This window comes from Macrotis lagotis, chromosome 5 (assembly GCF_037893015.1).
Source record: "Macrotis lagotis isolate mMagLag1 chromosome 5, bilby.v1.9.chrom.fasta, whole genome shotgun sequence".
NCBI classification, from domain to species: domain Eukaryota; kingdom Metazoa; phylum Chordata; class Mammalia; order Peramelemorphia; family Peramelidae; genus Macrotis; species Macrotis lagotis.
Window position 1 is genome coordinate 231,167,205 of NC_133662.1, and position 144,179 is coordinate 231,311,383.

General features: G+C 36.8%; 1 protein-coding gene and 1 long non-coding RNA gene across 2 annotated transcripts; one reads left to right on the forward strand and one right to left on the reverse strand.

The window, feature by feature from the left end:
• The first annotated feature begins 26,890 nt into the window (after nucleotides 1-26,890).
• Nucleotides 26,891-103,136, forward strand: LOC141490110 (uncharacterized). The gene is made up of 4 exons (XR_012469061.1): nucleotides 26,891-26,954; nucleotides 89,801-89,975; nucleotides 100,783-101,133; nucleotides 102,398-103,136. It is a non-coding gene; the product is annotated as an uncharacterized LOC141490110 (long non-coding RNA).
• Nucleotides 103,137-140,380: 37,244 nt separating this feature from the next.
• On the reverse strand, nucleotides 140,381-140,692 carry LOC141489510 (late cornified envelope protein 3C-like). Its single transcript, XM_074190093.1, has one exon. The coding sequence runs from the start codon at nucleotides 140,690-140,692 to the stop codon at nucleotides 140,381-140,383; it is 312 nt and encodes a 103-aa protein (XP_074046194.1).
• Between the last annotated feature and the right edge of the window lie 3,487 nt (nucleotides 140,693-144,179).

Genomic DNA, 144,179 nt, shown 5'->3' on the forward strand with positions numbered 1-144,179 from the left:
AGGTGAAAGCCAAGGCAATGCATTATATAAGGTGTGGCCTTGAGGCTATAAAATACAGTCCTTACTTGGCCAGAAGATCTAAGCTAAGGTTTAGAATGTTATGAATGAGTGGAGCTGGAGGGAGGAAAATGCAGAATAGTTTGAATCTAAGCTTAGTAGAAAAAAGCCATTGTGAACTGGGGCAATTCCAAGTGCTCTAGTTGGAATGAACTATATTATAAGAGAATTGGAGAAACCTGAACAATGGTGGAAAAAGTGGAAAAGTAGGCTTTGATTTACACATTTTGGTTATTTACAACTGTGCAGTGAACTCCAAGTTATTTGTATATAGCCCTGATTTACCTGAGGAACATATTTAACCTCAGGTGGCCTCTTCCCTTCTTTGTCCAACATTGCAAATTCCATCTTCTCTCCTCCCACCTCACCAGAGAGTATTCAGGGGGAAACAAACTAATTTTGATATCCACCAAGTAAAACATACATAAACCTGCTGACACGAAAGAAAAATAGATGATGCTTTCCAAAATAGACCTGAGCACTGTTTAACATTATTTGTGATACAGATCTCCTACATTAAAGTAAAAATGCTTTAGGTGATTTTAGATTAAGAACACATAATTAAATACAGCAGGTCCTAAATAGATTTCCTCTCAGTTCAAAATCCTCTCACTATTCATTTGAATAATTTTGGAGTTAAGAAGTTCTAAAGTATTATGGGGGGGAAATGGAATTGTTGGGAGGAGGGGTAAGTTGTTTTTTGAGATTTGACCAAAGTTGATGTTGCTTGGATCCCAATTGCCTCCTCCTTGAAGCCTGAAGAAAGACATGGAATAGAGAATGTACAAGTTGTAGAGAGAGAAGAATGAGGCCAGGGCAGAATCTCAGAGAAGTAGATAAATTTGGATTTCTTTGATTTCTTTATCTCCATTGTCCCTCTTTCCTCCTAACTATTCCTGGGGCAGGGCAATGGCCAGTCATTTGATCTGATGGAAGCTGAGAGTCTAGAATGGTGGTTTCAAAGTTCAGGATCTAGGATGATGGCTTTAAGACAAAGAAGGAACACTCCATGGAAACTTCTCTAAGAATAAAGAAATCCACTAGCTAAAACTATATTCTGAGAACATTCTGAGTGACCCAGAAAAGTCTTGCCATTGGGTTGGGAGGGGGATAAAGAGAATGAAATGGTATCAAAGATTTTAGAGAAATCTTATTGAATAAACCTCTTTGATCCATTAGGAATTCTAGATAAACATAATTCCATTTTGACTTCAGTGTAAGGGCATTGTGTTTAGGGTGTAAATGATCAAATTACCAAAAAGATATCAAAATTACTCCCCAAATTACCCCCAAAAGTGCTACACAAAATAAGTTCTTTGTATAGATTTGTGTTGGGAGGGGAAGATAATATTTATTATTAATACATATATAAAATTTCCCAAAGTGGGTAATTTGTATTCTGTAGTACAAGAATTTTTGAATATTTTTTTGTTCTTAGTATTTTGATAATTGTATTTCAACATAATTGGAATTTCATTTGTAATCCCATATATTATATTTTATGCATTTAAAAATATTAATCTGAGAAGAGGTCCATTGACTTCACCAGCCTGCTAAAAGAGTCCATGACACAGAAAGAGCTGAGAACTCTTTCTATAGAAATATTTGAACATATTATTTGGCAAATGGGATTCTTGAGAACTGGGGGGGGGGAAGGCATAAACAGATATTGATACATGATGTAGTTGAAGGGGGCAGTAACCTGGTAGAAATCAGAATAATTAGGTTTCTATTTTCAAAAGTAATCCATTTCTCTTTTGGATAGCTCTCCCAGTAAGGAAATTTCATCTTTCACCAACCTAAATCTGTCTCCCAATGAATTTATTGATTCATTGATTGACTCATTGATTGATTGATTGATTGATTCATTAACCAAAGTCTTATTAAACGTCCACTGAGTGAAGAGACAAAATCTGAATAGAATCTGGACCTGGACTTCATGAATTTTGTTAATAGAAAGGTAAGACATATACAGAAAATCCTAATACATAATATGATCAATTAAATAGGTCTTTTAAAAAAGATTTAAGGAAGAAAATCATTTACTTCTATGTCTCAACTGCTTCTTCTGCCACCATTTCAACCCCCTTCTCCTAAAGGTATGCAAAATGATTAATCTTCAGACAGTTCTGTATAGTAGTTATATTAAACTTTTTGCAGGAAAAAATTATGTCTCCTTTTCATAGACTAGAATGTATCATTCCATAAGCATTTATTAGATGCCTGCTGTGCTGGGGACTCAAAAACAAAATGGAAAAGGCAGAGTTTGTATAAAACATATCCATTTCAATATATATATATATATATATATATATTTTATATATCCATATAAAATACATTTCCATTTAAATGAGTATACTTTAGTCAGAAGGGATGAGATAGTTTTATATAATAAAACTAAAATTAATAAAGGTATATGAATATGATACTATAATAAATAATAAGGAAATATAGGAACTAAATGGGGGACAGGATGGGGGTGTTTGGGTTAAATTCATTTTTTCATTCAAATTATTTGATTATTATAGTTTATTAGTACTTTATCTTTTCTTAATTTCTTAGTAATATATCTGTAGTTTTATAGAATACCACCTATACAGAAAGAGGACAAGTTAGGGAAACAGATTACTAACCTGGAATAGAGGCATGATAAAGACTTGATGAGATCTCAATAATCTAGATATCTTTTGGAGCTTACTTTCTTGGCAAATGGTAACTTCATGACTTGCCCTAACAGTTATTTCAAGATATCCTCTCTTTCACCACCATCTCACCCAAAGTGACCTGTCTGCTTGCCTAGACACATCCTTCTACATGTACAAGTGATTCCATTTTATTCTATCTTCACTGATAGATTGCTCCTCTATCAACTCCACTCTTAGAAATCTTTGATTTGCTCTTCTTATTCTGGAGTCATTGACTGGTTCTCCTTCTTGAAACAAAACAAAACAAAACTCTTCCTAACTTGAATCAACCAACCTTCCACACTAGCTATTATATTTTATTTCTCCTCTCATTATGATTAAACTTGAAAATACATTTATAATCTATACCTCCACACCCTCTCCTTTCTCTTCTAAAATCTGGCTTCTGAGCATAACCTTCGACTGGAACCTGCTTTTTCCAGTTACAAATGATCTCTTAATTGCTATCCAATGACTTTTCCTCAGTCCTCAGCTTTCTTGATTTCTCTTCAGTTGGTATTGTCAGTCATTCTGTTGTTTTGGACAATCTCCTCTCTCTCCTGGTTTTTCTTCTACCTGTCTGTTCACTCCCCAGTTTCCTTTGCTAGATTTTCCTCTAGGTCTTCACCAGTAACTTCTCGATAGTTCCCCCAAAGATCTGAAAAAAAGAGAGGAAAGCTATACACAGTCTTAAATACAACCTAAATTTTAGAAAACAGATTACAGAATTCAGAGGAAGAATAGATAGGTTTTCACAGATTAAAATTCTGCAGGACAGGTCAACCTAGAGGAATGGGAAACTCTCAAAAATAAAATTCCACAGACACAAAAAAGAAGAAATTCACCTGAGAAGTTAAAATGAGAGTTGTCTGAAAAAAGAAAAAACTTTGGCTAAAGATGGAAGTTACCATCCAAGTAAGATTCTTTAAAAGAGGCAAATGAGAGATAAGAGTAAGGATGTTCATATTAGGAAGACATTATTATTAATGACTAGCATTAAAGTTGAAATGGCATGTTCATCAAATTTTCTAGTAACCCAAAGCTGGGTAGGGATAGCTAAAGCTACTAATGTGATACTGAACTTCATTGACATGGGTTCGAGGAATAAGAAAGTGATGGCCCTCATATTCTAAGCTGGTCAGCACATAAACTGGAGGATTGTTTTCAGTTCTCGGTTTTCTGGTGTAGAAAGACATCAGTATTCTGAAAGGCATTTAGAGAAGGACTTGGGAAGGGTCTTGAGACCATATCACAAGATTTTCAATTGAGGCGACTGAGATGATGGTGAGCCTGAGAAGAGAAGACTACAAAGGGGATATAACAACTATGGTCCTTCATTTGATGATCTATCATATAAAATAAAAATTAGACTTCTTTTGCTTGGTCCCAGAAAAACAGAACTAAGACTAATGGTTAGAAATTACAAAAAGTTCCTTTATATGTGCTGTTTAGGGGAAAAAAATGTAAAACTTCCTAAAATTTAGAGCCTTTCAACAATGAAATGAACTTTCCCTAGAGACTGGAAGTTCCTCTTCACTGAAGTTCATCGATGTTCAGAGTTGTTTGTTACTGGGTCACTTCACTCATGTATGACTCTTCATGATCTCATTTGTGTTTTTGGGGGGCAAAGATACTATAGTCATTTGTTGTTTTCCCTTTCTAGCTCATTTTACAGATAAGGAAACTGAGTCAAATAGGGTTATGTGACTTGCCCAGATTCACACAGTTATTAAGTGTCGGAGGCCAGATTTCAGCTCAGAAAGATGAGTCTTCCTGACTTCAGGCCTAATATTCTCTCCACAGTACCTAGTGGCTAGCTGTCAGAGGTTGGTTGCCTATTTCTGATATAAGTTCTACGGATATTCTTTTGGGGCAGAGATTAGCTTGAATGTCAACTGAGCTGTCTTCCAGTCATGAAATGCTGCATTTCTGTGAAGTCCACCTAAGTCTTTCTCTGGTGTTCAGTTTTGGCCTGAGGTTCAGTTTTGACTCTGTATTCTCAAAAACTATGACAGCAAAGCTTATATTATTATAAGAAGGCATCCATCAGCTTCAACAATTGTCAGAGGGATCCATGACAAATTTTTCTTTTTAATTTATTTATTTTCATCCATATGCACATGTATTTTTTAATTTACAAAATTTCCTTTCACCCTCCCTTCCCACTCACCCCCAACCTCCCTTGGTGGCAAATAGTCAGGTTAGCATTGTACATACATATTTTGATAAACATGTTTACAAATTAGTAATTTTCAATATGGGGAATTAGGATTAAGGGAAGAGATATATAAGAGAGAATTTTTATAAAGCATTCATCAGACTCGGAAGGGTGTGTGTGTGTGTGTGTGTGTGTGTGTGTGTGTGTGTGTGTGTGTGTGTGTGTGTGTATGTGTTTTGTTTTGTTCCTCTGGATGGGGATAATATAGTCTATAGTCAATTAAATATAGCTGCCCCCAGCTTCTCCAACTGCTAAGAGGAGTTGCCTTCATCAGGGTTATTCATCTCATAATGTTGTTGTTAAGGTGTACATTCTACTCCTTTTACTCAGCATCAGATCCCATAAGTCATTCCATGCTTCTCTGGAGTGTTTTCTTATAGAACAATAGTATTCCATAGTATTCATGTACCATAAATTGTTTAACTATTCCCCAATTAATGGGCATCCTCTCAATTTCCAATTCTTTGCCACTGCAAAAATATTTTGGAACATGTAGGACTTTCCCCCTTTTTTATAATTTCTTCTGGATTTAGACCTAGAATTGAAATTGCTGGATCAAAGAGTAGGAACAGTTTTATTGCTCTTTGGACATAGTTCCATATTGCTCTCCAGAAAGGTTGGATCCCTTACAACTCCACCAGCAATGCATCAATCCCCATCGTCCCATAACCTCTCCAACATTGATCATCTTCCCTTTTTCTCATCTTGGTCAATCTAATGGGTGTGAGATGATACCTCATTGTTGTTTGAATTTGCATTTCTCTAACAATAATGATTTGGAGCATTTTTTCATATGATTATATATAACTTTAATTTCTTCATTTGAAAACTGTCTGTTCATATCTTTTGACTATTTATCTATTGGGAAATGAATGACTTGTGACCTTATGAATTTGATGCAGTTCTCTATATATTTTAGAAATGAGACCTTTATCAGAACTCCTGGTTGTGAAGATTGTTTACCAGCTTTCTGCTTTCTTTCTAATTTTGGTAGCATTGATATTAGTGCAAAAATTTTTAATTGAATATAATCAAAATCATTCATTTTGCAGTGTATATAATGTTCTCTAATTCTTGTTTGGTCATGAATTTATTCCCTTTCCATAGATCTGATAGAGCATTTCTTTTTCTTTTTTTGAAAGAAGTCATCCATACATATTTTTTAAGTTCCTACTATGAGCCAGAAAGAAAGACAAAAGGTAGTCCCTGTTCCCAAGGATCTCAGGGTCCGATGGGTTACATAATAAGTAAGCAGCTATGTACAGGCATGAGGGAATGTCTTACCCTCTCAATCAATCACCAGTTGCCTTCATTCAGTGGACAAAGCCCTGTTACTATTATTCACTCAAAAATCTTTTCACCATTACAAGATTTAAATTCAAATTCAAATCATTACAAGATTCAAATGAATCACTTAAACTTTGTTAAACACCCATTTATCTTATTGTCTGTTACTTGGATCTTATATGCTATAACTTCATCAACAGGGTCTCCATTTGTCAGGGGGCAAACCCTCCTTGTCCTTCTACATTTGAAGACAACTATCAGGTATTTCCTAAATTTCCTCTTCTTCTGGCTGAACATCCTCCAGTTAAATCAAATGATATTCATATGATATGATGTCTTTGTTCATTTTGATTGCTCTTCCCTAAGTGATCTCATGTTTATCAAAGTCCTTCTCTAATACAATACTAAGGCAGAGTACAATGTATAATTTGTCACCCTTCAAAATCTGCAATCTAGGCTTCTCTTTACATAGACTAAAATATTTCCATTTTCTTGGCTACCATATCATACTGGTTCCTATTAAATTTGAAGTCTATTAGAATTTCCAGAACATTTTTCAGTCAAACTGCTGTCTACTTGTGGCTCTACCAACACCAAGTATTCTTATACTTGTGAAGTTAATTTTCTTTTAATCGAACAGTAAAACTTCCATTTATTCCTATTAAATTTCAACTTACCCTATTCAATTCTATGTTCTTTCTCTTGCTGAGTTCTTTTTGGATTCTGACTCTAATGCATTGTGTTATCATCTATCCCTCCCAGATTTGTAACATCTGAAAATTGGATAACATGCCATTTTTTTATTTATTCAAATCATTGATAAAAATATTCAATGGCGCAAGACCAAGCATAGATTCCTGGGGTATTCCAAAGGCAATCTTCTGTACTAATATCAAGCCACTTATTTATAGTGAATTCATTCTTTGTTTCTATTCACTGGACCAATTTAGAATCTGTTTAATTATATTCTTGTCTAACCTATATTTTCCCATTTTTTTAAAATTATAAAGATTTTATTTATTTTGAGTTTTACAATTTCCCCCCCAATCTTACTCCCCCCACCACAGAAGGCAATTTGTCACTATACATTGATCCAAATTGAATATGAGAGAAAAAGCATATTCTTTTTTTTATTTTTAGGATTTTGCAAGGCAAATGGGGTTAAGTGGCTTGCGCAAGGCCACACAGTTAGGTAATTATTAAGCGTCTGAGGCCAGATTTGAACTCAGGTACTCCTGACTCCAGGGCCGGTGCTCTATCCACTGTGCCACCTAGCTGCCTTGAGAAATCATATTCTTAAGGAAGAAACATAAGGTATAAGAGATAACAAGAACAGACAATAAGATATCAGGTTTTTTTCCCCCTAAATTAATGGTAATAGTCCTTGGTCTCTGTTCAAACTCCACAGTTCTTTCTCTGGATACAGATGGTAGTCTCCATTACAGACAGCCCCAAATTGTTCCTTCTTGTTGCACTGATGGAATGAGCGAGTCTATCAAGGTTGATCATCTCCCCCATGTTGCTGACAGGGTGTACCATGTTTTTCTGGTTCTGTTCATCTCACTCAGCATCAGTCATGCAAATCCCTCCAGGCTTCCCTGAATTCCCATCCCTCTGGATTTCTAATAAAAAAATCAGAATATTTCTTGATCTATAAATTTATCTATGGTATTGCTCTTTATGTCTAAATCCTATACCCAGGGGCAGCTAGGTGGCACAATGGATAGAGCACCGGCCCTGGGGTCAGGAGTACCTGAGTTCAAATCCGGCCTCAGACGCTTAATAATTACCTAGCTGTGTGGCCTTGGGCAAGCCACTCAATCACATTTGCCTTGCAAAGAAAACCTAAAAAAAAATCCTATACCCACTTTGACTTTATTTTGGCATAGGGTGTGAGTTGTGGATCTATGCCTAGTTTTTGCCATACTGTGTTCCAGTTTTCCCATCAATCTTTGCCAAATAGTGAGTTCTTATCTCAGAAGATGATATCATTGGGTTTGTCAAATAGCAGATTGCTTTAGTCATTTACTACAACTTCTTTTGAACCTATCCTAATCCACTGATCCATTACTCTTTTTCTTAACCAATACCAGGCAGTTTTGTTGATTGTTGCATTATAGTATAGTTTTAGATCTGGTAGAGTTAGGGCATCTTCCTTCACATATTTTTTCATCAGTTCCTTTGCTGTTCTTGCCCTCTTGTTACACCAGATGAATTTTGTTACTATTTTTTCTATATCAGTAAATAGTTATTTGGTAGTTTGATTGGTATGACACTGAATAATTAATTTAATTTGGGTGATTGTCATTTTTATTATATTAACTCGACCTAACCACAAGCATTTGACATTTTTCCAATTATTTGGATCTGACTTTATCTGGGTGAGAAGTGCTTCATAATTTTGCTCATACAGTTTCTGGGTTTCTCTTGTGAGATAGATTTCCAAGTATTTAATGCTGTCTATAGTTATTTTAAATGGAATTTATCTTTCTATCTCTTGCTCTTGGGATTTTCTATTCATATATAGAAATGCTGAATATTTATGTGAGTTTATTTTATATCCTGATACTTTGCTGAATTTGCTGATTGTTTTAAGAAGATTTTTAGATGATTTTCTTGGGTTCTCTGGCCCATCTGGTTCTCTATTCCATCATATCATCTGCAAAGAGCGAAAATTTTGCTTCTTCATTGCCAATTCTGATTCCTTTAATTACTTTTTTTCCTTCTTATTGGTACTGCTAGCATTTCTAAAACTATATTGAATAGTAATGGACATCCTTGTTTCACTCCTGATTTTATTGGAAATGCTTCAAGTTTATTCTCATTACATATAATATTTGTTGATGTTTTAGATAGAAACTGTTATTATTTTAAGGAAAACTCCATTTATTCCTAAACTTTCTAGTGGTTTTTTTTAGTTTTTTTTTTTTAAGGCAAATGTGGTTAAGTGGCTTGCCCAAGGCCACACAGCTAGGTAATTATTAAGTGTCTGAGACCCGATTTGAACTCAGGTACTCCTGACTCCAGGGCTGGTGCTTTATCCACTGTGCCACCTAGCAGCCCCACTTTCTAGTGTTTTTAATAAGAATGGATGTTGCATTTTATCAAAGGCTTTTTCAGCATCTATTGAGATGATCTTATGATTTCTGTTGGTTTTGCTTTTGATATGTTTAATTAACTATGTTGAGTGTTTTCTTAATGTTGAACCATCCCTTCCTACTTGGTAATAGAGCCTGTTTCTCAGTCTAAATCTGTAATGGGATCTTGAAGAGGAAGAGCCACAAACGCCGAGGGGTGAAGTTTCAACTTGGCAGTTCCTATCAAGTTGAAAAGATTTTGAATGGGGGTCCATTGATGGAATATATCATGTCCAATGAACCAATCTAGTTAAATCTAATTTTGGATATAAAAAATCTTTAAGAAAATCTACTCAGTTTAAATAACTGGAGAAATATCAACTGCTAATGGGTAGACTGAGCTAATATAATAAAAATGACAATTCTGCTGAAATTATTTGGTGCCTAACCAATCAAACTTCCTAAAAATTACTTAAATGAGTTAGAAAAAATTGTAACTAAATTCATATGGAGAAACAAAAAGTCAAAAATATCAAGGGATTTAATGAAAAAAAGAATACAAAAGAAGGCGACTTAGCCTTACCAGATCTGAAATTATATTATAAAGCATGTCATCAAAACTATCTGGTACTGGCTAAGAAACAGAGTGATAGATCAGTGGAACAGACCAGGTGCAAAAGAGATAGCAGGAAATGATTATAGTGATCTGCTGCCTGATAAACCCAAAGAGTTCAATTTTGGGGATAAGAACTCTCTCTTCAATAAAAACTGTTGGGAAAATTGGAAGTTATTTTGGCAGAAACTTGGATTAGACCAAAATCTCACATCCTATACCAAGATAAGATCAAAATGGGTATAGGATTTAGACATAAAGGACAATATTATAAGAAAACTAGGAGATCAAGGAATAGTTTACTTGTCAGATCTATGGAAAGAGAATCATTTTATGACCAAGGAAGAGATGTACAACATTATTAAAAACAAACTAGATAATTTTGATTACATTAAATTAAATTAAAAATTAAAAAGCTTTTGCACAAGCAAAGCCACTGTAACCAAGATCAAAAGAATTGTAGTAAACTGGGAAACAATTTTTACAACTAGTATTTCTGTCAAGACTCATTTCTAAAATATATAGAGAACGGAGTCAAATTTATAAAAAAAAACATTTCCCAATTGACAAATAGTCAAAGGATATGCAAAGGCAATTTACAGATGAGGAAATTAAAGTTATCCATAGACATATGAAAAATTGCTTCAAACCATTACTGATTGGAAATATGCAAATTAAAGTAACTTTGAGGTATTACTTTACACTTTTCAGGTTGGCCAATATGACCAGAAAGGACAATGATCAATGCTGGAAGCAGTGTGGGAAATCTGAGACACTAATACATTCATTGTTGGTGGAGCTGTGAACTCATCCAGTCTTCCTGGAGAGCAATTTGGAATTACACCCAAATGTCAAAAAAAATGTGCATATCCTTTGATCCAGAAATACCTCTTCTGCGTCTGTTCCCTGAAGAGACCATGAAAAGAGGTAAAAACATCATTTGTAGAAAAATATTCATAGTAGCTCTGTTGGTGGAGGAATTGGAAATTGTTGGGTGAATGTCCATCAATCAGGGAATGGCTGAACAAACTGTGATATATGTACATTATGGAACACGATTATTCTACTAGAAATCATGAGAGATTGAATTTCAGAGAGTCTGGAAAGATTTGCATGAACTGATGCTGAGTGAGATGAGCAGAACCAGAAGAACATTGTACACAATAACAGCAGCATGGGGGTGATGATCAACCTTAATGGACTTGCTCATTCCATCAGTGTAATAATCAGGGACAATTTTACTGTATTGATGGAAAATACCATCTGTATTCAGAGAAAGAACTGTGGAGTTTAAACAAAGACAAAAGACTATTACCTTCACTTTTTTTTTTTTTTAAAAGTTGTCTTATGCACTATATAATTTTGCTATCTCTAATACTTTCTTTTTTTCCTCAAGGATATGATTTTTCTCTGAACACATTCAATTTTGATCAATGTATAGCATGAAAACAATGGAAAGATTATCAGATTACCTTTTGTTGGGGGTGGGGGAAATTGTAAAATTCAAAACATTACCAAAAAATGATAGGTGGCGGGGCGGCTAGGTGGCATAGTGGATAAAGCACCAGCCCTGGAGTCAGGAGTACCTGGGTTCAAATCCGGTCTCAGACACTTAATAATTACCTAGCTGTGTGGCCTTGGGCAAACCACTTAACCCTGTTTGCCTTACAAAAACCCCCTAAAAATAATGATAGGTAGAAACTATTGTATATAATTGAAAAACAAATTATATATATATATATATGAAAACCTACTCAAAGAAAAGTTGTAATTTCACTGGTGAAGGAAATAAATTGCAATGATTAGATTATAGATCCTTAAAATACTGAAATAAGATGAACTCTAACATCTCTTAAAGCTCTACCATTTCATAATTCTTACATCAGCCAGTTACTGTAGTGCAACAACTAGAACAGTCAGGATTCAATCCGTGGTACTATGTAGATTCTATGACTGATAGGAATGTTTTCTTTGCAAAAGATACTCTGCCTAGGTAGAAATATTGTTCCCTAATTATAGGCCTTGGTAACATTCTTTATAGTTCCCCCACCCATGAAATACCTCATATTGGGTCCAGAGCAAGATTAGAAATAGCATGACAAAATATTCAGTTGGAGCCCCACTTTTAGGCACGTTGTCAAGGAACTCCACAAAAGGCATGAACAATAGACCTGTTTGGCAGCAAATACTATGAGCTCTTTATAGGCATGAGTCCAAACGTATTGCCCCAGGGGAAAATCCCAACAATATTGTTTTTGATGGTTGTGGAAACTGGAGCTTTCTATAGACAACAGATATGAAACAGTAGAACCCAGTCGAGGAATTCAAAGATAAACCCTCCTTCAGATCAAGACATAGTATTCTCCTTCATGCAGAGGATCCTCTGAACCTGCTTTCTCAGTCTGGTGCCTAGGGCCTATTGAGACTTGAACTCTCTCCACCCCTGGCCTCTGACGCCTTTGCTTTTCCTATCACTCTCATCATAGATTTAGAATATAGGAACAGGCTCCAAGCAGTGTGTGGACCAGGAATCTTCACTGTTAAGAGGCAAATAAGCTGTAGGATTCTATTTGGGGACTATTCATAGGCTGGAGTCTTTAGGCTCTCCTAGAACAAGGGTTTCTTCACCTTCTGTGTCATTAACTCCTTTGACAGTTTGTTAAAACTGAAGGCCACCTTCTCATAATGATGTTTCTAAATGCACAAAATAAAATTGAAAAAATTATAAAGGAAACCATTTAAATTGAAATACAGGACATCTTGATCGTGCTGTGATTAGAGAGCACCAGGCCTGGAAACAGAATGACCTGAGTTTAAATCCAACCTTAGTCATTTACTAGCTGTGTGACCCTGAGCAAGTCACTTAACCCTGTTTGCCTCAGTTTCCTCATGTCAAATGAGCTGGAGAAGGAAATGGCAAACCACTCCAGGAACATTGCCAAGAAAACTCAAATGAAGTTATGAAGAGTTAGGTACAATTGAAAAATGACTGAACAAGATCAACATCAAAGATATCAAAATATTTTTAAGAAACAAATTCAGAGATCAGCAGATAAGAACTTCTTCTCTAATGTCATAGTATATAAAAGGCCCTGAGAGATTATCTTTTTTTTATTGGAAAGGACTTTAGTTGATATCTAGTTCAACCCTCTTTATTCTATAAACAAAGAAAAGCTTAAGTGAGGGCTAAGTGACAGTTGTAGGATTTAGCCCCTGGACTTCTGACTTTAGATTTGGAATTCTTTTTCTGTTACCCAACAGGTTTCTCCAGGATTCCATAGGATACCCTTGTCCTTTTTCAACATTTGACGGAGAGCACTGGGTTTCCTTCTCACAGGGGACATTGAAATCTCCATGCCAATGTCTACTGGGGCCCAAAGCCAAGACTTACTAGTTTCTCAGAGAACCTCTGGAGACAACACCAAGCTCTTATCTCCTGTTCTTAGACAGTTTGTCAGACCCCTTTGGGGTTTATTGGAGTCTATTGCCAACCGCAGAACTGATGATGCCAAAAATCCTTTTCTAACTTGGAGATTCTCATCAACCTTATTTCTCTGGAGACAAACTACTTTGTTATTTCCTCCATTATTCAATAGGACGTGCCTACAATGGAAACAGAATTGGATTTGAGGGGTTCCAAGAGGGTGACTAACATGATCTGAATGGGGTATATAGTGTCATTCCTTGGCTGTAAATCTTCTTGAGGGGTGGGGCATGAGAGGAATACAGATGCTGTAAAGTTGCCAGATGGAATAGGGCACCACCTGGTGTCACGTTGGATATGACTGGATATAACCAGTCCCTTGGGGAGATAGCTAATGGTCTGTTCTACAGGAGCACTCCATCAGTCCTATACCCAATATTACACACAGAAGGACTTGAGTTCAAATGTGACCTCAGACACCTGACGTTTGCTAGCTGTGTGTCCTTGGGCAAATCACTCAATCACAAATCTCTAGTTTTCTTGATCCACATCTGGTCATTGGGCTCAGATGACTCTGGAGGAGAAAGTGAGCTGGTGACTTAGAACAGCCCTCCTCACTCTTATCCAAATTACCTGCATGTTGTGGTGCCCTTCTCTGATGTCAGGGTCATCTTCGAGAATAAATAGATTAAACAACCATCAACAACATATGACAGGAGCTGGGAGGGCACAGGTATTGAGTCCACTTTTAAGTAGCTGCCTGGTTCCCTATCCTTGAGATAATGTAAGCTCCTTGAAGGTAGGGTCTGTTTCATTTTTTTCCCTTTGCATTCCTAGGACCTAGTGCCATAAAGCTAATAGGAAACCAACCTTTATGAAAGAAAACCTGGGTTCAAGTCCTCCCTCTGATGCACCCTGGTTGCATGAATCTGGCCAAACTCCTCAAAGTTCTCAGTCCTCTAGGAAATTCTCTAAGATAAGTTACAGAACAGGCATCTACCTTCAGTGATAAAGGGAGTTTTCCCAGCTTTGAGTCCCCTATAAATGCTTACTAAAATTTTCTTGTCAAATACCAGGACTGGCCTTAAAAAAGAACCAAAAGGATCAGCTTAGGTGGTGCAGCAGATAGAGTACCCAGCCTGGAGTCAGGCTAGACCTGAGTTCAAAACTGACCTCAGACACTTGTGTGATCCTGGGCACATTGCTTAACTCTATTTGTCTCAGTTCCCCATCTGTCAAATGAAGTGGAGAAGGAAATGAAAAACTACTGCAGTATGTTTGCCAAGAAAACTCCAAATGGGGTGACAAAGAGTTAGACATAGCTGAAATAACTGAACAACATATATTAGAAAGTGTGACTTAGATAAGATTTTAAGTTCCCATCACTTAAAAGGGTTTCTCCCCCTCATCCCCCCACTTTTCTTTGACCTTGATCCTCAGGTAGTTTTCAAAAACTTCCAATGTTTATTACTCCTTGAACCAAGCATTTGATAAAGATGAAAGGAAAGAGAATCAGAGAGATAGGAAGCACTAGAAAAGTCAAAACCCGTGTCTGGGTCATTCATTAATATTCTAGGCCAAGAATAGAAAATCTTGCCCAGAGTTCATTACCCTGACAGTGTTTCCTCCTCCTGGCACCCAATACTCATTAACTCTGGTATGGAACTAGTTAGAACCTGTTGATCCTGCAATCCATCATGTACTGTTTACTGTTCACCCAATGTGCCCAACAATATGATACTTCCACCCAGATTGCATTTTCCTTTAATTAAAAATTCCTTTCCTCCTTGGTCTCACAGAATCAATCAGTAAACACATCCCTATAGATGAGGAAACAGAGGCCCACAAAGGTTAAGTGACTTGCCCAGGGTCACAAAGATCACAATGGCCAGTGCCAAGATTTGAAGCCAACCACCAGTACCACCAACATCCACCCTCTGACACCCAAGTCACACAAAGTCACACAATGTAAATTTTTTGTTTCCTTCTTTACTAGCAGCAAAAGCTAGGCAAGAATGAAATGCATTTGGAGGATCATCTGCTACCCAAGGGTGACTCATTCCTGTAGAGTATATCTTTTTCATATCAAAGATCTTTCCTAAAATCATAACATCTCAAAGGCAAAATGAACCTTAGAGATGATTCTTGCCATTCCCAGTACAAAAGATCACCCAGGATCTCTCTAAAAAATTATTAAAACAATCCTCAACATCTACCCCTCCCTTCTACCTGTGAGGGACAATTTATTTGCACAGTTTATTTTCTAATTTAATTATATCATTTATTATTTGAATTGAGGGAGAGGGAGTCTTAGAGATTGCCTTCTGCAGCTTCTGCATTTTAACTATTTTATTAGTAAATAATTTTAATTGTTAAGAATGATTTTTTAAAATTCATCTGAAACCTATTTAACTTCCATATATTGACCTGGATTTACTCCTCGGGGGTCGAGCAAGATCAGACCAATATTTCTTCCAGAGGGCAGCCTTTCAAATTTTTTAAACTATCAGTCTCCCTCCCTCATAAGTGTTTTCTTTTGTGGGCTAAATGTCCCCAGTTTCTTTGGTGATTCTAATATGATAGAATCGACTTGGAATAGGACTGATAGAATTATAGTAGCATAATATCCCAGATCAACGCAATACTGAAAAAAATGGCTTCCTCTGTCCAATTGAGAGGTACCCTTCCCCCAAAGCTGCCTGCCCTGGCACTCTTTAGGCTGGAGATCTCTGTTGCCTTTGAGGAGGACTTCCCAATGATCATGCCATCTCTAGGTGGGAGTGTCTTTATATTTGATGCTGATATGATTTTTCCCCAAATTTCTTTTCTCTCTGGGAAGTTTTTCCCTAAGCCATGGGGAAATGTCAGGACAGGAGAAGGATTAAACATCCAGGATTAGGTGTAGTAACATCTTGGCACACACTTACACACCCCATCCTGTGGCGAGGTCAAATTCATATTCTATCACAATACCCTATCAACTTGCATAACTCATACAGATGATACAATTGAGACAGGTTTTCAGGAGGCAATGCGTCAAAGGCATTCCACACATCCTCTCACTCCACCTACCTGGTTGTTAATGTGACAGGTTAGGGTGGAGCATGCCTGGAATTCTTTGAAAAGTCTGCTTTGCCGGCTTGCAAGGTGGTGTTGAGAATGAACTGATATCTGCTATTATTGACCTCTTTTGTCTCTGGGTGGGCTTTGGGAAGTACGCTCAGTGGCTTATTATGTAGGTGGAAACCTTTCAAACAAAGTATTTTGGTAAGATGGAAAAATTGTCCTGACTTTTACCTCTACCATTCCAACTGTGAGCTTACAGCTTTAATTTTCATGGAATTTACCAATAATAGACACAATATATTTGTTCACTAAAGTCCTGATCTTTTCCACATATATCTTGTGGTGATGCTATTCCAATTGTTGCCAATTCCTGACCAGAATGGAAGAAAGGCCAGATCTTCATTCCAAATCCCCTTCTTCCCTTTCCTCTCTCTCTCCCTGGGCTTTTATAGTTAACCAGCTATCAAGAGAGTATCTGAAGACTTGATAAACTACTGAAGCAAGAAAGAGAAAAAAAAGTATCTAACAATTCTATCAACTTTTAGAATTTAAATTAGAATAGTTGACTCAGAGTGAAAAAGGAAGGAAGGAAGGAAGGAAGGGAGGGAGGAAGGAAGGGAGGGAGGGAGGGAGGAAAGAAGAAAAAAGTTGAGGATTTGGAATGATGGGACTTCCTTTTGACTATACATCCCTTGGCAAGTCATAATCTTACTAGACCTCTATTTCCTCAAATGTAAAATTTGTAAAAGAAAAAACAATAACGTATCTATATATTGCCAACAGACACACAGCAAGAAATAGAGAAATTCTACTCAAAATAATTATAGACAGAGCAAAGCATTTTATGTTCACTTTTAAAAACTTCTTATATGTTTTTTCTCTCTTGCTCATGATTTTCCTTCTAATTTTTCTTGCACAACAGGACTAATATGAAAATAGACACAATTGTACATGTATAACTTTTATCAAATTGTTCCTGGCTATGGGGAGGGAAGAAAGAAGGAAGGGTGGTAGAAAAATGTGGAATTCATAAATTTACAGATGGATGAATGTTGAAAACTACCTTTACATGTAATTGGAAAAATAAAATTTTTTAAAAACCACGAACAATATAAAATATTTGGAAGTCTACCTGCTAAGACAAATCCAGGAACTATATGAATACAATTATAAAATACTTTTCACATAAATAATGTCAGATCTAAACAATTTGAAAAATATCAATTAATCTTGGGTAGACTGAGTTAAAATAATAAATGACAATAATACCTAAATTAATCTGCCAAACAATAAAAAATTATTCTATAAAACTAGATAAATGATAATAAAACATCTATAAAAAACAAAATATCAAGAATATCATCATTCCCTAATTGATAAATGGTCAAAGGATATTAACAGACAGTTTTCAAATTAAGAAATTAAAGCTATATATAATATGAAAAAATGTTCCAAATCATTATCGATTAGAGTATGAGGTGTCATCTCACACCTATCAGACAGGCCAAAATCATAAAAAGGGAAAATGATCAATGATGGAGAGGTTGTGGGAGAATTTGGGACATTGATGCATTGCTGGAGTTGTGAATGGATCCAACCTTTCTGGAGAGCAATATGGAACTGTGCCCAATACCCTTTGGTCCAGCGATTCGAATTCTAGGTCTATATCTGGAAGAAATTATAGAAAAATGGAAAAGTCCTACATGTTCCAAAATATTCATAGCAGCTCTTTTTGTAGTGACAAAAAAACTGGAAATTTAAGGGATGCCCATAATTTGGGGAATGGTTATGGTACATGTTATGGTACAAGTTATGGTACATGAATACTATGAAATACTATTGCTCTATAAGAAACCATAAATGGTTGGATTTTAGAGAAGCATAGAATGCTTAGGGGATCTGTTGCTGAGCAAAGGGAGTAGAACCAAGAGAACAATGTACAAATCAATAACAACACTGTGAGATGAACAGCCTAGATGAAAGCAGTTCCTCTCAGCAGTCCAGGGAAACCATGTACTAGCCTGGCTATGGACTATATTTTCTCCATACATCCAGAGTCAGAAAAACAAAACTGAACAAAACAAAACACACACACACATACACACACACACACACACACACACACACACACCCCTTCCGAATCTGATGAACCCTTTATTATACATCTCTTTCCCTTAATCCTAATTCCTTATACCATAAATTACTAATATTTATCAAAATATGTATATACAATGTAATCTGACTGCTGCTGAGGGAGGGGGTGGGAAGGGAGGGTGGAAGAAAATTTTGTAACTTAAAAATATACATGTGCATATGGATGAAAATAAATAAATAGATTTTCAAAATAGAATATCAAAGGAATTGATGGAAAAAATGCAAAGAAAGGTTGTTTAACTATACCAGATCTAAAACTGTTTTATGAAGTAGAAGAATTATTTGGCATGACTAAGAAGTAAAGTGGTGAATTCATTAAATAAATTAGCTTCACAAGACACCATAGTAAATAACTATAATAATCTACCATTCAATTAACCCAAAGACTCCAGTTTCTGGAATAAGAATTCACCTTTTGACAAAAACTTCTGGGAAAACCTGAAAATAGTATGATAGAAACTAAGCATAGGTCAACAACTCACACTCTATTCCAACATAAATTTAAAATGGGTAAAGATTTAGACACAAATGTTGATATCATAAGCCAATTAGAAGAGCAAAGAATCATTTACCTGTCAGATCTATGGAGAGGAGAAGAACATGTCCGATTAAGAGATAAAGAACATTATATAATGCAAAGTGAGCAATTTTAATTACATTAAATTGAAAAGATTTTGCACAAATACAACCAAGATTCTAATGAAAGCAGAAAGCTGGGAAATAATTTTTACAACCAGTGCTTCTGGTTGTAAAATATATAGAGAACTTAGTGAAATTTGTAAGATTACAAGTTGTACCCCAATTGATAAATGGTAAAAGAATATGAACAGACAGTTTTCAGGGGAAGAAATGAAATCAATCTACAGTCAAATGAACATGCATTATATACAATGGGGATAGGCTAGAAGCATTCCCAATAAGTTCAGGTGTGAAACAAGGATGTCCACTGTCACCACTACTATTCAATGTTGTATTAGAAATTTTAGTTTCAGCAATAAGAGAAGAAAAGGAAATCAAAGAAATTAGAATAGGTAAGGAAGAGACAAAACTCTCACTCTTTGCAGATGACATGAAGGTATACCTAGAGAATCCAAAAAAATCATCTAAAAAAAACTACTAGAAATAATGAGTAACTTTAGCAAAGTCACAGGATATAAAATAAACCCTCATAAATCCTCAGCATGATTATCAAGATGCAGCAGAAAGAGCTAGAATGAGAAATCTCATTCAAAGTAACTTCAGACTATATAAAATATGGAGGAGTCTACCTGTCAAGGCTCTGAAACGTTTTGAAAACAATTACAAAACACTTCTCATGCAAATAAAATCAGACTTAAATAACTGGGCAAATATCAACTGCTCATGGATAGGCTGAGCAAATATAAAAAAATGACAATTCTACCAAAATTAAACTACTTGTTTAGTGCCCTACCAATCAAAATTACAAAAAATTACTTTAATGAGTTAGAAAAAATTGTAAGTAAATTCATATGGAGAAATAAAAAGTGGAGAATTTCCAGGGATTTAACGATAAAAAAAAGTGCAAAAGAAGGTGGCTTAGCCCTACCAGATCTAAAAATTATATTATAAAGCATCAGTCATCAAAACTATCTGGTACTGGCTAAGAAATAGAGTGGTGTGGGGAGGCTAGGAGGTGCAGTGGATAGAGCACTGGCCCTAGAGTCAGGAGCACCTGAGTTCAAATCCGGCCTCAGACACTTAATAATTACCTAGTGTGGCCTTGGGCTAGTCACTTAACCCCATTTGCCTTGCAAAAACCTAAAAAAAAAAAAAGAAATAGAGTGGTGGATCAGTGGAATAAACTAGGTGCAATAGTAGGAAATGATTATAGTAATCTGCTGTTTGATAAACCCAAAGAGTCCAGCTACTGGGATAGAAACTTTCTCTTTGATAAAGCTTGGGAAAATTGGAAGTTAGTATGGAAGAAACTTGGATTAGACCAACACTTCACACCCTATACCAAGATAAGATCCAAATGGATACAGGATCTAGACATAAAAAAACCAATATTATAGGCAAACTAGGAGAACAAGGAATAGTTTACCTGTCAGATCTATGAAAAGGGAAGTAATTTATGACCAAGGAAGAGATGGAGAATATCATTAAAAATAAACTAGATAATTTTGGTTACATTAAATTGAAAAGCTTTTGTATAAACAAAATTACTGTAACCAAGATCAAAAGAAATATAGTAAATTGGGAAACAATTTTTATGACTAGTGTTTATGACAAAGCAATTACTAAAATATACAGAGAAATGAGTCAAATTTTTAAAAAAAAAGACAAGCCATTCCCCAATTGACAAATGGTCAAAGGATATGCAAAGGCAATTTACAGATGAGGAAATCAAAGCAATCCATAGTCATATGAAAAATTGCTCTGAATCTCTAATTATTAGAGAAATGCAAATTAAAACATCTCTGAGGTACCACCTCACGCCTCTTAGACTGGCCATTATGACCAGAAAGGACAATGATCAATGTTGGAAGGGCTTCGGGAAATCTGGGATACTAATACATTGTTGGTGGAGCTGTGAACTCATCCAACTTTTCTGGAGAGAAATTTGAAATTATGCCCAAAAGGCAACAAAAATGTGCATACCCTTTGATCCAGCAATGCCACTACTGGGTCTATAACCTGAAGGGATTATGGAAAAGGGTAAAAACATCACCTGGACAAAAATGTTCATAGCAGTCCTGTTTGTGGTGGCAAAGAAATGGAAACTGAGGGAATGTCCATCAATTGGGGAATGGCTTAACAAACTGTGGCATATATATATATATATATATATGTATATATATATATACACATATATGTGTGTGTGTGTGTGTGTGTGTGTGTGTGTGTGTGTGTGTGTGTGTGATAGAACACTATTGTTCTATTAGAAGCCAGGAGAGATGGGAATTCAGGGAAGCCTGAAAGGATTTGAATGAACTGATGCTGAGTGAGATGAGCAGAACCAGAAGAACAGCAACATGGGGGTGTTGATCAACCTTGATGGACTTGTTTATACCAATAGGGCAACAATCAGGCACAATTTTGGGATATTTGCGATGGAGAATACCATCTATATCCTGAGAAAAAATTGTGGAGTTTGAACAAAGACCAAAGACTATTACCTTTAATTTTTTTTAAAAAAAGTTATCTTATTATGCAATTCTACTATATCACATACTATATGTTTCTTCCTTAAGGATATGATTTCTCTCTCATCACATTGAACTTAGAACCATGCATACTATGGGAATGATGTAAATACTAACAAACTGCTTACTGTGGGGGTGGGGGGGAGGGAAGCAAGATTGGGTTTATTAGAAACCAGGAAAGATGGGAATTCAGGGAAGCCTGAAAGGATTTGCATTTGTAAAACCCCAAATAAATAAAACCTTTCTAAACAAACCTAAATGTTAAAAATGTCCCTATTATAAAAGATTCTAACGGGAATGGAAAAGATCAATTTGTGTGTGGGGTTAATTAGAGAAATGGTAACAAGAAAAAAAAATCTATAGTCAAATGAAAAAATTCTCTAAATAATTAGTGATAAGAGAAATGCAAATTAAAACAACTCTTAGGTACCACCTTGCACCTATCAAGTTTACAAATATGACAGAAAAAAGAAATGATAAATGTTAGAGAGGATGTGGGGAAAACTTGGAGATTAATGCATTATTGGTGAGTTGTGAACTGATCCAACAATTCTGGGGAGTAATTTGGAGCTAGGCACAAAGGTCTATAAAACCTCTGCAAATCCTTTGATCCAGTAATACCATTACTAGGTTTGTATGCCAAAAAGATCATTAAAAAAGGGGGAAAGACCTATTCATAGAAGCTCTTTTTGTGGTGGCAAAGAATTGGAAATTGAGGGGATACCTCTCAATTATGAGATGACTGAATAATGTATGAATGTAATGGAATATTATTTTTACCCTAACAAATGATAGCAGGCAGATTTCAGAAAAACCTGGGAAGATTTACATGAACTGATGCTGAATAGAGTGAGCAAAACCAAGAGAAAGCATTATACGCATTAATAGCAACATTATGCAATAATCAATTATGATGGACTTATCTCTTCACAGCAATATAGTGATCAAAGACAATTCTAAAAGGCATGATGGAAAACGTCCTCCAAAGAAAGAACTTTGGAATCTGAATGCAGATCAAAAAATACTATTTTTGCTTTAAGTCTTTTTTTTTGTTTTTATTTTTTCATAGTTTTTTCCCTTTTGTTCTGACTTTTTTCATAGCACGACTAATGAAAATATATGTAGCATAACTTTACATGTATAACTTATTTTAGATTACTTGCTATCCTAGGGCAGGGAAAAGGAAGGGTGGGAGGGAGAAATTTTACAAAAATGAATTTTGAAAATTATCTTTACATAGAATTGGGAAAATAAATGAATAATAAAACAAAATCTACAGATGAAATGAAAGAATTGCACTAAATATTCTCTGAGGTCTACTCTAAATGATTTCTCCAAACAATTTTACCTTCAGTTAGATACTGTGAGTCTAATAAAAGTTACAAGCTCTTCAGTTCCCATATGTAGTTTAGTCAGTCAAAGTAGGGGGGGGAGAAATATATATCTCAGGAGTGGTAGTTTAGAGAGGACTATTCTGAAGGTACTTCTGGCTTCTCCTTGAGAATCACCTGTTCTAGACACCAGAAATAGAAATTTTTGATAATCAATCATTGATCATTTGAGTGCTGACTTTAGCCAGGCTCAGTACTATAAAACACCCCACCTTGTCTTTATATGGGACTTCTTATGTCTACAGGATCATAGATTTAGAGTTGGAAGTTACTGTTTTAGAGACCATCTATTTCAATTTCTTTATTTTATAATTCAGGAAACTGAGGCATAGAGAAGTTGTGACTTAAATTAAGGCCTCATGACTCCAGGAATAGTGTCCTATCCATGTGACTATAGCTGCCTTTCTGAGCAGGTCACTGCCTTGCTTATAAGCCTTCTGTGGCACCCTTTCAACTCATGATAAATGACAAACTCCTTGGCCTGACATTTAAGGCTCTTCACAGTCTGGCTCCAATTTACCTTCCCAACCCGATTTCACATTTCTTCACAATTCTGCATTACCCACCTCTTCTGCACATTTTCACAAGTTATCTGCTATGCCTGGAATTCACTCCCCCTCGCCCCCCTCATCTGCCCTTCTCAAAACCCTTAAAATCCTTCAAAGCACAGTCCTGCCTACTTCTATAAAGACTTCCTTCTCCTTAGCTTCTGAGTTATCAGTATTCTTTCAATTTAATTCAAGAAACATTTACTAAACTTATTGATTTTACCATTACAATCTGTCTCACATCTGTCCCCTTTTCTCTATTCCTACAATCACCACCTCGGTTCATGCTCTATTGCTGGGCCTACTGCAAAGTCTTCTAATTGTTCTCACAATATTCAGTCTCTTTTTTCTCCAATCTAATGTCCATACAGTATCCAAAGGGATATTTCTATTCTCTTAGTCTTAGAAAGACTATGTCAGATTTACAAACACTATTGGCTCCAGTCGGTCTCTTGTTTTTTTTTTTTTTTTAAGTTTTTGCAAGGCAAACAGGGTTAAGTGGCTTGCCAAAGGCCACACAGCTAGGTAATTATTAAGGGTCTGACACCAGATTTGAACCCAGGTACTCCTGACTCCAGGGCCAGTGCATTATCCACTGCACCACCTAGCTGCCCCTCTGTCTCTTGTTTTATTACACTTTATTCTTTTATAAATTCTGTCTTCTAATGAAACCAACTTATTTTTTCTTCCCCTACATGTGCCTCCACCTCCCATCTCTTACTATTCACCTTTTCACCATTCACCTTTGCCTCATGGAATCCTCACGTCCTTCAAGGCTCAACACAACTTCCCCACCTACAAGAAGCAAGCCTGTCTTTGATGCTCTTAGGTTACTGTTATTCCCAACCAGCAATTACTGTCTACTCTGATTATATTTTATATTTTGATTTCTGCATACATATGGTTTCCTTCAATAGAATGTTTCTTGAGAGCCAGGACTGTTTAATTTTCTTGTCTTAATATTTCTTATACTTGGCATATTGCTTGCCAGATATTCCTACATTCCTCCCATGAATTTAATTATTGAATAATTTAATTGTAATAATTAGCTATTGTTCAGTCGTCTCAGGCATGCCTGATTGTTCATGACCCCATTTGGAGTTTTCTTGACAAAGATACTGGAATGGTTTGACATTTCCTTTTCCAGGTCATTTGGCAGATTGGGAACTGAGTCCAACAGGATTAATTGACTTGCTCAGGGTTACACAGCTAGTAGGTTATCTGAAGCCAGATTCAAACTCATGAAGATGAGTTTTCCTACCTCAAAGTCTGGCACTCTATCTACTGAGCCAGGAAATAGCCCAATGAAATACATAAAAGACATCAATTTGGAGACCCACTCCTGGAAATCAGGAGACTGGGATCAGTACATAGATCTTGGAATCATTTGCATGTTCTTAAAGAAGACCATGACATCAGGGAGGTGATGCCATGACAAGCATGTGAATTGGATTTGAGTGCAGAGGGGACGCTGTACTAAGTCACTAGCCTCACTTTCTCCTTTGTAGACATCTGGGTCCAGTGGCCAGATAACCTTGGATGTGAGGCAATCAGGGTTAAGTGACTTTCCCAAGGTCACACAGCTAGTGTCATTTATGAGATTTGATTCAAACTCCTGTTCTCCTGATTCCAAGGCCATTGCTCTATTTACACTGGATAGTCTGGATAGTCTAGAAATCATTTACATAGATGGTAGTTGAATCTATGAGTGTTAATGAGTTCAACAAGCAAGTTTATAGAAAGAAGAGGGTCAAGGACATAGCCCTGGGGAACCCTCCATACACAGAGAGTAGCATATTAATGATGATCCACCTAAGGAGATTGAAAAGAGGTCACAGAGGAATGAAGAAAGACAAGAGAGCAAGGTATCACAAAAACTCAGGAAAAAGACTACAGAAATATTAAAAAAAAGAAAATAAATAAGTAAATACTATCAGATTTGGCAGTGAAGAGATCTTTCATAATTATTTAAGAGGACAGTTTCAATTGATCAATGATATTTCAATCCATTTGACAGTTTCAAACAGTGAGGAAGAATTTTTCTAAGAATCTATTGAAGAAAAGTATGTAACATGATGTAGAATTGTTAGAAAAAGAACAGGTTCCATCTGAAGGAAAGATGGTTAAGGGAAGACTTCTCAAAATAGATCGTATTTATTATAAGCCTTAAACAATGAATAATTTAAAAAAACCCTTTGAACAAGAATTCATGGAATCTCTTTTGCAGTTTCCTCGATCATGTGACTTTTTAAAATGGCTTCTATGACTTTAAATAACAGGCACAGATCTTAGAAGGTTGAATATTTTTAGATTATAGAGAGTCATGAGCAGTTCTCAAGCAGAGGGGTGACTATCAGGTATGGGACCCATAAATAGCTCTCTATTGTCTTTAGGATAAAATAGAATATCCTCAGCCTAGCTTTTAAAGCCTTCAATTTAATAGTTCTCCCTTATATTTTCAGTCTTATATTATTTAAATTTCCTTCAAACATTCTTCTTTGTGGTCAAACCTATTAAGTGTTCCTTAGATATGGAAATGGATCTCCCTCTCTGTGTGTAGTTTTACAGCTTAAGTGTCACCCCCTCCATTTGGCCCTTCCTGATTTCTCCCCAAGTCATCATAGCTGAATTCCTTTTTTATATAATCCATAAATTTTATTTTCTAATCTAGAGATAGTACATAGAAGGCTGTTCCTGGAGTCAGAAAGAAACACATATCTAGTCTTGGATACTCACTACTTGTGTGACACTAGGCAACTCACTTTAGCTCTGTCTGCCTCTGTTTCTTCAACTGTAAGATGGGAATCATAACAGCACCCACATGTCAGGGTTGTTATGAGGACTGAATGAGTTAATATTTTTGAGGCACATAGTAGATGAGATAATATTTGGAAAGCACTTAATTAATGCTTATTCCCTTTCCCCCTGTGTACATGTCATTATTCCTTGTAGAATAAAAACTCAGAGAGACTTCTTCATTTTGCTTTTATCTTCCTAGTACATTGCAGTTGATGAACGGCCCATGTTTATGGGATGGAATGGAATGGGTTAGAGTAGGTTTGAACTGAAATGATGTCATAAGCAGGGAGAACAGGTAAATGGCTAGGCAATGCCCCAAGCTGTACAAATGGAAATTTCCAATGTGCCACACAAGTTTCCAACACGAGAGTTGGAAGTTTCCAGGATTGGGCAGATGGGAGAGGAGGAGGGAGTAAGGGAGGCAAGTCCTTTCCAGAAGGATTCAGAATCAAAAACAACAGCAACAACAGTAAGAACAGAGGCAGTTTTGGGGGATTTTTTTTGGGGGGAAGGGGTTGGACAATTACAATTGGATTTGGAAATCAGGAGATCATTTGTGAGTTTAAGGGATGTGTGTGTGTGTGTGTGTGTGTGTGTGTGTGTGTGTGTGTGAAAGCCATTACTAGGTTCTGCAAATTTGAGTTGTGGGTTCTAATCTTTCCTCAAGACTCTTATGGAAAGCTCAAAGACAGAGAAAAATAAATAGCTAGGGCTCTTCAATTAGAGATGAGTCTGTAATCCCACCAGCTCAGTCCAGGGAGCTATAGCTCAGCTGTTTCTGAGGCCTCCCTGGGAGGGGTGGCCTCAATTAAAGACCGAAACTCTACTCTTGTGGGTGTTAATTAGGTCCATGCTCTTGAAAGGCAATTACAGCTTCTGTCACATTTAAAAAGAGAAGACAATGAGGGGTTGGGGTTTGGGTGGAAAGAGACCAACACAGAGACAAGAGACAGAGACTGACCCAGAGAGAAAGAGGTAGCGGGGAGAACCTTGTTAGCCTTTAAAGATATACGGTTTAAATGACTTCAGGGTTCCATTATGCACCTATAAAGCTAGCAAATGAAAGTAACAGTGATTAAAAAAAATGCCAGCCAAGTCATGAGGAGTTTAGACATTGTTGGTGACTGCAAATTGGTTCAGTTTTTCTCAAAAGCAGAGACAGCAAAACTACAGAACCACTTTGACTCAGTTCTTCTTTGGGGAAGATCACCACAGAAATCATATCAAAGAGGAAAAATGTTATTTTAAAAAGATAGCCATAGAAGAATGATTTGTGATTTTGAAAAAAAGGAACATCCCCTAGATATGGCTATGTAAGTTAACTCTGAAATAATCAAATGTTGGCCAAAGAAAGTGATGAGAGAGGCCTGTGACATAGTTGATAGAGCATCTGTCTTGGAGTCGAGACTTTAGTCCAGATCTGCCTGAGACATTCACTGGGTGTATGAAGATGGACATATCCCTAAGCTCCAGTTTCCTTATCTATAAAACTGGGGTAAAGATATGTCCTCACCCACCTTAAGGTAGTTTTTAGGAAAACTGTAGATAGTAAGTGAATCATTATTAGAACCATTTCTGTTAGTGCATGTCAAGGTATGGATGAAGTAATAGCTAAGAACAAAAAACAGAACACAGGAAAACAATATCAGTTACAATTAAAATACAAGTACTTTTGGAATATGTTACATTTTATTATTCCATTTGTGTTTGATCATTTCCTGGTGCCAACCCCTCCCCAATTCTTCCATACAATAAAGAAAAACCGTAAAGCAAAACCCACCAGCTCAGGGACCAGGTATGACAATAAATATGCATCTTGATCCATCCATGGTCTTCTACTTCTGAAATAAGGAGAAGATATTTTGTCTGTTTTCCAAGTCCAAAACTGTAACAGCATTTAATCTGAATTTAACCTCATTTTTGTGTTTTCAATAACATTAATGAAATCATCATATATGTATTGCTTTTCAGGTTCTACTTTCTTTGTTCTGCATCAATTTATAGAAATTTATCTTGATTCCTCTCGATTTCTCCCACTTGTTATCTCTTATCATATAGTAATATTCCATTCATTCATATATGACAACTGACTCAAATTTTCCATGGATATTGTTGAGTCATTCTTCAGGTGTGTCGTGTTATTCGTGACCTCATTTGCTGTTTTCTTGGCAAAGATACTGGAATAGTTTGCCATTTTGTTCTAGAGTTCTTTTTATAGACAAGGAAACTGAGGCAAACAGGGTGAAATGAGCACCTAGGGTCACAACTGGTAAGTATCTGAGGCTGAATTTGAACTCGGATCTTCCTGACTCCAGGCACAGAGCTCTCTCCACTGAACCATCTAATTGACTCTAATTAAATGTCTATGGGATATCAAGATTTGTGAAAGACAAAAACACAGAGAATGAGACGATCCCTACTTTCAAGGAGTTATGGGGAGAGGACTTCTATGTATATGAATATATACTGAATAACTGCAAAATAAGTAAAAGATAATTAAATACAAAGCAGAGAGGATGGACAGGCAGAGGGATCAGGAGAGGGTCTATGTAGAAGGTGATGCTTGAGCTATATCTTCAAGGGATAACAGCAGAGTATGAGGCAGAGATGATGAAGTACCACCTGGGAACAATAGAAAGAAAGATAGCTAGTCTGGACCACAAGACCTGCAATGGGAGATGATTGCATGAAGATTGACTTTAGTCAGAGGGGAAAGATGGATGCAGAGTTGGAGTGAATGTAACTTGTCCACAACAGGAGGTCAGGAGGGACATAGATGCATAAACAGAGACTAAAGGCATCCAGTCTCTTTCCAGTGGGTGGAGAAAAGATGAGTGCCTCACCTGTAGCCTTGGGGTTATATTGACTTAGCACATAGACTGGCTGATCCAGACTGAGGGCCTATGAAATTTAGATGTATGTCTCTAATGAAAGAGACTTTGCTGTCCTCAAGGACCCCCATCCTAGCCAGGAGTGATCTGAACCCCTTTTATCTATCAGGCCTCAGACCATTCTTTATCCTGTCCAGACGTCCACCAGGACATCAGAATATCTACATGGATATCTTGCCATCTGTCTTAAGAAATTTATTTTTGCTCACTAGAAACAATGTCTCTCTGGACCAGAGGTTCTTAATGTGAGGTCCATGAACTGCCTCTCTCCCCTTCCCCAAGAGATCTGGTCTCATCTTTATTTTCACTAACATTCAACTGAATTTTAGCTTTTCCCCTCATCTATGAGGATAAGCAGCATCCTTCTATGGCATTTGCCTTCATTACACTGACAAGGGTATTCATGAATCTTTAGGAACCAGGTCCTAAATCTCCAGATACCCTGACCTCCATCCTCAGGTAAATTAATACTTTCAGTTTTGATATTTGCATTGTGATAGACCTGTCTTGGTTAGGATATAAGGTTATTATTACGTCAGTCCCTAGTCCAGATTCAAACCTCTTTGACTGGCCATCCCACCTTAGCTCCTACATAGAATATGACAATACATCACCCTGTGGCTATACTCATAATCCATAGGGCTTCCTAGACCAAAGTTCCCTTCCTTGGCTTCTACTTTCTGATATATGTTGTTTCCTCTTAGTCAATCAAGGATCTTCAATTTTTATTATCATTTTAACTTATCATTAACTTATCTATCTACCAATTCATCCACACAAGGATTCATTCATTTTAGATCTGATCTACTGTGTTATTCTCCATTACTGTCCCACCCTAAGACCTGGTTTCCTTAAGGAGAAGACTACCTCTTTCAATATAAGCCACCCTCTTTTTTGGGAGGGATGCCTTACTCCACAATGAACATTTCTAACCTATAGAGTCAAGGTATTCTTTAAGTAGATCTGATAGGAAGCCTCATACTACCAATTTCCTTGAGGGCAGGGATAGTCTCACTTCTTTATTTCTATCTCCATTGCCTAGCATAAAGCCAGGTACTTAATTAATACTTGTTAATTGATTGACTGCTAGAGTCAGTGAGCAATGGACCTCTCCTACTACCTCCTCAGTTTCACTGACTATGGACTTCCTATGTGATGATTTAGCCCCCAATGCATTGGGATCCACCTTGCTGTTGATGCCATGGCTGATAGATTATGATAATAAGTTTTCAATCAATTACTGATTCTCTATCTGCTTTAGGCTTTTTTTTTTTGATCTGATTAGGTTAAAGCTTGACCTGCTAGGTTTAAATCCTACCCCCTTTGTCTCACACTATAGCAAAGTGCAGAGAATGTTGACTTATAGAACCAGAGGACCATATCGATTACCTGAATCTGTTCAGTAAACTGCCTCCTTTGTGATCCCTTTTACCTAAATGTCTCTCCTTGCCAGTTCTCCTTCCCAACATCCCACTGAAACCCTTGGATAGACCTAAGCTCCACCCAGCTTCCTTTTCCATTGATTCTATCCACAAATTACAGCCCTGTTTGCTCAGATTCATCAACTGATTGTTTTTGTAAGGCCAAAGCTAAGAATTATTTTCATGTTTTTAGAATTTACTAATGTAAAAACTATTCTTAGTTGTGGCCCTACAAAAACAGGTAACTGGCCCCTATTTATCACTTTAAAAAATTCTTACAATTTACCTGGCCAATGGACTGTTGACATTTAATAGATACCTGACTGGATTCTGATGCTCTTCCCCCCCCACATTTTCAAATTGCTAATTGCATTAATATTCCCATGTAGCCCTTCCTATTAAAAGGTAATAGATAGCAGATCTGAAATCTGTGGCCATCATACAAAACTTAACATCAATAAACCTTAACTCCACCCAACACCAATTTCACCACACAAAATCTATGAGGACACTCAAAAGTCTCTCCAATAGAGGCTGGCTTTTCTTCCATTATTCCTAGTTAAAAGGACAAAGGGGTCAGCAAAATGTTTCTCACTGGGCTGCCAAAATCTCTCCTTTGAGGCTGATGGGAGCCAATTATATCACCCTCTTTTCATCATGCTCCACATCCTCTGCGTACCTCCAGGACATTCTCTTCTCTTTCTCAATGACTTCAGCACTTGGCTCAGTCTCCCATTTCACCCCCGTCCTCTGCCATCATTCTCCCTGATGTCAGCATACATATATTTAGAGTTAAAGAGAGCTTTCAAGATCAACTAGTCTTAATAACTCTCCCCACCTCTCCCATTTTGTAAAGGAACAAACTAAGAGGCTAGGTAAGTTACCATTTGATGAGCTTTCTAATGCCATGAATTTAGAACCCTCCCTGTCTCAACCTCACGTCTGCCTGTTTTTATCCAAGATCCATTGATTATCCTCCCCTTTTCTCTTACTTCATTGCTACTATTTTAAAACATTCTGTCCCTGGATTATTGCAATAGCCTTCTACTTAGTCTCCCTACCTCCATTTTGCCTCTGCCTACAATCTGCCTTCCCAACACACACATCTTAATACACATCTTTAATATTACTATTATATCTACATTATATCAAATGCTACATTCTATCAAAAATATCAGTGACTCCCATTACTAAATTCTTATTTCTTGGTCTTAAATTCAAGACCCTGCATCTCTTGCTGCAATGCTCCTTTTCCAACCCTATTTCTCATTATTTTTCTCCTATTCACATACTCTACAGTCATAGTGAACTTTGTTTGATTCCCAGACCACATTGGACTTTTCCAACTCTACACTTCTGTTAAGTTTCCCCCCCCCCCCAAATCTGAAATCTGAGTCCTCAATGTTATCACAGCAGGATATGGGAAAAAGAAAGACAACAGGTATCACCCTTGGTCTAAGAAATATTCCATTGTTTCTGGTGTGTTAAATGGCTATAATTACCCCAGGGTCCTCCAATAGTAGAGAGCAGGGGTGGCTAGGTGGCACAGTGGATAGAGCACCAGTCCTGGAGTCAGGAGGACCTGAGTTCAAATCTCACCTCAGACACTTAATAATTACCTAGCTTGGGCAAGTCACTTAACCCCATTGCCTTGCCAAAAAAAATAGTGAAGAGGAGTCAGACATTTCTGATGTCTTATCTAAACCAGCCCTAATAATTTTACCAAAGTAGAATGAATGCCATTTCAAGAGAGAAACTAGAAGCAAAGTAGCACCTTCATTGTAGTGAACAGAGTTAATACCCAACAGTGGTATTGGGTCTAAAATGTAATTCTTCTATGGTAGTTTTTATTTTACTGATGTAGCTTGCAAGGTAATGAGCAAGAGTCTAAATTCTGTCTAAATCCACAATAAGAGAAAAATTGCTACTGTGGAAAGTAAGCAACCCTATGTTCAGCTCCCATCTCTGATCCTCGTTAACTTTGCAAGTCCCTTTACCTGCCTGGGCCTCAGTTTCCTTACCCGTTAAAGTGAAGGTGGTGGAATAAGTGGCCTTTGAAGTCCCTTCCTGCTCTAGCTGACATCCTGTGATTTTTGCTCTGACTCCACTATAGCAACAAACTTAATGTGACTTTCTGAAATTATTCTCTTCCATCACACAGTGATCACAGACTTTGTCATACCCATCTCTCCCTGTTTTTTTCTGGTTCTTCTTTGAGATGTCACACTACCTATCAGTCTCCCTTTCTGTATTTTCATCCAGGTTTCACCTACTAACTGTGGGTAAATTCCAGGGGACTGTTCTTAGTTCTCTTTGCTTTTACCTGATGACCCAGCTTTCCTGGGCACCATTCCCAGTGCTGGCTGCACTTTCACTCATTTCCCTTGACTCACTGGTCAAGGCAGAAAACTTAGAATGCTTCTTGCTCCTCATGACCATTGTTTAGGTTTTCTCCCTGCCTCAGTCACTCCTCCATCACCTTTCTTCCTTAAAGGTCCACACAATCCACACTTCCACCCAATCAAAATTCTGATTACTGGTGTCAACAGACCTTCAGGACACACCCCTTCCTTCCTCAATGTAGTCAGTATCTGGCTCACAATCTTTCTCTTCCCCCACAAATCCTGCCCTTATATTAGGGGAATTTAACATATCTATTAACACTCCCTCAAACACCCTATACATTCAGTTCTGCAACCTACTCATTTCCCATGACCTACTCTTTCACCCCCACCTTGCTCATACAAAAACATGGCCATACCCTCAATTGATCTTTCCATCAACCAGAAAACTCACCATCTCCATATTCAAGAACTCAGAACCCTTCTTATCTGACTTATTTATTTATTACCTCTCCCTTTACCTTGCCATACCAACTCCTTTTTTCATACATAACATGACCTCCAGTCACCCAGTCCTTCAATTCTTACTCTGGCCTTCACCATTGCACTAGGCACCTCTAATCATTTGCTCTTATCTTGATCCCCTGGTGAATCAGTTCAACACAGTTCTCTTCTATTGGGTTCATGGCCCCTTTATCCTGTAATCGATTGTGTCCTCCCAAATACCATCCTTGCATCACATTCACACATACACATGTGCTGCTGAATAAAGGTTCAGAAAACCATTCAAAAATTGCTCAACCATTCTGACTTGGTCCTCTAGAAATTTACATTACACATCTCTACTGGACCCTCACTATTGCTAGATAATCCTTCTTTACTTATCAACTCACTATCCCATTCTCCACAGAAGTTTTTCAAAACCTTTCATTTTGCATCAAACCTTCCATAATCTACCTCCTTCTATGTTCTCAGTCTACAAGCTTGCATCATGTTTTACATTTTTCTAAAACTGAGGTAATTCACCTAGGGGTCCCTCTTTTCACCTCTTCCTCACATACCAATGAGATGCTGTCTGACACTTTCCTTTCATACCTGTCTCACATGAGAAGATGGCCTTGCTGCTTTTGAAGTCAATCCCTTTTTCTGCTTGGTTGATTCCATCTCATCTCTTCCAACAGATTATCTGTTAAAAGACTAATTATCTATCATCCCTATGTCACTAATCTTCAAACTCTCCCTGTCTCCTGACATTTTCTCTGTCTAAAAATGAGACATATGCCTATGTCTCCCTCAGTCTCAGAAAACTCACTTGACTCTTCTATTCATACTATTGTCCTATATTTTTTCTGCCCTTTATGAAAAAAATTCAAGAAGGTAGTCTACAATAGAAGACTCTACTTCTTCTCCTTAGAAGACTTTCCTTCTCCTCCTCTCCCTCTACAAATCAGATTTCAGTTTCATTATTTCACTGAAACTGCTCTTTCCAAAGTTACCAATGATCTTCTTGTTGAAAAGTCGGTGGTCTTTCAATTCTCACTCTTAACTTCTCTTCAACTTTTGACACTATGTATTTTTCTCTTCTTGATATTCTCTTCTCTAGGTTTTTTTTGGGGGGACACTACTCTTCTCATTCTCCCCCTACCTTTCATGTCACTCCTCAGTCTCCTTTACTGGATCCTCATCCAGGTTATACCAACTAAATGTGGCTGTCCCACAGGCCTTTGTTCTGGACCTTCACCTCCTTTCCCTCTATACTACTTCACTTGGTAATCTCATCAGCTCTCATAGATTTAACTATTATCCCTCTACTGATGATTTCAAATTTACCTATCTCACTCTAATATCTCTGTCAGATTCCCAAATCACATTTTCTACTAACTCTTAGCCATCTTAAACTGAATGAGCAATATGTATCTTAATATTAAACCCATCTTTCAAACTTCAAAGATGAACGCATCTTTCTCTCTAACATTCTCCTTTTTCAAACATTTCTTTTTACTTTTGAGAACGCAACCATCCTCTCAATTCCCTAGGCCCATAACCTAAGTCACCCTCAATTCCTCATTAACTCTCATCCACCTCACATCCAAACTATTGCTAAAACTTCTTTGGGACATCTCCTAAATGTGTCTAATTTTCTCCTCCGATATTGCTGCCATTTAGATGCAGGCCCTCATTCCTAATGTCTAGACTGTAGTAATCACCTGCTGATTGGTCTGCTTGCCACAAGTCTTTCTCCACCCCAATCTATCCATCATTCAGCTGTCCAAATGACGTTTTTCCTAAAGTGAAGATTTAATCATGTTACTACTGTCTTCAAGTAGCTCAAGCCTTTCACAACCTACTTCTCCATCTTTCCTCAAATAGTACACTTCATCTCTAGATGAGGCATTTTCTCTGGCTGTTCCCTATGTTTGAAATGCTCTCCTTTCCTATCTCTTCTTCATAGCTTCCATGGATTGTTTTGAGTTCCAACTAAAATCCTTTCTTCAAAAGGAAACCTTTCCTAATACCTCCTTCATTATATTGTTTTCCTTCTGGTGATTATTTCCACTTTATCCCTTATATAGATTGTTTGTACATATTTCTTTATTTGAAATCTCCTCCATTAAACTGTGAACTCTTTGAGAGCAAGGATTGTCTTTTTGCCTTACCTTGTAAAAGTTAGCGTAGTGTAGGTGCTAAACAAAAGATATTTGATTGGCTGGATGAATAACTCAAAAATATTTACAAGAAGTTTTTAAGGGAAATATAACATAGTTGTAAATTCAATAAAATTCCTGGGGGGGAAAAAAGAAGCATGAGTTTAAAAATTATTTTATAAATGAAATGAAAATCTTAGATAAAAAAGTTTTAAAAGAAATGAAAAATATGGAGTCTTGGAGAGAAAATTAGTAGTTTAGCATAACAGGCATAAAGTCTTACCCAAGAAATGGTAAACTTAGAAAATTAAAAATTAGGAGCTGAAAGTTAAAGTTGAAAATTAGAATGAAACAAGTAATATATTACTTATTTCTTGTTATAATACACAATACTAAAATTAAGTCAAAGGACTGAAAAATAAAAGAAAATGTAAGGTGACATAAAAAATAAATAGCAGGGAAAACAGATCAAATGAAACTCAGGAACATTATATATAAAATCTTGACATCTAAGTTCAATTAAAAATACTACAAGTAGGCAGAAAGAAAAATTAAGTAGTAAGGAGTCATAGTCAAGATCACACAAAATTTGGCAGTCACTAATATAAAGGAATGGAGAACATTTAATATGTTATTACAAAAGACAAAGTATTTAGACTTACAATGAAGAATAACTTACTAAGCAAAATTAAAAATAATCTTGAAGGATAAAAAGTGAATTTCAAATAAAATAAAAGACTTCCAAATATTCCTGATAAAAAGACTAGAGTTGAATTTAAATTCTAACATAACATAGTAATCAATAGAAATATAATAAATGCAAATGAGTTATCATAATTACATTTTTATAGAGGGGATTAATATATAGAATGCCTCAGACCTCTAATATAGTTGGGGGTCATAGAAAGAATCAAATTAGACCAATGGTCTGAAATAGTTTTGTTAATGTTTTGATGATCTTAAAATAAAAACAGAAAGAAGTATAAGTAGGGAAGAAGGCATATACTAGAGAGGAAAAGTAAGAGAAGGGTGGGGAAAATTATCTCACATAATTGGGTATGCAAATAGAAAATTATACAAATAAGGAGAAAGGGATTAGGAAGTGAGTGATACTTAAATCTTACTTCTATCTGAACTGGTCAGAGAGGGAAGAATATATGCAAACAAAGTTAGATACAAAAATACATTTTAATCCACAAGGAAAGAGGAGGGGAAGAAGAGAAGGAATAGAGAAAGAATAGAAGAGATGGTAGAATTTCTCCCTAGAATAAGGGAGAAATAATTCTTAAGGTGGCTAGGTGGCGCAGTGGATAGGGCACCAGCCCTGGAGTCAGGAGTACCTGAGTTCAAATCCGACCTCATACTCTTAATAATTACCTAGCTGTGTGGCCTTGGGCAAGCCACTTAACCCCATTTGCCTTGCAAAAACCTAAAAAAAATTCCTAAGCAAAACAACATTTATTTAAAAATTATTTTTCCTATTATATGCTAAGGTAGTTTTTAACATTCATTTTTGTAAAGTTTTCTTTCTCCTACCCTTCAAGACAGCAAAATGGGTTATACATGCACATATTTCCATATTAGTCATGCTGTGAAAGAAGAATCTGAACCAAAGAGAAAAACCCCAAGAAAGAAAAAAACAAATTCAGAAAAGTGAAAATACTGTGCTTTGATATGCATTTGGGCTCTATAGTTCTTGTTTTGATGTGGATGACATTTTCCATTACAAGTCTTTTAGAATTGTCTTTGATCACTGTATGGTTGAGAAAATCTAAGTATCATAGTGATCATCAAACAATGTTGCTTTTACAATGTACAATGTTCTCTTGGTTCTGCTCACTTCATTTAGTATCAGTTCATAAGTTTTTCCTGTTTTTTCCCAAAATATGCCTTACATTCATATACCACAGATTGCTCATCCACTCCTCAATTGATAGGAATTCCCAAAAAATTTTCAATTTTTTTGCCACCACAAAAAAGATTTGTTTTGAATACTTTTATACACATGGGTCTTTTCCCCTAACAAAACAATATCTAATCACAGAGAGAAGAATTTAAAAGGGAAAGAATCTGTGATTGCTCTCTAGTCAAGGGAAAGAAAGAGTAGCAGTGGAGCAGAAGATTACATTGTTGAGTATACTCTTCACTCACTGTTCTCTTCTTTTTTGCATATTTATAAGAATTAGAAATATTTGTCAGGGGCAGCTAGGTGGTAAGGTGGATAGAGCACCAGCCTTGGAGTCAGGAGGATCTGAATTCAAATGTGACATCAGAAACTTAATAATTACCTAGGTGTGTGACCTTGGGCAAGTCACAATCCCATTGCCTTGGGAAAAACCAAAAAAAAAAGAAAAGAAATATTTGTCAATTGATAAATGTTTAATGGATATGAACAGACAAATTTCAGAGGAAAAAAATTCAAGCTGTCAATAGTTATATGAAAAATGTTCTAAATCACTAATATTTAGAGAAATTCAAATTAAAAAGCATATATGATATTCCATCTCACAACTATTAGATTAGTAAAATTGACCCCCAAAAAGGATAATGATAAGTGTTGGACAATCTGTGTGAAAATGGGTACATTGATGTTCTGTTGGGCAACTGTGAATTTTCCAACAATTTGTGAAATTAATCTTGAACTCTTAACAAAAAAGTGACTAAAGAGTGCATACTCTTTGACTCATTGCTACCACTACAGCAGATTTTTTTTAAAAGAAGACTTCTATATATACCAAAAAATTACAGCAGTTCTTTTTGTGATGGCAAAGAACTGGAAACTTAAGAGGTTTCCTGTCAATTGATGAAAGGAATAGTTTCAGAGAAACCTTTGAAGACTTATACAAACTGATGTAGATTGAAATACTCAGAACCATGAGAAAATCTCACAGATTATCAACAATATTCTAAGGAGTATAGCAACTTCCAAAGACATAAGAGCTATAGTAATTATAATAAAAACCCTGATTATTCAGTATCTAGGTTGACACATACTGCTCAAATACTGTCAGGAAAAAACAATGGACTATAGGTACAAAACATGCTATTCAAATCCAAACTCAGCTGTAATAGATTCTGGCACATATTGCAACACATTTGGGGAGGACATAATAAAGGTGGGAATTAGTTTTGTTTGATGATGATCTTTATATGTGAATTTTTTTATATTTCCCCCTAATAAGGGAGTTGGGATGGAATTGAGAATAGACATAATGAACATTAATGGAAAAAAAAATTAATCACACAAAAAAAATCATGCCCTGAGAATAGTATTTTGTTGATATACTTGCCCATTCTATTTTGTATTATGTTTTGTCCACAGCACATCTCCTCTACTAGATGGTAAGTCTGACTATCCTTTGGTTTACAATTATTATCCCCTTCTACCCTGCCACCCCCACACATCCTGAAAATACTAGTAAAATGTTAGTTGAAGTGTATTAATTGAAAAACAGCTAGGCAATACTGTATTCAGATTTCTTGTCTTGGAGTCAGACAGAATTCACATCTTCCCTCATATTTCTGCTAACTGTGTAACTCTAAGCAAATCATTTAACTCTCTGTGACTCAGTTTCTTCATATGTAAGATGAAGGGGGTTGGACTCAATGGCCTCTAATATCTCTTCTGGCTCTAGAGTTAGATGAATCTTTTAAGCAGGGAATTCCCCAAAGCAAGATTATGAAGCAAGTCAGTTCTTTCCTCTGCCTTCTGCTGTTGGTTGTTGTTTTGACTCTAGGCAAATGATTCCAACTTCCCAGACTCAATTTCCTCATTTATAAAATAAAGATAATAATAGCCACAACTTTACATTTCACAGAGCACATTCTAACGCTAAAAACATATAAAATTGCAAGATGTGCATTTTGTCAAATTGGGATTTTTGATTAGCTAAAAATCTTTTTTGTTTGTTGTTAGTTTATTTCTTTTTTAATTTTTTAGTTTTTCTTTTGCGAGTCAATGAGGTTAAGTGGTTTCCCCAAGGCCACACAGCTAGGTAATTATTAAGTGTCTGAGGCTGGATTTGAACTCAAGTACACTTGACTCCAAGGCCGGTGCTCTATCCACTGTGCCACCTAGCTGCCTCTTGTTAGTTTATTTCAATCAATGATTACTATAAACATTTCTGAAATGGATTAGTGAGACTTCCAGTCTTTATAAGTATATTCTGTGATTTTGAGTTTAATCACATTTTGCTGATTCAGTATCTGATAGAATCTCAGGGTCATGAAGCCAAGTTAAAATTGTGCTTATTCAGGACTACTCCCTTATGTACCAGGGATATCTGAGATTGACCTAATTTTGCAGTGGCCTAAAACTGTGTACTGGGAGAGACTATTAAAGTTCTAAGTATCAAACTAGTTTTTTTATTTTTTTCTCCTAAAACGGTGAAGAGAATATGCTTAATTACCAATTTGGAAATAGAATATAAATTAGGATCAGTCTCACTTGGTATGGAAGACAACACTAGACTGAGTATCAGGAAATGGATACTTTAGTGGGGCTCTGCCCCCCAACTCACCATAGTTTTGTGGATTTGTAAAGAGACCATGGAGTATGGATCAGAATTCCTGGTTTCAAGCCATAGTCAAGCCACTGACCAGTTCTTTGACCTTGTGTAAGTTGTTTCCTATCTTGGAGTATCAGTAAGTCAATGATGGGACAAGAGAGAAGTCCCAACAATTCAGTCTGTCCAAAAAGTTCTGCTCAATTCCTTCCTTACCCCATTACCTGTCCTATCACCTCCCCCAGCCCGCTTTGTGAATATTTGAGGGAGTAAAAGATTCTCCAAGCACCTCAGTTTAGTTTCTAGTTTTAATAACACTGAAATGGCACTGAGACTTTTTTTGGGACACCCTGTCCATGAACAATAACAACAGGCTGCCATCTGTCCATGGGAAATAAAAGCTCTGACTTGTACGGAAAACCCTTGAATATGGAGGATGGAATCCCTTGTAATACACCTACACATGAAAAAAAGAATGCACAAGAATCATATAAAATATATTCACTTCCTGATCTCCCTCTCTCCCAGAGGAAAGGTTTAAAAGGGAAAGATCCCCTCCTATTCTATTCCCTGCTGGATATAGGCACAGATAGCTCCAAACTCAAACAAGTGGTTATATTATTATATTATAATATTATATAATAATATAATATATTCTAATATAAAATAAAATAATATTATAACACATTGTTGTTTATTAATTTTTTTCCCTTTGAGATAAAACAAAAGTAGTAGCCCCCAGATTCTAGCAAATGTACTTATTATCTGGTTCAGGGAGGGATTTGGAAAGTTTTTTTTTAATGGTACTGGAAACACTTCTACCATCTAACAGAAGCAGAGTAGAAGTTATATTTTTATATGATACTTGGCATTCTACTTTCACACGTAGGCATATTACAAGGGATCCCATCCTCCATAGACAGGGTGTCCCAAAAAGTCTCAGTGCTGTTTTAGTGCTATTTAAAGCCACAAACTACACTGAAGTGCTAGGTATATCTTTTACTCCCTCAAATCTTCAGAAAACAGGAGCAGGGAAAGGTAGCAAAACAGGATTTTATTCTGTGGTTTGGCTCAGTGGGAGCTGTTCATTCTTATGGGGGAAGGATTATTATGGGTGGGGTTTAGGGTTGCTAATTCCTATAGTTTAAGGATCAAGTGGTCAAAGATTTAGAGCTGGGAAACTTCAGAGGTCATTGGGTCTAATCCCTTCATTTTACAAATCAGGAAACCAGTCAGCGTCTTAAAGCTAGTAAGTTTGGAGACAAGATTTGAATTTGTTTTCCTGACTCCAAGCCAAGTTCTCTATCCTATGTGTCAAGGTTTTGTACTTCAGGAAGTCAGGGGAGCCATTAATTAAAATTCACAACTTTTAACTCCCAAATCCAGTCTTTTCCCCACTTGAATTTATCCCAAGGTCCATTTTGGCCATTCTTAATGGTGGTCAGCAGAGGAATCAGCATCAAAGGGTCTGGATTATACACATCCTGGATTCCTAGTCCCTGAAAATACAACTAAAAGAAAAGGTTGCTTACATATTCCTTTCATTTCTTTTACTTCTTCCATGTTTTTGTAAAATGGGAAAAGCATTGCATTTGGAATCAGAGGTCCTGGATTTGACTCCTTCCCCTTAACACTTATAATTAGTGAGCAAATCACTCAACTTTTGTGGGTCTCTTTAAATTAGATGATCTCTTCAATCCTTTCTAACTCTAAATCTCTGTACCTGGGATTCCTCTCCAGACTACCTCTGGACTATCAACTGGTCAAGAGAAGGGCTCAGTGACTAGGGGAAACCTCTTTGGCTGTTATGGAGTCCAATGTCTTTTACAAAGGGCACAAGTTCCCCCTGCTGGGGAAAATGTTGAATGAGCAAGTCCACTAATAGTTTTCTGTTTTGAAATAGTAGGAATAGGAAATAAAAAAGAGAAAAAAGAGGAGAGAAGGAAAAGGAAGGGAAGGGGAAGAGGGAAGAAGAGAAAGGACAAACAAAACAACTATATATATACATATATATGCATATTTACATATATATACACAGTAAAATGTGGATAATAGCACCTATCACCCAAGGGTTGTTATAAGGATCAAATGCAGTCATAGTTGCTTAGAATAAATGCCCTGAAATTCATTAATTCGATGATAAGATTTAAAGATTATCTAGTCCAGGTATTGTTTACCTTTTTTGTGTCTTAGACCCCTTAGGAAAGCCTATGGGACCCTTTTATAGAATAATATATGTGTAATGTTAGATACATAATATAATATTACATATAATATAATATATATATTAGAATATCTGATAGATTATCAGATATATCTATCAGATATCTATCAGAATATATCAGAATACATTTTTTCCAACTATATGTGAAAATAGTTTTCAACAATCTTTTTAAGTTTTTGACTTCCATAGTTTTATATTATTTATGTAATTTAATTAAATTATATTTTTGAATTTTTTAAAAAAAGAACAGCATGTTGTATATCATAGATTTGCAATTTGATGTGCAATCATCTTTGGAAATGTTTTTGGAAATGTTCATTTTATTTATGTTCAGAAAAAAATAAATAAAACTTATAACTAAGTAAATAGATAAATCAATGAGTAAATAAATTAACATGCATAAGGAGACAGAAATGAAGGTGGAAATCTGATAAAAAACAACAGGGAAAAATAGACATGGTATTATGTATAGTACTCTGCCTACTTGTGAAAAAATATATTTGTTGGTGGGGGACAGAGCAGGAGGGACTACATTATAACAGGGAAGGATACATAAAAGAAGGAAAAGAGGAAGACAGAGAGAATATATTGGAGTCAAATCAAAGACTAGCCATTATGGCACCACCTAAAATAAATAGTAGAATTGGAAAGGCCCTCAAGCTATAAGTGAATAGAAAAATCCCCTCTGAAACACACCAGACAAATGATAATCCAACCTCTGACTGAAGATCACTTCCCATTCCCATCATCAGTGAAGGAAAACTCATCTAAATGTTAGGAAAAAGAGACATTCTTCTTCTTCCTACTAACCTCTGTGGTCCCTCCCAATTCTGCCTACTATGATCCTATAATGCTTCTCCTTACATTGAATCAAACTACTTCTCTACAATTTGTATATACCGTTTCTGGTTCAGTCCTTTGTGGGGCAAAGAGACTAAGCTTAATTATACATGGCCACCTTTCAAATTCTTGAAACCTGGGAGCCAGCATATTGTAGTGGGTAATTAAGTTGAAATATATCTTGTTATGCTCCCTAAACTCATTCTGTGAGTTTGTAGATATAGTAAATAAGTATGTAAGTAGCCAATGTAAAAAAGTAATAAAGAGAAAAATAGAAGCTAAAAGTATAAGAAAGAACATGGAAACCTTCTGCCAAAATTGTATCTTTAATTAAGCCCAAATCAAGACACTATGCTACATTACTAAGTTCAAATCCACCTTAAATAAGTACTCATCTGTAAGTACTTATCCCTGTCTGCCTCAGTTTCCTCATTTGTAAAATGATCTGGAGAAGGAAATGGCAAAATGCTCCAGTATCTTTACCAAGAAAACCCCAAATAGGGAAATAAAGAGTTGGACAAAACTTAAGGATTGAAAAACAAAAGTTAGGCCCTGGTTAATGGTTCTTGGTCTACAAACTGCAGATAATCAAGACATGTACAACAAAGCTGGAGAAATGTTATGCTAATAAGGTATCCCAAAAATGGCAATGACAATTTGAGAAGAATCAATATACTAATGGAGGAATCTTAAGATGGAATAATGGATCAGTTTACACATCCCCACCCCATTAATATCCTATAAAAATGATATTCCCTAAACACCGTGCTTCTCAATCACTCCATGCTGCCCAAATGATTCCAACTCACATCCGCAGTTATGTCAATGACTTTATATTCCCCTTTCCCTTTCTTGTCACTTTCCTAAATTTTCTTAATGTTTTTGTAAATTTTTTTCCATTCTTTCCTGTCTCATGCCCCTTAAAATACTCATTTAATCTGCCTCTGTACTGACTATGCCTTATTAAAGTGTAATTTCTCCCTGATAGTATGCAAAGACACAAATAGGACTCCCTTGTGATCCCTTCCTTGAAACTGTAAGTCAGATACTCAGGGGGGGGACTTAATTTGTCAGTGGTCACAACCACTGGTGATCTAAATTATCTCACATAAAAGAGGCACAAAAGAGCTTTTATAGTGGAGGAGAATATAAGGATAGGGGTGGCAATTCATTAGAATTGACTCAAAGAGGATCACATATCCAATTGGATATAGGAATCTATGTTGCCTTACAATGAAGTAAGAGGAGAGGGGGATAAGGAAAGCAGGTGGTTGGACAGAGCCCAAGAATTTCCAAAAGCTCTCTTGGGTTTCCCTCAGAAACAGCATTAATTAAGTCTCTAAATGGATTTTGGAGCAATGAAACTCTAAAAAGGGAACAAAGTGAAACATTTTCTAGCAAGGTCTGTCTTGGTTGAAGCAGGAGTGTTCCCAGGGCAGGGAGCCCAGTACATGTGTGCATGTGCAGTAGGGCAGATTGGGGATTACTGGGAGGTTCTCAGCTACAGAAGAGATCCTCAACAGAGACCCCTTTAATATAGGCCTGTATTGCAGGTCAGCTGGAAGAGCTCTAGCACAAGTGCTCTGGACCCTCCATTCAGCCCACTTGACTAAGCAGGGTGGCAGAAACCATTGAGTAAAGAGGTATTTGATAGCCCCAGCCCAGTGAATTAGCTGCTTGTGTTCCCAATGTGGAAAGTCCCCAACACAAGAAGCTTGGGACAGTGCCTAGTAACAAAATTCAAAATGTGTAAGAAAGATCAAATAAAAGCCAGGACTACAGAAAGTTCTTTTGGAGTAAAGTATGAGCAAAACACCATCTTAGAAGAGATTGACAGAAAAAGTACTACCTATGAATCTGCAAAGAAAAAGGGTTTTAAACATCAAGTAGAAAAATTTGGTAAAGAAATGCAAGAGAAATTGACTACTTGCAAAAGGAAGTACAAAAAATGGATAAAGCAAATCCTTTAAAAATAATTGTGCAGCGGTGGCTAGGTGGTGTAGTGGATAAAGTACTGACCCTGGAGTCAGGAGTACCTGGGTTCAAATTCGGTCTCAGACACTTAATAATTACCCAGCTGTGTGGCCTTGGGCCACTTAACCTCACTTGCCTTACAAAAAAAAAACTAAAAAAAATAGTTGTGCAAATGAAAAAAGAATTGAACAAGAAATGGTTCCTTTAAAAACAGAATTGACCAAATGGAAAAGAAGATGCAAAACTTAACTGAAGAAAATAATTCCTTGAAGAACAGACTGGTTAATGGTAGTTATTGATTCCATAAGACATCAAGAAACAAACAAAAATTTAAAAATGAAATAATAGAAAAAATGTAAAACATCTCATTGGAAAAACAATTGACCTGGAAAAAAAGATCCAGGAGAAGTAATTTAAGAATTATGGGACTACCTGAAAACCATTATCAAAAAAAGAACCTGATCAACTTCTTTCAACAATTCATCAAGGAAATCAGCCCTGATATCCTAGAACCAGAGGGGAAAATAATCATTGAAAGAATCCACTGATCACTTCCTGAAAGTGATCCCAAAATGAAAATGAAAAGGAATATTATAGCCAAATTTCAGAATTATCAAATCAAGGAGAAAATCCCACAGGTAGCCAAAAAGAAGCAAGTCAAATACAGTCAGGATTACATAGAACTTGGTAGCATCAACATTAAAGGACTGAAGGGTCTGGAATATGATATTCTAGAGGGCAGAGGAACTTGATTACAACCAAGAATCAACTACCCAGTAAAACTAAAAGTAATCTTTCAGGGGAAATGATGGACAGATAAGAAAATAGGTGACTTTCAAATTTTCCTCATGGATAAAAAAAGAGAGAAAATTTGATCTTCAACAAGGAGATTCAAGAGATATTCTGGTTTTTTGTTTTTAGTTTTTGCACGGCATTGGGGTTAAGTGGCTTACCCAAGGCCACACAGCTGGGTAATTATTAAGTGCCTGAGGCCAGATTTGAACTCAAGTACTCCTGACTCCAGGGCCTGTGCTCTATCCACTGTGCCACCTAGTTGCCCATCAACAGATATTCTTGATTATTTTCATATCTGTTATTCAATAAGATTAAACTGGTTACATCCTTACATTGGAGGAAGATACTCATAACTCTGGAGAATTGTTACTCTATTAGAGGGAGTATATTTAGCCTGAAGGTATGGACATAAGTTGATTTTGATCAGATGATTTAAAGATAAAGGAGTAGCAGATTGAAGAGAGGGTAGATCAGGGGAGGTAGTAGTCATGCAAAACAGTTTTGGGGAGGGAGCAAGGGAAAGAAGAGAGAAAAGGATAAATGAGAAGAAAATATGATGGAGGGAAATGGAGGTAATTATCATCATTGTGAATTTATTTTTTTGCAGAAAGTTTCTCCAATAAAGGATTTATTTCTCAAATATATAGAGAATTGAGTCAAATTTATAAGAATAGGAATCATTCCCTAATTGATAAATGGTCAAAAGAAACAGAGTTATTAAACAAAGAAAGCTATCTATAATAGTATGAAAAATGTTTTAATTCACTAATGATTAGAGAAATATAAATTAAAATAGATTGATATATATGACAGAAAAGGAAAATAATAAATATCGGAAGGGATGTGGAAAAATTGGGACACTGATGTGCTGTTAGAAGAGTTGTAAACTGAACTAATCATTCTAGAAAGTAACTTGAAACTATGCCAAAACTGTATATACATTTTATAAAACTGCTTATGTCAGAATACACCAATACCACTACTAGGTATGAATCACAAAGAGTTTTTTTAAGAGGTGGGGGGGAGGACTTATTTGTACAAAAATATTTAAAGAAGTTTTTTTTTTTCTGTGATGGTCAAGAAATGGAGGTAATGTCCTTCAATTTGAGAATGGATGAACAAGTTGGAGTATATGATGGTGCTGGAATACTACTGTACTATAAGAAATGGGAGGGGGGGAGAGGCAAGATGGCTGAGTAAATTGTTTCATTCCATCTTTTTGAGGGTTCTGCCACTCTAGGATTTATTTAAAGTTATTATTTAAAGGTATAATGACTTTAAATAAATTCTAGAGTGGCAGAACCCTCAAAAAGATGGAGTGAAACAATTTTCCAACCCAAGACAACTTAGAAGATAAGTAGGAAGGATCTGTTATACCAGAAAGGAACACCAGCACAATCCAGGAACAGGCAGCAGGGCTACTGGATCAGTGGCAGTGAGGGCAGTTTCCAGAACTCTCAACCCAAAGACTATTAAGGACAATTTAGAAGGTCAGCAGGAAAGTTTGTTGAACCAAAATGAGAATGAAGCACAGTTCTCAGCAGTACAGACCCAGCCACAAGAAGCAATCCCTGGAACCCACTAACAGTCATAGTGGCACCTGCTTTCAGAGCTTCTTGGCCCACAGATGGTAAGACAGACAGAATGAGATTATAGGAACCTAGGAAAGAATCTGTACCTTTTGTCTATACTTGAATCTGGGTCACAATCCCAGGAAGAGGTGGAATAGTAGCACGGCTAAGCTTGCTGCCCCAAGGGAGCAGGAACTCTTTACCGTTCCAGGGCAGAAAGGACTGCTTGTGGTCATTCACAGACCAGAGCACAGGCCAAGGGTAAAGAACTTTTTCTAAGATCATAACACCTTGGAAGAACTGAAAAATTGTAGCTCCCTAGAAGTATTTCTGAAAACAGATGCCAAAAAATAATATCTCAAAAACTTGGAACAGTATATCCTCCACCCTAGAAGCAGAGCTCTTCTTAACAAAGAGTTAAATAAAGTCATAGGCCAAGAAAATGAGAAAACAACAGAAGAAAAAATCAGACCAAAAAAAAGTGCTAATAAGGAAGAACAAAATAGCAGAAGAAAAAAATAGTAAAGTCAATGTGCCTACATACAAAGACTCCAAGAAAAATATGAATTGTTCTCAGGCCATGAAAGAAGACAAAAATGATTTTGAAAATCAAGTAAGGGAAGTAGAGGAAAAATTGGGAGAAGAAATGAGAATGGTGCAGGAAAATCATGAAAACCAAGTCAGCAGCTTGGTGAAGGAGACCTATACACACACACATACACACACAAATACTGATGATGATAACATCTTAAGAAATGACAAGGACTTCTAGGGTGAAGTCAAGATGATGGACAGAAAGTGGAAAGCTGGAACTTTTCTCAATCTTCCTCTGAAACAATTTTACACGAAACCTCTGAATGGACCCTAATGCAGCAAAATCCACAAAAAAGACAGAATGAAACTTCTGGAAAGGTCTCTTTCATGTGATTCAAAGGGAAATCCAGACCAGTGTAGGTTTGTGAACTGGGAAGTCAGTATAAGGATCTTAACCATCACTCAGCTTAGTAACTAAAATATCTACATCCAGTTCAACAGGCCAGGTATATAATAGGTCAGTAGTAAGGGTCCTAGCACCAGGTCAGTAGGCATACTTTGAGCCCCAGAATGCTGGTATACTAGAAGGGACTGAATTCAGGCTACTCTAATGTAGGGAGCTGCAATCACCAGAGACCCCATTGCAGAAAGCTAGGAACCAGAACCCCTGCCCCCAGCACAAAAACATGGATCTGTGATCACCTGTGCCCCAGAAACAGTACTCAGCTTTCAAAGTAAGTCAATAGGGAAGATCAAAACGTCATCTCAAAACCGGAAAGTAGTGAAAAAATAACTGTATGTCAAGCCTCAAAATGGATTATGAATTGGTCTCAAATACTAAAAATCTTCTTGGAAGAGTTCAAAAAGGATTTCAAAAACCAAATAAGAGAAGAAGAAAAACAATTGAACAAAGAAATGAGAATCATGCAGAATAATTATGACAACTTGGAAAAGGAAACACAAAAATTGTCTAAAGGAAACAATACCTTTAAAAGTAGAATTTATCAACAGGAAAAGGAAACACAAAAGCTAACTGATACTTGTAACTGAAGAAAATAAATCCTTAAAAATTAGAATTGGACAAGTAGAAACTAATGATTTTATGAAACATAAAGAATCCTTCAAACAAAACTAAAAGACTGGGAAAATATAAGAAAATGTAAAATACCTCTTGGGAAAAATGACTGACCTGAAAAATATATCCAGGAGAGATAATTTATAAATTTTTGTATCTCGTACTTTGAAAGTCAAAATCAAAAAAAAGAACACGGACAATATCTTTTAGGAAATTATCAAGAAAAACTGTCCTAATATCCCAGAACAAGAAGATAAAAGATTCCTTGGAAGAAGAAGAAGAATCCACTTATCACTTCCAGGAAAAGTTCTCAAAATAAATCTCCAAAGAATATTATAGTCAAATTTCAGGATTCTTAGCTAAAGGAGAAAATATTGCAAGCAACCAAAAAGAAATAATTAAAATACCAAGGATCCACAAATAGAATTATGCAGGACTTATCAACATTAAAGGATCAGAAGGGGCTGGAAAGTGATATTATGGAGGTCAAAGGATTTTGGATTACAACTAAGAATCAATTACCTGCAGCATATTCTTTAAGAGGAAAAGATGAGGGACAGTTAGGTGGCACAGTGAATAGAGCATTGACCCTAGAGTCAAGAGGAACTGTCTCCAATCCAGTCTCAGATACTTAATGATTACCTAGCTGTGTGACCTTGGGCAAATCACTTAATTCCATTGCCTTAAATTAAAAAAAAATTAAAAAAATTAAAAAAAGAGGAAAAGATGAATATTCAACAAAATAGAGGACATTCAAACTTATCTGATGTAAAGTCCAGAACTGATCTTCAAATAAAAGACTCATGACTCAAGAGATGTGTAAATGGAAAGAAAATAGTCAATAAGACTAAACTGTTTATATCCCCAAATGGGAAGATAATACCTGTAACTCTTTTTTTTTTAGTTTTTTTTTTGGCAAGGCAAATTGGGTTAATTGTCTTGCCCAAGGTCACACAGCTAGGTAATTTTTAAATGTCTGAGACTGCATTTGAACTCAGGTGCTCCTGACTCCAGGGCCGGTGCTCTATCCACTGCACCACCTAGCCACCCCTTATACCTATAACTCTTGAGAATCATGTTTCAATAAGGACAGTTGAAATGACCATACTGAACAGAGAGTGTAGGTATATGTTGATTATTATGTGATGATACTTGTAACTCAAGAATTGTATTTCTAATAGGAAAGTTGAAAATAAGTATACTTAGAGTGTGTGGGGAAAAAGACAGGATAAAACAATTAAGATATGAAAAAAAGAATTATACTGGAAGAATGAGGCATAAAGGACCTATTAAAGAAAAGAGGAAAGAAGGTAGGGAGCATTGAGTGAATCTTTCTCTCATCAGATTTGGCTCATAGAGAGATTAACATACATTCCCATTTGAGTTTAGAAATTTACCCTACCCTTTAGGGGAAATGATAAAGAAAGGGGAAGGAGGGGTTTATAGAAAGGAGAGATTAAGGGGTGGGGGAAGTAAAAGGTGAAAAGAGGGAAGAAAAGGGAGTGGGACTGATAAAAGGTAGGGCAGATTGAGGAGGTTACAGTAGGAAGCAAAACACAGATGAGGGGAGTTAAAATGAAAAGAGAGAGAAAAGTATATACAGGGGAAGATAGAATGGAGGGAAATACAGAATTAGTAAGTATAACTGTGAATGTAAATAGGATAAACTTTCCCCATAAACAGAAGTAGATAACAGAGATTAAACACCAGAATCACAATATGCTGTTTACAAGAAACACATATGAAGCAGAAAATTACATGGATAGTAAAGATAAAAAAACTGGAACAGAATATGTTATGCTTCAGCTAAAGAAAGAAAAAAGCAAGGGTGGCAATCATGGTCTCAGAAAAAGTAAAAGCAAAAATAGATCTAATTAAAAGGAATAAGGAAAAAAACCATCTTTCTTAAAGGTACCATAGATAATGAAGTAATATCAATATTAACTTTTTATTGCAGGAGAAAAAACAGATATTTTCTATGTTTTATTTGTTATTTAGTTGTTTTAGATTCATTTATAGGGTATTAGGAGAAACTAACAAACTGTAATTATAATTGATCCTTTATAAAATTCATATTTTGGTCTAAAATTGACACAAAATATTCAACACTGGGATGAAAAAAATTCTTTTCAGTAATGGAAGACTTAAACATAAATGCACCAAAGTGGTTTAGCATACAAATTCTTAGAGAAGTTAAATGAATTACAGGAAGACATAGCAAAACTATACAATCTGATCTAAAGTCCAGATGTAAAGTCCAACATATACCATAGATTTGGCTCATAGAGAGATTAACATACATACATTTGTGCCTCTTATTCTTCCAGTATAATTCTGTTCACCTCCTCAACCATCCTCTCTCAGAATTAGATATATCCAACTGCAAAATAGTCAAGAAGGAAATTGAGGAGGTGAACAGAATTTTTAAAAAGTTAAATATGATAGACCTCTGGAGAAAATTAAATGGGTAGAGAAGGAATATGCTTTCCTTTCAGTGGCACATGACACCTACAAAAAAATTGACCATGTAATTGGGCATAAAAATCTCACAATCAAATGCAGAAAGGCAGAAATATTAAATGCATCCTTTTCAGATCATTATATAATAAAAATTACATATAATAAAGTTTTATGGAAAGATAAGACTAAAATTAATTGGAAAAATATAACCTAATTTTAAAGAATAAGTTGACCAAACAACAAATCATAGAAATAATTAATAATTTCATTTAAGACAATGTTAATAATGCTTACATGAATAAAATAAAGAGGAGATTAATAATTTGGCATGCAACTAAAAAAACTAGAAAAAGAGCAAATTAAAAATGGCCAATTGAATACAAATTAGAAATTCTGAAAAATCAAAGGGGAGATTAATATAATTGAAAGTAAGAAAATAATTGACCCCATAAATAAAATAAAATAATAAAATTGAGTTGCTTTTGTGAAGAAAACACAATAAAATAGATAAGCTTTTCATTTATCAGATTAAAAAAATAAAACCAAATTATCAGTATCAAAATGAAAAGAGTGAATTCATCAGCAAAGAGGAGAAAATCAAAGTAATAATTTGGAGCTATTTTTCCCAACTTTATGCAAATAAATCTGACAATCTAAGTGAAATAGATGAATATTTACAAAAATATAAATTGACCAGAATAACAGAAGAGGAAGCAAAATACTTAAACTCATTTCAGAAAAAGAAATTGAACAAACTATGATTAAATTCCCTAAGAAGAAAATCTTCAGTCACATGAATTTTAAAGTGAATTATCCCAACTATACAAGACCAATTAATTACAATTCTATAAAAACTATTAGGAAAAAAAGGCAAAGGACTTCTGCCCAATTCCTTTTATGACACCAATATGGTGCTGATACCTAAACCAGATGGAGCCAAGCCAGACAAATAAAACTATAACCTAATTTCCCTAATGAATATTATGTAAGATATTAAATAAAATATTAATGGAGAGATTACAGTAAGTTATCACTAGGATAATATACTATGAGCAAATAGTATTTAAACCAGGAATGCAGGAATGGTTCTATATTAGGAAAACTATCAGCATAATTGACCATATCAATAACAAAACCAACAGAAATCATATTATATCAACAAATGCTGAAAAATCTTTTGACAAAACTATAGTTCTCATTCCTATTAAAACATTAGAGAATATAGGAATAACTGGAAATTTCCTTACATTAATAAGTAGTATCTATAAAAATCAATCAGCTAGAAACATTCCTCATAAGATCTGGGGATGATAAAGGATGACCATTATTACTGCTATTATTTAATATTGTATAGAATGGTATACTTAGAAAACTTTAGAAAAAACAACTAGAAACTACTTGAAAAAATTAGCAACTTTAGCTAAGCAGTAAGATATCAAACTCACATGAATCATCAGCACTTCTATAGATTACTAACAAAGCTTAGCAGCAAGAGATAGAAAGAGAAATTTCATTGAATGTAACTAGACAAATGCAGAAACTATGTGAACACAATTATAAAACACCCTTCATACAAATAAAGTTAGATCTGAACTGGGAAAATGTCAAATGTTCAGCATAGACTGAACTAATATTTTTTTTAAAAATGACACTTTTACCCATATTAAAGCACTTAATTCAGTGTCATATCAATCAAATGACCAAAAAATTATTTTATAAAAGTATATAAAATAGTAGCAAAATTCATCTGGAGGAGAATATCAAAGGAAAATGAAAACAATTCAAAGGAAGGTGGGCTAGTCATTCCAGATTTAAAGCTATGTTAAACAGCAGTCATCAAAACTATCTGGCATTGGTTTAGAAATAGAATGGTGGATAAGTTGAAACGATTAGCCACAAAAGAAATAATAGTAAATGATTATAGTAAACCCAAATCCTCCAGCAGCTGGGCTGAGAATTCACTCTTTGGCAAAAACTGCTGAACCGGAAAACTGTAAAATAGAAATTAGGTTTAGACCAATATCTCACACTCTGTAGCAAGATATGGTCAAAATGGGTAGAGAATTTAAATATAAAGTGTGATATAATAAGCCAATTAGGTGATTAAGAAATAGAAAGAGGAAGAATTTATGCCCGAAAAAGTAATAGAGAACATTATAAATTGAAAATGGATTATTTTGATTACATCAAATTAAAAGATTTTGCACAAATCAAACCAATGCAACCAAGATTAGAAAGAAAACAGAAAACTCAAAAGCAATTTTTACAGCTAGAATTTCTGATAAAGCAATTGTTTCTAAAATATAGAGAACTGAACCAAAATTATAAAAATACAAATTATTCCCCAATTGATAAATGGTCAACAGATACGAATAGGCAGTTTTTACATGAAGAAATTAATGCTATCAGTAATCAAATGAAAAATGCTCCAAATAATTATTGATTAGAGAAAGGCAAAGTAGACAAGCCTAAGGTAGCACTCCATATCTATCAGGTTGACTAAAATGACAAAATGGGAAAATAATCAATTTGGGAGGGGATGTGAGAAGACTGGGACATTGGTGCTCTATTGGTGGAGTGAGTAGATTAATAATAATTGCTGTAATTTGTATGAAGCCTTATATTTTCTTCTCCCCAACTTGGGCCTCAGAACAAAACTGTGAGGAAGGTAATTGTATAGTTGTCCTTATTTTACCTTCATGGAAACTGTATTCGAAAGGTAAATGATTGGCTCATAGTCACACAGCTAGCAAGTATTGGATGTAAGAGTTCAATCCAGGTCTTTTAGCTCCAATTACAAAACTCTAGTCATTCACTAGAACCTGCTAGCTTTCTGACCTCTTTGACTTTTGAGTTTTCTAATTTTGAAATTCTGTGATTTCCCCCCCCAAAAAAAATAATTAAAAGAAACCATGATCAAATGTCTAAAAGTCTTAATCAGATAATAAATGCCATGAGAAGTTAAGAGAGAATAAGAATTTCAGAGAACATTTCATAAGATCTTTGTAGAAACTTTGGAAAGAATTTTGGAGTTGTGACCAGTATTAGGAGACTCAGAATGGGACCAGAGAAGAAAAGAAATTTTGATATAAGTCTAAGAAGAGGCCTATTATCTCTACCAGTATCCAAAAATAACATCCATTTATGATGGCAAGTAAATTGTTTTGACTCCGTCTCCTGGAAGAAGTCTGAAGTAGCAAAAAGGGATTTCTCAAGTGCTTTCGATGACACCAGTTAATAGCATTCATCATATGGAAGAGGTCATGTAGGTTTATTTATCTTGGTTCCACATGGCAGATCTAGGAATGATGAATGGGAATTATAAAGACATATGTTTAGGTTTCAAATCAGGAAGTACTTATAACCAACTCATACACCTCAAAGGACAGGAGGCCTCCTAGAAAGGTGGTGGACTCTCACTTACTCTCTTATTTACTTGATAAGCATCATTGGGGAAGTTAAAAAAGACAAACTTGCTCATCTTGACAAAGCCCTCTAGATCAAGCAAACGATAAGTATTTATTAAGTGCCTAATTGCCAAATTCTTCACTAGAGGCTGGGAATACAAACTTAAAAAAAGGGCTATATCTATTCTCAATAATAGATTCTAGGGGCAGTTAGGTGGCACAGTGGATAGAGCATCCTGGAGTCAGGAGTACCTGAGTTCAAATCCGGCCTCAGACACTTAATAATTATCTAGCTGTGTGACCTTGGGCAAGTCATTTAACCACATTTCCTTAAGTTAAAAAAAATTTAAGAATAGATTCCAACAAGGGAAGAAAATAAGCAAATAGACACATTCGTGCAAAGAAAATGTGGGACAGGGACCTATGATTTCATTGATACAGAGAATTCTCAGATGAGGAAACTCCTTGATTAATGAAAGTCAGCATCTTTCTTGATAAACTTAATCTAGACTTTTTTTTATGACATTCAGGTAGTCTAGTGCTTCTTAAATTTTGTCTTCTCTGTTTTCCAAGTCAGGTGCTCTTGCTAGAAGATGCTTTAGGTCTTTCTTCTTTCTTCTTCTTCTTCTTCTTCTTCTTCTTCTTCTTCTTCTTCTTCCTTTCTTCCTCCTCCTCCCCTCCTCTCTCCCCTTCCTCCTCTTTCTTCTCCTTTACCTTCTCCTCCCTTTTCTTCTCTTCCTCCTTCCTCTCCTCCCCCTCCTTCCTTTCCCCTTCCTCTCCCATTCCTCTTCCTCCTCCTCCTCCCTTCTTCTATTGTTATTTCAATATTTATTATTTTCCTTGAGTCATTGGTTTCTATTTGGTTCATCAAATTTTTAGGAAGTTTAGGAAAAGTTTTATAATTATACCAAACTGTTAATTTCTTTTCCATTTCTGTCTTCCATAGTTTTCATTTCTTTCCCATTTTTCCCACAAGTTATCTCATTCCTTTTGTAAAAAAATAATATTTGTAAACTCTTAAGTTCTAATTTTTAGAGTTTTAATTGACCTTCAGTCCTAGCTGTGGTTTTAATTTGAAACATTGCTAGTAGATGTTTCAGAGTAATTCTCTTCTTTGGAGAAATTGTCTTAAGTGTCCCTGCAACAATAGTAGTTCGTTTTGGTAGTTACTTTTTGTTTACCCTTTCTTCTGGTCTACTTCATGACTTTTGTTGGGCTCTTCCACACTTCTGAAGAGGGTCTAGACTTGTTCTATTGTTGCTTTCTTGGGGGTATTGAATGTTGTTTTATTCTCAGATCTTAGGATGAGCTGGGTCCTGAAAGTTTTCAGGGATCCCAAAAGGATTTGATACAGAACGAAGTCTGATCCACCCCACTCTAACCCTACCCTCATTTGAACTCTACAAGTTCCTTTCCCAGGTTTAGTCTGAACAATATTAGACTGTTAATGAACTCCTCCCCTTTCAGCCAATTAAAAAGTTTTGTTGGTTCAGAACAACATAATTGTAGGCTTTTCTTTATGGGATTATTGCCTTGTTATTCTTCCGCAGTGTGTGCTGGATGCTTTAAGCAGGATTCTGCACTGTGCCTGGGACCTGAATTACATGGTTATTGTTGCTGTCTTCTCAAATTCTTCCTTTTGCAGGTGCACTGATTAGAGTTTCTCTATCTCTTAATCATGTGAATCCAGACCAGGATTGACTGGTAAATGTTTAATAATGAGTTTTCTTTTCTCCTGGGTAGAAAACACCCAATATACCCTTAATATATTTTAAAATCTAATCTGCATTATAACATTTTCTCCCTTATTTTCTTAAGTTTAGGCATTCACCAAAACAATAAATTAAGACCTGAGTTGTAGTGAAAAATTTAACAGCCTCCTCTTCCTCCTTCCCGCCCCTCCCTTCCACTTCAACCCATTCCTTCTGTAGATGATCAAACTGAGTCCTAGAAAGAGTAAGTGGACTGACAGATGCCCCACAGGTGGTAATGAGCAGATCTAGGACAATATAGTCCTCTCCATTAGACTGGGTTCTATTTTCCTTTCCGAGTTAATATTGGTTGTTTTTTAAACGAGAACGATTAGAAAAATAGATTGTCTGCTTTGGAAGAGTAATGAGTTCCCCGTTAGTGTCATCTTCAGAATCTGGGTCACCATTTGTAGGAATAACAGAGAGGATTTCTGTTCAGGGCTGAGTTGGACTAGATGATCTATTAGGGCACTTCCTAAGGTGAATTATTTGAATCTTTGAACACTGAAAGGAAGGGGAGTGGTGATGACAGCATAGAAAACATTGTCTCCATAAAATTTTTTTCTACTTTTTGCTAGTTGTAGTGAAGGATTTTTTTTTTTGAGCTTTCGATGTTACACGGGCTCCTCCTGGTGGGGAAAGTATGCAATGTGTTCCCAGAGAGAAGAAATCAGATAACATCACTAAGGAACAGCAAAGGAAAGGAAGGGAGGGCACAACAAATGAGATAGAAATAAAATTGGTGGTTTTCTAAGCAGTTCATATGTGACCAAGAGGAGGTGGATGAGGGAAAAAACCCAATCCAAGAAGAATTGGAACATTGTTTTGGCTTTTCTCTTTTCTACTGCCTTAGCACACTATGAGATCTGACTGGTTTGGGATACAGTGGATAATGGGCAGTATACATCGAGGTGCAGTTTGCTGAGAGGTTATGGCCTTTAAGCACTCATTCACCTCCTCCAGGATCAACTGAAACAACCCTCCCTATATATCCCCACTCCATCACCATTACCATCATCATCATTATCATCAACATCAATCTCTTTTCTATAGCACTTTGAGGAAAGCAGTGCATTGCTATTTCCATTTTATTTTTTTTTCTCTTTTTTTTGCAAGGCAGTGGGGTTAGGTGGCTTGCCCAAGGCCACAGAGCTGGGTAATAATTAAATTTCTGAGGTCGGAATGGAACTCAGTTACTCCTGACTCCAGGGCCGGTGCTCTATCCACTGCACCACCTAGCCATCCCGCTATCTCCATTTTATAAATGAGGAAAGTGAATTATGAAAAACAGCTTTGTGTCTCAAAGTTTCTCCTAGAATGTTAAGGTATATACCTAGGATCCTAAGAAAGGACATTTGCATTTAGTTCAGACTTTTTTTTGCCATCAAATTTAGTGAAGACTTCTATTATTTCATCTGCTTAGATTCTTTTAAAAATATTAATTAATTAATTTACAATTACTACAGTAGTCTTGTTGTAAAAGCAAGCATTCTCCCCCTCCCCTACAAGATAGAGAAACCTCAAGAAAAATAAAGTGGGAGTAAAAGAAAAACAATTGTACTTCAGTCTCTGTTCAGATACTCTCAGCTCTGTCTTTGGGATGGATCCTTAGATTCCTTTTCAATAATACCTCCCAACCCCTATACACCAGATGACTAATCTTCCCAAACTGAGTCGGTCTTCTCATCAGATACAGATATGTCAGAGTGTATTACCAGGACTCTACTTGAAATCTGTGCCCTTCCAAAAGATTTTGTGTTCTGTTTTGCATTATCATCATGAACATTTGCGTCTTACAATGAGGAAATGGGGAGCAAGGCTTTAATAAAGGAACTGTTACTCAAAATTCATATTTATAATTCATTATAACTATAGAATTAAATATTTGCTATAGAAGTTTCATTCACAATTCTAGAAATTACCAGTGCTTCTTTTTTGTTTGAATTTTGGCAAGGTTCAGAAATTAAATTCTGTATGCCTTAGTCTTCTCAATTATAAATTGAGTTAATAACAGCTCTTGGGGCGGCTAGGTGGCGCAGTGGATAAAGCACCTGCCCTGGAGTCAGGAGTACCTGGGTTCAAATCCAGTCTCAGACACTTAATAATTACCTAGCTGTGTGGCCTTGGGCAAGCCACTTAACCCCGTTTGCCTTGAAAAAAACTAAAAGAAAAAAATAACAGCTCTCACAGGATTATTGTGAAAATCAAATGAGAGAGGGACAACTAGGTGGCACAATGAATAGAGCACTGGCCCTGGAGTCAGGAGGACCTGAGTTCAAATGTGGCCTCAGACACTTAATAATTGTCTAGCTGTGTGGTCTTAGGCAAGTCACTTAACCCCACTGTCTTGCAGAAACTTAAATCAAATAAGAATATTTGTAAAGTGTTAGAACAGTGTCTGCTACATAATGACCACTATTTGAATGATTATTACCTTCTTTCTCTTTCCCTTTCTCTAACAGTAGCCACAGTGGTGAGGGCCACTGTGGGGGATACAATGTCTTTCCCCACCAGGTCTTTAAAAACAACCTAGTCATATACATATGGGACCAATGTACTACTTAGCTAAGCACTGGAAATTTTATAAAAAATGACACAGTTCCTGCCTTCAAATAGCTTTTCTTTTAAAAGGAATGTAAATATATTCTCCTCACCACATTGGTTTTTTACTGGTTGTGGTAGGGGTAATCATTGCCATATAGGTCAATTTTTCCTTAAAATAACAAAAGTACTGAAATCATACTTGAGACTTAATAAACTCAGGGAAATATGGCTTATACCATTGATATATCTTCCAAGGGACCTGAGTATAAAGAGCCAGGAATCAGCAGAAACTCTTTTAACTTCTGACCTGCAGACCAGCATGGCCAACACATAGGCTGGGAAGCTATATTCAGTTGAATCATTTCTTTTTCCTTGTTGAATATCCTTTTCCTGCTAGGCCAAATTTCCATCTTTTTTTTTTAACTTTTGTTAGATGTTTTGTAAGTCGCAGATTTATTAAACTTTTGCTATGCCTAGACCTTCATAAGTTCTTTCCCCTCACTTATCCTTGTTCAGCATTGTGGATGCTTATGACTTCAGCCACAGATGTGACTAAGGATTATGGGGTGTCGTGGGGTAGTTGTGAGGGGATAGGAGAAAATGTCAAAGATGGGACTGATAGCTAAACTTAGAATCAGAAAGACTGAGGTTAATATGTTACTTCCTGAGCAAGTCACTTAACTTCCCTGATAAGAAATGTCCTATCCCACTGAAGACTAATAAACTGACCTGACAAAGAGCTTCTCACCTTCTCGTCTTCCCCAAGATACCCAGAATAACAATTGCTGCCTCCCTTCCCTGGCCTGACATATGGGCAAATATGCAAATGTACTTAGAAAATAGGTCATAATCATCACATTGTTAATTTGTATATTAAATTAAGCAAATTTATAAAATAAGGTAAACTCACAGTCTAATGAGATTAAGACTGAAACACAGATAGGAAATGTTTATCTGTGTTTTTGTTATTAATTCTTTTTGTGGGACAAGGTAGAATTTAGAACTGTGATTTCATGGGTGTGCGGAATTCCTTAGTTTGAGAATTCCTTCCATGGATGTAGATCAACAACTTGGCTGCATTTTGAAAGTCTTAAGAGAGTTCTTTGAGGCACTGAGAGGTAAAATTTCTTGTCCATAGTCAGGTAGTTAGTATTGTTACAAGTTTTCCTCACTCAAGAATCATCTATTGCCTATATCACACTATCTCTAAACCATCCATCCATCCATCCATCCATCCATCCATCCATCCATCCATCCATCTATCCATCCATCCATCATCCATTTATAATGAACTCTGAATGCCATTCTTCTAACTCAGAAGGTTTCATTGAACTCTCTCTCTCTCTTCCTCTCTATAGAGCATATTAGAGGTGGACTTAGCAGTCTCTCCTTTGGACTTTCAACAAGGGCCTAGCACCAATGGTGTCTGCAAGCACATGGTAATGAGAACAGTTTACTTAGATGAGTCTGAGATAGAACCTCAAGTCTGGCTGTTTGTGTTTCTTTCTCTGAACATAACGTAATTCTGAGATGGTGGTGTCTCCAGCCTTGGAGATCACCTCATGTATTCAAAAGATCAGAGTTCTTGGATATTGAATGGCATCAAAGATAATTTCTATTGCTGTAGCATTCTTGAAAGAGAAAATGACCGTGTACAAGAAGTACCTATCTGGACAGAAGATATGGTCCTTGAATAGGTTACTTGGATAGTGCAGGTTCAAATTGAAAGTAAATTGCTTCTTCAGCTTCCTTTTAAGTCTTCTGATCATTTTTACTTATTAGGAGAGTATAATAGGAGTTGTGAATTACATTTATTTTTTAACTACATTCTGTTTTTCGGTTTATAAAGTTTTTTTTCTAGTGAAGGAAATAAATAGCTGTACATTGAAGGGACCATAATCATGAATTAAACCTAAGCTATCGTAAAGTGATTTTCCCCAAGAAAATTATTATTTAATCCAATTTAAATATAATTATTTTGTTTAGATTTTTTTGTAAGAAAATAGGGTCAAATGACTTGCCCAAGGTCACACAGCTAGGTAATTATTAAATATTTGAGGCTGGATTCAAACTCAGCTCCTCCTGACTCCAGGACCAGTGCTCTGTTCACTGCACCACTTACTTGCCCCTTATGATGTGCTTTAAAAAAAAAAATAAATGGCTATAATCTATTTGGGGAGGGGGACTTGATTTTATATAAAATTTTTGACTCAATATTTACCAATTATATTGCTTGCTAGTTTCATTTCTTTGATATATCTCATAAAAGGAATTTAGTAGAGTGCTTTCTCAAATTTTGAAAGCAGTATATATATTTTAGAAGTAATTAGACATTTGAGAGAATTAGTCTGAATTCTGAATTCTGAATTATTCTGAATCAGTATTATCCTTTGATATTTTCTTCATAGATCATACTGTTTCTTTTTCTGAGAATGGGTTATTCGTGATTTCTACTTGTTGCTCTATTAGTTTGGACATTATATATACATATATATAATATGTGCATAAATATACTTACATATATATATAGCAAGGCAGTGGGGCTAAGTGACTTGCCCAAGGTCACACAGCTAGGTAATTATTAAGTGTCTGAGGCCAGATTTGAACTCAGGTAGTCTTGACTCCAGGGCCAGTGCTCTATCTACTGCATCACCTAGCCACCCTTCTGTGAAGTATTTTTAAAAATTATTTCTGCCTTTTTTATATGTAGAAGATATGCTTCCCCTAATATGAGTATTGTTTCATAAAAGCAACATTTTACTAAGAAATGTACATATTCTTTAGTATTCTCATTCATAAGGTTACATAAATATTTTGGATCTAAATTATCATTTATTTTAATATGCCTTATTGAAGAAGTGTTTCTTTATCCTGTTCTGTTCCCTAACCCTCTTCCCTTTCTGTCTTTTCTAACTTTTATACTTTAGTATGTGGCTTACTTATTTATTTCTTTTTTGATTTCTTTGTCTTCCCTGTGGAATAGAATGAAATTTAAAGTACTGTGTTTACAATCCCCTTTCTAACTGATTTCTGGTCTCTTATTTTTGTATATCTTCTTTCAGCATCCCCCTCCCTTTTCTTTTTGTTCCTCTTTCTTAGAAGTATCAATTAATGAGAGAAATATTTAGGACAGGAACAATGGTATATGATAAAAATTAACATGCTTCAAAATTACAGAGTCCATTTCTATCCTTCCTTCCAGTAATCATTCTCTTTTCCATTTACAATGCAATATCATCTCTGGTTTCATGCCTACCCAGTTTGGGGGGAACTAGTTGCCTCAGTATCCTTAATTTCCTTTCTTGTAGGCCAGAGTATTGTCCATGGAGTGGCAGGATCAAAGCAGTATGTACTAAATTTTGTGGCATTTTCCTTTCACATTCTTTTTGTTCCAATCTCTTCTTTCTCTCACCTCTCCCATTCTTCTATATTCTCTACTCTTATTAAGAAATATAGTTATTTTCCTTTATTTAAATATTTAATTTAATTTAATTATTCATTCATATACCTAACTAGGATACATCAAACATTTCCTATGATCCATCTCCTCTCACTCCATTTGGTAATTTTGTTACACAAAATTTCATTCAGAGTATTTCCTTAGTAACAATTCGTAATCAAAACTTTAATTCTGTGGGTGTCACAGAACATATTATAATGACATCAAAAAATTCTTGCAAAGTAACTCAAAGGTTTTACTTCTACAATATAATCTTAAGCTGGAACTCTTTGTGAATGGCTAATTTTGAGTATCATCAGTTACTTGCAATGCATAAACTACAAAAAGATTACATGGCCTTAAGGGGAAAAAATAAATTTCTTCAAACCTCTCAAGGTTTTCACTTAGGTGTCTACTGAAAATTTTTTCTTTTCGAAAACTGCCATCACCTTTTTTTGAGAGATTTTATTTTATTATATTTTTCCAATTATATAAGTTTTTCAACATTCATCCATTTACATATTTGTTACACATTTTTCTACCACTCTTCCCTTCTTACCACCACCCACCAGCAGCAGTGAACAATCTAGTAAAAGTTGTACATAGTCATTTGTTAACTATGTTTATACCTTAGTCATTTGGTATAGGAAGAATTAGAACTAAGAGGAAAGACAGAAAACCACAGGATAGGAGGGAAAAAAATGAGAAGTTTTTCAAAAAGTGAACATAGTATTCATTTAGATTCTGTTGAATTTTTGTCTGTTTTTTGTTTTTTTATCTGGATGAGTATGGTATTGTCCAATAGGCCTCCCAGGGCTATCCTAGATCTCTGAACTGCTGAAAGGAGCTGCATCCATCATAATTGGTGAACTCACAATATTGTTGTTAATGTATACAATGTTCTCTTGGTTCCGCTCCCTTCACTCAGCATCAGTTCCTGTAACTCATTTCATGCTTTTCTAAAGTCTGACTATGCCTAGCCATCCCACTTTTTTGAACAATAGAATGATTTTGATATGCTTTAAGTTTCCCAATTTACATTCTGCTCTGTTCTATGAAGATTTTGAAACACTGTGTATATTTAACTGCAATTGTACATGTGACTCTGCTTTGACCAAAAACCAAGACTCTCTCCAGTATAGCTTTTGTCATGTTTTCCTGAAAGATACAGTCAAGGTGTCATTTTTTTTTTTAGTTTTTGCAAGGCAATGGGGTTAAGTGGCTTGCCCAAGGCCACACAGCTAGGCAATTATTAAGTGTCTGAGGCCGGATTTGAACTCAGGTACTCCTGACTCTAGAGCTGGTGCTCTATCCACTGTGCCAAGGTGTCATTTTTGACCTTGGCAAGTTTTATAGTTTATTTACAAATCGTTGCAAAATAAACTGAAATAGAAAGTAAGGAAAGAATAGAAAGTAATATAATTAGAATAAAAAATAGCTTGTGCTACTTCACTTTGGGAATTATTTTCAGAGAAATGTCTAAGTCTTAAAGCCCTGTTCCTCATATATTCACTCATCCCCAGTCTTTGATTCCCTTCTGCTTCCAATCATTTACCAAGTCCTGTCGATTTTTGCCTTGTAATAAGTGTCTTGGAGAGGAGGTATCAAAGTCAGAAATGTCTTAGTTTAATGCCTACTTCTGACACCGTCTATGTACATTAAACCTTTCAGCACAAAATTCCAAAAAGATACTAACTTGCATTGATAGAGGGCATTTCCTTTCTCTTTATCAATGAAATTTAAAAATTCCATCTCTATCCCTAGCTTGTTTCACATTTGCCATCTTCTATTCATTTTCAATGTCACCAGTTTCTCATCATAACAGTCCTGGTCTATTATTAAATGAATCCTATTCTTGACTCTATTCAGTCCCCTACTATAAGACTACATATTTCCCCTATGAAGATTTAGTGGGTTCTATAAAAATTTTAGAGGCAACAATTGTGAAATAGTAGAAATATCTTTTAACTGGGAGTAAGGAGACATCTTCTTTCTCTGAACATTTAAAGCACTAATTATCTATATTGCACAATTTAGTAATAATTATATACTATCTTCTATTTGGGCAAACAGTCTTTAGGTCAGGGCTTTTTTGTTATTGTTCTCCACAACTAGTAATTAATGATGATGAAGGTGATGATATTAAAAATATTGGTATAAATAAGTCCCTTATAGTCCAACCTCGCATCCATGCTTTGAGGAAGAAATAGGGAAAAAATTGTGGAATATCTAATAGGATAATGTAAAATGTGTGCATCATTTGTCCTGGGCCGGCTATAGTAGCTATGAATGTAAAGAATCCCTTTCTGGATTCCTGATGACCGATATATCTTTGGTGATAGCTCTTCATTAGCTAATTAGGTCACAATGAGGCACCTGCTCCTTAGAATGAAAAATATAGCCAGGGAACTTTGTCATTTCCTTCTCTGTGGTATAATAGTGATCCTAGTCAATACCATCATGTGATCAGCTATCCAAAAGCAGAATGGGATAATTTGCAAAATAGAATGTTCCCCTTTCCAGGCAAGTATTGGAACATCTCTTCTTAGGGATGTTGTACAAGGGCTTGCTATTTTCATCTGATTGAGGATGGTCCGGCATCTGTGAACCTACAATATGATCTTTGGTGGACCAAATTTGCTATACACAAATGGACCAGTAGAGGACATCATACTCAAAGGCCTGAATGCAGAAATAAATGACTGAGCAAGACACTGAGACTTCTTGTTTGTTTTATCTAATTTGTTCTTGTCTGGGATAAGGATGTATATATGCATCCTGATCTCAAATACTAAATTGAGGGTTCCTAATCTTTATTGATGTCAAGGACTTTTTTTTTTTTTGCATTTATTGATTCATTCTCAGAATAGTGTTTTTAGATGCATAAAATAAATTACATTAAATGCTAATTTTCAGTTAGTGAAAATAAATATTTTCACCACTTTTTCCAGACCCCCTGAAATCAGTATAAGAATCCCTGGTGTAAAGAGAATATTCTCTTAAATGCAGGGATTGGCTTCAATGTTCATCAGTCAAGTCAAGTGACTTGAATTTTATCTTGGCTTTACCAATAGCTCATGTAAACCTGGGAAAAAGCCCTTAACATCACTCAAATTTCTCATCTGTATAATAAAGGAATGGATGATCTCTAAGATACCTCTAAGCATGTCAGTTCAGAAGAGTATGAATTCACTCAGGGTTATAATTTTACCACCAGTTGACTTCCTTAGAATTCGAATTTTTTTTTAACAAGCAAAACTATTCTTTCTGAAAAGATAATGACTAGTTATATTTTCAGTCCAACAACTCAAGTCAAACAGTTTAAACTGGTTAATTTTGGCTCATCAATTATTTTTTATTTTCATTATTGATATGAGTTCCAGTTCAAGTCATTCAATCTTACTTAACACTAGAAAGTAGAAATGTACCTTTAAAGACTCAGTTGCATCACCTATAAAATGAAGGATTGGATGATTTCCTTTCCTCTTCAAAAAATAAATATTTTATTTATTTGTTTTTCCAACTACATGCAATCACCAATCATTTTTTATAGGGTTTTGAGTTTTACTCCCTCCCTTCCTTCTCTCTCCCCTTGATCAAAAGCAATCTAATATAGGCTGTGTATAATTAGGCTAAACATAGATCTATATAAATCATATTGTGAAAGAAGAAGCAAATCTAAACAGAAGGAAAAAAATTAGAAAAAATGACATAAAAATACATAAGATAACTTTTAAAATTTGACAATAGTAAGCTTTTGATGTCCATTATGGATGGTCTTTTTCATCACAAATCTTTTAAAATTGTCATTAATTATTGTGACTGCTAAAATAAAGGTTTTGATGATTTTCAAGGAAATTTCTAGCTTAGTTCCATTTTGTAATTCTAGAGCCTTAAACCAGGAAATGAAAGACAATATAGAGATATTGGAAGTACAGAGTGAAAATACCCTGAATTTCTTTCCTATCTAGCTTGATATTAGACCTGAATGGAATAAAACAGTGGTTCTCCAGTAGACTAATTTCCACTATAACAATATTATAAAGAAAAACTACTTTGAAAGATGTAAGAACTTGGATTAGTGAAATGACCAGTTACATTTTAGGAAACTAATGATGAACCATACTACATATCTACTAATAGAGAGATGATAGACTCAACAAAATGAATGAAACATACACTTAGGAAATGGCTAGTGCAGGAATTTGTTTTGTTGATCATATTTGCTATGGGTTTATGATTTTTTTCTTTTTTCAAAGGAAGATGGGAAATAGGAAGGAATAGGAGTGTAGCACATCCCCTCCTCTCCCCCCCAAAAGAAAGAAAAGATCATCATTAAAACATTTTTTACTAAACAGAAGGACTAGAAAGAATCACAGACAAGAACAGCTTTGAAAATTAGAAATTGGATTCATTATATAACTTAAAAAAAAGAAAAGCAAGCTGCATGTAATAGAAATTCACAATTACATGTACAAATCTTTTTTCTATTCTACTATCTACATGAAATACCCATTTTTAATTGATGTTTGCTAAGATCAGAATTAAAAAAAGATAAATTTTGTTTAAAAAACCCCAGAAATTTCAAAGTTTATGCAGCAGCACACTGTTTCAGGTAGATCTGTTAGAATTTTATTGAATTTGTGCTGGTAAAATACAAGAGTATCTAAAGATCTCTCCAGTTGTTTGGAAGTCCATTTAAAAATCTCATATGTACCAGATTCCATACATCAAAGAATAATACTGAGTAGGAAGAGGGGAAAATCTGAGTATAAGGAGTTTTGAGAACCACTGAAGTAAAGATACCCTGAAGTTCTCTCTGTATCTATCTCTTTCTGTCTGTCCTTTCTCAGTATCTTTGTCTTTTTTCTGTGTTTCTTCTGTCTCTGTGTGTCTATCTGCTTTTCTGTCTCTCTCTCTCTCTCTCTCTCTCTCTCTCTCTCACACACACACACACACACACACACACACACACACACACACACACAATCACAAACACAGACACTTGCTTATTGTTATTTCTATGAATGTTTCATCTACTCCAGAGTCACGTTTGACTTCCTATTGAAAACTTGTTCCACCGCCTGCCTTGTGAAGGTGGGGAGGACATAGGATCATCAGTTGAAAACTGGAATTAACTTCCAAAATCATGTTGTCTAACCACTTCATTTTTACTGACAAAGAAACTGAGTGAGTTTGATATTTTTATTCCTAAGAAGCAGAGTTGGAATGAGTCTAGGTCCTCTGCCCCTAAATCCACTTCTTTCCCTGAGATTTTGGATGTTCCCTTTCCTGTGCCTCAACTCTGACTCATTTATAAGAGCAACCTGCATGTGACTCAGTATGAGGGGCAATTTTTACCATAGTAGAAAACTGATTTTTCAAGTCAGTAAACCTGAGTTCAAATCCTACCTCAGATAATTGCTAGTTGGGTCAATAACCCTGGGCAAATCACCAATTTCTCAACCTTAGTTTCCTCCAGAGTTACTATGGGGAAAATAATTTGAAATGAAATATAAAATAAATGTGAGTTGTAACAATATTTATTTCCTCTTCTTTGTGGTACAATGAGTTAAATATCTGAGGTCAAATTTGAACTCAGGTCCTTCTGACTCCAGGGCTGGTTTTCTATCCACTATACCACCTAACTGCCCCTGTATTAATTTTTTGTAATCTAGGATCAGAGCATGGAGTTTCATTCCCTTGATTTCCAGCTTTGGGAGAATAGCTTCAATATTCCAAACCTCCTCCCCTTGATCTAAAGGAGCAATAAAATACTGTCTTGCTCTATAGTATTTGTGCTGGGGGAGAGGGAGAGGTATTGGAGGGGACTGTTAGAGAGGGAGAAGAGAGGATGAGGAATCAGTGCTGTCATATAGCACCAGGATAGCCATATCCTGGATATAGTAGTGGTTTTCTTGGGGATGAAGACAGAAGAAGGAACTGAGTCAAAATGGCAAATCTCAGGTTTTCAACAGCTGTGATTTTTGGCCTGTGTTTTAACTTCTCTGAGTCCATTTTCTAAACATTTAGATATCTAGATGACTAAAGCAATGGTCCTAAAGTCAAAAAGATTTGAGTTCAAATCTTGTTCAAATACTTCCTTAGCATGGTCACCCAATGAAAGTCATTTAACTTCTGTTTATCTCACTTTCTTCAGTTGTAAAATAGAGATAATAATAGCAGATTTCATAAGGTGTTGTAACCAGTACATAGTAAGTCAGAAAAGGCCAGTGTTTAAATCTCAAATCTGCTACTGTCTCTAGGACCTTTAGCAAATCTCTTGATGTCACTGACCATTTTATTTCTTTGTAACATGAGGGGGGTGAATCAGATAACTTAGAACATCATTTCCAGCTCTTCAGATTATTATCATTGTGAATTAGTTTCAAAAGTTTTCATGGAAGCCTATACACCCCCCAACCCCGCCAACACACTTACATATAATTTGATAGAAGGAGGGAGAGGAGAAGATATTGGCCTGAAGAGAAATGGGAAAAGGGTAAAGAGGTAGGGGAAAGGGTGGATAGGGGGGAAGATTACAGGCACTGAAGTCTAATATTTTTCCTTGGATGATCTGGAGAATATCAAAATAAGAATGAAGATATTAAATTTTTGATCCCAGCTAACTAGTTTAGCGGCCTCCAGTAAGTCATTACTTTTCTTTTGATCTTGAATTTCTCATCTGAAAATGAAGGAAGGGTTAAGAAGATGCTTAACATACCTTTAAACTGGAAAATTCCTAGGAAATCAATCCAGAGTAAAAGATGGATTCTAGACTGATGGATTTTCCTCAAGTTGACTCCCTCCTGGATGAAATCTCAAGTACCCGCTGTCTCCTTTTAGGTATCTTATCTTTAAGGATCAGTGACCTTTCCAAAAGGGTGGGGAGAGAGAGGGAGGGAGGGAGGGAGAGAGAGAGAGAGAGAGAGAGAGAGGGAGAGAGAGAGAGACAGAGACAGAGACAGAGACAGACAGAGACAGAGACAGAGACAGAAAGAGACATAGAGACAGAGACAGACAAAGATAGAAAGACATAGACACAGAGGGAGGCAGAGACTGAGAGAAAAGGAAGGAGGGAGAGAGAAGGGGAAGGAAGGAAGGAAGGGAGGGAGGGAGGGAGGGAGGAAAGAAAGAAGGAAGGGGGGAGAGGGAGGGAGGAAAAATAGTAGCAGTACTTTTTCAGTCCAATGACTTAGTCCAAGGATCTCCAGCTTGGTTGATTTTAGTTAATCAGTTATTTCTATTCATCACTGTCCTAGTAATCATTGTGTGAACCTCACTAGAAAGAAGATCTGTATCTTTAGAGACTTTCAGGGATTCTGAGAATCTAATACCCTGTAGCCAGGAGGATAAATTTCACACTCTTGACTCTGGCATTCAAAGCTATCCATGATCTGGTATAATCCTATCTTTTCCTCCATATGTATGCTCACCATCTCTGATAAACCTACCATTTTCCAGTCTCTTTTTCTTTTTTTTTTTTTGGTTCTCTTTATTCTTTGGTGACTCTAGATAACCTTGGATCCATCACATGCCAAAGACCTCCCCTCCCAAAATGGTGGTGAAAACTCATTCTGTCCTATCACCTTTGGATAGTATTTGTCTTGCCTACCATGGATACCAGAAGGTTTGCTTCCCTTTACTGCTCCTCCATCTTTACCTGTCTTTACCTGTTGGAATGCTATCCATCCTTGAAGGGTAAATTGAAATTCCACCTCAGTTCCTCCATGAAGTCTTCCTTGATGTCTCCCTTTGCCCCAATCAATAATGAATTTTCTTCTTTCAGGTCTTACCTTGCATTTTCCTTGCATCTCCCTTTCCCATTCCCCATAACATTCTATATTGTTATTTATTATACTCCCAATGAGTAGGCAATCTCCAAAAGGATGTGTATCATCTGTGTATCTTCTCTATCCCTAGTGCCTAACATACTATTCTCTGTAGAACAGATACTTAATAAATGTTGGTTGAAGTTGAAAATATACTTTCCCTTATCACACTGATGCAGAGAATTATGAATGTAGCTTTAATGCTGTTAAAATCTTTAATCATGGAAAGCTGTTTGCTCCTGAGGTGTAAACTGACCCCTGTTGATTGTATCCTGTCTCCCATTTTCCCTTTCACCTAACCTTGGCTATAGAGACAGAGACAGAGAGACAGACAGAGATAGAGAGAGACAAAGAGACAGGCATGACAGAAAATGACATGTTGAATTTGGGGGTTGAGCAACTTGGGATAGGAAGGATCAGTTGATAGCTTGCTATTGGAAGGTGCAAGACCATTGCCCAAGGTGCAAGACCACTCCCCAAGAACCACCCCTTGCCTAACCTACCACAGAAAGGTATTTTAACAGGAAGCACCACCCCTTCTGGGCTTTTTTTGTTTCTATCTTCTGATCCTGCACTATGTCTACATCTCTCTCTTTCCTTCTTAGGCCATGTGCTCCCATGCCAGGCCCCCTCCCAGGGGGCCCCCATGCCATGTGGCCAGGACGCTCTCTCTCCCCCCCTTCCTCTCACTCAGACTACTTAACCAATCTATTTTTAAAGTGGTTACTGCTTTCCTAGAAGTTTTAACCTATATGTTTGTAATAATTTATTATAATATAATCCTAAGCCGTTTTAACATCCTGGAGAGAGCTCAAATTCTTTTGCTTTTTCATTGGCCTTCACCTTCTGTCTTCTATCTCCAAATCTGTAATAATCAGCAGCAACATGATATTTGTATATTGTAGGTATTTTCTGCCCCCTTCTAGATTAGAAACTCCCTCAAGGTAGGGACTCTTTTCTCCTGAAATTTCCCATCTTTCCTAGAGCCTAGCTCAGGATTCTTCACAGGATAGATTCTTAATAATTGTTTATTATATTACAGATGTAAAAGCCTAGAGTTCAGAACAGGTGGGAAGTGCTTGGCATGGGATTTAGAGAGGCAGGTTGCTGTGATGGTGAGGTAGGAAGACCTAGATTCAAATTCTAATTTTAGTCTTCCTTGCTATTCATAGTTCCTGAACCTGAACTAAGGGGAAGGAAATAAGGAAATTTGCCCCAGCGGATTTCCTTATGCTAGGAGCACCCACTGGAGCCTAGTCTCTCACTTTCATGACTTGGAATTTAAGCATCTTGTTTGCCCAACACTTGCAGGACTGAGACTGATCTGATTTCTCGATGAACTTATAACTGTTTGAGGGTCCAGTCATCTTAAAGTCAGCCACATTTTTCAAATGGCAAAAGAAATGCTTGAGAATTCCAAGCTCTAGTTCCATTTCTGATCTCTCCAGACCAGTCTCACCAGCTTGGAGTGAGTTGCTGAAGGCCTAGCAAGGGCAAGGCTTGAAACTAGGGATTACTAAGGGGAGGGTTCCCCTAAAGAGCCTTTGATTCCTCATGACTGTCTTGGGTGTGGTCTGTAGTTCCCTCAAAGGGCAGAACAGGGAGCAAAAGCTCATCCAGTTCAAAGGAGAGACTGTTCCTAGTAGCCAACAGCAAAGTTTGTGGGGAAAGTCAATGCTAATACTCTAAATGCTAACAGCTCATTTATATCATTATTTACATTTGTAAAGAACTTTGCATATAGAGTTTTATTTGATCCTAGCAAGTGGGTGAGGTTCCAAGCTAGTCTAAGTATTCTTTGCATCATTTTGCATATAAAGAAAGAACTGAGGAAAAAACCCCTAAGACTTGGCTGTTCTCAGTTAATGGAGCAGAGAGAAAATATACTTCTGTACTTTTCTCAGGCCTGAAAGAAACAAGCAACTTTAGTTCCTATTTAACTATTGTTTAATCATTTTTCAGTCTTGACTCTTTGAGGCCCTATTTGGAGTTTTCTTGGTAAACTGGAGTAGTCTACCTTTTCCTTCTCCAGCTCATTTTATCAATGAGGAAATGGAAGCAAAAAGGGTTGTGACTTGTTTAGGGTCTGAGGTTGGATTTGAACTCAGGTCTTCCTGACTATCCACTGCATCATTTCTCTGGGACCACAAAGGGTCAATCCTGCTTCCTCTGTCTACTACCTGACACCTTCCCTTACCCTACATTACCTTTGGGCCAGGGGCAATCCCCACATGAATCCTGCTATTCCCCTGAGACACCCTACCTCCTTTCCCCAACTCTAATTTTCATATCAATGAAGAAAAATTTCATTTTTTTGCCTAAAATCTTTTGTTTTTATATCACCTTCATTCCTCTATGTAATAAGCCATCTATTGTATCAAAATATTTTAAAAGAAGAGAGAAAGCAGTTCAGCAAAATTTACCAACATACCTACCAAAAGTGACAGTGTGTACAATGTTTCACACCCATAACTCCTGCCTCTGTAAAGAAGCAAGATCCAAACTTGGTCACTATACATATAAAACAGTTTTCTTTTTTATTGCTATTCTTTCCATTTATATTGTTATTTTCTCATTACTGTTACTTCCAATTGTATCTGACATAATTCCATTTGGGGTTTTTTGCAAAGATACTAGAATGGTTTACCATTTGCTTTTTCAGCTCATTTTACAAAGGAGAAAACTGAAGAAAACAGGATTAAGTGATTTACTCAAGGTCATACAATTAGTAAGTGACTGAAGCCAGATTTGAACTTGGGAAGACAGTCTTACTGACTGTATACTATGGCACCTCCTCCCCCTTTACCCCTGTATTGTTATAACCATTGCCTATATTGTTTTCCTTGTTCTGCTTACATTTCTCTAAATCAGTTCAAATAAGTCTTTGCAGCCTTCTCAGAATTCTTCATTTTTATTACTTCTTATGGTGCAATCTTCCATTGCATTCACTTACTACAATTCTTTTAACTGTTACCAACTCAATGGGCATCTACTTTCTTTCCAAATTTTTGTTGCTACAAAAAAGTGCTGCTATTAATACTTTGGTGTAGACAAGATTTTTCTTTCTCTCTTTGATGTTCTTCAACAAAGATTTCTTGATGGATCAATTAGGAGTTCAAACGGACATAGAAACTTCTCATCTATGTGACCTTGGATAAATCATATACCCTCTCAATCTCAGATCTGCAGAATGAGAATGGTTAGTCTAAACAATCCTGAAGGTGCTTTGAACCTTCGAAAACTTTGATCCACTGTGAATAATGTCACACCCATGATCAAGCAGAACAGGGATGTTGGACATCACCAGAGGTCGGCTGCAATTATTAATGAGTGATCCATCTCAAGTAATCAAAAAATGCACAAACAACTCAGATTCCAAATCAGGAGGAACAACTTTGGGTCAAGAGTTCAGGACAAACGGGAGTGAGATGGACATAGCCCAACCTTAGGCGTTGTCTTCTTCAGAGAGTTGGTTTGGTATAGTAAATAAAATGGTGCATTGAAGGAAGATCTGAGTTCAAAAGCCCCCTTAAACATTTACTGGCTGTGTGATCCTGGGCAAGTCATTTAATTTCTCTGGGTTTCTGTGTTCTTATCTGTTAAATAGAGATAAAATGATCTACCTTGAAGAGTTGTTGTGAGGATCAAATAAAATGAAGTACATAAAGTTTTGTAAACCTGAAAAATTTACATAACTATAGACTATTTTTGGTATCATTATTGCTATTTCAACAGTATGAGTATAGGTCAAGCTCTCTCTGGTTCCCTAAAGACTTTGTCAGAAGATCATATACAGATACAAAGATCCCTAGGAAGAGATATGGTCATCTAACTAGTGGCAGTGAGCTTTGGAATGCTCCTGGCCAAGGCACTTTCCTATTTAGAGGTCCTCATGATCTGAGGATTTGTCTCCCCATGGCCTGTTTGAAGGGCATTTCAAATGGAGGGAAGGCAAACCTCTATCTTGGACTACTAGCTTCAGCATACTATGTTTTATGAGGGCCATCCTGATCTCTCAGACTTTTACACCATCTTCCTAATATGAGAAGCATGTAGATGTCTGGAATAGTTGCTACTTAGATTAATCTAAGACAGTAGAGGCAATAGAAAAACAAATAAACTTAATTATGAAACTAGAACTGATGACATCATGCCTGGACAACTGGGTGTTGTCTGGAATGGGAGGGCTGGTTTGGGGAGACCTAGGTTTTCGTCATTCCACAACAAACAGTAGCTCCTGACCACATGGCAGTTTGAGGTTTACAAAATGATTTCCCTACAGCATAGTGAGATAGTCTCAATATTATTGTTTCCATGTTACAAATGGAAAAACTGAAGCCTTGATTAGGGAAATGACTTGCCCCAGGTCATGCAACTAATAAGCATCAAAGCTGTTTCAAATACAGATCTTTTCATGTCTATCCATTTCCATAATATTTCCTATATGACCTCTTAACTAAATTGTGTGTTTTGATAAGTCAAGTAAAGATTCTAGGGTCTTGTTTCCTAATCTACAAATTTGGGGGAAGATATGTGAACCACATAAAAATCAAAGATCATTTTCAGATTTAAGAATTTGGCAAAAATATTAACCCAACTTTTTACTGTATAGGAGAGATATGATTGCATGAAATAGATGAGGATTAAATTGGGTGGCGCTATTGTACATAGAAAGCCAGGCCTAGAGTCAGAGAGAATGATCTTCCTTTAACCTCGGATACTACCTGACAGGTCATAGAACTGTTTTCCTCAGTTTCCTCATCTGTCAAATGAGTTGGAGCAGGAAGGGTCACAAAGGATTGGACATGATTGAAATGACTGAACAACAACAATGTTGTCTATACCTTACCCAAACAATATCTATATGGCTATTTCATAGTTGAAAGGGACTTATCCACATTCCAAAATCCTTTTCTTCCAAATTGATGTACAAAGGGCTAAATGGTCCCCTGAGTTGGCCCTTCTCTCCAGTCTTCCAGATCTCAATGGAACTTCTCAGTTGAATTGAACAAACATTAATCAAGGCTTACTATATTCAAGTAACTTTGCTAATATTTGGGCTATGAAGACAAAACCAAAGCAGCCTGGACACTTCAGGAACTTACATTTTACTAGGGGGGATAAAATTGTAGATGAATGCAAAGCATACAAAGAATAATAGAAGGCAATTTCAAGAGGAAGAGGGTAGTAAGCACTGATGGAAATCAGAAAGGGTCTTGTGGGGATGGGTGTACCTCAAAAATGCTTTGAAGAGTCCTCAGGGTTCTGGGAGATGATGAGCATATTCTGTGAATGGAAAATCACCTGTTCAAAGGCTTAAAGGTGGGAAATAGAGGTCCGCAGGCCTTTATTATGCTGGTTATTTTATAACAGGCACTTTGTTAAGAGTTAGCCAAAGAAAGGCAAAAACTAGTTCCTGCTTCCAGAGTGTAATGGGGGAAACAACAGATCAACTATGCACAGCCAAACACATACAGGATAAATTAGAGATAATTTCATGGAAAACATTAAACAGGACAGAGAAGCAAGCAGAATAATCTGTCTGAGATCATCATCAGAGCAATCAACAAACATCTTTGGCGCCTTGAGTAAAAGCAAGACTATTCTAGGTGTTGTAGGAGGCTGCTAGGATCTTGCCTTAATAGCCCAGTCAAACCCATTCCTGGGCTGGGCAAGGAGAGACAATCAGAGGATACTAGCTTATAGACAAAGGACATTTGGCCTGAGAGTGGGGAAACCTGTGTGCCCATCTTTGATCATCCTTGACCAATTGTGTCAACTCCAGAAAATCTCTTTACTTTCCTGCCCTCATTTTCCTCACTTGTTAAAAATGCAGAGGTTGGACTAATTGATTCCTTCCTGTTTAAGAGTCAGATGAAACCGAGACAGGAGGAGGTAGTACATTCATTCTCTGGAACCCCTAGAGATGAATTCAAAGAAACCACTCAGTTCTCTCCTCCATTAATACCTTCTCGGTTGTCTCATCTTGACACAGAAGTGATCTAAGGCTCTCAGATACTGTGTCAGCATATGACAAGATCAAACAGGTTAAGAAAGATTGTAATTCAAGATCACCATTGGACAGTGTCATATTTGTTTGAGACTAGCCAAGTTAGGACAAGGTAACCTACTAAGCACATATATTAGGGGGAATCACACAATTTCTATTTATGAGGATATGGAAAGAGTTTTTATTTGAAGGGAAGGGAATATTATTTTGATATCTTCACCTTACCTTTTAGAGGAGTATTAAATTGTCTAGGGACTCACTTTGAGTATAAGAATGACCTAAAAAAGAATTCTGGGAGCTTTCTTATCAAACAAGGTGGCCCTAGTCACAGGAGGTAAAGACCTTTATTCTTCCTAATAGACATTTATACACCTCAAGGTGCCAACTGGAAGGGAAGTGACTTTAGGTCTAAGTCACTTAGTGAGTCAAGGGCTGAAGTGAACTCATACCTCTTCCCTAGAATTCCCATGAAGTTCCACAACTCCATGGACAACCTCTCTCCTAGGTAATCAGATCTCATTATGAGATGCCTTCCCTTGGTAAGCACTTGGTAAGCTCTTGGAGGGGAATAAGTAGATTCTCTGATTTCCCTTGGTGGAAACAATATGAATTTTTGGTGAAAAGGTGATGCTGTATGAACAGTTCCAAATTCTTGGTTATTCTGTCATTGGGTCAGGGCCTTAGTCACTGGTTAATTTGCCCAGAATTCTGTAAACACTTGCTGTGGGTGGAACACATCTGCCCCAATTATTCCCCACCCACTTCAAAGGAGATATCACTGAGAAGTCAAGGCTGGCTAACAGGAAGCTTTTTCCCTGGAATGGGCAGTGAGGGGATTGAGGGAATCTGGGAAATAATCTAGAGCTTCAGGGAACAAGAAAAGAAAAAAGAGAAAGGAAGGAAGGAAGGAAGGAAGGAAGGAAGAAAGAAAGAAAGAAAGAAAGAAAGAAAGAAAGAAAGAAAGAAAGAAAGAAAGAAAGAAAAAGAAAGGAAGGAAAGAAGGAAGGAAGGATAGAAGAAAAGGAGAAAGAAAAAGAAAAAAACATTATTTTCCTCCCATATATATCCAAAAGTTAGAACTCTTATTTTACAAGATTACATTTCTATTCAGTTATGTTTATTTTTCCCATTTAACTATAGCACACGATAGGTTAAAGTTTATAGGAGATGTAAAGGGAAATAAAATTTTAATAATGAATAATGTAGATATATGGTGCACTATAATGGCAAGAGTTTTAGATTTAGAGACAAGATGACCTAAGTTCAAATTCTGCTTTAGATCCTTAATGGCTGTGTGGCCCTAAGTCACTGAACTCCTTTGAGCCTCAATATTGTCTTCTATAAAATCAGAGAGTTGAACTTTTATATACTTCTAATATTCCTTCTGGCTCTAAATCTAAAAACCTATGAAATCATTAGCAAACAAGATCATTTCAAACTGCAAAGAAAAAGTAAAGTCTTGTTTTTGAAATAATGAATGTCTGTTCTATGATTCATTTAAAGTATATATGAAACTTGACCCAGGAGGGTTAAGATGTATACCCAGATCCTTGAGATTCAAATCCATAATTTTCTCTATTTTACATGCACCATGGGGCAGCCTCCCTGGACTTCTCTCTATTCTTCTCCCTTGGCACTCTATCTCTGGGCCTAGGTATGTGTTTCATGTTCTCCCTACCCCCACCCAACCCACTGATGCCCCAGTTCTACCCCTCATCATAGACTCACTGACATTTAAAGCTATAAAAAGCTTCAAAGATCATGCAGTCAAACACCTTCATTTTGAAGGGGAGGAAACTAAGACCCAGAGACATGTGGGAGGTCATTTTATTCACTCAAGTCATAGTTTCCTGATTTAGTACTTTTTCAGCCAGTTTGACTTTTGAATACAAAAGAGATATCAATCAATAAAGCAACAAGCATTTTTTTAAGTGGACCCTATATGAGAGGATAATTATTAAAAGAATGAAGCAATTCCTATTCTGATGAACAAATATAATTATATAAAGAATAAATTTTAAAAAACATATAAAATAATTAGGGAGATTGGGTGTTAGCTATGGTAGAAGTGGCTATTTCTTATTATTATCACCTTTTTCTTTTTTTATTCTTTTTTTTAATTTTTAAATTTTATTTAAGGCAATGGAGTTAAGTGACTTGTCCAGGGTCACACAGCTAGGCAATTATTAAGTGTCTAAAGTTGAATTTCAACTCAGGTCCTCCTGACTCCAGGGCCAGTGCTCTATCCACTGCAGCACCTAGCTGCCCCTCTTTTTTTTTTTTTTTTTTTATTCTTACTAATGGTGCAAAGTAGAAGGAAGACTGCAAAGGAATAAATAGAAAAGAGCTCTAAATATTTCTTTAACAAGTCTCCTTTATTAAAGACAGAGGGAGACCCACATTTATATTGTTGCATTACAATCCTTAATAATATAAGGTGATTTTTGGAGGTAGATCTTGAAGAAGGAACATGGTGGAGGATAGAGCTCATTCCAGTCATGGGGGGCAGTCAGAGTAAAGGCCAGCAGGTTGGAGATGGAGCACCAAGTATGAGGAGTAGAGAGAAGTCTAATTTGACTGGATCCCAAGGGGATCTATAGTAGAAATAGTATTAGATTTGGAGCTCCAGCACAACTGAATGTATAGCTTAGCTTGACCATTGGCTTCTGGTGCGACTTTGAGTAAGTTGACTTATTTTCTTCTATAAGTCTTATACGGTTTCTTTTCTAGTCTTCATCTAAAAATGATGGACTGGGACTGGATGATCTCTCAATTCCCTCAGGCAGAAATTTTCATCATTTCAAAATCTTCCTAATCCCCTTTGAAGTTTTCTTGGCAAAGTTTCGGAAAGGTTGGCCATTTCCTCCTCCAACTCAATTATAGAGGAGGAAACTAAGGAAAATGGAGTTATTACTTGTTCAGAGTCACACAATTAACAAAAAACTGAGTCCAGATTTGAACTGAGATCTTCCTGATTCCATCCATTGAGCCATCTGGCTTCCCCATGAACAGTTCAGAAAATAAAAGTGACACAACAGGGAAATATCTTAGATGTTAGAGTTGAAAAAGACCTCAGAGAACAGAGTCCAATGACCTCATTTTACAGATAAGGAAATTGAGGTAGAGTTCAGTGACTTGGCCAAAGTCACATAGCTAGTAAATATCTCAGGTCAGATTTGATCTTAAGACTTTTTGAATCCAGGTCCAATGTTCTATCCTCTGCCCCACCTAGTTCAAAAATAAATGGGGTTAAAGCTATAATGAGCGAGTTATTTGCCTCCCAAAATCTTAATTCAGTCTTTCCTGGGAACCCAGATCCCAGGTTCAGCTAAGTATTCACAGTATATGATGAAAATACTGGCCTTCCTGTTTCAACCCTGAGTCTTCTTACATTTCCTTTGCCTCAATCCTTCCCTGCTGCACTCTGATTCAAATCAATGGGTATTTATTGCACAATGACTAAATGCTAGGTGTTGGAACATGGGAATTACAGAGTAACCACCTAGGATCACAGAATTTAGAACCAGAAAGGATTTTAGAGACCAGAATGTCCAACCCTCTCACTTTATAAGTGAGGGAACTGGTGAGATGAAGAAATTCTCCAGAGGAAGGAAGTAATTTGCCCATGGTCACACAAATCTTAAGTAGCAGAGCCAAGATTTAAAATCAGGTCCTCTGATTTCTAAGCCAGCGGTCCTTCCATAATGTCATACTGTCTCGCTTACATCACAATCCTTGCCTTCAAGGAGTTTATAGACTTAGTAGAGAGATGAGACACAAACGCTTTTGAAACAGTTAAATGAGTTACTTTTTGTTGTTCAGTCAAGTCCAATTCTTCATGACTACCTTTGGGATTTTCTTGGCAGAGATACTGGAGTGGTTTGCCATTTTTTCTCCAGTTCATTTTACAGATGAGGTAAGTGAGGCAAACAAGGTAAAGTGACTTGTCCAACCAGTAAGTGTCTGAGGTCCTATTTGTATGCAGGAAGATGAGTCTTCCTGACTCCACACTCAGAACTAAAAGTATACTGTAATAAATTATAAGATGGCACCTTCTCACAGGACTATTATGAGAATTTCATGAGGCTTCATGGGAAGAGGACTTTGCACATTTTAAATCACTTTTTCAATGTCATTAGTTACTATTAAGATCTCATTCTGATCATTTAAAAAAATTCTAAATATAGAACAGCCTGGAAGGGAGAATAGTAAGAAGAAAAATGGAAAAGATCTGCAAGTACTTGTCAAACAAACTCTTCAATAAACTTCATTGAAGACAGAGGAACAATTGCATTAAACCATCATTTCTTGGTTCCTGAGATGCTACATGAGGAAATGAAAGAGACATTTAAGAAAACCATTAGATCAGACCAAGTGCACCAGAGAAGATCCATACTAGAGGTCACACCAATCTGAGGGAGTTGAAAGGATTGTTTTGAAGATAACAGAAATAGGGAAATACAGAACAATACAAATACCAATAGCAACAGCAGCCAGTATTTGTGAGCAACTACTGGGAGTCAAAACTAGTTTGTAACCTGCATAAATTTGCATTCTGGGATAGAGGGGGAGACAGCAGAATGCAAAGAAAATTAAATACAAATAAATGCACATGCATTAGGGGAAAGCAGTAGCAAATGGGAGGAGAGGAACAAGATAAGCTCTTGGCTGGAGATGACACTTGAGCTGAAGCAAACTAGTAATTCTGTGAGAAGGAAATGAAAGGAAAGAAGAGTATTCTAGTCATGGGATCCAGAGAAAAGAATTAGGAATTTTAATATATGTGGGAACCTGTCAAATTGGTTATAACATAGAGTATATGAAAGAATAATATGCAGAAATCATGAAGGCAGTCCTATTGGAAAATGCATTAAAAGTCACATAGAAGAATTTGTACATTATCCTAGAATTGAAGGAGATATTAGAGTTATTGAGCATGGGAATGACATGGTTGAATTTGTATTTTAGGAGAAACACCTTAATAGCTGTAGAGACAGCTGTCCAGAGACAGATTAGAGAGGAGAGAGAGTTGAAGTAGGGAGATGGGTTAGGGGCCTGTTGCATAGTCTGGAAGAGAGGTGGTGAGAGACTAAGCTTGTGTGAAAGTCATCTGAGTAGAGCTGTTTTTAAGTCATTTCAGTCACTTCTGCTTCTTCATGACCCCATTTGGGATTTTTTCTCAGACATACTGGAGTGATTGATGTGCCATTTCCTTCGCCAGCTCATTTTACAGGTAAGAAAAATGAGGCAAACAAGTGCACACAGCTAATAAGTGTCTGAGGCTGGATCTGAACTCATGAAAATGAGTCTTCTTGATTTCAAATCCAAGGCTCTAGCCACTGTGTCACTTAACTACACTTTGAGTGGAAGGAAGGGAACAAATGCAAGATGTGTTATGCAGGTAGAATCAATAAAGCTTGGCAAGTGATTAGACAAAAGAGGTAAAGAGGAGAGATGAATTGAAAATGACCCTGATGTTGTGAATCTGGGTGACTAGAGTCTGATGGTGCCCTGAATAAACAGTAAGAAGATGGGAAGGTTTGGTAAGAAAGAAAATAGGTGGGGTGGCTAGGTAGGGTAGTGGATAAAAGCACCAGCCTTGAAGTCAGGAGTACCTGGTTTCAAATCCAGTCTCAGATACTTAATAATTACCTAGCTGTGTGGCCTTGGGCAAGCCACTTAACCCCATTGCCTTGCAAAATTCTAAAAAACAAACAAAAAAAAGAAAGAAAATAGGTTCTGTTTTAGACTATTGAGTTTGCCAACAACTTGTCCATGGAGAGATATCTGATATCAGTTGAAGCTGTGGATGAAAAGTGAAGATTAGAAAAGAAACTTTGGCTGTATATAATTAGGAACTTTCTGGAGTCAGATCATCATCACCTGAAAGTCTATCATTCATTGTTCAATGGGAATGTATCTACCCCCAGAAATCAGCAAAAACTGCAAATTGGGTCTTGATTTTCTTTTGGGTTGATTTTTCTAGACTAGGAAGAGTGATGGAGAAAATGCCCATGATGCAGATTACACTTTAAGCATATGTACAAATAATGTTCCTCCCTCCCAGGTTGTCAAACATGTATTAGGAGATCCCCAGATCTGTCTGTTATCTGCCTAGAGGTATATTTTTTTAACCCAAGGAATTGAGAAGGTATAGTGAGAAAAGAAGAGAGAAAAGAAGAGCCTTTGGGTGAACCATGGTGGGAAGAGGGGGGTGCTCAAGTAAGGATGAAGGTCTTGCAAAGGAGTAGGTGGTTAAGGAGCATGTCAAGAAAATCCAGGAAACAGGAAACATCCAAGAGGAAGGAACAGGAAACACTGTCGAATGTAAAAGTCAAGAGGTTGAGAAGAAAAGCCATTAGATCTGATAATTTATAAATCATTGCTCCAATAGAGCAGTTATAGTTCAATCAATCAATCAATTTACTTAAAGCACCTATCAATGTGCAAAATACTAGCGATACAAAAAGTGGCAAAAGACAGTTCCTATCTTCAGGGAACTCACAATCTAATGAGAGAGACAAGTGATAAAAATCATTAAAAAGTAGATATATAAGTATAAAAAACCTTGAGTGTGAGGACATCAGTAACTCATACCTATAAAACCTTTATGACAGTAATCTACATGTGTACTAAGGGCTTTGTAAATGAAAGTATTAGAAAGAAAAGATAACCAAATAATATTCTAAAGCAGAATGCCTCTATATAATCATCTACCTGGCTAAAAAGTGGAGAGAATATGAGCTTTTAGTACTCTTGGAAACAAATCTTATAAGCTCTCCTCCCACCAAGGGCCTCCCTTACAATGATCAAAGTCACAGAAAGTTCCTGAAAAATGTAATGACAGAGATCATTTTTTTTGCATCCCTTTTATGATTAGTCTCATATATGAAAAGCATATGTTCACCAAAGGAATTTGTCACTGACATGGAAGATGTCCGATGCATAGTAGAATGGAAAAAAGGGTTTCTTGTCAATGACGTCATCATCCTCCTCCAGAGGCAATTGTAAGGTCTTCCAAATGCAATTCCTAATCATTTAGAAAATGTGGGCCTAATTATGGGACAAAACAAGTGGATGAAGAATAGTAATTGTCCAGAAAAGATACACACACAGAAGCAGATCTATTATTATAATATAGATCTTTGCAAGATAATTCCCATAGATAAGAAATTAGGCCCAAAATTAAACAGGGGAAAGAGAATTAGTTTCAGAGCATTTGGAAAATTGCATAGTTCTCATCTTTTCTATTCTAGTACTCTTCTGGTGATATTATATATTACTGGAAATACTGCAAAGGCTCAAAATTGTAAATCACTTTTAGACCAATGGGGAAAGCATGGCAGTCCATTGTGTTACAATCCATTGTGTTGCATCACTGTTAGTGACAGTGCAAAAAGTATATAAAAGATAAGGCTGAGGACAGGAATAACCAGAAAAATAAAATGTGCTTATTATGTATTGAGAGAAGGATAAATAGCTGACATGCCTTTATTGGTACACATTGATGAATGGAAGAGACCTACAGGAAGAACTCTGGCACATTGGTTAGAAACTTTCTAGAGCAGGGGCAGGAATGCCTACATAAGGCCAGTGATATCTTTTGATCTGGCACTGCGATAGTAACCTCAGGCAGAACTCAAAATTCAATAAATCTAGGAACTTTTTAGGGGTGAATTAATTAAATGTTTGATCAAATATATAGCAGGTTAATTTTTAAGTTGATAATGTTGCATGACCCATGAATGATGTTATAAATGTACAAATATTTATTAAAAGGCTTCCCTCCCTTATTCTAGAGGATATACAACAGGATGTGGGCCAGCACAGTGAAAGAAGAAAAGGCTTGAACAGGTCAGAATCCACACACAGAAGGGAGTATCTCTATCCACATGATTGTAGATCCATCAGTGGTTCACAGTTTTGAAAAGTTTAAGATTATACTCGACTAAGAGTCAAATAAACAAGAATGATATTTCCCATTATAGGAGTTCATATAAGGGAGGGACCTAAAGTAGCTTTGGAAAACTGTGTAGAAAGTTGACTTTGAAATGCTCTATAACCTGCTCTTTTTTTCATGCAGAAGGCTGATCAGATTTACAAGAGCAGACAGTATTCTAGAGAGTGCAGTCTAAGCTAAGTGATTCTCATATTTCAAATTTTGCACTGTTGGAAGAAAGGAAAGGGAAATGGAAATAGTGTACAATGAGGCATTGGCAATCCTCTATACTTCACATTCAGTTTGGTGATATAAAGAATGGTAAATTGGACTTGGAGTCAAGAAAATCTGAGTTCAAATCTACCCAGGGATATGATTCTGGACCATTTAACTTCTTTCTGCCTCAGTTTCCTCATCTGTAAACTAGCAATAATACTTCTCACTCAGTTTTTGTGAGGATCCAATGACAGTTCTAGTACTTACTAAATATTTATTCCCTTCCTCCTCTGGATGGTCAATAGTACCTCATCAACTTTAAAGCCAGGGGTCACCTTAGAGGTCATTTGATTCCATTCCTTTATTTTAGATTTTACAGAAAAATCAATTGAGGACATTTGCTTCTGTTCCTTTATTTTAGATTTTACAGCAAAATAAATTGAGGCTCATAGAGGGGGAAAAGATTTCCCCAAGGTCACACATTAACAAGGAGGAAGAGCAAAGATCTGAAGCCATATCTCTTTCATCAGAACTCTTAACAACTCTGTCTCCTATCTCTCTCGGCCTCTTCCCATAGGGTTTTGTTTTGTGTGACTGAGTCTGGCTGCCACCTTTTCTGTCAAGGCCCTCCTCCTAAAGTTGTTTGGTAGTTCCTGGTGTCTTCCTGACTCTCCACCTGGGAAAACAGAAGCATTGGTCCTGTTTGGGTACCACTTATAGCATATTTCCATGAGTCCAGATTCCCCAGGCTTCCCTTACTATTTTTATCCCTTTGCTCTGCCTCTGCTTATTAATCTCATGATACTGAATGTTCTTTGAGGATCAAGCAATCTCCTTTCCCTCTATTGCTCACTACAGAGGCACCCATGGAATCCCTGCCTCCAAATGAAGCCCTGGAGGGAGCTCTGGCATTCTTTCCATAGGTACTGTATGACTTTACTGAGCTGTTGTGGGAAGGGCCAGCATCCCAGAGTGCCCTTAAGCAGTCTTCCTTAGCTGGCTTTGTTCCCAGAAAATGAGCTTCACCTCTGAGTCCAGACACTCAGAAAAGACAATTTAATCATTTTCACAGTGACTAAGGTTGTGGGAGTCTTGGGCTCTGTTGCTTTGGAAAGCAGAGCTCATTGCAGCCAGTAGAGGGGGTTGCTCAGAAGAAATGGCTGCAATGCCAGAGATACTGGCTGGAATTCCAGCTAGGGTCACCTTCCTTTTAACTTCTGTATTTGTCTCATATTTGAAGGGGAGACAGACAGAGAGAGAGAGAGAGAGAGAGAGAGAGAGAGAGAGAGAGAGAGAGAGAGAGAGAGAGAGAGATACAGAGAGAGAGAGGGAGAGATACAGAGAGAGAGAGAGAAGTAGAGTTCTGGGTAAATTTAACCTCAAGTCTGGATTTAAAAAAAGAGATTGGACTGGATGATCTTGAAAATCCTCTTTAACGCTGAAGTGATGATACTAAGCTCTCCTCCTAACAGTCCAGGCTGAACCAAGAGTTCCCTCTGTATCTGGAATGCACTTCCTCCTCACCTCCACCTTAGGGAATCCCTTGTTCCCTTCAAAACTGAGCTAAAGCAGCCTCTTCCATGTGAAGCCTTCTTTCACCATCACTAATCCTCAGCCATTAGGAGTACCTTCCCCACAATAATGCCCTTGTCCTTACTGTGTCCATAGTTTGCATATATGAACACATAGTCTCACATTATAGAATGTAAAGATTTCAAGGGGTGGATTTGTTTGCTTTATTTTTGCCTTTGGAACCCCCATACTTATCATGAGGCTTGGCACATAATAAATTCTTGAGATAAGTCTATGGGTAGACTGGGACATCTATAGGGAGATGAGAGAGTGATGGGGAGATAGATAAACAGGAAGATGATGAGCTAGATAGATAAATAGATAGATAAGTAGAGAGATAAATAAATGATAGCTAGATAGACAGACAGATAGCTAGCTAGAAAGGTAGATGGATTAAATGATGTAGTCCCATGAAAAAGCACTGATTTTGGAATAAGAGGATCCACTGGGCTCAGATATTCCATGGCTTTTGGATTCTAAGAAAGGGAGTATAAGAGGATATTTTGAGTCCTTAAAAGAGAGTTGGAAAGAACCTCAAAGGTTAAGTGCAACTCTTGCCTAAAGTGAGAGCCTGGGGGATAAAGACAGAAATAAGCAATGAGATGGATACAGTGTACAATATTAAGGGATCATTCCCATTTGCCCAGTCATCCTTATAGGCATTGTCCAACCCAGAGAATGAGTGTCTGGGATCTATACATTCTTTCACCAGATTTTTCCAAAAATACTTTACCAGACTCTTGCTCCTCTCAGTATTCCTTGTATTATATTTATCTTTTCATGCTCCATATTCCTTCAATAGACTATAAACTCCTCGAGGTTAAGGAAGGATCATTTTTCTTCAACTTCATAGTGTTTTTCCATTGACTTGTTCGTAGTAGACTTTTAAAAACTTATTGATTGAAATGAATGGAAGGTCTAGGTTTTAAATAAACTAGATTTCATTTCAAAGTAATTAACCACAATCCATAAGTTACCACAGACTCTTGACTATTGAGACTAATAGTAATAATGAAAATAATAGTTCTCATATATATGTGTATATTTTAAATATGGCTTTTAGTCTGGCACATCACATTATAATATGTTATCTCATTTGATGAGTTAATAGGGATATAGTTTACTCCTAAATGATGCAGGACAAGTGAAGAAGACAATGATTCATCACATTTATTATAATTTCCTGAATGAATGAATGCATTAATGAATGAATGATATCATCTCATTAGAAACCCTAGAAATCAGTAGACTTTTACCAAGACATAAAGCATATTGCAAAAAAGGTGTTATAGCAAAATGTTGGCAAGGGAACAGAAAGAATTCTCACCATCTTTGATTCTAAATTCTAATTAACAATGAAAAAGAGTCATGGGATGTGGGGAGGGGAACATTACATTGGGTAGATAGTCCCAACTTCACTGATAATTTGCTATGACTTTGAATAAGTCTATTAAGGTCTCTGGGTCTCAGTAAAATGAAAGAATTAGACCCTCCATTTTGGGGCTAGGCATAGACAATCTCCAGCTAAAAATCATGCTGTATTCTAAAAGTTTTAGGTAGGATGTTTGGAATTTGAAGCGTGTTTTACTCAAGAAAGAATGCTGAAAAAGGTGATTAGGTTCCCATTTAAACACTCAACTAACTAGCATTTAGTAAGCACCTATACTTGGGTGTCAAAGATGATAAAACAAAAGACCTTGCAAAAAAAAATCTTTGTTTATCCAGGTAAAACAAGATGTACATCTATATCCATATATATATATATATATATATATATATGTATATATGTACCCATACACATAATCAATATACATATATAGACAGATACATATAGATACCTATATACAAAATGCATATTGGGGACTTTGGGAAAGGACCAATGTTGATGCAACTGCTAAGTTCTATGGTAGATTTCAGATTCATAAGTTCCCAGACTATCATTAGAGATCTCAGAGGCCACTTGATCTAACCTGTACCTGAACAATGTCCTCTACAATATATTCAACAGTCTATAATCTAGTCTTCACTTGAAGTCCTTTCATGAGAAAGAAAGGTCTGCCTCCCAAGTATCTAATTTTATATGGTTCTAATTATTAGGAAGCTATGTTTCTTGAATCTATCTTTAAATCTGCCTCTCTGCAGCTTCCTCCTACTGATTATTATTCTGCCCATGTCTTAAAGTAAGGCATGGTCTCTGTCCTCATGGAAATCAGTTTTGTGACTTTTGAGAATTCACTTAAGTAAATTCAACATGCATCTATGAAACATGCCTATGCCAGGAACTGGAATGCAAAAAAGTCTAAATTATCCCTACCCTCAAGGAGTTCCCATCTTACAACATGTAAGCATCTATCTATCCTTCTATCTATCTATTCATCATCTTTCTATCTTCTATCTCGATCACCTGTTTTCTCTTTATATATCTCTATCAGCTGTCTATGTATTATCTCTCAATATGCAACTTATCTATATCCATCTTCTATTTATCTATATGTATCTATTATCTATTTTTATTTCGCAACTCATTCATCTATTCATGTATTATCTATCTTTTGTAGCTATCTTTTTCATCTATCCAAATATTATCTATTTATCTACATCTATTAATCTATTATCTATCTCTATCATCTTCTATGTATCTATTACCTCTTTTCTATTTATGTCTCTATCAATGTATCTGTTCATCTGTTCACCTGTCATCTATCATTCTATCATCTATTTATCTACCTCTATCTAACATCTGTATTCTACTTATCTATCATCTGTCTTCTATTTCTGTCTTCTATTTACCTATCTTTATCATCTGTCTTCTATCTCTATCACCTATCTTCTCTTTACCTATCTCTATCATCTATCCATGTATTATCTATCTCTTTCATCTATATTCTATTTATCTATCGCAGCCATCTATCCATTTATCTATAGCTTGTTTAACTCTCTTTAGATAAACATCTATTTATCAATCATCTATGTACTCACCTATCTATATCTCTTTTCTACTTATCTTTATCATGTACCCAGGTATTAGCCTACTAGCTATATCTTCTAATTTATCTATCTATTAGAAGCACCTGGTGGTGCAGTAAATGCTCTGGGTCTGTAATCAAATCAGGTCTTGGACACTTAGTGACTGTGAGAGCTTGAGCAAGTCACTTAATCTTTATTTGCCTCAATTTTTTTTTTTTAGCTGTGAATGGCAATAATAATAGTACCTCTCTTTTAGGTTTACAGTAAAGAGCAAATGAGATAGCATTTATTTAAAAATTGTTTAGTCCTGTGTCTTGCATATATTGGACAGTATATAAATGTTTATTCACTTCCCTTTCAGGCTGCCCCTACTACCTCCAATCAGTCTCCATGGAGTAAATTGGAGGAAGGCCAGAAGATGGATCAGTTCTTGAGAAAGCCTCTTGAAAAAAAGAGAGCTCTGAGCTAAGACTTGAGACAAACCCAGAAGTGGAGGTGAAGAGGGAGAGCAGTTCAAATCCAGAGGTGACGAAAAGGTACAAGGCCAGGGGCTTGTGTCTTATTCAAGGAACTGAAAGGAGACAAGGATAACTGGATTGTAGAGTGTGTGGAGAATTGGGTAGTAAAAGACTGGAAAGATAAGAATTGTCAGGCTGTCCAGGCCTTTAAAAAACAAACAGAATTTGGTTTTATTTATTATTTTAGATTGGACCCTAGCTTCTCTGTGCCTCAATTACTTCCTTTCTAGAATGCTTATAATAATATTTGCATTCTCTCCATCACAAGAATGTGGTGAAGACAGTTCTTACAGAAATATGAGCAACTATTGCTAGTTGTCATCACCACCATCATGACTAATGATACTATCAGTTAGATTATGGGGTGGCTAGAACCCCCGGATTAGGAGTCAAAGAAGACCAGAATTTGAACACTGCCTTATACACTTTTTTCAATTGTATAATCCAAGGCAAGATACTTGATCTCTCTGGTTATTAGTTCTTTCCTTAATAAAATGAGGTTAATAATAATACTTAGGTCCCAGGACTATTGTGAGGATCAAATGAGACAAATAACAGTGGCTTGCAGATCTTCAAGGCGTGTATATATGCTAACTATTTTCATTATTACTGGAATAAGACACAATAACAGAAAATGCTAACACACATTCCATGAAAAGTGCCTTAGAAGCAGGTAAAACAAAGTGCCTTCCCAGGAGCAAGGTCATTAATAGAGCATTAAGGAAGAGCTTGAAGAAGTGCCATGTGAGTGAACTTTAAAGATGGAGTAGGAACTCTGCAGACACAATGGGAGAGATGACAATTCAGGCACCCATCAAAAATCAACCGATTTAACCCAGAACTCAACAGAAATACTGAACATGCATGGGTTTTCTTGCTGACAGCTATCTGGGGGTTAGAGGTAACAGAGTGAGAAAAAGGCTCAGAAGCCTGGAGTTCTAGCCTTGGATATGTCTTCTGTATTTACTTATCTGGGAATATCTTCTATCCTCCCTACCCAAGAGAATGAAAGTATAGACAGTCTCATTCTATATTTTAGGAGTAGCAAACTTTTTTCTGCCAAGGACCTTTTGGATATTCTCATTCTCATTCTCAGGTCATACAAAATTATCAACTTAAAAATTAGCCTGCTGAATGGCTCTTAGAATTATTGAATTTCAAGTTCCTCCTGTGATTACTTTGGCAGTGCCAACCAAATGATTCATCCAACATGTATTCCTTGCCCCTGCTGTGTTTGAATCCCCAGTGACTAGCATAGTGGCTGGCACATTCAAAGCTTATTGAATTCAATTGAATTGAACTAACTTGTAATATCTTGAAAACATCAGAATATCCTTTTGATGTAGATAGTGTATTATTATAATACTCATTTTCCTACATCTAGGTTTCATTTTATTTTTTCTTAATTAAATAATAAAAAATTTCTGGCATTCATTTAAAAAATGTTTTCAGTTCTCTCCCTCCCTCCCCTCCCTACCCCATCCTTGAGAAGATAAATCATTTGATATAGATTAAACATGTACAATCATATTGATTACAAAAGAAAACAAGAATTCCAATTCAAGAACAATAAAGTAAAAATAATATGATTCAATCTGCATTCAGTCACCAGTAGTTCTTTCTCTGAAGGTGTATGACATTTTTTCATCACAAATCCTTTGGAAGGATTTCTAGTTAATAAAGAATTATTTTCCCATTATAGAGAATCTTTGCTAATAATTGTAAATAGATACAACTCATCATTCTAAGGAAATTTCCTTAATTCCTATCTTTTTAGTTGTGTGATTTTTTTTTTAGGTTTTTTCCAAGGCAAAAGGGGTTAAGTGGCTTGCCCAAGGCCACACAGCTAGGTAATTATTAAGTGTCTGAGAGGGATTTGAACCCAGGTACTCCTGACTCCAGGGCTGGTGCTTTATCCACTGCGCCACCTAGCAACCCCTGTGTTTTTTTAAATATAAAAAGAATGTGGTCTATTTTGTCAAATGCATTTTCTACATCTATTGAGATAATCATATGATTTTTTGTTGATTTTTTTTATTGTGCCCATTTTAGAAAGGAGCGGATGGAGACCTAGAAAAGTCATGTTTCTAAATTCTTTGTCTCAGTTTCCTCATCTGGAAAGTGAAATAGCTGGACTCATAACAGCTCATGTTTAAAGAGAACTTTCCTCACAACAACCCCACTAGGGTAGGAAATTCAATTATTATCATATTCACTTTGCAGATGATGAAAATTAGACTCAAAGATATAAAATTATTTGTCTACTTGTCCATAGTTATTAAGTTAATTTTTGTGTAAGACTGGGATTTGCATTTTCTAAATCTATTTTGGACAACAGATCTTTCCATTATACTACATTGTGTCTATACAATGGAATTTCTAAGAGGTAGATCTCTAAGCCTAACCTTTACTAAGTATGAGTTTACTAATGCCATCAGGAATAGAGGAATTAAGTAGAAAATCATGCTATTTTCATTGTAAATATGTATGATTTGGCAACCTGACCAAGGCTTCCATAGATTTTTCTAACAACCTGACCATCATTTATGATACTGCTTCTCTTGAAAAATGTCTTAGAATTTTTGGGTTTCTCTTTCCCTAGTTATAAATCCCTGCATGAAAAAAGATGTACTGTTAGCCACAGTATACAATTTCAGGAATCGTACTGTAGATCATTACTACTGTGTATCTACTACTATTGTGTATCATTACTACTGAATAAATATGTTCATACTCCCTATCATTTAGTCATAAAACAATTATAAGCATTCACTATACACCAAACTGGCATTGTGCTAATTACTGGAGCTACAAAGAGAGGCAAAAATTCAGACTCTGCCCTCAAAGACCTGATATTTGAAAATGAGTGACAACATGCAGACAATACTGTGTATAGATATACACACATATGTGTGTATGTTCATATATGCATGTGCAAATATACACATGTATACACCTATACATAATATATTTGTATATAAATAGTAAACATATATTCACACTTATATATATGGCAACATATATATATATATATATATATATATATATATATATATATATATGGCAATGTAAATGGGAATACTTTTGAGAGGAGAAGCACTAGAAATTGGAGGGGCCAAGACAGTTTCCTTTTTATAAAGGGTGGGATTTAAACTGTTTTGTACGAAGCCAGGAAGTAGAGGCAAAGAGAGGAAGCATTCCATGCATGGAGGATGGGCAGAAAAAAACCTGGAATTGGAGAATGGAGTGTCATTTGAAAGGAAGGTGAAGAATGCCTTCATGGCTAGATTATAGAATATATGAAAAAAAATGTAGTTCACCAATCCTGCACGTTGGCACCCTAAGGTAAAACCCATTGCATAGCCTTAAGTAGGGCTCTATGTTTAATTATCTGAACTTGTGACTTTTTGCGTCCTCAGTTGTCCTGTCTATCATACTGCAGGTTAAAATGAGCACACCCTTCCCTCTCTCTATCATGGAACAAATTATTTCCTTGATTCCTGAAGCACCAGAAAAGTGAGCTCTGCCCTTTATTGTCACTGGTGATATATTATAAGTGATGAATTCTCCTGCTAGAACATGTAGAGAAAAGGAGCCAGACCCCTACGCAGTATCTTCCTTGAATTCTTGAAGCTTTCAAGAATGAGAACACTAGGTTGGTCTGAACTAGTTAAGTGACTCATAGCAATCCTCATCCAAAAAAGAACAAATTTTAATCTTGGATCATTCTGATAAAGAATATTCTTTTCCTAGAAGTTACCTTCTGCTCACTCCAGTAAATATGGAGCAACGTAGAGCTGCCTAAAAGATGATATGTGAACCATGTGGAGAAGGAATAGCTAGTCTTAGGAGAGCCAATCCTGCTGATTACCTCCTATGATCTCTAAGTCTCTATGTGGGGCTAGAAGTACTGGGGGTCTTAGAATGTGAAGGATGAGACCCACTGCTCAGCGTGAAAGAACCAACCATCTCACTAATGGGTCAGAGCTCACAGGCAGAAGAATATAAAGCCTCTTAGGGCTTCTCAGTCTCCTTGACTCCCCGCTTCATCCATTCAGGATGGATCTCTCCTGACAGTGGAATGGAGGGGAAGAAGCACAAGCATTGATTCTTCAGAAGAGATTGAAGGTCCTGAAGAATGGGATGGAGAGGAGAGATTCAATCTAAAAATTAGGAGAGGGAAGGTATTCATGAGGGAAGGTCATCAAGACAATAGAAAAGCCAACAAGGAGGGAGGAGTTTGCTTTGTGAAGACCAGTAGAGGTGTAGCTTCCAGGACTAGGAGGATGATAATCTCTCTGCCCTGGTCACTCCTCAGACCTCACCTAGACTAGTGTATACAATTTCAGGAATTGTACTGTAGAAATTATATTGATAGAGCACTGGGCTTAGAGTTGGAAATGTCTGAGTTCAAATTGTACCACCAACCTGGAATGACTGTGTGACTTTGGGTGATTCATTTAAATCCCCACTTGGGGGTAGTTAGGCGGCACAGTTGATAGAGCAACAGTCCTGATGTCAGGAGCATCTGAGTTCAAGGGGTCTCAGGCACCTACAAGCTATATAATCCTGGGCAAGTCACTTAATCCTATTGCCTCAAACAAACCAAAAACCCCAAACTCAGTGCCCCAAGCAATTCTCTAAGATTCTAAGTTATTAAATAGCTTTCAGAAAACCCTTTCTACTCCTACCTCAGTCCCAAATCTGTGCTTTCATTGGCATAGTGAACTCCAGATGGGGCAGCTACCTCTCCTAATGAAGATCAATACCCACTCTGCTCTGCATTTTATAGTCTCAGAAAGTTTTCTGGGACACTAGCAAGTTAAATAACACCAGAACCATTCAGCCAGTATGTGTCAGAGATAAAACCTGAAAACTATACTAATGAAATCATAGATCCAGTTCCCCTCTCCTCAATAAAACAACAACAAAATCAAACTCAAAAAGCAAAACCTAACCCTCTAACCCCCTGCCCCCCAATAAGGTTTGGTAATTGAAGAAATTAGGGACATTTACCATCTGTGTGACCCTGGGCAAGTCACTTAACCCTGATTACCTTGCATCTAGAACCATCTCCAGTTTACATGATTCATATCTGGCCACTGAACCCAAATATCTCTGGAGGAAAAAGTGAGATTGTGTGACTTTGCACAGCCCCCCTCACTCATATACAATTCATGTGCTTATCACGGCATTACCTCCCTGAGTCATGATCTTCAAGGACAAAAACAAACATTATCATCCCACTCTGGAGGGAGTGACTTCCTCCTTCAAGAGGTCTTCACAAAGTGAAATTTGGGAAAAACTTGGTTTGAGAAAACTCGTTTTCAGCTAGAAATCTTTTTTGCTCTGAAAATGTATAATTCTGTGATTGGTAAAATGAAAGGAGGGAGGGAGTGACTAATGATTGAAGTTACTGAGAATTTATCTGAACCTAATGAAGTCAATAGAATATAAACTCTTTAGTAATAGTAACCATTGTGCTTTTTGTTGCAATTTCTAGGTATAGATTTTTAAATTTTGTTTGGTTATAACTAAAATCGATTAAGAATTTTATTTCAAATTCAATGTCCGGAGATCACTGATATATGGAAACCTTAAGCTCTTGTTTATATCTTTCAGCTCCCCTGAATTCATAGAAATGTGCTACCGGTGTAGCCAGAAATAATGCCAATTTACTAAAGCCATCCCAAATGCCCCGCTCCAAATGACCTTATATATTTTCCAGTCTCTTCCTACTGTGGCTCTAAGCACAGAGGATGTACAGGATACTATCATCTTAGCTCTGACAGAAACTGAAGCTCTAACTCTGGGGGATACTGTGGTTGTCTCTTTTCCCCAAATGCAAGAAGATCCCAGAATTCTTCCTGCTGGGACAGTGGCAGCAACAATGGAAGGAATAAGCAAGATTGGGATTCCAAATATGGTGGATATAGAGAGATTTGGAGACTGTTAATAAATTGCTTCTTCTCATCTAGAGGAACACCTCTGACAGAATCAAAGGAATAGGTGACCTCTCCAAGAATTTAGCATCTCATCTCCCTTTTCTTGAGACCCGAACTACTGAACTGTCTTAGGGTCCCTTGGCTATCAGCAAAAAACTCTGCTTTGATCTTTCAGTCCTCAGACTAAGACATCCTAGAAGTCATCTTAAATCCTTCAGTATTTCTTAGTCCCTTATATCCAAATTGTTGCCTTTTGACTACACCTTTTCTACTTCTCTCAAATATACCATCTTCTCTTTTCTTTAAATTAAAATTTTTTTTTATCTATATACTCATGTATATTTTTGTTACAAAATTTCCTTCCAACCCTCCTTTCCCACTCCCCTCCCTTCAGTGGCAAATGGTCAAGTTAGCATTGTACATAATATTTTTGATAAACATGTTTACAGATTATTCCTCATTTTCAGTATGAGGAATTAGGATTAAGGGAAAGAGATACATAAGAGATAATTTTAATAAAGTGTTCATCAGATTCTGAAGGGTTATTTTTGCTTTGTTTTGTTTAGTTTAGTTTTTCTTCCTCTGGATGGGGATAACATTGTCCAAAGCCAGCATAAAATGGTTGTCCTAGCTCTCTGAACTGCTCAGAGGAGCTGCTTCCCTTAAGGTTGACCATCTCACAATGTTGTTGGTAATGTGTATATTGTTCTCTTGGTTCTACTCTCATCACTTACCATCAGATCCTGCCATTCTTTGCCAGAGTCCGACCATTTATGGTTTCTTATAGAATAATAATATTCCATCATATTTATGTACCATAATTTGTTTGGCCATTCCCTAATTGATGGGCATCCCCTCAAATTCCAATTTTTTGCCACTACAGTTATATATCATCTTCTCTCTTCCTACACCAATCTCACGCAGACCCTCAACATCTCACACCTGGAATACTGCAATAGCCTTTCAGGGAATCTGCCTGCCTCAGTTCTCTCCCCACTCCAATCCATTTTCCATTCAGTCATTAAAGTGATCATGCCACCTCCACCCCAATTGCCCTACCTCCAATCTACTCAATAAACTTTGTTTAGTCATTCCTATTGTGTCTGGTTCTTTGTGATCCCATTTGGGGTTTTCTTGGCAAAGAGGCTGGAATAGCTTGCCATCTCATTTTACGGATGAGGAAACTTAGGCAAACAGGGTTAAGTGACTTCCCCAGGGTCATACACCATTAAGTGGATGAGGTCAAGTCTGAGATATCTTTCTAAGCAGGACAATCTAGCTGTACCATCTAGCTGCTCTCAATAAAACACAGAGGCTTCCTATTGCCAAAAAGCAAATACAAAATTCTTGACCTAGTCCATCCTTTCCAGTCTTCTTACAATTTATTCATTAATCCAATGATAGAGAACTCTTGGCTGGATAGCCAACCACAAAATACCCCATCTCTTGACTTTGGGTATTTTCTCTGGCTGTCCTCCATGTCTGAAATCCCTCTACAATTCTAATTACTTTGATGATGATGATGATGATGATGATGATGATGATGATGATGATGTTTGTCCTTCCTTCTCAAAGAAGACCATTACATCAGAGGGGTGATACCATAATATGCATCATACTCACTTTCTACTGGCTCCAGTGACCAGACATGAATCAGAATAGTCTTGGATGTAAGGCAATCAAGGTTAAGTGATTTGCCCAAGGACACAAAACTAGTAGATGTCTGAGACTGGATTTGAACTCAAGTCCTCCTGACATTAGAGCCTTCATTCTATCCCTTGCACCATTAAAGCCTAACTAAAACTTAAGCTTCCACAGGAACCCTTTTCCAATCCCTCTTAATTTCAGAACTTTCCCTCTGTTATTTCCTAGTTATCCTCTATATAGCTTACATTGCATATATCGTTGGTATATTGTCTTCCTTCATTAGATTGTAAAGACCCTTTTTGTGTGTATGTGTGTGTGTGTGTGTGTGCGTGTGATTTTTTTTTTTGTATCTCCTGCATATAGTGCAAAGCCTAACATGGAGGAGGTGTTTAATTTGATTGACTGATTGACCTTCAGGCAGCCAAGTTTTCTGTTATATGAGTTGACTTCCTTTCACACAAACATTTTGGTGAAATCTTTAGCATTAAAATATTCACCTCTAATTATTGAAAACTAACAAAGTTTCTGATATCTTGTATTTGCTGTCTCCTGTTTGTTCCTTCTTTCCCCAAACTGTTTCTCCCCTCAAAGAATCATCGTCCCTTTTCCCTCTTCTTGCTCCTGTAGCATAAGGGAAGATATGAAAATGATTGAACCAGATCTCTGAACTCTCCCAATGCTGCTATATTTTTTCCCTACATTCTGCTATTTTCTTCCCTGCTATATTCTGTCTCTAATATTACTATATTATGTTTTCTAGAATCTGGTACATGTGTAAAGTACAATAGTCCTTCACAGTTCAGGTACTTGGAGGCACGGGGTCTTAGTTCACTTTTTCTAAGTTCTTAATGATAGATTCCATAGCAAAGTCATCAACATTGCATAAGAAAATCCCTTAAGAATTTCCTTGGGAAAGAGAAAGTGTTCCTTCTGGGAAGCTGAGACTGCTGGCTAACACACTAGAAAAACAAATCTGGTTAAGCTGTGCCCACCAGGCCAACAACTGGCTCTGGCACTTTGGTTGTCCAGGCATAGCTAGATGGATGTTTTCTTCAGATCTAGCCAAGTTTTTTCTTCTTCTTTCAAAAGTCACTTGGAAGGCATGTGTTGGGGGAAGGAATTATAAATCATATTTGTATTGGTATCCTCAGGACCTAATACAGCATTTGATAAATAGTAAGTGCTTAATAAAAATAGATATAGCTAATTATAGCTAGTATTTATGGAGCATTATAGATATGTAACACATGTTAACTCACGTGAGACTCACAAACAAGGAGATAGGTGACATTATTATCTCCATTTTACAGATAAGGCAACTGAAGCTAAAGTAATTTTAATAACTTGCCTGGGGTCATTCAGAGATTAACTGAGGCCATATTTTAATTTCAGAGTCTTTCTAACTTCAGGTCCAGAATTCTGTCCACTATACCTGAAGTGTCAAATATTGGCACATGTGTTGTAACATAGAACATTCCAGAATGAGACCAGGAACAGATTAAAATGTAATTGAGGGGGCAGCTAGGTGGCCTAGTGGATAAAGCACTGGCCCTGGAGTCAGGAGTACCTGGGTTCAAATCCGGTCTCAGACACTTAATAATTACCTAGCTGTGTGTCCTTGGGCAAGCCACTTAACTCCATTTGCCTTGCAAAAACCTAAAAAAAAAATTTTAAAATGTAATTGAGGAATACTTATTAAATGAATAAAATACTATAGAACACAGACAATGTTACTAGGTGATTTTTCTAAGTCAATATACCTCTGCAGAGATCCATATTCAGGGGTAAGTGATTCCTGTATTTAATTTGATATCATTGATCTATAGAATGTAGCTGCCCCAAATAGCTTAATAAATTCTTGTTGATTGATGAATTGATTAGACTCACCTGCTTAACCAATTACCACAGGGGACCTTGACTCCAAGGGTCCATTTCTAACATCTGGTTTCCTTCTGTAGGTGTTTACACCTGCGGTGAACTGTTAGTCACTACTCACTTGTTCACCAAGTCATAGGGAGGATATATCTAAGATGTTAGCCAAGATGCCACAAGTCTTTCTCAGAAAAGCATGATCTCAGGCAGGAGGATATTTGTTCCAAAGCCTTTCATCTCCTTACCCTTTTTACATAAGGAAATAATTCCTGGACAGATTCTTATTACTTCCTTATCTTCCCTTATACAAATTCCCACTTTGCCATTGATGAAATCAAGTCTGGCCTTGGCTCAAATTTTTCTCAGTTTATATAATAGAGAATCCTAATTCTCAGACTAACCACTTGAAACTGTAATGTCATTGGTGGTCTTTACTTTCTCTGCATTTTTTTTTCAGTTTTCTTTGAACTAATAAATTTTTTAAAAAATTCTCAGCTTTGGAAACCTCTGATTCTTTTATTGGTTCAAAATCCAGTAGAAGGTTGAACTTAAAAGCCTAGGTGGTTTCTCTAGACACTAAGAATTTATTATTCCCAGAACACCCCTTTTCATGTCTCTGCCTCTTCCAAGAAGTCTTTTGCCTTTGTAATTGTATCTCTGGTCTGTCTTTGGACACTTTTGTTTTTCAAAACACACACACACACACACACACACACACACAGAAAGCAATGACAGAGAGATCCAGATCTCTCACACTTGATAGATCAGTATCACAGAAGCAGGGGTAGAGATCATTGACATCAATTTTTCAAAGATGCGTAGTTTCATCAGTGTGGTTATATAACTTCATCATTAAATAAGACCTTTAGGATGCACTACAGAGTACAATACAAATTATGCTAGAGAGTCAGAGAAACAAGATTCTAATCCTGTCCCCGTGGCCTGCTACCTATGTATCTTTAGGTATATCATTCAACCTTTTAGGGCCTCTGTTTCCTCATGTGTTAAAAGAGGGGGTTGATTTGATGACTTCTAAGATTCCTTCCACCTTTAAATCTGTGATGCTATGAAGCATCATGTATTTGAGTAGCAGGATTTCAGGAACTGGGCTAATCAAACAGCTGGCAGTGGAGAACCAAGATCAAGCAACACAGACATGAGTCAAAAAATCACCAAATTTTAAAAATATAATACTAAGGAGATAATTTAATATAGAAACATATAAATGATCAAGAGCATAATCCCAGGAACTTGGAAGGCAAGAAATGAAGCCCAAGGAAAGATGAACATCCACACAACCCCAGACTTTTTTACCATCCTCTTTCCAACCCAACACATATATCTTTTTCATCCATGAACAGATGCACACAACTAGCTTCCTGGTCAGTGGAGCCATGTTGGAAAAAATCAACATGCCAGAGGCAACCTGATACTACTCTGAAGTGATTTGAATTCCCACGTGCACCACCTACAATACTCACTCATGGTGCAGGACGTGAGTGATGGAAGAATTTGGCTTGGGGACATGAGCTGTCACCAGAGCATGCATATTGAGAAAGAGGCCCCTCCCTCCAATAGCAGGAGCCTATGTTTTCACTAGCCAGGTGGCAGTCTAGAACCTGTATAAAAAGTCTTCCACCTGGTTGCTGCTCAGTTCATTGCTCTTCAAGTGAAGACATCCCTTGGTGACGAATTGAGTGAACCAGTGTGGGGTAAGTCTCAAAGAGGGACCAAGAAGACAGAGGAAAGGGGAGTGTGGATTAAGGTTGTGGGCAGCCAAAGACAGAGGAGCAAGGGGGGTGAGGATGGAGATATCAAGAAATAGCTTAATGGTATGGAGAGCTTTAGAATGTTAGACCTTCAAAGATGACCTTTCTTTTACAACTCCTTTATTTTATAGATGAGGTAAAAAAGATATGAGCCCAAAAGATGTGTGGCTTGTTTAAGGTCATATCACAATTTCTTCTGGCTAGTTAGTAGCGGACATGGGACTAAAACCCAATGGACACTAAACCTATATTGTAGCCCAATGTCCCTTTTGCCCCATCATACTGAACTCTTTATGGATCAAAGAGGATAAATGAGAAAATGAGGCAAGAAAATTCAGGGTTGGAGCCTTTTTTAAAAAACATTTCATTCTTTGTTTTGGCCCAAAGAAACATAGATATGCATGTATGTATCATATATATGTAATATATATTCTTATATAATTATGTAAAATATATATATATATATACTGCTTATCAATGTTTGCCCTTATATGTATATATGTATAGTAACATTAACAATATTTCATTTTATACTCTCCACGACCTTTTGGGGTTAGTAGCAAATTATTGACTCCTTGTAGAAAATATCCATTCTAGAAATAGATCCTGACTTTACTTACCATCTGTATGACTATGAATAAGTCATTTTACTTCTTCATCTGTAAAGTGAGTTAGGCTGTATAGTTTCTCTACAGATTCTTCTAGCTCTCAATCTATAGTTCTTTTTTAAAAAAAATTTATTTAAGGCAATGGATTAAGTGACTTGCCCAAGGTCACACAGCTAGTCAATTATTAAGTGTGTGAGGTCACATTTGAACTCAGGTCCTCCTGAATCTAGGTTGGTGCTCAATCCACTGTGCCACCTAGTTGCCCCTCAATCTATAGTTCTAGAATCTAATCGGAGGGGCATATTGGTAAAGAATTACTCTTTCTGGGAGACTTTTTTTAGGGTTTTTTTTGCAAGGCAATGGGGTTAAGTGACTTGCCCAAGGCCATACAGCTAGGTAATTATTAAGTGTCTGAGGTCGGATTTGAACTCAGGTACTCCTGACTCCAGGGCCAGTGCTCTATCCACTGTGCCACCTAGCTGCCCCTGGGAGACTTTTTTTTAGAAAATGAGCCCTATCAGGCTAATTGCGCTATATCTGAAGAATATCTGGGAAGGAAAAAAATTAACCTGTGTTTTACCTATGGTACTTTCTTTCAGGTTGATCTACACAGTAGAAAGATGTCTTCCAAGGCTCCTATCAAAGGCTATCCCCAATGTTCTTCTTCCACTCCTATGCCAGCCCCTGCTCCAGCTCCTTCATCTAGTGGCTGCTGTGGGTCCTCCTCAGGAGGTTGCTGTGGGTCCAACTCTGGAGGATGCTGTGGGTCCAGCTCAGGGGGTTGCTGTGGTTCCAACTCTGAAGGATGCTGTGGGTCCACAGGTTGCTGTGGGTCTAGTTCCACTGGATGCTTTGGAGGATGCTGCCTACCTTCCCGGCGCCGTAGGCGACGTCAGGGCTGCTGCTGCTGTGGGGACAACAGCAGCCAGAGATCCCAGACCTCTGCAAGGGGTGGCTCTGGCTGCTGCTCTGGAGGTTGCTGAGTTAGCCCCAGGAGCAGAAGGGAAGACCAGTCACAAAGAGGATGGCAGAAGAGGTTATCCTTGTTTAGTACCTCCCCTTACTCTTCTTCCCCTTCCTTTGAAGATGTCCCATGAGAAGCTCAGTTTTCCCCAAAAGGTTAACTGTACTTTAAAACCCAGAAACCTATGGCCTTCTCTGATTCATATAGCTATCCTGATCTCATGTAGAGGTCTGTGGATTCCGCTATATTCATTTTTTTTTTTTTTTGGTCTGCAGATCCAGATCACTGAATCAGTATTGACTGGCTAAATTTGATTTTGTGAATGTGTGATAATAAATCCTACAGGAACATTTGGATTTCATTTCTAGTTCTTTCTTTTAGAATTATCTTCGATTATTGTACTGCTGAAGTGAATGAGTCCATCACAGCTGATCATCACCCAATGTTGCTATAGTGTGTATAATGTTCTGGTTCTTCTCACTTCACTCAGCATTAGTTCATGCAAGTCTTTCTAGGGTTTTCTGCTATCTGGTTGTTTCTTATTCCTCAAGTGTCTTTTACCACCTCCCTGATGAAGTTTTTCTAAGCATCTTTGGTCAACTGGGAAAGACATGAAAATTAAGTCCCCACGTTGGTCAAGGACAGAGTTATCCCTGTTCGCTCTATGCAGGGGTAACTCCCTAGAGCCAAGGTGATGATAGAGGCCAAATGAATGGTGTGTCAGATGGGTAGAAATAACTCCACCTACAACAAGGGTGTTGCAATGTCTTAGATTTAGGATGTCGTTTCTCTGGAAGCACTCCTGGTATGTTTGGCTGAGCTGCCAAATGTTTCATTAGGAGGCAGTGATACTTTAGTTTCTGCCTGGTCGACACTGAGGACCTTTCAGAACGGGTTGCCCAGATTTCCAAGGAGTCAAGAGCCAAGCTATTAGCCAACATTTACAAAGTACATGTGCTGGGCACTGAGGCAAGTGCTTTACGATTATCTCATTTGACCCTCATAACAACCCTAGAAGGAGGTCAGAACAAATATTATCTCCATTTTTACATATGAAGAAACTAAGACTCTAAGACTGGCAAAGGGTAAGTGACTTGCCCACAGTCATATATCTAGTATGTGTCAGGTCACTTTTGAATTCAGGTCTTCCTGATTCTATGGAAAAGTGGATCTCAAAGAAAATTGTGTGTGAGAGAGTGGTAAAGGACCCTGTTGGCTCTCTGGTTGGTCCCCTCTATCTCTTATAAGAAAACTGGGCATCTTTGGGAGATGGGGCTTCAGTTTTCCCTGTCTAACAGGCTTCAGTTTGACACAGAAGTGATCTGAACTTTTAAACAGCCCTTCCCAGTAATTAGTGGAAGGATAAATGTGGAGTCCTTATCTCATTCTCCAGGATAGGCTGGGGTATGGCCTGAAAAAGGATGGTAAATCAGAAACCCATTCCCTAGGTTTTATGCCACTAGCTAGAGAGAAAGGAGGAAGTAAGGTACCAGAGGCTCAGGATACACTGCTACCTGGAATGAACTCCAAAAGAGAAGAGGAGCTCTTCTCTGGAATGGGAAGGAAGGGAAGAGAAGGGAAGGAAAGGGAGGTAAGGGTGGGGAAAGGAAGGAAAAATAGGGAAAGGAAGGGAAAGGAGGGATGAGTAGGGAAAGGAGAGATGAGTAGGGAAGGGAAGGAAAGGGAAGTATAGGGAAGAAGGGGAAGGGAAGGGAAGGATAGAGAACAGAGGGGTAGAGAAGGGAGGTGAAGAATAGGAAAGGTAGGAGAAGGTAAGGATAGGGAAAGGAGGAATAGGGAAAGAAGGGAAGGGCAGGAAAAGAAGGGATAGAGAAGAGGGTAGGAAAGTGAAGCAGAGAGTAGGAAGGGGAAGTCAAAAGAAAAGAAAGGAAATAAGGGAAGGGAAGTCGACAGAAGGGAAGTAAAGGGAAAGGAAATCAAAGGAAGGGAAGTCAAGGCAAGGAAAAAAGAAAGGATAAAGAAAGGAAATAGGATATGGAGGGGGAAGGAAAGGAAGAAAGGACCTTTATAACACATGATAGTTATTTTTAAAAACTAAAATAGGCTTTTATTGTAAGTAGCAACAGAGACTTAGTCCTCCTTCTCTGTTCTGTTCAGTGGAACTGAACTGTTGGTTTGAAAGGGTGTCAGGAAAATTCATTTCTTTCTCCCTGGAAGTGTTCAAACAAAGGAAATAAAAGAACCCTGTTCCAAGGCATTTTAGGGAAGATTCTAGAATTGAAGGTAAAATTAGATGCCATGATTTCTGAGTTTCCTATCAACATCAAGGTTGAATGATTCTCAGAAGCAGAGTTCATTTGAAAGAATAACTTTGAAAAATGACTTCAATCTTAATTTATTGGAAAGAATAACTTAGACGTGACTTCAATCCTAATTATGATACATAGACGGATTGGCCATATCATATACCTTAGCCTCAATTTCCACATCTGTAAAATGGAAATATGTGGTTGTTAAGGAAGTTCTTTGTAAACCTCAATGTGTCGTCTATATAAACACAAGTTACTATAATTATTAAGTGGGAGGTTATTTGAGAAAAATGTTTACAAACAGATGATCTCACCAGCTGACCTTGCCACCCCCACACTAGTGCTATCTATTAAAGGAATGAGCCTATAGATTTGGATGGGGAGTGGTGGATGAAGTGACAGTCCTTGGCAGGATGAAAAACTGAAGTTTAAAAGTATGAGAGGAGAAAGAGAAGCTCTGAAATCATCTGAGACTTGGAAAGAATGTGTGACATCTTTCCATACCAGGATACAACTAAATCCAAAAGAGCCAGAAATGATTAAACCAGTGAAAGAGTTGTTTCATCCTCATCCTCAAAGTTTTGGTGTTGATATGGATAATGTTCAACAAAACTTTGAGGATGAGGATGAAAGAACTGTGACCAGAAAAATCTTCATTAAAGTAGCCTGATACCTTCTATCCCACCCTAACCCTGAAAAAAAAAAATGAACTTTTATATTCTAGTGTCAGATTTGAGCTCCAGTGAAAAATTTTAGCTTTCTTTGCTATTCCTCAAGCATTCAACATGGTGCTTTCCATATACTTAGAAAGCACAATGAACTCAGATTTAGGGATCAGGCTTTAAGTCCCACCTTTGACACTTATCTATATGACTTTGGATAAGATTCTTTACTTCTCTCAAACTCAATTTCCTTATCTGTAGAATGAAAAGTTTGGACTCAGGGTCCATGAACTACCTTGTTTTGTTTTAATTTAATAATGATTTCAATATAACTGCTTTCTTTTTTATCTTATTTATTCAATGTATTTAAGACACATTCTGAAAAGGGATCAATAGGCTTTACCACTCAGCCAAAGGGGTCCATGATACAAAACCCATCAAGAATCTCTAGACTAAATTATATTCAATCTCATTTGACCTTTTTGACAACTCAATTTATAGACAGAGAACCTGAGGCTGAGGAAAGATTAAATGACTTATCAGGGTACTATAGCTAATGAGGAACAAGATTTCAACCCAAGACTTCTTGCCTGTACCTTCAGCCTTTCACAGAGTAGATGCTGTATATGAACCTGTAAAGTTAAACTCTATTGGTATTCATCATGCATCAATTTGAGAAACAGTTCCAGAGTTCTTAGGGATGGCAAGCATGAATCTGAAAGAATTTTGGTATTCTGGTATAATTAAGTTGTGTCATATAATATTCTTTGTCAGGTGAGTTCTGCTTTCTGGGTCCTTTCTTGTCTTTGGGAGAAGCTAGGTGGTGTGGTAGGTAGAACACTGGATCTGGAGTCAGAAAGACCTGACTTTCAAATCTGGTCCAAGTCATTTACTAGCTTTGTGACTGGGCAAGTCACTTAATCTCTTGTTTCTTCAACTTCAAACTTCAACTTGTTTCTTCAACCTAAAATGAAGATTATAATAGCACCTACCTTCCAGGGTTGTGGTGAGAATAAAATGAGATAATAATGGCATAGTGCCTGGACCATAGTGGAGACTTAATGCTCCTTCCTTTCCCCTTCTTTCATTTTTAGTTGCCCCACAAGAATCATAAAATAATGCAAGGCAGGACATGCCATATTCATATAACATTTTCCAATTACAAAGTACTTTCACAAACATTGTCTCCTTAGATCCTGACTCCAGACCTATGATATATACAGGACAATTTTTATTACAGCTATTTTATAGATGAATAAACTGAGACCAAGAGAAAGGAAGTGACCTACAAACTCTAAATGAGTCACTGATGTATTTTGCCAACCAAGAAAGCTCAGACAAGCCTGGGGTGTCATGAACTGCCAGGGCTTATGAAGAGAGGCTTTGTGTTTATAATAGTGTATTATAAATCACCTAGAAATCCTGCATCAGGTATTTGTTAGCTGTGGGACCCTGGGCAAGTCACTTAACTTCCCTCAGTCTGAGTTTAACCATCTGTAAAATGAAAAAAAAATGAATTGGTTTCTAAGGTCTCTTCCAACTCAAAATCCTTGCTGATCTGAGCATGGTTGAAATGGAAAGAACATTTGATTCAGAAAGATTAGAAAGGTGTTACTAATTAGCAATAGGATTTCTTCCTCTGAACCTCATTTTTCATTTCAATGGAATGCAAGTGTGAGTTTCCATGGACTCTGAATCCCTCCCCGCCCTAAATCTATGGTCCTAGTGAGATGAATGCAACTGATTTAATAATTCAGCAGAAAAAAAATGTATCCTAAGAGTACAGGGAAGGAAAGATCAGTCGGAGTTGAAGACAGTGGGAGGGAGATTGAAACTGGATTTCAAAGGATAAGTTGGATTTGGATGAAGTAGATTCTTTAGGAGGAAAATTTATATGGTCAAAATACAGAGATGGGAAAGACACAATCTATACTGGGAAGGAGAGATCTGTTTAAATGGAACAGAATGCTGATGTTGTTGAGTAGGTAGAGAGGAAGTTGCAAAGGGTGGTGCCATATTCTGGAGACCTTGAATGCTAGGAGAGGGGATCAGGATTTTGGTTTTAAAAATATTATAATTATAAAACAATTTTAATAATTAGTAATATTACAATGAGGGAAGTTAGCTGGCATGGTTGATTGAATTCTGGACTTGAAGTCAGAAAGACTCATCTTTGTGAGTTCAAATCCAGCCTCAGATGCATATAAGCTGTGTGCCCCTTGGCAAGTCATTTCATCCTGTTTTTCTCAGTTTCCTCCTCTGTAAAAATAAGCCAGAGAAGGAAATGGTAAACCATTCCAATACCTCTGCCAAGAAAACCCCCAAAGGTGTCATGGAGAGTTGGACAAGACTGAAAAATTTCTTAACAACACTATAATAACATATTCTTAACAATATAATAATATTATTATATGTAACATGTATAATTTTATAACACATAATATTATTATACTGTAATAATTGATAGTATTATATTATAATAGCAATTATAAAATATTGGGATAATAAACAAACAAGAAGAGACCTCAGAACTCATTTGGTCCAAACTTATCATTTTACTGATGAGGAAATAGAGAAACAAAAGAGGAAGTCACTTGCCCAGGATCATTGAAGAAATAAATAACAAAATTTGAAGAAAACTTAAGGCCTCTGATGTGCCATCATCTCCCAATAAAATTTGGGTTTTAGTGGATACCAAATCACCATCTCTGTTAAAGTGTTTATGTTAGTTGGTATCAACTATGCTCCAGACACAACCATTGGCTGGGACTAGAAGAAAGAACCCTGAAGGAATTTACAGTCCATCTGTTTTGGGGCTGCACACTATATGCACAGGAAAATAAATATAAATTTTTGAAAAAGTAATTCCCAACAGGAGAGAACTATTATGAAGCAAGCATTGGAGCCATAGAAAGAATTTTTAAAAAGCCTATATTCATGAGTAGCTCATAGGGAGAGAAGAGAAGAGGGCCAAGGACAACACTGGGGACGATCATAATTAAGGGAAGAGGAAGGAAATAGGCATTTATTTAAATTCTGCTAGGCATAGAATTAACCACTTTTTATGATTATTATCTCATTTGAACCTCACAACAACCCTGGGAGATAGCTTCTATTATTATCCCCACTTTACTGATGAGGAAAGTAAGGCAAAGAGAGGTTAAGTGTCTCTTCCGGGGACATTCTGATTCCAAGTCCACTGTTCTATCTACTGTGCAACCCCACCTTTATGGCCTATAAGGAATAGAAGGAACAAAGATATCATGGTTGGTTAACATCTGGGTCACTTCCTGGGCGTGACAATGAGCAAATCACTTCCATTTCTGGGTCTCCATTTTTTCATTTGTAGCATGAAAGGGTTGGATTCAATGACAACTCATTTTCCTTTAAGAGATGATGCTATGATCCTATTACCTGCCTATGAATGTATGTATGATCCTATAAGAGAAGCCTGTGAAAGAGGAAGAAAAGGAACAAGCAGAAAGGTTAAAGGGCAGGCAGGAGAATATGTAATCAAGCAAGGCACGGGTAGTCATCTTACATAGGTAGTCATGAACTAACTTCCTTCACATTTAGAGGCAATATTTCAATAATCTGAAATAATTGAACAGTTAGCCTGAGAAATTCTATCTAGTCATTGAGGGAAATAGCAGTTTCGGCTTCATTAAGTGTAACAGGTCAAACAGGCAACTATCATTCATAGGAGGTGGTGAATAAGAAAAGGATCATCTCTCCTCCCATCGATGACACTTCAATAGTTCATGAAGGGATTGATGTTGATAAACCTGTAAAGTGCTCTCATGTTAGAAGCTGAATGATGGAACTAGTCTTAGAGAAGAGCGCTAAGCACTGTCCTTCTGTCTCAAAAAACATCTCACCAGGTGGAGAGGGACAGCTGCAGTTGTTTTTGACATATCAGCCCGTGATAAGGATAGCAGATAACAAACACCAAGGCATTTTCTTACATCTTGGGAGCCTGAATGAAGTATGAATTCCTTATTCCATAATGATGCTTCATTAGAGGCCAGTCACAAATGGCATTAGATCCACTTTTCATGCCATTTCAATGATTCATTAGCCACTGCCCTAGAAGTCCTTGCCTATCCCTTCCCCTCCCCCCACCATACACACACACACACACACACACACACACACACACACACACACACACACACACTCCACAATCCTTACCTGGCTAATTCTCAACTCTGAGTAACCTTTACTATCTAAATCCCTACTCCTTTGCCTGGGCAGTTCAACATTGTCAAGATGATAAGATTTGACCCATTATAAACTTGGAGTATAAATACTCAACTGGGGCCTCTTCATTGCATGACAATCACATGATTATTTATTACTATTATTATTATTATTGTTATTATTATTTTTATATTTATTTTCTCCCCACCTCCCACATAGCTTGGAGATGACCCTGGGTTTTCAAGATTCATGCCAGGATAGCACAAATTCTTGTAGGTCCTATGAAGCTAGGAAGGCTTCACAAATGGTTCCAGAGTCATCCAAGGACCAATCTCTTTTTATTTGGAAAGGCTCATTGCCAGGTTGGCCTCAGGGTACTGAGGCATTGTTTTTTTGTTTGTTTGTTTGTTTGTTTTGGCAGCAAACCCATCTCAAGGTTATCTATTAAATCATAGATGAGGTAATATGCCTGTGTAGAGGGATTTACCTGCCCCTTTAGAGCCATGGATTTTTAAAAAGCATTTTATTCTTCAAGGCTCTGTTCCAAATTTTTCTTCTGTCTTCACATCCCCAAAGAGTCTCTACTTCTCATATTTTCAATGATTCAACAATCTCTACCAGAGTTACAAATAATACAGTCTCATGGAACTCAAATCCCACAGAATGGGGCAAAGGGCAACATGCACATAAATAATTGAATATAATAATAATATTGAATGTAACTGAATATAATAAAATTTATGTTTCTTATTAAAATTATTTTTCTTATTAAAAATTAAAAATTAGTTTAAGTTTTAATTATGGACTTAGATGCCAAAAAGACTAGCAAAAATCTGTAAACTATTGGTCAGTCCGATTAAAATGAGGACAGAAAAATCTTACCAACAAAGCAATAAATGCACAAGGTTCACACCCATATTCACAGAAATGTTTATATTAACATTTTTTTCAGTAGAAAATAATTGGAGATAAACAGATTATCAATATCTAAATATTGAAATATTTAAATATATTATTAAAAATATAGGTATGTCAATATCTAAAATATCAATAACTAAATAAAGTATGTTATTTAAGTGCTGAAAGAAATTTCTAGTACAGAGAAATGAAAAATTTGCAGGTCTGATGCCAAGTGAAATAAGCAGAGATAAAAAAAATCACCAATACACACAATAACTATAATAATGTTCATGTAAAGAATCACCACCAAACAATCAAAAGAGAGTGATACAAAAATTCCAAAGAGCAAGAATGGCCCCAAAGAAAAAAAGTATGAGAAGACTTTTTCATTTTTTGTTTTCAAGGGGAAAAAAACCAGGAAAAGACAAAGAAAAAAAAAAGCAGTTAAATTAATCAATGCATAGAAAATATATGAAAACATAATGTACCAAATCCATGAACTTCACATCTTTGCAAAGAAATTAGGTTGGGGTGAGTGTCTAATTTTTGATTGATTTTGATGATTTTATGTTTCTCTTAAAAGTAGCATTTGTTATATGAGATGGCTTTAAAAAAGGGCAAAGATGAGGGATACTGAGAGAAATTCTAATGAAACAAAACAAAGTACAGCAATAAAAATTTATTTTGAAAAGAAATAAAAATAAAGCAAGGAAAAATATAAAATATTTTTAGAACCTACTGTGAAAAGTTATAACCAAAACTAAAGTAAAACAAAACAAGAATAAAAAATTAAAAGAGGTTTTCCCCTATGAAATAAAAAAGATGTAAAATACTAAAACTAACAATACTAAGCAAATATTTCAATCTACTCCCAAAAAAGGAAATAAAACTAGCTGTAATGGAATTATCAAAGAAAAAAGCTCCAGGGCCTGATGGAGTCACAGGAGAATTCTATCAAACTTTTCATAAAGAAATTACTATCAATAGTACACAAACTTCCCAAAGATTAAGAAAGAAATCAAGTTACTAGACTCTTTTCATATTTATGAGACAAATATAACAGTAATACTTAGCCTAGGGAAGGTTAAAGCAAAGAATGAGAATTATATATACTACTAATAATGCCATATAAAATCTAACCACACTATAACAATTCATCAAAGAAGTTATTCATCCTTGCTAAATTGTATTTATGCCAGGGATGGAAGGATGACTTTGCATTAGGAAAATAATGAACATAATCATCTTAAAAATAAACATATTTCAAACATTATATAAACATATTTCAAAACACGTGATTATCTCAACATTGTTTTAAAAAGCCTTTGACAATATACAATACTAATTTATGCTAAAGGCCCTAAAAATGGAACTATGGAGTGATTTTTAAAAGTATCTTTAGTATGATATCTCTATTCAGTATTTAATATTATATCTCTAAATAAAACCAAGAGCAAGCATCATCTGCAATGAAAATGCAATGGAAGTCTTTCAGTAAAAGTTGTAGAAAAGCAAGGAAGCCCATTCTCTTCAATACTATTTTATATAGTTCTTCACACTAGACCCCCTAACCCCATGGTTTTGCAGGGGTGGGAGGCGCACAGATGTCATATATTGAATATATTTTTAGATTTTTAATGTATTGAGTTTACTGATTTTTTTCCCCTTTTTATTTTTCTGTTTTTTCCCCTTGAAAGTAGTATTTCTAATTATTATGTTCTAGCAACAGCAAGGTGGCACAGTAAACAATGTAACAGACCCATAGTCAGCAAATCCTTAGCTCACATCTGGCTACAGACACTTACTAACTTTGTGGAACTGGGAAAGTTACTTAACTTCTATCTATTTCAGTTTCTTTTTCTGAAAAAAAAATAGAGGCAATAATAGTATTTACCTCCTAGAGTTCTAAGAATAAAAAGGTATAATACTTGGGAAGCACTTTGTAAGCTATAAAGCACTGTGTTAATGTTAACTATTATTATGATCAGTAGTAGCATTCTTAGAAATACTGGCAATAGTAATGAAACAAGTTAAAGAAATTAAAGGTATAAAAGCAGAAAAAAGGAGAAAAAATTATTCTCATTTGCTGTTGACATGATGGCTTACTTGTAAAATCCTAGTGATTCAGAGTTAAGGAGGTATTTAGTAGAAATGAACATTGAATCCATGGAAATTGATGAAACCCCTAAATGAAATAACATCAAAAGAGAAGAAAAGAAGGTCCAGGACAGAGACTGGAAATACTCTTCCATTGATCTACTTTTCTATTTTAAGCAATGCCCAGTGGGTTTTATTAATGCTTCTTTATAATAAAGTTTGAGGTCTGGGATATTATTTCCCCTTGATTCTTGTTTTTATTCCCCTTAATAATCTAGATCTTTTGTTCCTCTAAATTAATTGTTATTTTATCAAAGTATTTTGTGAATTATCCTTTTGATGGTTTGATTAAGATAGCATTAAAATAGTTCATTGATTTAGGTTATGTTGTCATTTATATTGTATTGACATGATTCTGTCATGAGCACTAAAAATTCATTCTGATTTTTTTTTTCTGGGGTTTTTCTCTTCCTTTTTTCTTTAAAAATATTCTTTTTAATATGGTCTGGAAACCAGGTGAAATTTGGTAATGTAGAAAAAAAAACTGATAAAAAATTTTAATTTTAATAAAAAAAAGAAGCCCAAACTTGTAATGGTAACTCCTTACTTGAAACCAATACAATAGATGCCAGATATCTCTGTTGACTTTGAAAACTCTTTGAGTTGGTGTTATTAAGTGTTTATTGTTATTGTGGATCAGTTGTTTTTCAGTCATGCCAAACTCTTCCTGACTCCATTTGGAGTTTTCTTGGCAAAGATGTTGGAGAGGTTTATCATTTACTTCTCCAGCTATTTTATAGATGAGGAAACTGAGGCATATAGGGTGAAGTGATTTGCCCAGGGTCACACAGCTCAGAAGTGTTTGAGGCTGGATTTAAACTCAGGAAAGGAAAAACTTTGCTAATTCCAGATCTGATACTCTGTGCTCTATGGTACCATCTACCTGCCCACTCTTAAAGATAGAGTCTTTTATTCAAACAAACAATTTCCATGGAAAACTCAAATCTCTTTCAACTTATTTACCTATTAAAAATTTTCTGGGGTGGCTAAGTGGCATAGTGGGTAAAGCACTGGCCTTGGAGTCAGGAGTACCTGGGTTCAAATCTGGTCTCAGACACTTAATAATTACCTAGCTGTGTGGCCTTGGGCAAGCCACTTAACCCCATTTGCCTTGCAAAAACCTAAAAAAAAATTTGCTGATGGAGTTTTAATCAATTTTCCCACCAAAGTGGTAGTAGACAAAGGGAAGAAGTGAGTCATAGGAGAAATATGTAGCAAGTTCTATTATTAGTCAAATTTAAACTTATAAACTACTGTTTCCTTAGAAAGTGAAAGGGAAGGAAAAATACGTTCTTTGAGAAAAGCATTTTCTAAAAAATTGTAATTTATATTTGTAAATAAGGATGTCTAATAGCAATGATTCCTTCAATTTAAATGTGTACCTTGCAGAACTAATAAAATGAATAAGATTTAAATTATACATAAAATGAAAATCTGAACATTCTAGGCTAACTTTTTCCTTTGAATTTAAGTGGAAAGTAATTTTTGGTATCTTTGAATTTTAACATAATTGATATTTCCATTCTTAGTTCCCTGAAAACACTTTATAAGATAAATATGCTAGATATCAATTTCACCTTTTTTTCCTAAAAGAAAAAACTGATTCTTTGAGAGGTAGTAAAGTAAAATGGAAAGCATACTGACTTTGGAGCCAGAGGACCTGGGTTCAAACTTTTACCTTTTGTTGCTCAGTACCTGTCTTGGTCTTGGACCAATCACTGAGACTCTAAACTTCAGTTTCCTCAATTGTAAAATGAGGAGGTAGGACCCATAACCTCTTAAAACTCTTTCCAACTTCAGATCTCTAATATTATTATTCCTTTATTGGAGATTTTGTAGATGGAATTTGTATCTGAGACACAGTGGTACAATGGTCAAAGCACTGGCACAATGTTCAAAACATTGGCTTCAATCAGGAAGACCTGGGTTGAAATCTCACCTCTGATTGTGAATTTGTGTGATTCTAAGATCCATAACTAGCTTGAGTCTTTGGATTATTGCCCCTATACTCAAGGCAACATGATGATGACTGTGCACTGGCACCAGTGATAACTGAAGCTCATCTCCTCCACCAGTATATACCAGCAAGACTCCACAGGCCACACATCTCATTCTTTTTGCTCCAATTCCTCCAGAGAGTATCTACCTTTAGACCCTCCTCAGTGCTGCCATCTCCTCCCTCCACCACATCCCATCCCAATCCAACTGTTTTGACTCATGTGAAAAAAGAAATCCTATTTATAGCTCTGGTGATTTCATGATCCGTCAGATTCCTTAGGTACCTAGTGTCTGTGCTCTTTTCTTCCTCTGAACTCTAATAGAATTTAGGAGATACAACACTCACTTCTTAAGTCATTATCATATACTCTTTTGCATATGATAATATGTGTATATCATATATATATATATATATATATATATATATATATATATATATATACACACACACACATTTGTGTATTTAAATATACTAAGTTCATCCTCAAGGAAGGTGTTTGATAACATGGTTGAAAACATCATGTTAAAAGTATGGGAGCCAGGACACATCCTTAGTTTATTGCTTTGGTGACTGGGAAATCTCAAGAGTATTATTCACTATCCAGAACCTGGGCATGTATACCATCATGGAACTGATGTACAATACTGATGAACTTCTCTGGGTAAGCAAATTTTGACATAATTTTTTATAAGCCCTCATGGCCGATGGTATCAAAGGCCTTGGTCAGATCCACAAATGTTATATACAGAAACCTGTTCTGTTCCTGGCATTTTTCCTGGAGTTATCTGGAAGCAAAACACCATATTGATTGTTCCTCTATCCTTTCTGAAACCACACTGGCTTTCAAGGAGATGACCATTTTCCAGGTGAAGGATCAGTCTATTGAGAAGGACTCTAGTAAGAATCTTACCAGCAATGACTTAAAGAGAAATACTGTGAGGATTGCCTCAAGGTCAGCTATTGCACTGATGACAAATTCTTCAACTTAAAAAAGGTTATATATAACCAGCATTGACATCAGAGAGCCAGGGTATCCATTAAAGAGCCCATCTCCTTTGTTGAGGTCCCTTATTTGCATTCCAAACATCACTCGTCCTGGGGACTGGGATGATGGTAGTTTGGGGAAAATAAAGAGACCTGACATAACACTGCTAAGGATTTCATTTTCCTCTCTGAGAAATTTGTTGTCTATCAACATTTTTCTGCTTCCAAAGTGTTGGACAATATCCAAACTACTCTAAAGAATTTAAAGAAAAAGTGGAAGGAGGTATTTGGAAGACGAGTGTGTGAAGAATGGCATAATCTACTGCTGTCTTTTTACAATTTCACTATGTGAAATACTAGGATCATATATTTAGAGGTGGAAGGGATACTCCAAACCTGTCATTTTACAGAGTAGATATTAAGGTTTAACGAAGCTTAAATGTTTTGCCCAAGTTGACAATGGAGATAAAAGAGATGGAATTTGAACACAAGTCCCATGAGTTTTGAAATCATGTGTCCATCAAAGATGATTACCTGTATAATATCAGCATAGAGGGACTGAGATTGAACCCTGGAATTTCCCAGAGAAGAGAGATAGGGGTTTTGGAGTTATAAATTGTCCTATGTTCATATCCCAAGTTCAAAAAAATTGTATTCTACCATAGATTCATTCTAAACTTTAGTCAGTAAGAGATTCTTTCCTGTTCAGGCGTTCTGAAGTCCCAGACTTGGAGGTTGGGCAGCCATTTTATCAGAATGAATATAGTCTACTTATGTGTCAAAGGGACCTTGAAGTTACCTCTCTTCTGGTGGTTATAGAAGAGCACCATCTTATGGATAAAATTATAAACTACAATTCTTTATTAGTTAAAATGACATGGCTGATATTTCTGTAGACTTACAGAATGCATGACAAGAGCTAATGAAGGCCATTTACAGTAATATAGTGTCTCAAGTGTAACCTGGAACATCCAAGAGTGTCTACATTTCATTCCAAATGTCATAAATGGTTACAGCATCTAAGGATGTGAGGGACCATAAAGATCAAAGAATCTCAGAGAAAGAAGGCAGAGGCCATCTTGTACCTGATCAAGTATCTCCTTGATGGCACTCCCAACAAATAGTTATTTAGCCTCTGATTGAAGACCTTCAAGAAAAGGGAAATTACTGCCTCCTGGGCCAGACCATCTACTTTGGATTAGCTCTACTTATTAGGGAATTTTTTCTTTCCTGTTGGCCTAAATCTTCCTCCTTGCTACTTCTTTTGCTCCTGGCTCTGCCCTCTGATAACAAACAAAACAAGTTTAATGCCTCTTCATGTGCTTGAAAATTGCTATCACGTTCCCCTTTTTATAGATGTGGAAACTGGAATCCAGAGAAAGGAAAGGATTATTCAAGGTTGCCCAGATAATAAAAAACAGAGCTGGGATTTAAACAAAGTTCCACTCAGTCCAAGAGCAGACCTCATTCTAATCTACCATTTCTCATGGGTTCTCATCTCTAATCCTTTGTATCAGAGATACTGCCTTGGACATAATAATCACTCAAAAAGTATTTGTTGATTGACTATTCTGCAATGTGATGAATTCAAATAATTCAGTCCTTCCTTAGGATTGTAGACTCACCAAAGATTTTCATCAAGGTGTGGTATATTATTGAATTAAAATAAATAGCATTGTGGCAACCTATCTTTGCTGGCTCTAGAAATAAACAGAAATATATGTGTGTATATTTTTGTTTCACATATCTATTTCATGACAATTTTTTAAATCACTAACAGTCAAAGTCTAAATGATTCCTTCATGATCATTTTGAAAAATCTAAATTTTGTATTTTTCTTAGAGTCATAATCTTAGAGTTGAAAGTAAGTTTTTGCTCCAATCAATTCACTATTTCCTTCACCTCCGTGAATATTCTAATCTTTTCATTCCTCCTTAAGCCTTAAATATTCCCCTTCCCCAGCTTGTCATTTGAGGACCTTACCTCATACAGAAAAAATTGAGGTTGATGCTTGAGAGCTCTTTTTTCTTCCTTATCTCACTTCCTTCCTCCTTACTGTTGTCTCAGTAAGAAGTGACCCATCTTACCAAGGTAAACCATCTATATCTATAATGTAAATTTGATCCTATTTCATTCTGGTTTCTTCAGTAAGTTGACCACTATCATTCTTATATTTACTAATCATTCATGTCTTATTATCACCTGTTTACTTCATTGTTGCCTACAAAACCCCTACTCTGATCCATAAAAAACTCCTCACTTAATTTGACCATCCCCAATAGCTACCATCTAATATCTGCCCTTCCCTTTGTGAACAAACTTCAGGAGACAGTTGTCCACAACTTGTGCCTCCTTTTTCTTGCCTTTACTTGATTCTAAACTATCTGGCAAATGACCTAGTCAGCCAAATGAAATTGCTCTCTTCAAAGTCACCAATGATTACTTAATTTTCAAAACTTATGGTCTTTTCATAATTCTCCTCTATCTTCGCATCTGTTTGACATCATTGATTACCATCTCCTCATGGATACTATCTCAGCTTTTGTGATACTACTCTCTAATGTCTTCCTTCTGTCTCTCTTACCCCTCCTTTTTTAAAATCTATTTTGTTGAGCCTTCATCTAAGACAAGCTTATTGATTGTATGTGAACTCCGAGGTTCTGTCCTGGAGCCTCCTCTCTCCTTCTTATCGTCTATCCTCACACTGTCTAGTTTACAATTTGAACTAGATATTCTTTGGACATATAGAACTCAACAGATCCAAAACATAACCCATTCCCTTTCTCCCCAAACTCTCTCATCTTCCAAACTTCTTTTATCCCTTGAGCATGACTGTCAGTCATCCCTATCCTTCTAGTCACCCAGACTCATACCTAGGCATCATCTTTGATTCCTCACTTACATTCATCCCACATATCAATCTAAGTCTTGCCATTGATACCTTTATTGCACTTATAGAATAGATCCTTTTTTTCAGTTCACTCATACATCTACTACCCTTGTGCAGCTCTCTTCCCCTCAGCCTGGCTTACTATAGTAGTCCGATGTTTGGTCTCCCTGCCTCAAGTTTCTTCTCACTCCAATCTATCCTCTACTCAGCTGCAAGTAGTTCCTGCCATTTCCATGCTTCTCATTCAATAAACTCTAGTAGCTCTTAATTACTTCCCCAATAAAACAGTTAAAATCCTTCTGATTCCTTCCTGCCTTTTTAGTCTTCTTACACTATGGGCCATTTCACCTATGCAAGTTCAGCAAGATTGACCTTTATGTTTTCTGTTCCAATACCATGTCTTTTCATTGACTGCCCCCAGCATTGTTCTTCTGACATCTACCTTCTGACTTCCCTGAAGACTCAATTAAAATGACAAATTTTATAGCAATAATAATTATAGTATTAAACATTTATATAGGGCTTCCTGTATGCTAAGTACACTTTGCAATTATCTCATTTGATCCTTTACAATTATTTTCTCATTTGATCCTCACAGTAACCCTGGGGAGAGTAAATGCCATTAGCCTGATTTTATGGATGAGGAAAATGAGGAAGAAGGTTAAGTATCTTGCCTAGGTTCACAGAAGAAGTAGAAGTTTTTCAGCTTTCCCTCCATTGCTAGGGTCCTGCCTCTAAGAATGCTTTCCATTTACACTGTATATCAGGTATATATACAACTTTCCACATTGTTTCCACCATTAGGATGTAAGTTTCCTGAGAGCAGGACTATACTTTTGCTCTTCTTTGTATCTGTAGCTCTCAGCAGAGTGTCTAAAACATAGCATCACTAAATAAATACTTGTCAACTGATTATCATAATACAACACTCTCTTTGGTGTATGGTCCTCTCTAATTTATGTTACATAATGTCAACTGGGCTCTCACTGTGGCAAGACAATCCTTTTATGCCTTGACTCACTATCTTACTCACCACCATGAATTTTCCAAAACTTTTCATCCTTTTCAAACCTTCCCTTGTCTATTCCTTCTCCCATCTTTAAAAAAAATTTTTTTGCAAGGCAATGGGGCTAAGTGACTTGTCCAAGGTCACATAGCTAGGTAATTATTAAGTGTCTAAGGTTACATTTGAACTCAGGTCCTTCTCACACCATGGTTTGTGCTGTATCGACTGTGCCACTTAGCAACTCTCTCCATCTTTTTTTTTAGATCACAAATATTAAAGATTTTTATTTATTTTGAGTTTTACAATTTTCCCCTAATCTTACTCCCCCCCAACAGAAGGCAATTTACCAGACTTTACATTGTTTCCATGTTGTACATTGATCCAAATTGAATGTGATGAAAAAGAAATCTTATCCTTAAGGAAGAAACATAAAGTATAAGAGATAGCAAGATCAAACAATAAGATATCAGTTTTTTTCCCCCCTAAGTTAAAAGTAATAGTCCTGGGTCATTGTTAAAACTCTGCAGTTGTTTCTCTGGATACAGATGGTATTCTCCATTGCAGACAGCTCCAAATTATCTCTGACTGTTGCACTGATGGAATGAGCAAGTCCATCAAGGTTGATCATTGCCCCCATGTTGCTGTTAGGGCGTACAGTATTTTTCTGGTTCTGCTCCTCTCACTCAGCATCAGTTCATGCAAATACCTCCAGGCTTCCCTGAATTCCCATCCCTACTGGTTTCTAATAGAATAACAGTGTTCCATGACATACATATACCACAGTTTGTTAAGCCATTCCCCAACTGAAGGACATTCACTTGATTTCCAATTCTTTACCACCACTAACAGGGCTGCTATGAATATTTTTGTACAAATGATGTTCTTACCCTTTTTCATCATCTCTTCAGGGTATAGACCCAGTAGTGGTATTGCTGTATCAAAGTGTATGCACATTTTTGTTGTGCTTTGGGCATAGTTCCAAATTTCTCTCCAGAAAAGTTGGATGAGTTCACAGCCCCACCAACAATGTAATAGTGTCTCAGATTTCCCACAACCCTTCCAACAATGATCATTATCCTTTCTGGTCATATTGGCTAGTCTGAGAGGTGTGAGGTAGTATCTCAGAGAAGCCTTAATTTGCATTTCTCTAATAAGTAATGATTTAGAGCAATTTTTCATATGACTTTGGATTGCTTTGATCTCCTCATCTGTAAATTGTCTTTGCATAGCCTTTGACCATTTGTCAATTAGGGAATGGCTTTTTAAAAAACTATAATTCAGTTCTCTGTATATTTTAGAAATGAGTCCTTTGTCAGAAGCATTAGTTGTAAAGATTGTTTCTTTTGATCTTGGTTACAGTGGTTTTGTCTGTGCAAAAGTTTTTTAATTTAATGTAATTGAAATCATCTAGTTTGTTTTTAGTGATGTTCTTCATCTCTTCCTTAGACATAAATTGCTTCCCTTTCCATAGATCTGACAGGTAAACTAGTCCTTGATCTTCTCATTTGCTTTTAGTATCCATTTAGATCTTATCTTGGTATAGGGTGTAAGGTGTTGGTCTAATCTAAGTTTCTTCCATACTAACTTCCAGTTTTCCCAGAAGTTTTTATCAGAGAGCCTTTATCCCAGTAGCTAGACTCTTTGGGTTTATTAAACAGCACATTACTATAATTGTTTCCTGCTATTGCATCTAGTCTATTCCACTGGTCCACCACACTATTTCTTAGCCAATACCAGACAGTTTTGATGGCTGATGCTTTATAATATAATTTTAGATCAGGTAGGGCTAAGCCCCCTTCTTTTGCACTTTTTTTCATTGAATCCCTGGAAATTCTTGACTTTTTATTTCTCCATATGAATTTACTCACAATTTTTTCTAACTTGTTAAAGTAATTTTTTGGAATTTTGATTGGTAGGGAACTAAACAGGTAGTTTAGTTTTGGTAGAATTGTCATTTTTATTATATTAGCTCGACCTATCCATGAGCAGTTGATGTTTGTCCAGTTATTTAAATCTGATTTAATTTGTGTGAGAAGTGTTTTATAATTGTTTTTAAAAAGTTTCTGAGTCTGCCTTGGCAAATAGATTCTCAGGTATTTTATATTGTCTGAGGATACTTTGAATGGGATTTCTCTTTCTAGCTCTTCCTGCTGTATCTTGCTAGTCATATATAGAAAAGTTGAGGATTTATTAGTGTTTATTTCATATCCTGCAACTTTGCTAAAATTGCTAATTGTTTCCAGTAGTTTTGGGGATGATTTCTTGTGATTTTCTAGGTATACCATCATGTCATCTTCAAAGAGTGTTTGTTTCTTCCTTCCCAATTCTAATTCCTTCAAATTCTTTTCCTTCCCTTATTGCTAGAGCTCTAATATTTCTTTTTTTTTAGGTTTTTGCAAGGCAAATGGGGTTAAGTGGCTTGCCCAAGGCCACACAACTAGGTAATTATTAAGTGTCTGAGACCGGATTTGAACCCAGGTACTCCTGACTCCAAGGCCGGTGCTTTATCCACTATGCCACCTAGCCACCCTGGAACTAACATTTCTAATACTATATTGAATAGTAGTGGTAATAATAGGCACCCTTGTTTCACCCCTGATCTTATTGGGAATGCTTCTAGCTTCCCCCCATTGAATCTAATGCTTGTTGATGGTTTTAGATTGATACAGCTTATTATTCTAAGGAACAATGTATTCCGACACTCCCTAGTGTTTTTAGTAGGAATGGGTGCTGTATTTTGTCAGCATCTATTGATATGATCATATAATTTCTGATAGGTTTGTTGTTGATATAATTGATTATACAAACATTTTCCTAATATTGAACTAACCCTGCATTCCTGGGATGAATCCTGCTTGGTCATATTGTATTAACTTAGTGATAACTTGTTGTAATCATTTTGTTAAGATTTTATTTAAGATTTTTGCATATTGGTGCAGTGGATAGAACACCGGCCTTGGAGTCAGGAGTACCTGGATTCAAATCCGACCTCAGACACTTAATAATTACCTAGCCGTGTGGCCTTGGGCAAGCCACTTAACCCCATTGCCTTGAAAAAAAAATCTAAGATTTTTGCATCTATATTCATCAGGGAGATAGGTCTATAATTTTCTTTCTCTGTTTTAACTCTTCCTGGTTTAGGTTTCAGCACCATGTTGGTTCCGTAGAAAAGTTAGGCAGAGTTCTGTCTTCCCCTATTTTTCCAAAGAGTTTTTATAGAATTGGAACCAACTGTTCCTAAATGTTTGGTAGAGTTCACTTGTGAATCCACCAAGAATTGGGGATTTTTTCTTAGGAAGTTCAATGATGGCTTGTTGAATTTCTTTTTCTGAGATAGGTTTGTTTAGGTATTTAGTCTCTTCTTCATTTAACCTGGGCAACTTATGTTTTTGTAGATATGTATCCATTTCACTTAGATTGTCAAATTTATTGACATAGAGTTGGGAAAAATAATTCTGAATTATTATTTTAATTTCCCCCTCATTGGTGGTGAGTTCACCTTTTTCATTTATGATAGTAGCAATTTGGTTTTCTTATTTCTTTTTTTTAAATCAAATTGACCAGAGGTTTATCAATTTTATTGGTTTTTTCATAAAACTAACTTTTGGTTTTATTTATTAATTCAATAGGTTTTTTTTGTTTTCAATTTTATTAATTTCCTCTTTAATTTTTAGAATTGGTATTTAATTGGGGATTTTAAATTTGTTCTTTCTCTAATTTTTTTAGTTGCATATTTAGTTTATTGATTTTCTCTTTCTCTAATTTATTCATGTAAGCATTTAGAGATATAATATATCCCCTGACAGCTGCTTTGAGTGAATTCCATAGGTTTTGGTACGTTGTTTCATTATTGTCACTATCTGGGATAAAATAATTCTTTCCTATAATTTTCTGTTTGATCCTCTCATTCTTTAAAATGAGGTAATTCAGTTTCCAATTAGTTCTGGGTCTATATCTCCCTGGCCCAATATTGCATATGACTTTTATTGCATTGTGATCTGAGAAAGATGTATTCACTATTTCTGCCTTTCTGCAGTTGATCATTAGGTTTTTATGTCCCAGTACATTGTCAGTTTTTACATAACTGCCATGTACTGCAGAGGAAAAGGTATATTCCTTTCTATTCCCATTCAATTTTTCTAACAATTTATTTACCTCCTTAACTTCTTTCTTGTTTATTTTATGATTCGATTTATTTAGATCTGAGAGCAGGAGGTTGAGGTCTCCTACTGGTAGAGTTTTGCTGTCTATGTCTTCCTGTAGTTCTTTTGGCTTCTATGTGTATCTCTCTGCTTCTATTCTTTCTATTTTTTTTTATTATGTTTAAGAGGCTCTTGCTGTCTCATGAAGTCATTAGTTTCTGCAACTCCATTCTTTTTTTTTATAGAGAGGAGTTTTCTTCATTTACCTTTTGCAACTCCTTTTCCAATTGGTCAATTCTATTTTTGAAAGAGCTTTCCATTTGACCAATTGAGGTTTTGAGAGAATTATTTTCTTTTTGCATTTGCCCAGTTGATGATCTGAGTTATTCTAATTTTGTATTTGTCCAATTGAGGATCTGAGAGAATTATTTTCCTTTTGTATTTGTCCAATTATATTTTCCAATGATTTGTTTTCTTGTTGCAAGGTGTTAATTGACTTTCCCAGATTTTCCAATTGATTTTTAAACTCCTTCCTTATTTCTTCAAGGAAGTCCTTCTGTGCTAGAGACCAGATCATATTCTCCTCAGAGGTTCTAGGTCTCTCTGAGTTAGGGTCTACTCCTTCCAAGAATTTTTCTATGGATCCACCTTTCTGCTGACCTTTCTTTATTTTGCTAAGACCTTGACTTGGGGATGGGCTGGTTCACAGAGGTTTGGTGTTGGGATCCCTAGAGGCTTTACTCATTGAGTGTAATATCTCCAGCCAGCCAGTAGGAGGTGCTGGTTGCTTTCTCTGAAGTGTTTGTGACCTAGATTGAGGCCTTCTCCCTTAGCCTGGAGGGATTGATTGAAGCTGTTAAATACTTTTGTTTTCAATCAGTGGTGGGCTTTACCCTGGGGTGAGGTCATCCCTCTCCCTTTTGTCAACTGAGTTAGTTCTTCTGCTCACACACACCTGGGCCTGGGGCAGAAGTAGTCTGTAATTGTGTTTGTTCTGGGAAGAGGCTTCAGCTGCAATGGAAGCATGGACTTGGAGTTCCTCAGACCATTGGATCCCAGGGATGGTGTCCGCAGCTCTCCTGCCCGGGAACTTCCCCCCTGCCCTGTCAGCAAGCTCCAGACAGTCAGCACCAACACTAATGCCTCTGCTCCTAAGCCCCTGCTGATCAAGTAGGTCCAGTTCTCAGGCCCTCAGGCTCCTGGGGCTCCAGGCCCACTACTAATCAGACTGATCTGTGGCTGATCTGCCCTCTGTGTCAGGACTCACCCACAACCCCGGAAAATGAATCCTGAGGTACATGTTCTTTCTCCTGTCTTTTCTTTCTGGGTTTTGTGGATTAGATTTCTGTTAAGAGGTTTGTTTCATATCATAAATGGGGAAAGATCAGGAGACTTTAGAACTGTGCCTGTCTTCTCTCTGCCATCTTGGCCAGAAGTCGCTCTTCATCTTCTTAAATGAAAACCTTTGATTAAGATTTAATGGGAAAATGAAGCCGTTTCTGAAAATTACTTCTTGTTCCCTTCTCATCTCACATCTGAATTAGTAGAGGAAATATCAACACTAGCAAAACCACATTTTTTTAGTATTGTTTGGAACAAAATCTCTTAGCTCTTAGGGATTTGTCTTAACTCATCTTAATCCTAATTGATCCAAAATCTTTGAGGCAGAGCCTCAGTAAAGTGGAAGGAAGTCTAGGAGGAGCTAAGACTAGGTGAACTGCCCTTGGGTATAGTTCATGGGGAGGAGTTAGGGGAGATTGGTCCCTATCCTTTAACCATTCCTTAAGAGTGTTTTGGAAACTGATTTCCCTGTTTGCTGTGACTATGGTTTATGTTGAGAAAGAAACAGCCTTGGAGTCCAACAAATCTTTTTTTTTTCCAAGGCAAATGGGGTTAAGTGGCTTGCCCAAGGCCACACAGCTAGGTAATTATTAAGTGTCTGAGACCAGATTTGAACCTAGGTACTCCTGACTCCAGGGCCAGTGCGCAACCTAGCTGCCTGAGTCCAACAAATCTTAACTGCCAAAATCATCTTTTAAAATTTTTTAAAATTTTTCTTTAATTTATTTGCACATTATTAAAATATTCTTGTTTAAGAGTAAACAGTCCTCCTGCCCCACAAAAATATAAAACCTCATGAGAAGTAAAGTAAAAGAAAGAGAGAAAAAAATGTGTTTCAGTCTGTGTTCTGATACCATCAACTCTCTCTTTGATACATCACTTTCTTTATCATAAGTCCATCATAGTTACGTCCCTATTTTTCCACAGTTGCTGTTGCTGATTGTAATTCCCTCCATCTAGTCCTCCCCACTATCATCTATTATATTTTCTCTCTTCTTTCACTCTGTTCCTCTTCAAAAATATGCTGTGGGGCAGCTGAGTGGTGCAGTGGAGGGGCAGCCAGGGGTCCCAAGCCTACATCCCACCCCAGAGCTCAGCAACCACATGGCCTTGTGGCCCAGACAGACTACCCAATTCCAGCATCTTGCAAAAAACTAAAAAAGAAAATGTGCTACATCTGGCTATCTTCTCCTATGATCTACCCTCTCCTCTATCACCCACATCCCCCATCCTCTTTCTCTCCTTTTTCCTCTAGATGTCTATACCCTATACCCTATACTATTTCCTCTCTGAGCCATTTCCAATGAGAATGAAGTTTCCCTCCTTCCCCTTCACCTTCCCCCCTTCCATACCATTGCAAAAGCTACATGGAAATATCTTTTATATGAAATATCTTAGCCTATTCTACCTTTCCTTTCTCTTTCTCCCAGTATATTTCCCTTTCACCATTGACTTCATTTTTACAATATATTATATCTTCAAATTCAGCTTTCTCCTGTGCTTCATCTATAAAAGCTCCTTCTACCTGCTGTATTAAATGAGAGTATTATCATGTGAGTATTATCAGAATCATTTTTCCATGCAGGAATACATGCAGTTAATCCTTATTAAGTCCTTCATAATTTACCCTTCTTGTCCACCCTTTCTATGCTTCACTTGAGTCCTGTACTTGAAGGTCAAACTTTCTGTTCAGCTCTGATCATTTCAACAGGAACATTTGAAAGTTCTCTGTTTCATTGAAAATCCATCTTTTCCCCCTGGAAGAGGATGTTCATTTTTTCTGGGTAGTTGATTCTTGGTTGTATTCTAAGCTCTTTTGCCTTCTGGAATATTATATTCCAAGACCCATGAGCACTTAATGTAGTTGCTGCTAAGTCCTGTATGATCCTGACTAGCCCCACAATATTTGAATTGTATCCTTCTGGATACTTGTAATATTTTCTCTTTGACTTGGGAGTTCTGGAACTTGACTATAATATTCCTGGGGTTGTTTTTTTTGGATCTCTTTCTGGGGGAGATTGGCAGATTCTCTCAATTTCTATTTTGCCCCCTGCTTCTAGGATAGCAGGGCAATTTTCCTGTAGAAATTGTTTTAAAATGAGGTCAAGGCTCTTTTCCTGATCATGACTTTCAGGTAGCCCAATAATTTTTAAATTATCTTTTCTGGATCTGTTTTCCAGATCAGTTGTTTTTTCAATGAGATATTTCACATTTTCATCTAATTTTTCATGCTTTTGGTGTTGAACTATTGTATCTTGATTTATCACAAAGGCATCAGCTTCTTTTAGCTCCATTCTACATCTGAAGGATTTGTTTTCCTCAGAGAGGAAACTTATCTTCTTTCCATCTGGCCAGTTCTGCTTTTTAAAGCATTCTTCTCCTCAATAACTTTTTTGAACTGTTTTATCCATTTGACCTAAGTTGGTTTTTAACATGTTATTTTCATCAGCATTTTTTGGATCTCCTTGACTAAGCTGCTGACTTCATTTTCATGTTTTTCCTGCATCTCTCTCATTTCTTTTTCCAATTTTTCTTCTATCTCCCTTACTTGATTTTCAAAATCTTTTTTGAGCTCTATCATAGCCTGAGCCCAACTTCTATATTTCTTGTACTCTTTAGATGCAGAAACTTGGACTTTCTCATCTTCAAATTGAGTATTTTGTTTCTCTATGGGACCAAAGTATTATTGGGACCCCACCCCACAAGGACCTCAGTGTGTGAGGCTCTGCCTGCTCTCCTGGTCTGTGAATGACCACAAGTGCAACCCTCTGCCCCAGGGCTTTGAAGGGGGGTCCCTGCTATATGGGGGGTATATACTGCAACCAGGGTCTGAATGTGGTCAAAGCCCCAGAGTCCTGTTCCAGCATCAGAGGACAGACCTTGCCAGTTTCCCTCTACTCCCTTAACTTTGGTGGGCTGAGCACTCAGGATGCAGCTGCCTGGAGGCTCCTGCTGGGCAGCTCCATGGGCCTGATTTCATTTCCTGGGATCTGGGCTGCACTGAGTTCCAGCTGGACTGAGGCCCTGGGTTTCCTTCCCACTTGCTATGGCAGAGGTCTCCCTGCTGATCTTCCAAGTTTTACTTGGTGTTCTCTGGTGTGCAAGTCAAGAAACTGCTTCTGCTGCCGGGAGCTAGTGCTCCTAGGTGCCCTGGGAGGTTGAAGTTCCTTTGCTCTGGCGTGGTGTTGCCCCTGTAAACCCTATGGAACACAGTTTCCCACTATTTTCTAGGTTATCTTGGACTGGAGAATTGCCTCACTGGATCTTTCTGTGGGTTCTCTTTCTCAAAAATTTAGTTAGATTCATAATTTTAGGATTTTTGAAATATTTTGGAGAGAACACCTAAAAGAGGCTCTTCTGCTGCCATCTGGGCTCTGCCTTCCCAAGCCATCTTTGTATAGTACAGGGAAGGGTTAGACTGAGAAGGACATTCCCCATTCCTTCCAGAGCTGCCCAGGACTACTTCCTGAGACTGAAAAAATGAAAGAAAAGTCAGTTTTCCCCTGGTTCATTTCCTTTTTTTTTTAAAAGGGAAGAAAAAACTGGGTCTATTTGCGTTTGTGTGTGTGTGTGTGTGTGTGTATGGTAATGAGTCAAATTTTAACCAAATAAAATTGGAGAGGTGGTGGGAAGGGGAGGGAAGGGGAGGGAAGGGGAGGGAAGGGGAGGGGAGGGGAGGGGAGGGGAGGGGAGGGCAGGGGAGGGGAGGGGAGGGCAGGGGAGGGGAGGGAGAAAGAAAGCTAACTTGAGAACCAGGAAGTCCTGCCTTCATATTCTGTCTGCCATATATTATTTGTTGATTTATTTTCCCTTGTGATCCATCCAGTAGTACAAACACTGGAAGGAAGACAAAAGACAAAACAGACAACCTGGGTTGCCAGGTCCCAGAATTGCCACTTTCTAACTGTATGACCTTGGGAAAGTCCCTTCCCTTTCTCTGGAACTCAACTTAAAAAAAATGATAAAATTGCATTAAATGAGTTCTAAAAGCCCTTCCATTTCTGTCTCTATATTTCCTTTACCACTCCAATGTCGACAGCAACACCCCAAATTTATGAAATCCAGGTGTGTAGACAAATCACTGGGTCCTTAGAGGATGGTTTAATGAGTTTGCCAGGCAGAATTGTGGAACTCAGAAAGGGCACCAGGGGGTGCTACAGTTTCATTTATTTCTCACATTAACCATCAATAAATCAAAACCCAAACTTTATTACAGTTACTCCCATTCCCCCCTCCCAAAGTAGTGAAAATGGCCAGTTGTGACAGGTGTTCTAGGACTCCAATGTCCCCTGGAGAATTCTGCTCTGGATGCAATTTCCCATCCTTGACCTCCTGGTGCCTTCCCAAATATAGACACAAGGCTTGAGTTTCAGATCTCAATTTTCTTGGGGGAACTGAAACAGCGATCCCAATATGTAAGATGTGGACTTTGGATTAAAAGACTGTTAAGTCTATGATCTTATAATAATAAATAATATTTTCTTACAGCTTTATGGTTGTCTGAGTGGCACATACACAAACACAATCTCATTTGAGTATTACAACATTCTTGTAAAATAGGTACTGCAGATAAGGAAAACATTTGTGTGTGTGTGTGTGTGTGTGTGTGTGTGTGTGTGTGTGTGTGTGTGTGTACTAGCAGTTCTGGAGGAAAACATTTTAAAGATGAGGAAACCGAGGCAAACAGGGTTTGTCCAAGGTCACACAGCTAATGAATGTAAGCAGCTAGGATCCAAATCAGTTCTGCTCCTGACTTCAAGACCAGCATTTTATCCACCAGACCCACAATTACGTCCAAAATTTAATGGAGATGAGATACCTATGTATCCATAGAAAAGTTTGAATGAAGATGTGTTGACCTCCAGGCACTACTTCTGTAATGCAAATCCTCTGACAGAGTCCAAGTATCTCCCACTTGGTCCCTGTTGGCTTCTCCCATTTCCAGCCTCTGCTTCCTCCTTCCTCTCCCTATGGGTCCAGGGCTTCCAAGATACTCCACCAGGTCTCAGAGTGTTTCCCAGAAAGAACATTATTTCATTTCAAAATTGATGTTTTCAGCCTTCATTTCATTTTTCTCTCCTTCATTTACCTTTTAGCAGGAAAATTCCTGCCTACAGTTGCCTCTTGGGCAACTTGGTTACCATGATTACCCCTCACAGACAGTAAGGATTGTTATTTCCTCATTGTTATGAACCTTATCTAAGGAAAGTTCTCACTTCTGAAGAAGTCTCACCTAGTCCATTTACCCCATAAGATCCTATTTCTTTCTGTCAAATCTGCATCAACTTGTCTAGTGAGCTCAATCCATGTATGTGAAAGAAAGATAATTAGTTAATAGTTGCCCTTCGATTCAAAGAAGACCATGCCAACCACGTTAATGGTAGTAAAACTTGCATATTACGTTTATTGTAGGGAGAGATATATTGTGCAAAGACATCGTCTCACTTACCTTTTCTTGAACCAATTCGCTCCCAAGACCTGATTCAATAAGGGAATAAGACTTTTGGTGATGGTCTGGATACTATGGCAATCTTTGCTTCATGATTTTTTTCCCTCCCATTTCAGTGAGGCACTCTGGTGCACTAGCAGTGCCAGGCATAGAACCAGTAAATGTTATCTGATGACAAAGTGGTGACAATTCGGTTAATTCAAACCTGTCTCTCTTGATGGACTAATTGTCCGTGTGAACCTTTCCTTACCTGATAATGTGGTGTCATGTCTCTCAATGGATTAATCATCAGTATGGCCTTTCCTCTCAGACATTCCTGAAACCCACAGACTTTGGTTTCACAGAAGCTGTCCAGAAGGTTCATGGGAATAACAACACCAAATTACTAGTGGGCATCATTTATGGTCAGAACTATAACAGTATCTGATCACCTTTGAACCTCTGACTTACATTCTTGATTAATGAAAACATTCTTGGCAAATGCTTTTACTATGATACATCTTATGCCAGTTCAAGAATTTCACCTCTAGTGGCACAATACAAATGTCCCTGGTCATCCCTCTTAATCATGGCCCCAATTCTGAAAACCAACAAAATAGAACCAGGGTCCTATTCCATTATTCCTAGCAGCCTATTCAACGAAGTCATCTAAGTATTCTCACACTATCTTGTGTGAGATTTGAGCTGCTTAAGAATAAATACATTTTGTTGACCTCTTGTCACCACTATTTTCTCATATGAAGCTTATAGTCCATAGAAATCTTTCAATCTTTGGCCTTCTTACTAAAATCATCTCTTCCATTGTGTGCTTTTCCCCTTGAAATTTTGAAACCCAGGGTTAGTCTCAACTTTTAGATTTCATTCTTTGATGTATCATTGATAACTTTAAAGAGAGTAATTTTGGAACAGTGAAGGAGAAAAACTAGAAGGCAAGAGACTTAGGGATGGTGAGGGTACAAAAGAAGAGGTGGAGAGTAGGACATTAGTTCTCCTAGAAGTTTGATGGAGAGGTTTGGAGTGATAGTTTGAGGAAGCAGAAGTATCTGGGAAAAGGTTTTTAGAGATCTATCTGAATATGTTTCTGGGCATAGATGAAATCAGTGGAGATGAAGACATTGCATCTTTAAGAGAGAGGGAATGATTAGTGGGGAGGAGTTCCTGTGGATCCAAGGCGTAATGAAGACTTGGTCTTTCTCTGAAGGAATTATAAAGGAGAAGATGGCCAAGGAGAGAGAGATTGTGATCTTTGGAGGAAAGAAATGGAGGGAACTCACATGAGATGATTCTGATGTTCTTCATAAATTAGAAGTGAGTAAGGCAAGAGTTGGAGTCTTAAAGGGAGAGGGAAGAGTTTGAAGTAGCCATTTTTAGCATCAGTAGTAAACAAGATATAAATTAAAAGATCACTATACAACTGTGATACTTCAGCTGAAATTTGAAAGCCTGGACCCAATCATGATAGTTTTCTGGCTTTCTATATCTTTCATATTCATCCCCTCTTTATTAACCACACAGGAAGCAGTCAAGATCATGTCCTTTTCACCTTTCATTTGGGTAGCTGCAATAGCCTATTAATTGGCTTCCCTGTTTCTCTCTCTCTCTCTCTCTCTCTCTCTCTCTCTCTCTCTCTCTCTCTCATCCTTCTCATAATTGTTAAAGTGATAATTCAAAATTACACATGGGGGAGGGAGAGGAGCCAATATGGTGAAGAAAAGGTGGGAACTTACATGAGATCTCCCAAATTTCCCTTCAAACAATTTTAAACAGTCTTAAGATGAATTCTGGAGTGGCAAAACCCACAAAAGAACAGGGTGAAGCAATTGTCCAACCCAAAGCAATCTAGAACATGGGCAGGAAAAGTCTGTCCCAAAGAGAAGAGAGCAAAATGTAGTTCAGCAATACTTCAGAAACCCAGCAGTAGGTCTTGGGGGCAAGTGAATCAGCTTTCAAAACTTTCCATGCATGGACTATAAGGGGATTAGAGAAATGGTCAAAAGGAGATTACAAGGGTTCCTCTTCTAGCACTAGGTTCAGGACTCTGTTGCATTGTTTATATTCAGATCTGGGTCATAGTCCCAAGGTGAGGAGTACTAAGTCACCAGAACCTGTGGTCCCATGAAAAGCATGGACCCTGTCACAGTTTTAGACTTGAAAAGAGTGCTTGTGATCACTGACAGATGAGAGCACATGCTAGGAGAGTAGCAAACACGTTTCTACTTAGATAATACCATCTTGGAAGAACTGAAAACTTAAAGATCTTGTAGAATTAGCATAATCAAAACACAACTACAACAACTGCACAAAAATACTTGAAGTTTGGAACAGTGCTCCCTTCCTCCCAGGAGCAGAGAATAACTTTAACATAAAGTTAAAAACCAAGAAATAGGCTGAAAAAATTGTTTATAAATATGACAGGGAAGATCAAAATACAAACTCAGAAAAAAGGTAACGAAGTCAAAGCTTCAAAGAATAATGTGAATTTATCTAAGCCCCAATAAGAATTCCTTAATTTAATTTAATTTGATTTGATTTAAAAAAATTAAATAAGAGACATTGGTAAAAGAAATGAGAAAGATGTAAGAAAATCATGATAAAGGAGTCTGGTAAAGGAGGCACAAGAAATACTCAAGAAAATGACACCTTACAAAACAGAACAGGTTAAATGATAAAAGAGATACAAAAATCCAAAGAAGAAAAGAATGCCTTACAAAACAGAACTCACCACGGGGCGGGGGGTGTCCAAAAATTCACTGAAAAGTAGAGTTATCCAAATAAAAAAGAAAGTACAAAAATTTACTGACAAAAATAATTCCTTAAAAATTAGGATTGGACAAATGAAACCCAATTACTCATGGAACATCAAGAAATATGTCAGAATTTTACCCCATTGCCTTAAATAAACAAAATGTTTTAGTTTTGTTTTTGTTTTTTTTGTTTTGTTTTTTTGTTTTTTTTTGCAAGGCAAATGGGCCTAAGTGGCTTGCCCAAGGCCACACAGCTAGGTACTTATTAAGTGTCTGAGGCCCACTTGAACTCAGGTACTCCTGACTCCAGGGCCAGTGCTCTATCTACAGCTCCACCTAGCCACCCCAGCAAAATTTTTTGAAAGAAAATTTATATTAGAAAAGAAACCAGTGAACAAAACAGAAATTGAAAGAATTACTAATCATCTCCTGGAAGAGGTCCTAAAATGAAAACTTTAAAGAATATTATGTCAAATTCCAATGATCCTAGTTCAAGGAGAAAATTTTGTAAACAGCCACAAAGAAACAATTTACATATTGTGGAACCAGAGTCAGGATAATACAAAATTTAATAGCTTCTATAGTAAATGATCAGTGTGTTTAGAATATGATATTCCAGAGGATAAAGAATCACTCACCCAACAAAATTATTTAATCCTTTAGTGGGGAAAGTAAGAATTCAACAAAATGGAAGACTTTCAAATATTCTTGTTGAAAATATAGAGTTGAATAGAAAATCTGACTTTCAAATATGACACAAGAGAAACATAAAAAAGCAAACATGAAAGAGAAACCAGAAGGGATTCAGTAAGGTTAAACTGTTTACATTCCTACATAGGAAGATAATGCTTGTAACTCCTAAGTCAGGGTTTAAGTTGACTGTGATGGGATGATATAAAAAAAATAAAATTAAGGGGTAAAAAAGAATAATATATTGGGAGAAGAGTAAAAGGAGAGACAGAATGGGGTAAATTATCTCATAAAAGAAGTGTGAAAGAACTTTTATAGTAGAGAGAAAGACCAGGGGAGTGGGATGTTGAGAGTGAACACTTGAAAATTATTTTCATTGGAATGCTATAAAGAGCAGTAGTCAGAAGGGAAACACTTTGGAAGATGGTTAAGGTCTAAGAAGAAAGAGAATAGGATGAATGAAGAGTGGGGAATAGGAAGGAGGGAAATACACAGTAATAAAAACTGAAAAAAGTTTAGAGCATTTTTAAATAAACACTTAATTTTTCAAATATATTAAAGAACTGAGTCAAATTTATAAAAATTATGAGCATTCCCCAATTGATAAATGATCTAAGAATATGTTATTTCCACTTTTTATTTAATATTTATTCTCATTTTGTACAAATAATCTTTTTTTATACATTAATAAAATATTCTTGTTTAAGAGTAAATGAAATATCCCCTCCCCCCCATAAATATAGACTCACTTGAGCGATAAAGTAAAGGGAAGAGAAAAAAATTAAAATTAAAAAAATAATAGTAATAATTGTAGGTATGGCTAGGTGGTGCAATGGACAGAGCACCAGCCCTGGAGCCATGAGCATCCGAGCCCACATCCGGCCCCGTACACCCAACAATCACCCAGTTGTGTGACATGCAAGCCACCCGAACCCCACCGCCCTGCAAAAACCAAAAAAAAGGAAAAAACAAAACAAAATAAAATAAAATAGTAATAATAGTAGGGGTGGCTGGGTGGCAGACAGAGCACTGGCCTGTGAGCCAGGAGCACCTGGGTCCAAATCCAGCCTCAGACACCCAATGATCACCCCACTATGCGGCTCCAGGCAGGCCACCCAGCTCCATTTGCCCTGCACCCCCCAAAAATAATAATAACAAAAAATGTGCTTGAGTCTTTGTTCCAACACCAACAACTCTGTTGTGGGTGGATCACATTCTTTATGATAAGTCCATCACAAAAGTTATTTCCATATTATTCCACTGTTGCCATTGCTGATCGCAACTCTCTCCTTTTGTATTTCTCCACTACCATGTACTATATTTTCTCTCTCCTTTCACTCTGACTCTGCTGTAGGGTAGCTGAGTGGTGCAGCAGACAGATCCCTGGTCCTGGGGCCAAGAGGCCCTGAGCCCCCATACCACCCCTTAGACCCAGCATCCACCTGGCCCTAAGGTCACGGACAGGCCTTCCAATCCCGGCCCCTTGCAAGAAGTAAAAAAGAAAATGTGTTATATCTGTCCACTCTCCCCCCATGGTCCATCCTCTCCTCCATCACTCACATCACCCCCTTCCCCCTGTTCCCCCCTCCTTCTTACTCCAGAAGTCTACACCCCATTGAGTATACATGCTGTTTCTTCTCCTAGCCACCTCTGATGAGAGCAAAGTTTCACTCATTCCCCCTTGTCTTCCCCCCTTCCATATCATTGCAATAGCTCATTGTAATAAAAATATTATATGAAATATCTTGGCCTATTCCCCCTCTCCTTTTTCTTTCTCAATAAATGGTCTAAGAATATGAAAAGTCAGTTTTCAGATTAAGTAATCAAAAAGGTCTATAATCATGCAAATTTAATTTATTATTGATTAGAGAAGTGAAAATTAAAATAATTCTAGGGTACCATCCCATACTTATTAGATCAGCTAATATGAAAGAAAAAGAAAATGATAAACATTATAAAAGATGTGGGAAAATTGAGATACTTATGCACTGAATTAGTTGTGAACTAATTCAAGTTTTCTTTTTCCCAAGGCAATGGGGTTAAATGACTTGCCCAAGATCACACAGCTAGGTAATTATTAAATGTCTGATACCTGATTTGAACTCAGATCCTCCTGACCCCAGGGTAGTGCTCTATTCACTGTGTCAACCTAGTTGCCCTAAATTCAACCATTCTTGAAAGCAATTTGGAACTATGCCCCAAAAAGTTATAAAACTGTCCCTACCTTTGAACCAGCAATACCACAATTAGGTTTGTATCCTATCCTAAAGAGATTTTTTTTTAAAAAAAGGAAAAGGATCTATTAAGTAAAAAAAAAATTTAAACAAATCTTTTATGGTGGCAAAGAATTGTAAGCTGAGGAGATGTCCATCAACTGGGGAATGGATGAACAAGTTGTGGTATATGATTGTGATTGAATAATGTTGTACAGTTAGAAATGATAAGCAGGATGCTCTTAGAAAAAACATGGAAAGACTTATTTGAAGTGATACAAATCAGCAGAACATAGTAATACATAGTAATAGCAATATTGTACCATGATCAACTGTGAGCAACTTAACTGTTCTTAGCAGTAGAACGACTCAAGACAATTGTAGAGGACTTTTGTTGAAAAATGCTACCCAACTCTAGGTAAATAACTGATGGAAAGATTAACCATACTTTATTTTTTTAAAGCTTTATTTCTCGGGTTTGATGGGTTTTTTTTGATGTGTTTTTTTTTCCTCAGCAAGATTAACATGCACATGTGTAGCCTTTATCAAATTGCTTTCTGTTTCAAGGAGAAGGGAAGGAAGGGAAAGAAGAAAAGAATTTGAAACTTAAAAAATTTAAAAGAAAATTTTAAAAATTAAAAACTTGTTTTTGCATGTAATTGGGATAAAATTAAAATGTTTAATAAAAAATAAAATAGATATATATTTACCTTAAAAATGCATTACTAGGGGGCAGCTAGGTAGTGCATTGGATAGAGCATTACCCCCAAGTCAGGAGGACCAGAGTTCAAATTCAGCCTCAGACATTTAATAATTTCCTAGCTGTGTAATCATGGGCAAGTCACTTAACTTCAATGCCTTAAATAATTTAAAAAAATACATTACAATTCTAAATTCATTATTCCTCAAGGACATCCTTCTTTACTTTAGATTAATACACAAACTGCTTTCTTTTGCATTAAAAGTCTTTTGCTACCTGGTTCTTGTTTACTCTTTTAGAATTCTTGTTGCATATTCCTTCATGTGTGTCCTCTTTAGCTGCCCTGGTCTGCTGGCTATTCCCTGTATTTGACATTCTCTCTCCTGCCTGTAAGCCTTTCCTTGACCCTGCTTGGAGTACATTCCTCCTCCCCTGAATTTCATTCATTTGCACCTCAAGGGCCTTGTTCAAGGGCAGCCTTATTCTGATATTCCCTATTGCTAATTCCCTACTTTATAGAATTTCCTTTAGCTCTTCTTTTTAATTAATATATATTGGGCATACGGCTACTTTTCTGGGCATATGGCCTCATTTCTGGGCATATTGCTTCTTTAAATAGTATTTAAGATCCTTGTGGATAATGTCCATTTAATTTTTTTTTTGTAGTCTAGAACCTGCTGCATTTTTCTGGCAAACAGTAAGTATTTATTGAATGGATGTGTGAAACAGGAATAGAGAGTTGCAGAGTGTTAGAGGTAGGGCCAAAGCTAAAAGAAAACAAGGAGCTTTGAGGGTGGGTGGGGATGGTTTTATAATCATCCTGGTTGACTAGGCAGCCAAGAGCAATAAATAAAATATTGCCTGAATATCTAGATTATTTACCTGGTTTGTTAGGAGACTTTTCAGCAAGTGAAAGTAATCTGTAAATCTCCATAATATAAAAACAAAATGTCAATGAATTAAAAAAAAAAGGAGTGGTATCTCCAGACTGGTAGCAGCTTGTAGTAGGCTTGGATGGAGAAGTTCCTGAGGGCAGAGCAAGTGGTTGTGGTTTAATGTGGCAGTAACACAGAAATGAGGAAATATAGCTTGGGCTGGGTGGCTTTGGAAAGAAAAAGGATTCAATTGAAAGGTATTAGGGAGTGTTCCCTTCCCTATAAATGAGGATGCTACCTAGATAAGAAAGGATATGCTGGGACCCTGCCATTCTCTGATTCCATAATTCTCCAGCATCTCCTATAATATTCCTCAGTCATATATCCCTAGGTTTCTGGATTTGGACAAATGATCTGATATAGATATCCTACAATAGGCACCCTCAGATCCAAAGGAAACATTCACCAAAGGAGAGATAATGTAATGTAAACCCAGTTATTTCTAGCAGCATTATATAGAGGATGCTATTTCTTTTCAGTCATTTCAGTCATGTTCAACTCTTCATGACCCATTTGGGGTTTTCTTGGCAGTAGTTTGACATTTCGTTCTGCACCTCATTTTACAGATGAGTGATTGAGGAAAATAGGACTAAGAAACTTGCCCAGTTCTTGTCACACAGATAGTAAATGTTCTTTAGTAAATCCTTCTGATTCTATTCCTAGTGTTCCATCCACTTAGTTGTCCCATTTATAAGATGAAAAAAGTCAATGTCACATACTAGGGGACTGCTTCAATAAAATTAGATATAGTAATAACTTATACTCATAAGGTACATAAATTATTTTCTCCATAAAAATGGTTTAGCTAAGAAGGGTAAGAATTATTATATTCATTTTATAGATGGAAAACTGAGATTTAGGAATATTAAAAAACACTTGCCCATGATCATATAATTAGTAAGTGATAGAAAGAGAATTTGAATCCCTGTCCTATAGCCCAGAGGTCAGGATTCCTTTTCTGAGGCACCACCATGGAAAATGAGGCACCCTTAAAGCTTAATAGTGGCCACATTCACAATGACAGTGGACATTGTATAAGTTGATGACAATGTTATTAGAATTTAGTGACCATCCCATTTTTTTCTTGTAACTGTCATATTAGAATATATTTGTAGGTAGTGGAAGAGACAGATCATAAATGCATATAAAATAACAATACATTTATTATTAAAAAGAAAATATTTGAAATTAAAATAATGTAAAAAAATAAAGAACTAAATGCAAGAAAAAGTAATGTGGATCATAAGAACCCATATGCTATGTGTGAGTTGAATACCAATCTGGAATGTTTAGAGTCTTGGGAGGGGACTGGGTGTGGGTATCTCCAATGCTGTAAAAAGAAGCCATAAACCCCAAGACAGGACCACAGGAAAAAAGCAATGAATTTGTAGTCAGTTCTGTTCAAATCCCAACATCCCTTTGAGATTTAGCATTCTCATTTATGAAGAAAGGGACTTAGACTTTGTAAATATTAAAATCTTTTCTACTTCCAAATCTATGGTCCACTCATCCTTCTTGTGTGCTTTTTGCTCCCTGCAATCTTGCTCCATCAACTCCTTTCTATCTGGCAAAGACAGAAAAGGTGAACTGATCTTTTCCATTGGCCCTTCTGAACCTCGGAGGGAGTGTAGGTATCTGCTAATTATAGGCACCTGGAGAAAGGTTTTAGTCTCTGTAGGGATGAACTTAAGAGAAAGGAAGGAGTCTCTAAGAAACTCTTGGGATGGAGTACTTCAGTGACTAGATCTTATTTAGGGAGATGAAAGACACAGGGGGTCTCAAAGACTAGGAGGTCCAGGCTAAAAACAGATAAAAACCTTTCATGTTTCTCAGTGGGTCAGCTCCAGAGTCTTCTGTCGTCTGTTCTCTGAAATTTTCCCATGGGGAAAATTAATTCTTAAAAATCAAATGATTTTTTCATTTGAATTTAGCATACACAAAATATCTCCATTCCCTTCCATAGAAATCTTGAGAAATCCCTTTACATTGACCCCTCCAAAGCAACCTTTGAGCACACACAACCAGGAAATATGGGGTGGTCCTTGGTCAAAAGGGAGTCATTGATGTTTCAGAAAGAACAGTGAGAAGACAACATCTGTGACCAGATAGAGCTTTATTGTTGTATTAGATAAATGATGCAGAAAAGGTTGGATTCAACTCTGAAATTTGGGGAATTTGAGATGAGATGAAATGATAATCTTGGGGTCTTTCAGATCACAAAACACATCTCAGCAGCTTAGATACTAGAGTGGTATAGGTGGGAGGTCGAATTAACTAAGAGAAAGGAGAGGAAGATCTTTTGCTTTAAGTTCGGCTCCTCAACAAAGGGTCCCAGGTTAGCAACAGCCCCCAGAGCCACCACCACAGCCTCCAGAGCTACCACCAAAGTTGTTAGATTGCAGGAGATGCCCAATGCCACTGCCACAGCTGCCAGAGTTCCGACTCCTGCATCCATCAGATCTGTGAAGATGGGAAAACAGACAGCAGCCACCCTCAGAGCCAGAGCTGCTGCATCCTCCAGAACTGGCCCCACAGCCAGAAGAGACAGGAGGAAGGTATGGTGCCTGGGGAAGGACCTTGGGAGGACACTTGGGGGTCTGACACTTGGGAGGGGTCTGGCACTGCTGCTTATTTTGTTGGCAGGACATCTCTGGGTGAGTTCAGTCAATCTGAAAGATAATAGTGGAATTTTTCAGATCCTTGAGATCCAGAGAATTTAAAAAAATCCCTTTTGAATCAATCCATTCTGTGAAGACACAACTTTTTCTATTACTAATATACTAATATTACTAAAATTATACTAATTACTAATATATACTACTAATAATACTGATATACATTAATACCTAGTAGTAAAAGATTTAAAATTATTCCTATAGACAAACATATTCAGGTGAAAATTTGTGAATCAGAGAATGAACATCTAGCTCTAATACTGATGGTTAGGAACAGTTTTTGAACATGTCCATGTGACCTGAAAGGCAGCATTGTGCCTTGGCCAGGGAGCCAGCTTCAAAGCCAGAAGGACCTGAGACAAGTCCTGCCTATGACACAGAGTGACTGTGTGACCCTGGACAAGTCATAACATCTCAGGGCTCTGTCCAAGTTTCTAAAACTAGAAGAGTTGCAACTTGGATTGATAGAAGGAATTGCATCATATAAAAGGTTCCTCATGAGAGTCTCAGATCTTATCTTAATTTAGCCTGAGAAATTCTGCAGAATCTCTTTTACTTCAACTATGTGTGGTCTTGATAAAGGAGGTGACTAACTCCCTTCAAAGCCTGGACTATCAAAAGGATTACAAAATTTTACAGTTTCTATGAATAAGATGTCTGCTGCTCCCTGCCCTCTAGACAATAAGCTTTTGACTTTCCATCTGGGAAGATCCAGGCCAATTCCCCAACAGTATATAATGATAATGATAATAATAGTATCAATAACATGATATAATAAAAATATAGTGATAATAACTGGCATTGGACATTTTCAAAGAATTTGCAAACATTATCTCATTTTATCACCACAACAACATTGAGAAGTAGGTGTTATTATCTCCAGTTTACAGATGAGAAAACTGAGGCAGACAGAAACTAAGTGACTTGCCCAGGATCACATAGCTAGTAAGTTAAGAACAGAATTTCAACTGAGTTTATCTGACTCTATTTCCAACTATCCACTGTCCCACAAATCCAAAATTCAAACTTTTGTTCTTCACCACTGCTGTACTTCTCACTTGATTTAAATCTGTTTGCTCCTTAGCCCTTTTATCCTTTCTTCTTCATCCCCTCTAAAGCCCCCCTTTTATTCTGTATGCTTTCTCCTCTTCTCTCCTCCAACACCCTCCTCCAAGTCTTTCCCCAGGCTCTTATACAAACACTCACCTTGATCACAGACAGTGATAGGTACTCTCTGCTGAAGAACCAGAGTGGGTGAGGAGCCAAAGACAAAGCCACCTTATAAAGGGCATCTCAGGCAGAGTTGTTGGCAAGAGTCTCAGCTCTCTAAGAGGAAGAGTGTCCTTCCCAACCCATGACATGTGTCAGACAATTCCTGGCATTTCCCAATCTCTCGTGCATAGACATGAGGTAATATAAGGATCATTCACTTGAAAGGGATATTAGCTGTTTTGTAGTCTAGCCTCTTTTTTATTTTACAGATGAGGAAACTGAGACCAGGAAGGCATCATCTAAGATCAGAGGAGTGATTAGGGGAAAGAAACCCAAATCCTCAAAAGAGAAGTCCAGAGCAGTTTTCATTTCAAAAACTCTTGGTTGTTGTTGTTCAGTCTTCACTCTGGATGAAGACCTTGACATCAGGGAGGTGATGCCAGGACATGCACATGAATTGGATTTGAGTGAGGGGGTGCTGTGCACAGTCACTAGCCTCACTTTCTCCTCCAGAGATATGAATCAGGACAACTTGAGATAACCCTGGATATGTGCCAATTAGGGTTAAGTGACTTGCCCAAGGTTACACAGCCAGAAAGTATCAAGCATCAGGTTGAATTTGAACTCAAGTCTTCTTGCATCCAAAGTCTATGCTTTATCCACTGGGTCACCCAGCTCCCTTGGTAATTCTAGGATGGATCCTACATAGTGTCATTTTTGAAAGTAGTCTCACACATATTGGAGGAAAAGAGAGGCATTGCATACTTTTAGAAAGCCACATCCTTCCTAAAATTTGGAAATTCCCAAATCAAACAGAAATCTAAGAAAATGTCATTAAGTTTAGCCTTTGGGCAAGGACTAGACTTCAGGTCTAGAAATGTCCAAAACATCAAAGACCACTCTTCTCCCTATAACTATCCTCCTGCACAAAATCCAGGGTAGTCCAGGAACTCTTAACTAGGAGTCAAAAGGTCAAATTTAAATCTTGACCCTACTATTTACCACTTCTATGACCTAGCATAAACCCCATAAACCATTTAGGTTTTATTTTCTACATTTCTAAAATGAAAAGATTGGAATATGTGACCTCTTCTCTACTTCTCTATCTGCAATCTAATTATTGTGCCCTGGAATCTTCTCCTACAGTCTCCAGTATTGAGTTGAGGCTTCTCCAAGACATATCTTTATGAGACATTCACTTCCCAGTTTCATCCACATATCCTCCCCTCAGCATAGAGATTTATCCTCAAACTCTCCCTTTCCTGAGATATTGAATGGTTATTCTTTTATTTTGGGGGGGAAACCAAAAGGGAGTGACTGGCCATCTATTCATTTTTTTCCATTCAATCATTGTTTCATCAAATACTTGAGGGCCTTTTTCCTTATGAGACTCTTTGGCCAGGGTTTCTGATAAGAAGACTAATACATAGCTTCTGCCCTTGAGGAGGCTATAGTTTAATAAGGGGACAATGAATTCACAAATCTCTATATTGAAATGTAGAAAAAATAGGTGTCATAAGAGGAGTACTAACTATATTGTATAAGAGATGTCAGAATAGGAAGAATGGGAAAAGCCCTGGATCTAAGGTCAAAGAATCTGAATTCAAATCTTGGCTCTGCTGCTACCTTAGGTAAGTAATTTAAGCTCTTCAGGAATCAATTTAGCAAAATGAGTGGGTGGAATTAGATGACCTCTGAACTCTTTCCTTTCTAAATCTTTGATCCTTGGATCCTACAACACTATGTGTATTTAGTGAATAGACCTGTACTTCCCTTGGGTCGGACCTCAACAAATTCCTATTAAGAGTAGCAATGATGATCACAGTGGTGGTATTGATAATGATGATGATAAAGACAATGATAATGGTGGGGTTAGGATAATGATGATGGTGATGTTGATAATAGTGGTGGTGGCAATATTGATAATGATGGTAAAGACAATGATGATGACAGTGGTGATTGTGGCAGTGAGTGATGATGATGATGATAGTGGTAAGGACAGTGATGATGATGGTTATGTGGTCATGGAAGTATTGTTGATGATAAGGACATTAATGATCTAATGAGATAATTCATGTAAGCTTTGTAAGCCTTCATGTACTAAGTGAAATGTCACTTTACTATAAATATCATGCCATGATGAAACAGGTAGCAATTCCAATGATGAGAGTAGGAAAGGATCCTGTCCTGCTTGCCACCTAGTCCCCACCCTACCAGTCATTTATGACTGCAGTTGCTCAATAGACAG

What these genes read in the sequence shown, in the direction of transcription:
- LOC141489510 (XM_074190093.1), bottom strand. Translation starts at nt 140,692, where the DNA reads ATGTCCTGCCAACAAAATAAGCAGCAGTGCCAGACCCCTCCCAAGTGT.